Source organism: Strigops habroptila, chromosome 1 (assembly GCF_004027225.2).
Source record: "Strigops habroptila isolate Jane chromosome 1, bStrHab1.2.pri, whole genome shotgun sequence".
In the NCBI taxonomy this organism is placed as follows: domain Eukaryota; kingdom Metazoa; phylum Chordata; class Aves; order Psittaciformes; family Psittacidae; genus Strigops; species Strigops habroptila.
In genome coordinates this window covers 84388958-84507138 of record NC_044277.2, presented here as the reverse complement: position 1 = coordinate 84507138, position 118181 = coordinate 84388958, and the positions used below count along the sequence as shown (strand labels likewise).

Here is a 118181-nt window from a genome sequence, read left to right as displayed (position 1 = left end):
TTCCAAATAAAGTGAATATAGAGATGCACATCCTAAATGCACTCAGTTCAGTGACATCAGCCCTAGCAGGGACTGAACTATTTGCACTCCAACGGAATCCGACAGCAAAAAGGCTACACAATACATGAGAAGTCTCTAAGGGTAGAAACGCTTTGGCAGTGGTGGTGTTGCTTTTCAAAAGTAGTATGAGTATGTAATGTGATCCCTGCTCTGAAGAGAATAAGGGTCTTTACAAGGACCTTAAATGCGGCTGCCAGAAATTACTGTATCTTAAGGAGAACTTTTCAGGTGAAAACCTTTGTTGCTGGAAAAGCCTCTAATGTCAGGAAAGAAGTCAATAGAGCTGTTAGAAAACAAATACAGTAAAGTAAGTAAAAGGAGGAGAGACTGGAATGAAGATATTTGAAAAACTCAGAGCCCCTTTCTCTACCATATATTTCAGTGACCACACAGCTAGCTCTTCATACCCAAGCAATTATCTTCATAGCATATATTTTAATTTACTTCTGTATTTATTGAGACTGTACTGATTTGCCACAAACGAAGAAGCTCTATGTTTTGCTATTATCTGGTCATACAAATTCACAAAGTTTGACAGAGAGACTCAGTTCTTGGCTTTGTTTGCCTGACAGTAAACACCTCAAACCAGTGATTAGTACTCATCACTCAAACAGTTTGTTTAGGCTTTGCTTTTGCAAAAGGCCTTCATTTCTCTGAAAAAGACAACATTGGACAAAGAAGAAATGTCATGACTGGGAACAGGATTCTTTCAGGTGTAAGTCTGAATTGTTGAACATTTTTCATGTAGGTTAGAAAAATACAAACAGAATTAAAGAAAGAATAAAACCAGAACTTCTCATCTCAAGTCAACTATAGTCTACAAACGAACAAAAAGCAAATTGGTATGGATCATCTTGATGGAGAAATACAAAGAAAAGGCTGCCTTAGACAAATGACTGTCATAGATTGACCACACATGACCAAGTGCAGGTCAGCCTGCACTTGCGCTGTACCTCTTACAGAAATCAAAATGTAGTCAGCCAGCTGGTTGGAAAACAGCCAGACCACTACTCTACTCAAAGGATCAAGAGCTTCTTTTGTGATCCCAGTGTATTACTTCTTTTGCCAAGCCCAGTTTCTCCATCCTTTAAATGGGGAGCATGAGGCTTTACTTAATTAAGTAAAGCACACAGTGACTTCTGAATATCCAACACACTAAACAGCCTTTCAAAATTTCATCTGTTCACTAAATGAAGAATATGAAAGGTCTTCTCTTTATTTATAGGTGCCAAAGATGTCTTATAGAGTCAATCACATCTTAAGTTTTCAAAAGTTTCCAAAAGCATTCTCCCACAGCCATTTATAGCTCAACATGTGGTCAGTGTTGATAAGCTAATTCAGGAGCTTGTTCTCCAGTTACCACAGGTTAATAAAGGAAAAAAGTTCCTAGGTACATTTGTCACCTTCTGAGAGCAGCATGTTACTCTGAGTGAAAGGTGAATTATGTCCATGCATGACCATAAAACATGGATTGAAATCTCTTCTTTACATAACAGACATTACCAAGAGGTGACCACCATATGTTATTGTGCACAGCATATTCTCTGAGTGGACTGAAGGTTAAATGATTTTTAAGTGGGAAACATGGCGGGGGGGGGGGGGGAAGATAAAGAATGGGGATTTTAGGGATCCCTATTTCATGGGTAGAATAATGTACAAGACGGCAGTTAAAAAAAGAGAAGAATACCAAAGCAAAGATCATCACGTCAGTTCTAGTAGAGAGCAGTTATGTTTGAACCTCTTTGCCTTCTTCTGTTCATCTCTGTTAGAAACAAAAACTAAACCCTCCTGACAGTTTCACATCTGCAGAAGCCCCTGTTAGACATAAAATTCCAGGAGAGGTGTTTGTATGTCTGTAAAATGGCCAGGTTTGAACAACCATTTATTTTGGATGAGACATCCCTGTAGGAGTTCACAGTGAGCTTCCCCCCTGTCCCTCACACTCCTTACACGAAAAAAGAGGTTAGTTAGACCTTGCCACCCATCCAGCTAGGATTCTTGATCTGTGGGGGTTTTCACAGGTGAAACCTGTCAGCCACAAGGATCCTCTCCAAAAGGAACACTATTTTGTAAAAATAAAAAAGGCGGGGGGGGTGGGGGTGGGGAACAGGACAGGACATACAGATAGCAATGGTAAAATCATGTGTTATGTTAGTGAACAGTCACATATGTTAAACATCTAGATCTCTCCTAACAGTTGCCCAGGGAAACATTATGTGAAATACCTCAAACCAATACTATAAACACTAATAAAAATTTTAAGCTCTGTGAGTTAAGATCCTATTATCGAGTATCATCTGTAAAGTCCTACTGATTTAGTATTATGCCACAACCACACAAAAATGCCAGACACTTTTAAAACATAGAAAGCAAACTATAAAAATGCTTCATTAAAAACTCATCAGTATGTACTAGTAGTTCTGTCTGAAGCTGAAGTGAACTGGAAGAAAGAACTGCTGTTTAGAGGCTAGAAAAGATGAATAAATGAAAGAAAGCTAACATCAGCTTTCTGTCTGGGCTCAGAAACCTCTTGCCAGTAACTTCTTCACAGCTGGGAATTTGTGAACCCTGCCTCTTGCTCTGGAAACTGGAAATAATCTTTCATATTCAGATAACTTTCAAGAGTTCAGTGAGAATGAATTAAGGGATACTATTCTGTAAAAAATAGTATTATTTAAAGTATTTAAACAATTTTTTCTTTGAGCAGTGGATTATTACAACAGCCACTTTATGAAATTAAATAATATTATATGTAAATAAACTGAAATACTTTTAATAACCTAATACCTGGATGGACTTTTCCTAGTGACTGAATCTCATAGCAACTGTAGCTATCATTAATGCAAAAAATAAGCCCATATATCAGCTTTCTTATTTTCATCTCACAAATTCCTATCATGATCATTGGATTTGCCCAGCACCAAAACTGCTAAAATGTCTGTTGAAAAACAAGGGTAAAGCTGCAGCAGTAGTTAACCTTGAAGAATTGAAAACAAAGAAACACAACCAACTGAAATACTGTAGAAATTCCCCATATGCCTACCATTGCTTTTTATTACATTTTGGAATATTAACACTAGATCACTCCGCTATGGCAGTGGCAATATCAGCCCAAAGGCTGACACTGGACCCTGGAAATTTTTGCACAAAGCTATAACAAACACTTGCACTGTATAATATTGTGCTAATCAACTGTGAAATTGGATGGCATTTAATTACCTGCCAAAAGAGTTTTATTTCTTCCATACAATTGCTGCTCTTTTGATGCTGAATTCTTTTAAGAACTATTGATATGACTTAAATTAAGATGATTGTAAGATTATTCTATTCTACCACTCACTCACTTTTCTGCTGACTTGTCACTTAGTTTTATTCCTTTCAGTGTCTATTTTGTGCGCTAAATATCCCTGCCCCATACACCTGGAACTTCCATGTTTTTCTTCCTTCCTTAAAAAATAATTCTCTCCAGCAATCTTGACCATCTTCTTATCTTCAGCATTTATCCTATGGTTCATCTGTATTCATCCACTTAATGAAAATTCTGTCATAAAAACTAAGAAAGGGCAGGGAATATAGCCAACTTTCATGAAGTTCTAGTTCAAATTCATAATTCTAATTCTGCATTTTTCACATAAGCAAAAATAAAACCCATCCTTTTCTGAAAATCTGACCAAGAGAGATGCAGATTTTATTCTCAGATTGGCCATAGAGATGCACATTTTGTGGCTGGACTGGCCATAGGACCCAGCAGAAAAGTTCCAATAATATCTTTTATATCTGGATCATCAATTGTGTTTTACAGATAAATCATGTCTTTATATTTTTCTCCATTGTGATAGTGGTCATCAACTGCAGACATCCGTAGCAAAGGCAGCTGCCCCTTTAATCATGTGCAAGTAAGGTGTTTTTTTAAAAAGACCTTTCTATCATTTACAGAATATTTCAGTAGAAATCTCAGTAAAATTCAAATCTCAATAAACCTCAAACAAGAAACAAGAAACAACTTTAGACTTGGAGAATAGGAAAGCAACTATCTAAAATATTTGAGTATTGCTATATGCTAGTCACGGAGCAGAGAAATTATACAGTAGTGCACAAGTGAGAGTTAAAGCATGTCTGCTCTTTCTCTAGTAAAAAACAACAGCTCCCTGAGAAACAATATAAGCTTACAGCTGCTCAGTTCTGAAACAGAGTGGAAAGCAGGCATGAAAGCTATGAACCAGATTCAGAAAGTCATGCTGTTTACTGAAAGTTCACAGATGTCCATCATGGTAAAACAGAACAACCATTTTCTTCCCTCTCTTCTCGTTCCTCCCACTCTTCACAACCAAAAGACATCAACATGGATCAGGGAATTTATCCAGAATGATGCATTTCTACTATCAGTAGTCATGTTGGACTCTCACCGTGGGGGCTGAAACAAATGTATGCCTAAGATTAAGTGACATGCTGTGTCATAAGTGATACAACCTTATGGCACCCCTGGGGTCTGCCCAAAACACGAGTCTGGAACTCTCCTTAAGGTCAGAAAAGGAAACAGCGTTATACAGGGCAGGAGCATACAGCAAGAAAAGTCTGGCACTGAACTTCATGAGGTAGAGCTAGGGAATTTACTGCTCCACAGGGCTCTCTGCGCACAGCTACTCTATGACCTGTTAATTAATTATGAATTCTGACTTCCTTTACTATAGTGTCGCTGGTAACTAAGTATCGTGGAGATACCCTAGTGATAAATGATGAGAGCAAGTCCCTGAAACAAACTGCAGAGAGATCCCAGTTACAGTTCAGCAATCAATCTGCAGATGCCATGTAATGGCCTTTTAGATATACCATCACCTTCAAAGTTTGAGCCTCTCTGCAAGCATTCATATGACCACTTTTATCAGGGGGAAAAAAAGTTAATTTATATGTATATGTCTAGATCTTTGAAGATGAAAATGATAGTGGAAAACACTACCCATGTTCTGGGGGCTAATACTCCTCGTACTCTGGAGCTCTGCAGATCTCTTTCCTGTAGAAAAGCATTTGCACAGGAGAGGTAATCCACTGCAAGCTGCATGGTGCAGCATTTACCCAGACCAAGGCCAAGCCCATGCCCAACTCACACACAGCTTCTCACTATTAATGGGTTTCTTTGGCTGAATAAGAACTGCACAGCCATCATAGTCAGCATCTGTCTGCCTAACAGCTGAATCTGAAGTTCAAAGCACTTCACCATCAAAGTACACAATGTTCTTTCACTGTGGGTTGGTCGCCAGTATCATCATTTCCTGAGGTCAAGATATCACATCAAGAGTATCACCTCTGCTTAGCTGTCCCAAATTTACTATACGAAAAACAAAACAAACCTCAAAACCCACAGTTTCTTATGGCTGAAAAATACTGTGTGATAAATTACTCATTAATAGCCTAAAACTCTATTTCCAGGAAGCCTGTTTAAAGGAAAATTCCTGACTTTCTGAGGCTAAAGCAGAGGTGTCATAACTCTGAAACAGAGCAATGAAAGAAGTACTGTCTCCAGGTGCAGCAGGAGCTGTACCTCATTTCATCTGCTGGGTAGACTGGTTAAAATCTTTGGTTGCAATCCAAAACTTTCTGGCAGCTAGCATCCTGTATTAAAATTTATAAACCACGAAAGGCCTTTTCTTACAAAAAAGTTAATTCAGGATGGATAGGCTGAAACGACTTGAAAGAGACTGTCATTAGAAGTGGTTATATGGAAAATTGGATGTAAGTAACACCTTTTGCTCCATCAGGACATACTAAAAATACAGTAAATGTAATTTCAGTGAGAAAGGGAAACTGTATTGATTAAAGTATCTTTAAAAGAGCTGTGAAGAAGAACCCCAATGCTGCCTGGCCTGTTGGGAGGTAGAAGTTTTACAAAGGATGTATTATCTTCTCCAGAAGAAACATACTGATAACTCAGCTTCTTTCAAGCTGCAAAACTTACCTACCGTCTAGCCCATGATATCAGAGCCCTGGTCAGATACCGCAGATGTCCTCAGTGGTGGCTGCCTTCTCAACAGGCAGTATCAATAGAAAGAGCAGTTGAACTCCATGTGTGTCTCGGGCTGTCAGTCTGTGGTCACCTAGCTTTAGGAAACTAACCTTTAAAAAGCAAAGGCAATTATCTCTGAATTCATTATGAGTTAACCTATTTTCTTTGCTGTAAGAACACTGCAAAGATAACACTGAGGCTAGTGAAGGCCCAGTATGACAGCCAGGGGAATGTAGTGCTCTTCTGCAGAATTACTGCTGATTCATTTTCAGTTGTGGTGGGTTTGTTCCTGCTGCCTTCTATGGTGGGACCAGCTCTGAGAGTGCAGAAGCGGGAAGGAAGATTTAGGGTTTTTTGTTTGTTTGGGTTTTTTTTAAATACCAGTAAACACTCTCCACAACTACTATTAGCCTATTTCTCCATCATATCCTCACTACGAAATTATTTTCTCCTGCTCCATTGCTAGGGCACTGCACCAAACCCAGGAACCCACTCATTCTGTAGGTGAGCCAGGACATTGGTTATTTATCCAGGCAGGCTCTGCTGAAGCAAACTTTTTTTTTACCAGTATGACTGCAACCAGAGTTGGAAGTAAGCAGACTTTAACTAAGTAAATCAGTACAAAAAGCTGAATGCAGAAAATACCCTGATCCATCTCTTCTTATTCTTGAAAGTCCAGTGCCAAAAAAGTGACATAAACGGCACATTCATATTCAGCATGAATGTCAGAATCCAGGACTGCGTAGAAGAAGAAGGAAAAACATCACGAGATGCATATACTGGAGACCAGTGCGTTTAGGGAAGAGGTCATTTGAGCTGATTTTATTTGGAGGGTTGGCTAATTCTGGTGAATACTTGTTGATATTTCAAAAGATTGTAACTTTTGCCTGGCAAATTTCCATAGCATACCTTTATGCTTTAGGGATGAAGAATTCAAAGGAAGCTTGTTACATAAAATTTAACTTCTATATCAAAAAGCCCTAAAATCCAGGAAGTATTACATTTTTTCTCCACTTTGATCTGTTTGCTTTACATCAATACAAATAGTTCATTCTGCTCAATTTCATATGACTGAATGAATGGACATGACGTAAATAAAGGTCACAGAAATCTTCCTCGCTATTTTCCTGTCTTGCCCAGGGTGCATGTGTTAATACCATGGCAGTGGTGGATATTCTTAGAACAGAAATGCCTTTTAGCTACGTGTCTTCTTTTGTAGCTATTTTCTTCCCCCTAGAATGTTCATTCCAAAATCAAACACGGCAAGTTCTCAGCCTTCTAGATGAACTTTGAAAGCCATCACAATCGCCACCTATTTTTGTCTCCTTTAACTCCCACATATTTCAACTAAATGATCATTCCAGATGCCCAGCCACCGGGCTGCAAAGATAAGCTATATTCAGTGCCCAGCCTTTACAATCATCCTCTGTGGCAATTCTTCAATTTTCAATTACCTGATGAGATTAAAAAGCACCATGGTACTCGACAGGACACCACTATATAAAACAAGCTGAGATTCACCCAATATCTTCTTTAATAAAGCCTTTTTTTTTTATTTTATCAAGCTTTAATAGCTCAACTTGAAAATTCCAAAAATGAACATCAGCTGTGGCTTTAATGTTGTGATAAATTTCAGGTTAAACTATTTCCAGGGGGAAAAAAGAAAACCAACTTAATAATATGTTTTGTGTGTGCTAAATATATTTCTATCACCACTTACACAAAAGCTGGGGAGAGAACTCTTGCTGACAGTTACCTGCCTTTGCTAACGGAATAAAAATCACTCAGAAGTCATCAGCTTCTAAGGAAGGCTCTTACACCAGAGATTTCATGGAGTCTCTTTGCAGCTACATACAAGTGGCATGGAGCTTGCTTTCCTGGAGACCATTGAGTCAAGGGAGGACTTTCCTTGCAGATGGAGGGAGTTCGGGCAGAATTTGCCTTGCAGATGCTTCTCTTGTCTTCAAGAGCCTGCAGTGGCACTGGCAGATGCACCCCTGCACACTTATATCCTTTCTCCTGTGCTTTCACTTCAGTCTGTGACACTCTTCAGACAGTCTAGAATCAGCAAAAAGCATGCCTAAATGGAGCTGAGTGAGCAATGCAAGGTAGGATGCACTCCATGAGAAGGATCAGAAGTCCTGAGAAATTGAGTTGATGTGAATGGGATCCTGTTTACTATCCAGCAGGGTCTCAAAAAAAGTAGTATGTGACCAGATGTTAGAACAGTCCATAAGAACTGGGGGAGAAACTCTGATGTTGCACATTTTTAATCTTCTCAGTGCTCTTCTTGGGAAGCAGTGTTCCTTAAGGCAGGCCAGGAGTAAAATAACAGCTGCATCATTCACTAGAGAAAATGAGCTAAGTTTTTATTTTATAGAAATGCTTCAGGGAAACTGCTTTCAGAGGTCAGTTTGGGCATCTGATGAGCACAATGACGCAAAAGACACACAGCTGAATTACAGCACTTACAGCTGAAACACTATTTCCCTACCTTAATGTGCAGGCTAAGTAAAATCATGTAAGATTTAAAGTTCTCAGCCTTTGGGCCAACTGGCTAAGCAAAAAGAGAGCTTCCTTTGGCCAGCCATAGCTTTTTCCAGACAGAAGTTTCTTTTCATAGAAATTTTATCAACATGTAGCGCTGGATAAGGCTGCAGTTTGAATAAACAATAAAGTACACCAGTGTTACAGAAGTTGCCTAAATAAAACAGAGTCTGACATTATTGACACATTACTATTACACTGCTGAGTGTGTTTCAGCCTGTAAAAATGCTGAGGAATCTTTTTTATTATTATTAGGGGTCTTTTTTTAGAAAAAAATATTTTATTAGCGCTATGCTGCCTGACGAGAAGCCTGACCTCCCTACCACATTGTATCACTTACACAACTGCAGTCCTACCTCTTAAATCCCTGATTTCATGCAACTACCAGAGTTTTCTCTCTTTTTTTTTTCCTTCCAGAAAGTGTGATGCAGTCTTTCATTAGACTTTTAAGAACTCCAGTAGTCAGCCTTTTTAGAGTCCAGAATGAAAGCCTTGTATTAACAGAATGGCTTCAAGATAGCTTTAACTAGCTCACAAGTGTGAAAGCCAGGTATTTTTTCCCAGAAAGTACAGAAGAGTCAAACCCATGGACTCAATCTGCCTACTCAAGCTCAGCAGTTGTATCACTTCTTCGCACACATTGTGCTTTCCTGTTGTCACCTGCTCCAAATTAAATTTCAGTTACAGTGCACACCTGCAGGCTACTGAAGCGGAGGCTTTAACTCTTTGCTAAGTCCATGCCTTGGGATTCAGCACTATTTTTATGAGAAGGATTTTAAGCCAAAGACACCAGAACTGAAGTATGATCCACTTAGGAAGGAACTTCCACACAGGCGGCCAGAGCAGGTGCCAGGCAACCTTTGCTGACAGCAGTCATGTTTCAGTATGCTTCACCATCTGATGTCATTATGTGCATCCAGAAGTGTTTCTGACCACTCTTTGAAAAGTCTTTGGGGAAAAGTTTTGCCTGCTGTTCATACTTACTTGTGAACTTCTGAACTGCCTACTTGAACATTCAGGTGAAAACAACTGCTGCTACATTGTAGGAGTGGGAACCCTTCAGAAGCTGAAGAGAAGGGGTCATCCTCTGAACAACTCATGCAGGACATCAGCTGCATGCACTGGTAAACAGACCTAGTTTCTTACAGAATCAGGTGGTCAGAGCAAGCACTTCCCTCAGGAGAGCCTCAGTGCTCTCCTAGAAACTTGTCCAGCAAAAAGGAAGACAGGCAAGAGTTTGTACCCTTACCTTTCCCACTTACCCCATGTAGTTGTCCCAATCACTAATTGGATTTCTTACTTGAGAACAGAAAACAGGGTGACAATATTTAGTCAACATGGTCTGATTGCACCTGTAACTTCCCTCTGCTTCTGCTATAGGTTACCTTTAACTTTGCATTGTTAAAATGCAAAGAAAAAGGGAACAGAAATGTTAGGACTCTTGTGGCCTTGTACAGATGACCACAGTGAACATCCTGTGTTAGGCAGTGGTATAACATGTAATAAAACCCCATAAATAGGAAACTCTGATTTGAAAAAACAGCAGGATTAATAAACAGTATAGCTATGCAATGTAAGAAAATTTGCATTCCCTAGGAGCCAGATCTTTTGCATTTCTTGATGTGTTTTCAGACTAAATTGTTACCTATTTTTCGTATTTAAAAAAAAAAACCCAAACAAAACAACATAATAGAATAAGTTTGTTGTATTTATGTTAATGAAAGATCAGATCTGGATTCCTGAGTGTCTAGTGACTCTGCTTCTGGGACAGGGAAACATGAGAAGAGCAGTCCTGTTATGAAACAAACTCTCCTCTGACCTCAAAGGCCTTCTCCTCTCTTCCCCTGACCTATCCTCATCTGCTCACTTCTTCTATTTACAGAACTCCATTAACGTTACTCACTCTAATTTGATCACAAGATTTTGGGCTCCATGCAGAAGCTGCCTGGCGAATTTCCATGGCCTCTGCCTTGTGGAAGGGCAGAGCGGAGGATCAAAATGGTCCCTTCTCACTTCACGCAGCTGGTGGAAGCTTATTTTACAGGCACTTTTAAACGCTGTAACATCTTTGGGATTACAGACACAAGTCACACCCTATCTCCTATATGAAGGGAAAGTATAGGTACATAAAGCCCTACTGATACTCCTGTCCGGCCTTCCTCTCGTCCTCAGCAGGACAATATAATATTAGTAATTAGTATATTAGTACCATATATAATATACATAATATATATTAGCATATAATTAGTAATATTAGTACTATTACACCGGTTAAAGCTGGACATAAACACAAGAAAAATGAAGCTACAGAACATCTAAACCACATAAATCTCAACTCTAGTCATCTAAAAGATGTTTAACCCAAGGTAAGCATCCTCTATAGTCAAGGGAGAGAAAAAGTGAGCAATGTCTACAGGACAGTTCAACCCCATGTTACAATGGATGACAAATGGGAAGAAGCGTCCCTGGTGGTACTTCTCCCCCTCCTGACTAAAGGAGGAGACCAGCTTCAATCAGACACTTAGCTTTACAAGGGCTATGGGCAGAGAAGGCTAATCTCACCTTTTGGCCCCACTTAGAAAACGGTTATAACTATGCACAGACGACAGCCCATCATCATCACAGAAACTTGAATTACAACTTTCAGCATTGTTTAAATTATGCCTGCCCTTGTCCTGGGAAAGAGCCAGTCCTGTAACCCTGCTCCTTCTGAACTGTTGGGGTAGGTTCTAATTAGAGAGAGCAATAACACAGCCTATTCTTGTCTCAAAATATCAAGTCTTTGATTTTGTGAGTAGATGTGGCAGGTGGTATTTCTGCATGACTCCTATCAATGTATCTCTTCTGAATGTTGCTTGGAGAAATGGCATCAGCAGGAATCATGAATTAGACCTTGCCCTAAGGGTATGAAATACTTGAGGGTTGATCAGAAATCACACATTATTTCCTCACTCTGCCTACACAACATGAGTATTGCAAAACGATTATTCCTTTCAAAATATCTGACTTTCACTGTTTGGAAAGGCAATTTTCATGAGCTGGAAAAAATCCATGTTCTTTGGAAAGGTAGGGCAATTTCACACAGCACTCTCACTTTGCAATTAGGCCAGGCTGGTCAGTTTCTTGTTAGTCTGTTCAGCTGGTTTTATGGTCTCATAAACCAGTTAATTCCTCTCTCTCTCACTTGTTCTTTTTTTTCTTTTTGTATTTTTTTAAGAAATATGTTGTTTCTAACTAATGCTTTTGCCTTAATCTCAGTACTCACTGAAAAGTCATACATATGCCTGAAAGTAGTATCATGGCTCTAGAAAATTGTGATTACTGTGACAAGATGAATGGGGAATGAATGACTGCCATTTCTCCTGGCGCAGTAGGATGAAGACACTCAATACAAATATTGCACATCAGTTTCAAACGAGAAAGAGCAGATTCTCACACTAATTACTTGTTGTGGAGCTTACTGCCACAGGATATTGTGAGGACAGTGGCGTAAATGCAGCGATAAAAAGGCACTAGAGAAAATTACAAAGGATAGCTTCATTAGCAGCAATAGTGAAGATGTAACTACTGGCCATAGGCTGCTGTTCTACTGTCTGAGGCTAAGAGGGTCTCACCAGGAAAGAATCTCAACTCATGTTCCCCAATTTTAGATACTACTACTAGCCACCTGCAGCTAGGATGCTGGCTGACTTCTAAACACAGAAAATTCATGTAAACTCCTCCTGGTTAATTGCTCATAATCCTTTCTTTCTGCCACTAGAACATAGTGGTGATATTCATTACTTCTAGGTTTGTCCTACCTGAGAGCATGGAAGATTTCAGGCTCTTTGGCTTCTCTCCCATCCTGCTTGCACCTGGGAACATTTGGAAGCCTTGTCATGACCTCACTCACTTTTCTGCCTGTGGGATTCAATTTCCTGACTGCTGCATTTTTTTTTTATGTAAATTTTTCATGTGACACTATGGAAAATGAACTGTGATTACCAGGAGCACAAGTCTTTAGTCCCTGACCAATTCATGATCCAGTGTGAGAATTAAAAATAGTTGTCACTGGAGCTAACCAGAGAGTTTTGAAACAAAATACCAGAATGTGTTGGAAAATGATGGCTCATGAAAACAGAAGACTTTGATGGACACATGAAGATGTGCTACTTCCAACTAGAATTAACTGAGGAATAAGGAAAAGCAATGCTTGCAACCCTACCGGAATGAAGCATTTCTATTTTTCATTTCAGTGCAGATTTTTCCTTATTGCAGCCCTCTCTTCAGGGACACAGAATGATCACAATGAAACTGAAAACCTTATGAAATGAGGTAGATTCTAAATTTCTTTGCGAATTAATTTCAACCAGCTTGCTTAGTCACAGGCTTTGTTAGCTTCTGGAACCTAGTGACTGAGCTGAATTTGTGAAACAGATTCATCTAAATTTGACATAAAAAGACTATTTTAAGTGAAGCTGGAGGTTTTTGTTTTAAATGCCAGTCTGCGTTGAACAGAGCGCACTGAGTTAAGGCAGACCGTGAAGCTCTGACAACAGATGAAATTGTTGTGATCTGCACAGGTTCTTTTATTATTTCTTCTTTTTTTCTTCTATTACCACTGCACTATTATTTCTTGCCACTTTCCTTAAAGGATATGGTTTCTCAACATCATGTTTCAGCCACAGTATCTGCAGAGTACAGCCAAATCCTTGAATTCTTCGGTTTTGCTGTACTAGCTGTTTCGAATTTACTTGAGTGGTAAACATGCCACAATAGGGGACATCACCATATATCAAGTAGCTGTGATCAGGCAGATCAGGTACCAGTAATTTTCCTAACAGAGTTCCAGTGTCAGAGATCAAGCACAAGGGATCAGATGTCTGCATTGCCACCATCCAGAATCAAGTGTCATGGATCAGAACTGTAACTGCAAGGAATGAAGTGTCATGTGTGGCAGAGCAGGAAGCAGATACCATCCTGGACCTTAGTGGTAGGGACTGTGCCTCTGTAGCTTCACCACTGGGCATCGAGGATTAACACAGCAAAAGCAAAGGTGGTTAAATGATTGTTCTCTTGGGGGACCCTAACGCTTCTTTGCCAAATATTGATTTGATCATCTAGAGGTGTCTCTGGGCAAGCAGTACCTGCAATACTGTGTGTGCAGTTAATATTTTTAGACTCTGTTAGTCATGTGTTTGACTTGTTGTTCAATATATAATTACTTATGTATTTTTTAAGGAAAACACTCTTAATCCATGTAGAGACAAGGGAACATCCAGGCATATTCCTTCATCCAAGGCGCAATAGATGACAGTCTCTAAGGTAGGTTTCAGAAGTGCCTTGTACAGTACTATTCACTTCTCACCTCGACAGTGATCATCTGGAGGCACAAATCTTGGTTCTGCCCTGCTTCATCTTGAGCTGGCAAATAAGACTGGTGGATGCAAGCAGCTTTAATCTTTTTTATGCTGACGCACAGTCACAGATCTGTAGATTTTAGGGTAGGATAAGCAATTTATAATCATGTATTCTAATTAGCTTGCATTAGTTCCTAAAGATTATGTTGTGATTATCAAGAATCCCTCAGAAAACAGCTTGTTGTCAAGATTCCCACCACTGCTAAACCAAAAAAGGAAACACCATTCTCCTCAGGAGGCACTCCTGAAAAGTCCTGGCACAAGTAGGTTCACAGAGAACATCCAAAACTCTGGTTTGAAGCTATGACACATTTTGATAGTGCTTGGTATTAAGTCCTTGGTATATGAGCCATCTGTAAATCCCATCTATTATTAGCAGGGATAAAGGAATATTCCTGGAGCCATTTAAGGAGCAGGAACAATTGGAGAGAGGTGGACTTGTTATAGTTAACATTCATATCACTGAACACCATGTTTAGAAGGTTTCCTAAGCTCACAAGACTCATCACCGTCTGCAGGTACTTCAGTTTCCAGCTAGCTTTGATATAAACGGTTTATAAACCAGAACAGAGAAGCCAGCTATAGCCATTGTATCATTACATTTTGTGTTATAGGTCTGAACCTTTGTCATTCCAACACCTGCTGTGCTGCTGTCAACTAGCCTTCTTTGAAGCTGCTCTGACACCATCAGCATCTCTTCAGAGGTCCACAGCCTCTCAGAGAGGCATGAAACCTGATGTCTGTGCTCCTCTGCACAGAGATTACCAATGAAACCTTACAGGGTGAGCAGCACAAGCCTGTCACTGCAAAACCAACCATGGTTATGTCTATCTCCAATTCTTCACCTCAACTCCAATGTGAGCCCTGTGTTGGCCTGGAAAATCAAACGAATGGGCTATTCTTATACATGTATATTCCACAGCTATTAGATATATGCACTCAAGTTCCAGGAATTTGCAGGGTTCACAAGGAGCAGCCTACTGAGAGACTCACAGGATGTTAACTGGCTCCTTGCCAGCATGGCACCCAAGCTCCCTACCTTTTAGGACTTGAATATTCCCATTTACAAGCATAGCTGCCCTATTGCAGCCCAGAGTAAGGAAAACAGAAATGCGGTCAAGAAGGGTGACACCCCCTTTTCTTTTACAAGGACACCAGGATCTTTCACTCCCAGGCACTGTGGTTGTGGCAAAGGTATGAAAAGCTTCTTTGAAGGAAATGCAACAGTACCCAACTGATCCCTTTGGGAAGGATTTATGACAAAGCCAGCCCAAGCACAGTTTGCAGAAGACTGTTCCATGCTTTATCTTTCAGTGGACTGCTCTGCTGTGTTAGCTTGTTTTCCAAATTTTAGCCCAAGTTACTCCATTCTGACAATCTCTCAAATACCATCCCAAAGAAAGTCTCTGAGAATTAAAGACCCATTATACTCAGCAAAACCTGGTTCAGAAAGTCAGCAAACAAGACTTCTTTTGCAAATCGTCCACCTGATCTTCATACCTGTTTTTTTCTGTTTCTCTATCTAGATATTCCCAGGAAAAGACAACTCCCATTATAAACTCGTTGGCAACTCAGAATATATACACACAAGTCATGCATATGTGAATTTACATTCACAGCAGCTGGCTGAACTCTGATGATTTCTGATCCCTTGCGTGTCTACCACAGAGCACATTTACTTGGTGTATGAAGTGTAAAAGAATGAAAATCATCTGGGAAAGGCAAGTGATTCCTGTATCATATTAACCCCCAAAAATTTCCTCGCCACTCCTATAAAACCACAGAATCCAGCTCAATTTTCATTCCTGAAGATAGCTTTCTATTTTCTACAGGGAAAGGTCAGTAATGCTAAGAAACAGAATTAAAGAATGCCAATCACTTGACAGCAATCAGGCTAATCTGTGCTGCCCACAATACAGAAGTCAGTGTAGGCAAAGACGACTTCTATCAAAATTGCTATGAAGGACTTTAAAGCATAAAGAAATATTCTGCCTTATAGAACATGGAAATACCTTCCCTTCACCTCCAGTGCCATATTCCAGCATCACCAATTCCAAAAATGTACTCTTTCATACTATTTATGAATCTGGACTAACCAGATGGTTAATCCACTTCAGAATCAACCCTTAACATAGAACACTGAAGAAGCCAGCTTAAGTGAAATGGAAAAAGTCCTCAATGAACAACAGATGAAAGACTTTGTAAACATATGGGAAAGCCAGGCAGGCAGATGTGAAAGGAGCTGAAAGAACTTGTGAGCATTGAGGAAACTACAGAAAATAAGATTTCTGATGGGAGGAAGACCGGAACTGATCTAACACTATTATACCAGGAAACACATAATCAGCAAACCCTCATATACATTATGGCTCCAATATGACTATTGCCAACTATTGTCAATCCAAACAGCAAGAGATCCTGAGAGAAGAAAGAGCAGAAAGAAGAAAAATCCAAGATTTTTAAAAAATCAACAACAGAAACAAGGTACTAAACATGATACAGAAATCTGAATGTAATACACTTTATAGGACTGGAACCTGCATCACCTAAACCCTCTGGAGAATGACTTTCAGACAAAATCGGGATATTAGCTAGGATATTCTTCCAAAAAGGTTTTTCACCACTGGAGGTCACTGTAAACTGTAGTTGCTCTTTATGAGTCACTCAAAAGAAAAAAACATACTGAACTCAAGTTATGTAGCATCCACGTTTTGAGGTAAGACAGAACTGAAATATCACTTGCAGAGTATTTGAAAAATACCCATAGCTAATCAGTGAGGACTTCTCGTTGCTGGAGACATATTTCTTCTTGTTCCAGCTTATTCCAGGCAAAGCAGTTGCAGACTGCTAAGAGTTTAGACATGTGCCTGTGCACACACAGGGACCAGTTTTGCAGCTGTAAGCCTGCCTCTCTTACTGGTCTTGCAGATAGACAGTCTTTCTGAACACTGGCAGGTTAACAACAGGTAAGGTGATGGGGACACAGTGGGAGACCTACCACTGGAGCTCATTAAAATCATGGGTTTGGGGTTTTGGTTTTTTTCCTTAGAAAATGAACGTAGGATTATCTGCATTAGGATCTCTAAAAGAAGACAAATGTTTGGCAACACCTCTTAGTAAAAACATAAGCCTGCTAGGTTTAAGGGTTTACATCCTATGTAATCCATAGATCACAGTTCATCTGAATGCGATTTTCTTTTTTCATTGCATTCAGATGACTATTACCTTTCAAACAATTCCTAATCCACCCCACCCAATCAGATAGCAATGCATACACACTAAATGCATTACAGATATTAAACCGGTGCTCAGGCAGTAAAGGAATGTTAGTCCAGGTTCCTGCCTCCCATATTGTAGGCTGGGCCACTTACAGGGAAAATAAGCATGAAACCACTGGAAAAGAATAAAGAAATGAGCCCAGCTAGTTCTCAGTGGATTAAGAAAAAAATAAAAATCCAGCTTCATAAACCAAAGAATTTACATTTCACGGATACAACTGAAACTCCTATTTGACCACAATTCTGACAATGAATCAGTGGCAGCTGGACAAGTTTTATCTGAAAAGCACATTTTATTTACTGAAATTACACTTTATGGTGGGGAGAGGGAATCATCCCTATGGAGGTTTCTTTATTTTCTGCTCAGTGAAACACTGCAGACCAATTCTTGGCTTGTGTCAACCAGAATAACTCCAAAGGAGTTTAGCCTGGTTTGATCTAAATGGAGAACTTCTCTAAAAAGAGAAGCAATCTGTGTCTCTGACAAATTAAAAAGAAATTAAAATGGGGCCAGCTTTTTTTCACTCCTCTGGTTCATCTTTTACCTTCCCCTTTATTCTTCTGCGCTTTAACCTATTTCAAGGAATCAGCAACAGAAGCCTTATCCATGGTACAGCAAAATCCTAACAAAAACCAAACACTGCACATTAAAGCATTATACTGATTAAGCAAAGAGTAGCTACAAAGACAAGTTCACTGAACAGTAACTTCATTGCTTTTTTGTGCCATTCTCCTTTTGGTTTTATTTACACATAGAATATGAGCTTCTCGAAAGAATTTTTCACTGGATGTATGCTCAGACAATCTAAACAAATAATACCTAAGAACCCTGATTTAACAAAGCATTTCAGCACATGCTTAACTTGAAGCATGTGAACAGATTTACTGTAAATAACATGTAATCCACATAGTGAAGCATCTCCAGCCACATCCTCTAGCATGTCATTTTAGCTCTCTGGAAGGTAGAAAATCCCAGCTTTCCACTGGAACAAACAGTACTTGCTTGTTTACAATTATAATTGACCAACATATAGCAGTACTTTAAATGTCTTACATAGTTCAGAAAGGTACACTTTAGTTTCATCTAGTTCTTTCTAACACTGAATGACTCTTGCAGACTACAGTGGAGTACCACAGGGAGCAAAGGAAGCATGCCTTTAGAAGCTGAGAAGAAAAAAAACAAGACAGATAGTGAAAAATGGCAAACCGGATGCTCCAAAGCAATGTTGTGGGCTCTTTTTTCTATAAAATGCTCACTTAGCGTAAACCTCAGTGTTTCATTTGACATTCAAATTAATTCCTATTCCAAATTCATGCTGATAAAACTTGTATATAACACTACAGACATGCACTTCTCCTTAACCTTCCTTACATTGATGTGCCTTATAAATTGTTATGATTTCCAAGATAGAACACAAAATGTAGCTTCTAAAGTCAAATGTAAGTGAAAGTTTTTTTATTATTTTTAAGAGTCTAGGTTTTTTCCTTGGTGTCTGCTGAAGATTTTGGAAAACAATTCAAAGTTCCAGACACTGCATATATTAAGAGTATGATTCCAGATGCAGGAGATCCTGGGAACTATGGGAGACTTGGCAGATCTGGTAATAGAGCTTAAATCATTATTGCCAACTCATATTCTTTCAATTAAGCATTCCACTGATTTTGGAGCCCAGAGATAGTTAAGAAGCCAATTTTCTCTGCCACGGTCACATGATGGTGAAATGGAAATGACCGAAAAATTTGGGGGGGGTGGGGAATAAGATCTCTCACATTCTTGGCAAACATTAGCTAATAACATGAAGGTTTTCATACAACGTGTCAGAGAAGACAATTCCAGATATAAGTAACTGGTCTGATAAGGAAGACATTTCTTTCATTGCAAGGGGGTCACACTGCAGTTCACAGTATGCCTTAGTCCCCGGCCTGGAAGCTGGAAAGTCTGGCTTACAGCCCTGCTTCTGTCACAGATCTGCTGAGTGACCTCGGGTGCTTCTTTCTATCCCTCTGAGACCCTGCTTCTCCATCTAGCTCTGTAACAGCCTGCCTGCTTAGACTGTCAGGTCTGATATTACAAATGTCACTCATAGTGTCCATAAATAATTACTAATGCAGTGAAACTTTGTATTGCCTAAGGACATAGGGAGCAAATGCTCATTCTGAGCTGGCCTCCGGAGGTACCTAACCATGCATGAAATTACTACTAATGAAGCAGAGGGACAGCACAGACACGAGCCAGGAATAGTGCAAAGTGGTGTCACACAAGCTTTCTTTACAAGTCCCACACTAGCCCTCACAAACATTTTGAATCAATCTGCTGGCAACTGGGGGCAGCCAGAAAATATTTCAGAGGGATTCTTTAAGAAGATCGTTAAATAAAATCTGCCTGACTTGTTGAGCATTACGACCATGAATTCCTAGTTAAAGAGTTTCATGCTTGTTCTCTGGAGTAGCTGCTTGATAAATGTAAACATTTTTTAGTAAGTGACTTACATTTGAATTTACAACTTGTATTTGTTGAATAACTTTACTTGAAGATTTCTAGTACAGATTTTATTATGCAGCATTATATGTAGAAGGTGTTGTCCCAACAGCAAGGAAAGAAAGGGCTGCAAATACTGTGTTTAATGAACCCAGTAACTAACATGACAGGAGAGGTAGTAGTTGTATGTGAAACCAGGACAATGAAGAGAATATGCCTTCAAAAACATGGGCAATTTCAGTATTTGGATAAATCCATACCTTTGCATGTGTCTCTATTTTGACAGTGAGTTATATACAACTAAAAATGAAGTGCATACACAGAAGAATTTAAAGATACAGATCTTGGATGTAGTGCTGGAAAGCCACAACAGGGACACAGATCTGCCTTTTAGTGGCTAGAATATTGTCTTGAAAGGACAGCTTAGAGGATTAGAAGTGACTGAAATAAAAATACCTCTTTATAGAAACAGAAGTTAACAGATTTAGTCAATTTGTCTGATTCATTTGTCCTAATCTTCTGAATATTTTTTGCTTATCCATTGTAGCAATGTTATACGGACTAATGTTTAGACCCTCCAACTCTTTAGATGCCTTCATAAGCAAGCTACATTTCCATACCATACATTTTTATTCTTATAGAATAGGTTTCTTATGTAACCATAATAAAGTCCTGTTATGAGCTGGAAGAAATACATAGGGTAGGGATAAACAAGAGATCTAGGATACCTCTGGGATGGTCTCAAACCAGGACCGAGAGTCTTTAGGCAATTTCTCCAGATTTAGAGCTACCAAACATGGGACTACAATGAAGTTCAGAAAGACAGCAGAAAGTGTCTGGTTTGACAAATGCAACAATTCTCATGGTGAACAAGTCATTTAAAATGTAATGATGATATTAAGGGCTGTAGCATCATCAAAGGTCACCAGAAATCATCCTGTCCCTTGTTGTCTCACTGACAATAGTTAAAAGGCTGTAATTTTCTCCTACCATTTTCAACTACAGTCACTGTTTAAGATACAAGGTCAACTGGACAGGCTCATAACTAGATAGGGTCATAGCTGAAATTAAACCTATCTGCCCACGTATCTGCTCCATCACTGCTTAGCCCAGGCATGGAGTTAGGGAGATCTTGTGTTCCAGTATGTCTGCTTAGTTAACCTTGAAGACAGGGAACTGTGGCAAATACTCCCTCTTCTCTTTTTAGTATCAATAACAAATTCCTTTATGTGTATTATAACAACATTCAGTGTCTTTTTTTAGCACAAGGTCGTATTATAGAGCCACATTTTCATTTCTCTCAGGAATTTCATTTGTAAATGTCAATTAAGCACTAAAAGTACTTCAGTGCATAGTATTAAAAAAAAATAATCTTCACTTATATACTATACAATGCATGCCTAACAGTTATGTTTTTGCTATAAGCAATTAAAGGATTTGTTTCACTCAGAAGTGAACAACGATTTTCAGCAAACACATATGGACTATACATCGGGAATTATATTGGATTGTCCATATAAGGGGGAGAAATTAAGATCCTCAACCTCTCAAAACATTCATTATATGTGAGGTTTCCGTTCGAGGTGAGAGAAATGTGACCTCTCCTGTGCAATGGCCCTTGTTTGGAATCCTCATGCTGCGCTCAGCATTGGATAGTCACTTTCACTCCACCATGACTTCTGCTAAACGTGTCCACTAGACATTTCACAAGGGTGCCAGAAAAGAAAGGTCACAGGGTCAATCTGGATGTATCTCCCTTCACCTCCGTGTGTATTACAAATTGGCTGGGTAGGTAAGCTGTAACAAGACACCTCTGAATGATCACAACCAAAAGAATTCCTTGCTAAGCCATGCACCTAAGGTCAAAGCAGAGTTTTTAAGGGAAGACAGACAAGGTTCAATATTTTTTACACTGAAATAAATATATATGCCTTTGCTGTATCAAAACTGATCCGATTTTCATATGTTTCAACAGTCACATATTCTGAAGGTTATGCCTATCACCACAATATTTGTAGGATCTAAATGAAAACCAAGGAGAATGAACTGAGAGAGAAAGAAGTGAATTTATCTAAATGAACACCAGAAAAATAAAGAAAACATCTAGAAGCTGCTACAGATTTTTTAAATTTTAGAGCCTGAACCAAATGGTGTGCAGGACCTTTGCAAAGTAATCAGCATGCATGAAACGGCTGAGATCCAGCAGTCTGAGGATTTGGAGGCATGTCTCCCCTCAGATCTCGACATATAGCTATGTAAAGAGGATACTAGACAGAGAGTCAGCAATTTCATTTCCATATTACAGATGTCACCAACTGAGAGCATGACCTGAGGAGACTTTTCATCCATCTCTGTACCCTTTTCTCATTTTACTTCTCCCTTATAACTCCAGCCATGTGTCCAAACCTTCACAGGTCTGAGAGGCACAGGACACACACATATCAGTGCGCAGAGAAACAAGGGAGCTCTAGGAACAGCTTACTTGCAGTTGACAACAATACTTCTCTAGAAAGAGAGGAGGAAGGATGGGTCTGGAGTGGACATGCCATGGGGTCCTGAGATGACACGGCAGTCTTGGTCTCAGGCATTGGCTCATTTCCTCTCAAAGATAAGGATTCATATTATCCAGGAGGCCCTGCACAAGCACAGCCCTACTGCCAGTCCCTGGCAAGGACACTTGTCCTGCTCTTGAAATACTTCTGAGCCCATGACAGCTTTCAATGTATGAGGATTTATGAGATAGCCTGGGAAACTTCCACTTCATGAGAGACCTTTTAACTTAAAAGAACAAACGTAACTTATATGCAAAGCAATAAAAAACCAAATGTCTGACAGATGTTACCACTTCACATTTCCAAAGCGGGTTCATGACGAATGCAAGAAATCTTGCAAAGAGCTATGACAGTCACTGACCTATGCAAAATTCAGGAAAATAAATACTGTAGTGCAGATAAGGACTAGAAGGCAATCTTTGGTAGTCTCAACACAGGGTATTTTAAAATCTGTTTTCTTTGCAATGCAATGGTTATAGTTCTCTTGCTAACACCATTTAACACACTGGCCCTAGGTCTTAAAAACTGGAAAATAAATTGACAGTAGCAAATAGTAGAACTGCAAAACAAAAATAGGACAGTGGAATGAAATGTACTATTTTTGCTTACAAACTACAATTCACCCAAGAAAAAAACCGCAAAATCTTAGTGAAGTAGGTATAAAGAAAAACTGGACCTTTTTTCAAGCTCATGTGTGAGTGCAGTAACAGCTTCAGACTGCATGAGGGACAAAATGCAAACCACCAAACACAGAGTTGATTTTTTTTATTTGCCAGTGAAACTACAGACATCACTTTCTTTAAAAAACAGCTAGGAGGTTTTTTACATGTTTATTGCTTATATTCTCTTTACCACTCTTGGACTGTCTTGCATGAAACGCACACTTCTACACTGTTAGCAGTTTCAGTAATTGAATGTGACTGAAGTTCAGATTCAACAGAACTGCATATCAGGGATAACATTCTCCTTGACAGAATGGTAGTGAACAGCTAGCTCTTCATCTTCAATCAAGCTGGCTAAAGAATGGGCTTAAAGATCATTACTTGAAGTGAATGTTTAAAAAAAAATTAAACAAAATCATTCTGTAACTGACTCTACCAAATGATTTAGCAACATGGATAAAGACATTTCTAACATGTTTTTATTTTCTGAGTGTCCTCTTAGTTTTTCCTATTTTTATATTTATCCATGCATATATGTCATAGAAGCAGAATGAGTATAAATGGGAACAGCATCAAAATCCTTAATAAAATCTGGCTGGTTTGCTTTTACTGGGAAACAAAAAAAAAAAAAAATATTACTACAGATTTCTGAAAGAACAATTCTTCTGATGGATTAGAGGACACTCATAGAATGAGCTTCTTAGGTCATCATGTGAGAGTATTCAAAGAATTCTACACTGGTTTATTTCTTTATGAATCTTTTTAATCTTGAGTTCTGCAAGCTCCTCACACTATATGTGAAAAATTCTAATATATACTCACATACTAGGTCATGGCTCTTTTGGCTAATAGAACTAGAAAAATATGTAAGCGTAATGTTGCAGACTTTTCAGATCTCAAACCTTTGACAAGAAACCAGTTTTGAGATTCTGCCTGTGGATCTCTTCATAGAAAGGAAGAAAAATCTCATTTGCAGAAAACTAATTAAAATCCTAAGCATTCTGGCAATCTACATCCTTGAAGCTACTTTATAACAAGTGTCTTCCTTTCTGCCTTTCTAAACTCATATATTTCTTTTGTTTAAGCAATGTTTCCAGTTGAGAATTCTCCTAAAAGCTCTTGAGTTAAAACATCATGGGTCATCACTTCACTGTATTACTTTCTGGAAAATTGCAACAAACATTTACACTATTTTTGGCTGCAACATCTAGTGATGTAATAACTAGTGACGGTACTTCCTTGGAAAGATAATGCTACGTTCACTTGACGACAGCAAGAAAATAACGGGCCTTACTCGGGATCCCCTAGTCCCACAAGAAGGACTGGCAACTTTGCTCCCACCGTGGCCAGAGGGTCTTGACGCAGTCCCTTGTACAGCACCCAGCAGAGGTCACTAGAGGATGCATCATGTTTTTAGGCAAGACAAAGCACTCCGACAGCAAGAGGAGAGATGCACCATCCTGAAAAGCACATCAGCTGACTCGGATTTACTGCCGGACAGGTTCTCGTAAAAGAGAGGAATATGTGCCGCTCCATGAAAGAACAGATAGGTTTAACTGGCTACATCCGAACACAAGCAGCATTCATCCAGTTAAACAGTATTGATACTGATCTGTGAAATGTATCTACCTTATTAAAAGAATATCTACTACCTGTGCATTTCCAGATGCAGGGATCTCTTTCTTTCTTCCACTGCTTAACACAGTCCACAAGGTGTGCCAGAGATATGAAGCCAAAAAGTAGAAACTACCTGCAATCCAGGCAGCATTTCTTTGCAGGGCTAGATCCATCCCTTTATTTTTAATCAACTGGTTAACTTGCTTCTCCTGCTTTAGCAGATGCAATTTGGCAGGCACCCTCAAAACACTCCTCAGCTCTGTAAGTACCACCTAACTAGACAAGGCTTGAACACCCAGCAGGATCCCTTCTCACACTTCAACACATTCCCTGAACCTATAAGGAAAAGAAGTGATGGCATTCTGACAGATGTGAAACAGGTGCAGGGATCTACACATGCAATATGTATTGCATGGACTTGAAAGGCAATTACTCTGACATCCCAGAACTTCGCAAATGAAAGCAAACTGCTAGCGCAGTCCCTTTGCAGTAACCAGCTGAGGCCACTGGTCATGATTTTTCCCATTTAATAGGCAAGAAATAGGGAAGAAAAAAATACCCAAAGAGCAAAATTCAAGACAATCACTTAAAATGTGTCATGGTGCACATAAAGAGAAAGATTGGTTTGAAATGCCATGGCTTTACTGTCTACAGTCCCTTCTGTTCCTGTGCCTGCACTCTATCTACATTGCTGCCATACCCAAACCACCACCGAGCAGAAAGCAGGTCCTAGCTGTTCTCCCATCTCATATCCAGCATCTGCTCACCTGCCAACCATCAAGTCCTTGATCCAAAGGATGGAAGTGCCTGACCATTGCAACCACATAGACGTGACACTTCCGATATCATCAAGGTATCTTCCTTCCCCTAGAATTTCCAGAAACAGATAGACTGCTTCTGCTGAATTTTCCCAAGCAATTCAATATGATGCAAATTCTGCATGGAAAACTTTGGCTTGAGCAGCCAAAACCTGGAAAATACTTAAACAACTGAAAACAGGGCCTTTAAATTAGAAATGGTAAGCAACTTTAATAAAAAATCCTTCTACCAGCTCCACTATAAGTATAGGAAAGCTCTTTTACTTCTAGAGTTAGAAAACTAAAAATCTGAGGAACAAAGTGTATCATGGTATATTGTCTAATATATAGGGATGTATGTATGAGGATTGTGAAGAACCATTATGTAAGGTCATAGGTCTATATATAAGGAAGGAATACTTATATATAAGGGTTATACATATTCTGTGCAACAGTCATTGTAGAAGATGAAGCAGTAAGAAGAAATAGTGCCATTTCTTCTCTGCTTGTGTATTTGTCTGATCAGAGGTGAGTAAGCAAAGAATTTAAAACACTCCTTCTGACTCTGGAGAAATATAAGTACCAGGAATCTCAAGAACCAAAAATTTACAAATTAAAATACAAAAATCACTACATCATTTGAAACAAAAGTCAAAAGATTAAAAAATTATAATGACTGTTGTCCCTCCCTTCGTCAATTTCTGACTTCTGAGACTTCAGAGCACTCTCAAGTCACATTTTGAGTTATTAAGTTATTATATAGTAGTTATGTTGAGGAGGATGGGCTTATTGGGGGGGGGTTTCAGTCAGGAAACGTTTATACTCCTTTCTTTCTGAGAAAGACAGATATATATTCCCACAAGCATGAGAACTGGGAGTATTAAGTAAAACAAAGCTGCCTGAAATCATGCCACATGACAACAGAGTGCCATGAACTTGGGACTTGAAGAATGTACCACAGAAAGGATAGTATGTAAAGCTGCAACAGGCTGAGGCTGGCAACACGATGCCTGATGACAACATTTCTAGTGAGCTGAAAAGGAGGTTGGTTAAAAAAAAAAAAAGGGCTCAAGCTTGGCTGCAGTCCACTGATACTTTTCTGCCCATACCAAGCCAAGCTTTAGACATGGTGCTTCAATTTCAAGGCTGAAGAAAGCCTCAAGGGTTTTCATCATTCATTTTGAAATCTTCATTAGTTCAGAAGTCTCACGGCAAACGTACAGAATCCCTTGCAGAATTTTGTTAAACAGTTGTCCTTGATTAAATTTTCAAAACAACAAATAGGTTTCTGTCAAAATATTTAGATCAATATCTTGAACATTGTTTGGAGGCAGAGGAAGGTTATTTTTGGTTAATTATGCAACAGTGATAATTTTTTAACCCGTTGAAAACACTCTCGCGGCTCTGGCCTCCCCTTGAAAAAGGAACTTGCAAAGGTATCGTTACCACCACGGCCGTTATCAACACAGAAGCTGCAGAGAAAGTAACTGTTAGAGAAATTGTGGTGCTCAAAGGAGACAAGGCTGATTACATTCTAACTGGACACAAGGAAATAGAGGACAACTAGCTATCCCCAGGCCTAGCTTAAGTGAACACCAAATACTGAGTATATCCAATAGTTCCAGATGGGCTACGTATTTTATAATTAGTCCTTAAACTGCTTTCAGAATATCATCAAAGGGATACTTTTGCGTGAAAAATTTTATTTCCAACTCAAGAAACAAAATACCAATAAGAAATATTTTTTCACCTTTAAAAAATAACAAATAATTCAGGGAAACTAATGTCCTGAACTAAACTGTCTCCAGATGTCTCCAGAACTTAAAAATGAACTGGCATACCAACTATCTATTCAAATAAAACTAGCTAGTGGGAGGTTTAATCCTCATTAAAAGAGGACAAGAAGCCCTGAAATATGGCAGTAAGGGAAGAGCAGCTCTGCTTCTTGCCACTTCTGTCCTTTCAAGGAGGACTGCAAGGAGGGTAGTAGAGCTACTGAAGGTTATTGCTTATACAATAGTAAGTTGCAAATGACAAAGTCACATTTTTAGCAAACATTAGGATTTGCATTTATGTTTTCTAATAATGGAAAAAAACATTCTGGTGTATAAGACTGTGGTTTAACTAATTTAATACATCTCAGCTTATGAACTGAACTGCAGTAAACTACTAGAGCACAACTCTGCAAATATAAGGTAAAATCATAGTAAAAGAAACATTTAAATCAATGAGTTTTACCAATGCCTTTTCTTTCCATTTTGCAGCAGACTGTAAGTGTGCGAACAGTCAACCTTGTTCAGTGGACAGCAAGTAATGCATTGCCCACAATAGTTCAGCTGAATCTGAGCTCTAGCTGAAGGTCCTTTGCAATGCTTACACCTCCAAAGGAAAGCTTGCGCATGCACAGGCACAGGGAGCATCTCTACTATAACAGCATATTGCCCAAAGGAACATACTGGCACCACATAGCAAATAAAGAAAAAAGATAGATAGTAAGCCAAGGTAATGGTAATTTGCCTTGTAGATGTGAAATGGTAAGATCCACAAACCCTATGGTTACACTATCAACTAATAATAGCTTCAACCACAGGAACTGCAGTTGTAGCTGTAGCTCTCTAGATTGCAAGAACTTTAACAACAGTGGCATTATGCTTGCAGAAAGACCCTGAATTTCAAATCTCTTTCCCTGGGTGGTCTGACATAGTTCAGAAAGCTTTGAAGCTTTGCTTAGGACTAGATTTGGCTTTTGTCAAATGTTTATATAATTTTGCCTGAAAAAGTGGTCATGTAACTATTATCCAACATGGGTGGGTTACTTTTGTTATTAACTTGGTAAATGGGAGTCTAGGAGCTTCTATAGTTCTGAACATTACTAACTGAAAAGAATTAAACTGCACACATTTGAATCACAGAGCTGACCATGAGGAAGATAACTTTACAGCATTTAAAACTGAACAGTCATTCAGGAGAGGGAGCTTGCATCCTAATTTCAACAGCAATTCAAAATCTAACAGTCTGAATTGCATTCTCATACCCATCACTAACTAGATAAGAGCCACAAGGAAGAGACTGCGGGTGGGGTGACCAACAGCATGCAGCTTTGGCTGGGCCATCAGAAGCAGTCTAGGTGGAGAACGTGGAGCTCACTGGGAGCTAATACAGCTGAGTAAATTGTGTGGAGTTTCACCATCAATTTACCTTTGCAGAACCTGGTGCTGTGGTCAGAAGAGGTGGTTTCACCTTCTCATACCTGCTTGTTCATACTCTGTGTCACACCCTCCCTCGGACCAGCACAACCCCTTGAGGTGGCTACTCAGTGCAACAGGTCAGGACAGAGCTGGATTTTCATGCCTTTTTTAATCTGGTTCTCACACACGAAAACCATTCCTATAAAACAAAACGTCTTTCACTTGTTCGTGTATAACCTGAAGCAAAATTTCATGTTCGCTCCTGAAGGCAGAACTTAGCCGAGATACAAAGGCACGTGCTGCCAACTATACAAATGAGAGGCCAGAAGACATTCTGAACAAAACACATGTAACACAGGTAAAGAGCAGTTTTGCCATGAGTTACTTCGACACGTTGTCTCCAAGAGCAACGTGGTCGTGGCGGAGAGCTGGTGTGGCAAAGGGCGCCATCTAGAGGACAGAGGCACCCCAGCTTCTTGACAGCACCAAGACGTACATTAATCACACTGTAAAGTCATTATTCGTCATTGATGGTTAACAATTGCCGGGTTTGCTTTCCGTAGTTGTATTTTAATGGCTCTGAAAGACTTTTTTTGTTGTCGTTTAGATTAGATTTTTGTTTTTTACAGACTGTACTGTGCTGAAAAATGAAAAATGTTTTACTTATTTTATAAAAAAATGTATCTAGAAAACTTGTTGAGGAAGGGGGTAATATTCTTCTTTAATTATAATAAGTTAGTTCCAGACAGCATTATTTCTTGCAGCAAGTACACACTTTGACTGCTCTCTCTTAGATGGTCTCGAGTTTTAACGCACTCTCACTGAAGTAAATAAATAGATGTTTTGTCACTGCTTTCAAAGTGAGCAGGACCTCATCCACAGAAATTACATACGTATGCCCACAAGCATACACATGTAAATGCATACACCTGCGCAAAGTTTACTGTGTTTTCTGCCAGCACAATTTCCTTTCCTTCCTTTCCTGTCAGTACAATAAAACCGCTTGTCAGGCAAGCAGACCAACCTGAGGCCTTTCAAAGGAAGGTCTTGGTTTTCCTTTCATCAACATTAACAGCACAGTTAGGGACCAATTCTGTATCCCATTGAGCAAGTCCTAAAAACTTTGTGTGAAAGTTAAGTTCCAAAGACTCAGTAGAAAAATAACTGATGTTTGTGTATCTGGAAACTTCATTCCAGTGAGGTATGTTACCAGAGTTCAGTTGGGCTGCCTTTCACCTCTGAAGTCTTGTCCCCAGGAGACTGATGAGCTAAAATGGGAATACGGAGCTATTTCTCCAGCTTGCAACTAGCCACCAGCTGTCCATCTTCCAAGTGTATTCCTTTCTCCCCTACTGTATCTCCAAACTCTCCCTGGCTTTTCTTACCACACTCTTTAACAAAGAGCCAGTTCCAACCATTAGACTGAAGAAGCAAACATCAAGACAATGGGTTAGAGATTTTGCAGCAGAAGTGAGGGAAATCCCACTACCTCAGCTGCTACCTGCAATTCACCACCAAACTGATACGCACTAACACAAAAGCAAAGCAGCTCTCATAGCCTTTTCCCTGACCCTGAAGAGACAAAATTCAGAGGAAGAGAGCTACTTGACAGCAACAACAGTTTTTATTTTCTTACGTGTGCAAGTTGTGATTTTCACACTGGAAGAAAACTATCTTAAAAGAGCCAGTAATGCCCTCCAAACCTCGACCACCCAGATTTATCTATTTTTAATTCTCATTTTCACTGTAACACTAAATGAAACTCTCTAAACTTAACATGTCCCACTTAAATGAGACATGCTATGCTCTGTTTGTTTTAATATATGGATCATTTTCTCTATTTACACAGTAAATGTTGTAGTAGCTTACTGGAATAATTTTGTATAAAAGTGACCCAGCAGTTTAAGAAATATCAAAAGTTCAACTTCTTTAGTTATGAATAGAAATGAAAACATCGTAAAATTTACTTTACACCAATGCTCCAGGGTATCATCTGAACACAAAAATATTCAGAATACTTGAAGAACTACTCTACTATATCAGCACAAACAGCCACAGCACCAATTTTTCAAGTCTTTTAATTAACTGCTGTCTAAAGTTAATTTACGATTGCCCTATTGCAATCAGATTTTCTCAGTTCTTATCTAAATAATGTGTCAATAAAAATTCTGGATCCTCTAGACTCTGCCATAGAAAAAGCATAATACAAAAAGATGTTTTGCTATTTCTAAACACATTTTGGTTGACGACAGGGTCATTTCCCTGCCAAAGACCCCATACTGTGATGCCCAGCACTGTTCTTACTGGAGACAGGTGCAGCACACAGCTACACTAGACAACACTTGGCCATGCAAGCACGGCACATAGCACATAACCACGCCCTGCTGCCCGGTTAACAGGGAGCAAAGGACAAAGCTGCCTGACTTCCTCTGGGAAATCTCATCTTTCCATGGGATTCACTCAGTCCCCACTAACTCCAAAGCTGTTAGATAGGACTAATATTTTCAAAACATGAACCCAAAAAAATCCATGTTTACCTTCTGATATTGAAAAGCTGCAGAACCACACAACTTCTTCAAAATTTCTGAATGTAAGTCCAGCTATAAATAAACCCCAGAATAAAAGCACATGTGCTTGCTTTTATGAATCCAAAAGATCAAAAGATGCTGACCAGTCTCTCACAGCTGCAATAGATTTTTGCAGATGATAATGAAAAATTCAACTCTACTGGGAAACACACATACTAAGCTCTTTAAGTAACAGAAAGAAGAAAGGGACAGTGTTTTGGGAAGACAAAATTAATCATGCAATCAGTTAGTTACCTTTTCATTTTTTGTTCCATGATCTGATTCACTGACTTTTTCTTCCTGAAAGCTAGTTGTCTCCATTTTTTCCATGCTCTGAAAAAAAGCTGTTTTTTCCAGTCGGTTTCTGTTGTATCGTGTATTGATCTCTTCCAGCCTATTGATCTTAAGTAGCTTCATACTATGCCCAGTTAATGTACTTTCTGTTTTCCTCTCCATCTTCGATGCGTAAACCAGTGAACACTCATAACTTCTGATTTCTCCTCCTTCTTGGCTGTACAAAAGAAAGACAAATAAGAGGCATAAGTGTTATGCATGCATTTTAGCTTAGAAAACCACTGTGGTTGTGCTAATTTGTATTACAACTGTCTTTCCTTATACTTTCTGAACCAATACCCAAATACAGAGTGAACAGTGCCAGCTGTTCACAGATGCTGTTCTACCTACTCACCTACATTCAACACTAGATAATTCAATCAGGCTACAAGACCAATGTAATTTAATTCCAATTAAATTACAATTACCAATGTAATGTAATGTTCACTGAAACCTTTTAGCTCTATCAAATCAATACATATTGCTGTAGATTGCAGACCTTGCCCATGGATCACACCCCACTTTTTAACCACTTCCGTGGTTCTCTGTTGCTCAATGTGTTCTCTTTCCCTCTAGTGCAGTTCCAGCAAGTTGACATGCGAGGACCCAGTTACTAAGTCCACTAAGACTTTTGATTTTAAACAAAGTGGTTTAGGCCTGAACACAGTCCTTCCTTCTCTTCCCACTATCCTATACCACCATCCTATACCATAGGTAATTGCCAAAATGGTGGTGATTTTGGGCCCTCTGTTGAAGGCTGCAAAAGATTGCAGCCCCCAGCAGGATTCTTTCCTACTGTAGGCCCTCACTATGTGCCTAGTACTTTTATGACGTAGAATCATCAAGCCTTGCCTAACGGTAAGATTATCTGGAAAGTTATTGCAAGTCAAGCTGTTAGTTTTAATTCATTCTCTGGAGAAGGACTTTTATTCCACAGCAAGGTGGTGGGTTCCCCTGCCCAGTAACCACTTGGTTACAGTTGGAAAACAAGTCCTTTTGCACAACTAATTTTAAAAGAGAAGCTACTCTAAAATTTCACTTATCAACTCTGTGTAGACCCAGGAAATAGAGGACAAAAACATTTTCATTGTTATTATTGCAACTCTACCTTCACAGTACTGGAAGCCCAGCTACAAACGCATGGTGCTAATGCTTTAGCTCTATAAAGCTGAATCTGGTCAATTTCATTACACAGCTCATGTTTTTCATTTTAACTTGCGTAAATACCATAAACTATATGGTGTAATTAAGAATGTATATACAGCTTTACAGTCATTAGCAGCAAAGAGAAACAGCTTTCAGTGTACAACCAGAGAACCAATTAAATCAGTTATTTTTACCTGAACACCTTCCAACAGAAAATGTGCCTGTGTTTTGACCCCACATCTGTGTGCACATGCAACAAATCAGATGTATACCTACATCAGCTAACTGCACTGCCCATAGTTAGCCCTCCAAACTCTTCCCATGTGCCATCACATGTGATACAGGAGGTGACTTGCTAGTGGTGATGTTTATAGATGATGGACAGCAAAGGACAGTGCAAGCCTGCAGCTTGCAAATGAGCCTTCCACAGAGATTCCTGATACTATGTTATTTCAGCCCTAGAGCATGCTTTTAAGATGAAATGCAGGTGCACCAGCATGGGACTGAAGACATTCATTATCTGGAGAAGTCATGCACCTGGTATGTAAAAATGCCAGGTTTGCTTCTTCCATCCTCCATCACCAGCTTTCATGCTCTGACACCCCTTTCCATACCCTTCAGGTGAAAAGACATTTTACAAGATTTTCTTCCCCTGTTTCTCAACAGCAGGTTCTTGAGTTTTCCTAAATGTACTGACAATTGCAGGTGACATACCACAAGAGCTCAGTCTAACCTTCCAGTCATTATTCTACAGATCCTTTTACCTACTCCACATCAAGGTGTGACTCCAAAGCTGTCAGAAAAAACAGGTGATGTTTCCAGATGCCTGTCCACTGTCTCCATGTCTGCAGCTACTCAAATCTCACAGGGTTTTAGAGCAACCTGGCTCTGAAGACTGCTTCTGGCCTGGCATGACTGCAATCAAGGAAAGTTGATTCAGGCCTTCCATAAGTCTTCAAAGAGCACTTCATCCTCTAGGTTATGACCACCAAATGCAGCCATCCATCTAAGGAGAATGACATGTCCTACTGAAAGGACACGTTGTTCCTTCAAGCTGACCAATGGGTCAGTTATCTGGGAAAATATTAATGGGATGGAAAGCCTAAAGGTATTACTGGGCTCTGTTACCAAGCAGAGACAAGGACTGAGTCCAAACATGATTGCCCTCTCCCCCATCATTACCTTGATATATCCCCTAAACAATAAGCTAAACAGCGGAAAGTTTCTGAGGTGCACACTGCGAAATTTGTTTGCAAGTGCCTCCTCCACAGTCCCAGAGAAGTAAACCCACTGTGGTCATGTGCCATTGAGCAATGGGAGGCTATGGCCTTCTACCTTATTAAAAGGAAAAAGGAAAAAAAAAAAAATGTTCAAATGGATGTTGAGCTCTGTTTCCCGCAAAGGAGGGTGAAAACGTTCCCCCATCATTTAGATTCCCCAGCTTTGGCCTGGAAGATGCTCTCTTCTGGGTCATCTTCAGCAAGTCAGTCTCTCACTTCAAGCAAAATAGCTTGCTTCATGAAGTACATCTGTGCTTACATGCTCAGAAACCAGAGACACATCACAAAAACACAGAAACTTGCCCAGCTGTATGCATAGAGGGTATATACCTACAGTCCTACTGCTTTTTCTACCCAAAAGCAGGAGAAATAAATATTTTTGCACAATAAAAATATAAAGTAACAAAATTTGTAAAAAAAAAAAAAATACAGTAAATGTTTATAAAACTGGTCAGAAATGGAAACAGGCAGGCAAACAGTTACCAGCCAAAAAGAAGAACCCACACATAACCCCTTTTTCTTTCATCACCTGTTTTTAGATCATAACCCCTTCACAGCCAGAACTAGGTTTACATGACAGGCCGTAAAGCTCTTCACGCAAAACTTGGTCTTTTGGTCTCCACCTTCACTTCAAATAAAAACTTTATTTCTGACCTGTTGGCCACTTGCAAAACAGCCATTTTCAAAATTCAAGCCTGGGGACAAGTACCGTTAGCCAGTAGCCAAACTTGTTTACCTCCTAATACATCTTGACATTAGACTGACCTGAGTTTTACAAGCTGGAAACAATGATGTCACAGTGTATAATTAAATCTAAATATATAGTTTAAGAAAGAAAACAAGATGTAATGTGGAAAGAATTGCCAGTGGGTCATGTTCAGGTGGTAAATAAGGATGCAAATGGTACCACTTACTATGCTTTTCTTTCAAATACAACCTGCTCTGCATTCTGTGCAATACAAGAGATGTATTTTCTTTATGAAAACAAAACAAAATTTATTGGTAGGTCTTCAACTGAGAATGAAGTTTTCACATATTTCAACAAAAGAACGACCTGCTGGACCGCTAAATACACAGATCTTGACAACATTGATCAGTGTGACCCTGAAGTAGTTCCACTGCACTTCAGCCCATTTGAACCAGCCCAATGCGGCCACACTCTTCTCCCACCCCTTCCCCAAGCTTGCCTACACAACCCCACTGAGGCACCACACTGCCTGGAAACCTGCACACCAGAAAGCCACAGTGACAACCCTGCACTGCCCTGGAATTGCAGAACACAGGGATACTGCACATCCCAAATAGATTTTTCAGCATCATATGTGAAGGTGGCAAACCAGTAGCATGGGCTACAGACACAGCTATGGGCTTACGGGCATCTGACTACGAGGAACTGGCAGAGGAACGCCCTGGGAATATAGGGGCAGAGGGGCGGGCTCCCCTCTGTCAGTGAGGACACTGTCCCCTTCCTCCCATCGAAGCCTGCGGTGGGAGAAAACGGCACCCACCTCTCCACGCTGCTAGGGGCGGGAGCGAGGCCGGGCGGACTACAGCTCCCGAAGGGCTGCGGGCGCTGAGGGCTGGCGGCGTCGCTTCCTGCCCCGGCCCCGCCGCGTATCGGCTCCCAATGGAGGTTGCTGAGGAGGAGCAGCTGGTGCGGTGCCCCGTGTGCCTGCGGGAGCTGCCCGGCGCGCACATCAACTCGCACCTGGACTCGTGCTTGCAGGCTGGGGAGGGCGAGGTGGACCCGGGCTCGTCGACTCCCTGCAAGCGGCCGCGCATCACTGCCGCCCCATCGGGCAGCCAGGTGGAGGGGCAGCCGGACGAGGCCCGCCCGGCCACCGTCTTGTCCTTCTTTCACAAGGGCCGCGGCGCCGGGCAGAGCCCCGGAGCTGCCGGCAGGAGGAGCGGAGCGGGGCGGGAGGAGGCCGCCGCAGTGAAGCTGGAGGATGGAGGCTCGGCGGGTAGCGGGCCGGCGCTGTGCGGGGCGAGCCTGGCGCAGAAGCTGGAGGGGAAGCCTCTGGCCGAGCGGCTGCGGCCGGACACGCTGGGGGAGTACGTGGGGCAGGAGCGGGTGCTGGGAGCGCAGACCCTGCTGCGGTCCCTGCTGGAGTCACACGAAATCCCCTCCCTCATCCTCTGGGGACCACCGGGTTGCGGCAAGGTGAGTGGCGCCGCCGGGGCCTGCCGCCGCTGCTTCCTCTGCCCGGACGAGCGGCGACTGCCACGGGTGCGCCCCGTGTTGTGGGGTTGGACGCTCAAGCCCTTCTCTGTTCCATGTGGCTCTCGAAGCTGATGAGGTTAAAAAGTGGGACCTGTTTATCTTCGAACTCGCCCTTTTTTTCCCTCTCTCTTCTTGGTTTCTTCTGTAATGGCTTTACATTAGCTGATGCCCATTAGTTTTCACTTAGATTACAAAATACACAACCTGCCTCCTGGATGAAAAAGAAGTGGCTCAGCCCCGCTTCAGCCCCACTCCCTGTAGCTTGCACTTTGTTTACACAGGCTCCTGTTGGTTTCAGATAACTAAGATTTTGTAAACTCCAAAACCGTTACCTAAAATGCAAGCTGTGTTTTAGGTAATTTAAAAACAGCAACAAACAGGATCTGTAAAACATCTAGGAAATGGGATGAGATACCAGCAGATTACTACAGCACGGTTTGCAAGAGCAGGTTTTGCTTTAGACACACATTCTGACCCCTGACAGAAGGCAGTGGTATGGAGGGAAGCTAGCGCTGTGGCTATGCATGCAGTACCAGGCACACATCTATCTTCACACACATGCTCTGAAACTGATGGGTCTTTGCAGGATCTGACTGATGTACTATCTTGTTCTGCCTTTTTTAAGATGGCAGGGGCAGAATGGTGAACCCCAAAAGGCACTGTAATGACAGCAACGAAGGGATCCACAGTTGTAGTGAAGGAAGGACCAAATACCTCAGGTGTGGTCAGGAGGGAGCACTCGAAAGATCTTCCCTTCATTTTGTCCTTTTCCTCTGTATTTCAGATTGGGGGTGGCAGGGGGGAAGCTAAGCAAGCAAAGTACATGGTTATCTCTCAGTCTAATGTGTGCACAGCGCTAAGTTTTGCATACTGTGTATATATATGCTACATGCGAAAGCATGCGTGGGAAATCTGGGACGGGGAAGAGAATGACTAACACTAATGATAGCAGAGAAGTTGAGGACAGCAGCACCTTGTTCTTCTCAGCATTCTCACTTGAAGATAAAAAGAGACTATGTATGGTATTTAATAATAATGCCAGGTAGTCACAGTTGATAAGGAGCGGATATGAGAATAATTGATAGATGAGTATTGTTAGCAATGACCTAAACAGGTTGTTTAGGCTAGATAATGTACACCTGAAAAGGAACAGCTGGTGAGCTTTAATAATTGCCACTTCCTTTAAAATAACAAGGTAATATCAGAAAGAGAGGTGTCAGGGGAGGTAAGGGCTATTCCTAAAAACTCGATAAAGGGGAGGTGGATTGTTGAAAGCAAGATGGCCAGAGAGAGAAGTAGAATTGAATTCTTTAATAAATTGGAATCCACCTGATTGAATGAATAACATGTTCAGGGGCTTGCCACTATATTTGTTGATACTCTTCTACCATTGGTTTCTTTTTGTGTGTGTCAACAGTGTGTGCTTGCTCTTTCTTGGAGACCTTTTTCCTTAGAGAAGAATGCTGTTATAAGTATAGTGGTAACAAATCTGAATTTGGTGGTCTTTGAGTTATGATCTGATGAACTCATAATTTTTTGGCTATGGAAATGCTTTTTCATGAGTTTGTGACAGCTTATGCTTGTGGTTTACATCTTCTTTAGGAACCTTTTGTGATTTTGGATAAGAGCTGATCTGTTTTACGCCTGTGATGACACAGGTTTCACTCTCTCATGATCTGTCTTCCTCACCCATATGCTTTATGTGGAGTTGTATTTAGTAAGCTTGCTTCTCACAGAATTTAAATTCTACTGCTCCTCAGTCATCTGATTTGCATCAAGACTGTGCCTTTTGCCCCATCAAGGAACACTTCCACGATTTATCGGTTACGTTTTCTCTCTCCAAGTACTGAAGTGTTGGTTGGGTAGCTCATCTCCTTCCTAGGTTACTCCTTCTCAGCAAACAGTCTTGAAGCTACATGCTTTCTGCTAGCTCTCGATAGACTATCCATTACTGTCTGAACCAGCAATTCTTACTGCAAAAGTTGAAGTCTCCCTTTCACCTATACTTATCAGTATTTCTAGGATGGTGCTGGAGTATAGTTTCATCTCGGGCCTTCTGTCCTGTAAATCATATTGTCTGTCTTGCGTAAATAGCTGAAAGTTCTATCTTTTACTTGAGTGTTATTTGTTAAATTCCTGTCCTTACAGATTTAACATGCAAGGTGACATAGTCCCCCTAAAGATGGAAAAAGAAGTCTGTGATTGCCTGCCTGTCTCATTCGCTTACTGTTACGTGTATAACGTGTCTAAGAAAGCATTTCATGAGGAAGTAACCTGTGAGGATGGACAGATGAAAGGGAAGCCTATTTCTCTTCTGATGGGAAGATTCACATGACTTAGTGCTTGAAAGTTGGAAGATCTTGTGAGGGAGAAAGAAATAGTCTCACTGCCTCAGGACCTGTGGTTGGACTGATAATCAAAACCAACTTCTGTTAAGTGCAGTCTTTTTCAGTGGGAGAAATATTAAGAAATAATTGCATGTTACATAGCTTCAAATGTAAAAATCTCACATGCTAAGTTAAGCCCATCAAAGAAAATAGCCTTATATTACAGGGTAGGTGCTAAAATAAGAGTATAATTAGGTATGTTGGTCTAAATTCAGAAGTGCTGTATAAGATAGTCACAGACTCCTTAAACCTTTTCACAATCTTGCTACCCATGGAATCGGGTTATTGCAGCCTATCTATGTCTTCTTCCATTTCTACAGCCAAGTACTGTGCTAACCGATCCTTCTTTTGAAAAGGGTAGAGCAGGATTAGGTAAAAAAAAATATAATAGCTGGAGATGGAATTAATCCTTGGGGCCAAATTTCAAATTAATCGATGTATTACTCATCAATCTGAACCTTTATAAGAACTAATAGTTCAGCAGATGTTTTCTAAACAAGAAGAGATTAATCTTGAGCATTAAACTGCTATAAATGCAGTATTTCATATTTTAGGTCAAGAATACTTTTGGAGAATTTTTATCATGAAAGCAATAAAGCACAAGTACCTGAGTAAAAATACATGTGCTTTGTACTGCTCTGCCCAAACTGATTTCAGCCTCAGTTGCATTTGAATATTCAAGGAAGCACAATCAAAATTTTAAAGACAAAATCAGGGTACTTCTGGTGTAAGTTTATTTTTTTCTGAGTTTCCATCTGTATTGAGTCATCTTATTTTAAGGGAGCATGATCTTTACTTTAAATTTGTTATCCTAATTTCTTAGGAAGCCAAAGTGTTCTAGGTGAAAAGATTTTGACTCTGTTTTTGTTTTTACTTTTGTCACTATTTAGTGTTGAACACAGGAACATATTTTCTGCTTTTAAGAAGCTGACCAGACACAGGCCAGAAGAAACGCTGCCTCAAAGAGATGCCATGGTTATTAACTTAGAAACAGTTACCTTGTTCATCCTGACTATGCAGATTTTTAAAAGCCTGTATGAATCCTAGTGTAATCTGAGTAAGCCGTACTGTGATTTATGACACCTTAATACAGGGATTTAGATTTTTGTTTGTCTGCCGTGGGGCACCAATTTTAGTAAAGAGTTAGCAGAGGGGACACAGCGAAACTTGAGCACTGAATAATTTTGCTGACACGGATATGGTTTAAGCCTTATAAACCTGAACATTCTGTATTTAAAGACTGTAAACATACCCTTTTACATTTGCTGTTTATCAAGAAAAAAAATGTAGGCAGCAACCTACAAAACCCTACAAAAGATAAGTCAAAGAACATTCACACATGCTTTTCTGGGGTCCATATCTGCAGTCTAGTACTAAGGTAAAATATGCCATGTTGATATGAGCGCACAACATTAAAACCCTCAGTAGGTGGTCTGCAGTTGCTATAAAGTCTCCACTGAGTTTATATTTTATTTCTAGGACTCCCTCGTATTTCTTTTCTGTGGTGGTTTTTTTTGGTTTTTTTTTTGTCATTGGAGATTTGTTATATGACACGTTGAAACACAGACAGCAAGTCCAACTTATATATTTTGTTTCTTGCATATTTATCATCCATTCCTTCCACAGTTTTCCATTTTGCTGATTCAAGAGATAACCTAAATAGCTACTTGATTACTTGAGTATATTTCATCTGCTCTTACTCATGTGGCTTGGAGCCTGATTTGAACTATTTGAAATAGTAAGTTCCTTTGATTGATTACCATGAGATTTTTAACTGAGAATGCATGACGTCTTTTACAGTAGCATAGAGTGAAAGTCCAGAACAGCTCTGAAAATGGGCTTGTCTTTGCAGTTACCTGGGAGAAGTCTTTGAATACAGTATGCTTGATTTTGCTTATGCCAGTCTAAATCAAGAATTACTTAGGGTAGCTCTGTAGGAGGAGAAAACTGTGAGAGAAAATACAATTGTACTTACAAAGCAGTTAGAATATAAGGAGGCAAATCTAGATGCAGCAAGCGGAGGCACTGCTCCATCTCAGTAAACATTATGCAGTGACCTTGCGTCTGTTTATGCTTGGTCGGACTTGGATTCTGTAAGTGTGATAAACCACATGCTGTTGCTGTTGTTCAGTGACACCGTACTCCTCTAGTAGTCTCCCAGTGGGCTATTTGGGGTGTGAGAAACCAAACAGGATGGGTAAGAATAGCATCTGCCCTTATATAAATGCCAACTGCTGCCACATTTGATTGTGTTTATCTCTATAGACAGTGTCCCTGGGCCACGTCCATCAGCTATCCTGACAGTTTCCTTCAGACACAGCATGGCTCATCTCCTGTGATGCAGTGTGGTAGCTTGAGGTCAGCTCAGCAGTGTTGGGTAGGACAGACCCCAGCTTTTTAAGCTGCATCCTGGGAACTGCTCCCCTGGCTGACATCTGAGGATGCTGGTGCTGTTGGTGTCTCACTGAAGGCAGTGAAATAGATAGTAGCCTCTTGTGACTGCTTGTCAGCCACAGTATGGCCCTAATGCCCTCAAAAGGAGGATTGAGGTTGAGAAGAGGCAACACCATGTATAAAGATACAGAAATCCTGGCCAGAATAAAGGAAGAGGGGAAAAGCACAGGGAAAGTCATGGTCAGAGGGCAGCAGAAAAAAGCAGGATGCCATATAGGCTGACAGTTTTTTGTCAACGCTGCCGCAAACATAATTCACACTGTGGTTTGCTCTGGAACAAACCAGCAAAGTTGCTTGCTGGGGAAGCATAGATGCCAACTATATTATCCTGCTCAGGACTAATCCATGTTGCGCTGCAGTCTATGCACTAGTGCAGATCTGTGTCAATTCTGCTTTGGTCACCTAAACATAGCACGCTGTACAAGCTTCCAGACTTGTTGGGAGAAGCATGTATGTTGGAAGGGCCCATCCAGGTGCCAGGACAGCTTTTGCACCAGTGTGCTCCTGTAAAGTGTGCTATGAATGTCAACTCCTCATGAAAAGGCTGTGAGAGGTGAAAAGGGCTGTGAGGCTGGACCAGAATGACTTCAAGCTGTCCTGTGCACCTTGCAGGAACTCTCTGACATGACTGCTGAACACAGTATAGGTGTAAGCTAAGAGACCATGCATTTTCTGTGACTGACATCTACAACAGCAGTTTTGCTGAATTTATGTAATTTAAGAATGAATAAGGAAAGTCTCCATGAACAGGCAACCATAGATAGATCCCTAAACCTGGTCTACCTGATCTTCCACCAGAGTGAGGTAAGAATGACCTCAGGTTTCACAGTTAACTTCTTGACTGAAGTCTTCTTGACTGTGATGTGACCATATAGGCTAATCTCTTCCCAATTTTTTCAGTTCCACTTTCTGAAGGGAGCTAGGCAATACTACTCTTTATTCCTGGAAGGGTCTTTGGTGAGTTAATGCAGTTTAATTGCCTGGTAAAGAGATGCAAAAATGCGAAGACCACCTTACAGTTAATGTTAGTCGTTGAACATCAGAATCAGTAGGACAGACTTAATTTATACTTGCTTTTTACTGTTTTCCTCCAGCCATTGGTGTGTGGTTGCACTGATGAGTGGCAACACAGAGAATAGGGAAATATGTTACACTCAAAGTTGCTTAATCAAGGAAACTTGTGGATACACAGAAAATTCTTGTCTCCTAGCACAAACATCCAACTAAGCACAACAACAAATCAATTGACTTACTGCTCTGACAGCGGGAGGTGTGTGGAGCCAAGCATACTTTGTGAGTTACTGTTATTTCATCCATAACTCGTGTCAAAACCTGGAAGAACTGGGAACATAGTTGCCGGGAGTGAGCTGAGTTTTTGTTTTGCTATTTTTTGTTTGGCGGGTTTTTGTAAATCTTGGAGAGTTGCAGCCTTTCGGAAAGAATATTCTCATTCGGGCTGACATGAAGAAGTTTGCAGGATGGTGGAGGAGAGTTTTCGTAGTTAAAGAGTTTGTGTAATGGATCTGGAAATAAGTGACTATAGGCTCAATTCATTGGTGAGTAATGGTTCATGAGTTTCTTGGTGGATATGTTTCCATATTTCAGAATGGCCTTACTCTATATCAGATTTTCTGTTTTCTTCTTATCCCTCAAATACAATGCTCCTGAATTTAGGGAGAGAAACTAGGGGTTTAACTTATGGGTTGCGGTTCTTCTGTGCTAGTGCCTTTGTGCTTAGGCTACCCTGCTTAAGTCTCCACTGGGTTTTATGTTCCCTAGGTTGTAACTTGATAGTAACAGAAAGGGAGAAAACAATGTAGCATGTTACTGAATTTTGCTTGAGGTGGTAGGAGAAAAATCAGCATTAAAAAAATGGAGCCTATGGAAAATAAAAGGCTTTCAGAGGAATAGGGAAAGTTCAACCTGTATGTGATGGGCAGTTTGACTTGCTAAACGACTGTGCAGAACAGAAGGAAGAGGTCATGAACATGCCTGTCCATGTTGAGCACTGCTTTTGAAAGGCAGTGTATGTTATCACAACCTTTGTTGACTCAGAAGTTGGCAGAGTGGGAGAGGTACGTGCTGGTTGGGAGCTATGCAGCAGTTTTCAAGTAGATTTTTGGTCTCATAGTAACTTTCAAACAAATCTATTTGCATTTTTTTTTTTTTTCCCCTTAAATTAGGAGTAGAAATATGGACTTCTCTGCATATGTTTAAAAACAATTCCTGGCTGCCTTTTTGAAACAATAAATCTATTTGTGACTTGGTGAGTGAGGGCTGGGATGCAGTATGAGCTACCGGTTCAGCTGGAGCTACAAGAATAGCCACTTTATTATTCACCACCACTTTTAGAGAACTAAGAGGTACATTTTTCCCTTTTCATCCTCAGATTTGATATATTGGGGGTTTCCGTGCTTTCAGTGATTTTTCAGGCAGGGGTACGTTCTGAATCAAGTCCCTTTTGTAAGAAAAACACCAACTTTGGTTTTATTTTGATAGCTTAGTTTCAAAAATAATTTCACTTATGGTTTTTGCTTTCCCACATCTTCCTGATTTCTGCAGGCTTTGCTGCAAATGCAACATGTCTTTCCAGTCTTGTCTTCCTAGCAATATAAGGAGGGGAAGGACTGGTTGGTTGAGCTCCAGGGGATAAGAGAGGATCTGACACAGGGTGTGAGTCTTGTATTGGGATGTGAAATGGCACCTGTTCTGAACACAATCAGGAAGCCCTTACTAAAACTAAAGCAAGAATAAATAGTGACACATCCTCCCCCTTAGCCTCCTTTTTCCCATCTTGGGCTGGTTGCCATTCCAGGGATGAGGAGATCCATTAAAGAGACACAGCAGTGCTGCAAACACCACTGGTAGCTATGTAGTAGGTGGTTGCTTCTGCAGCCTCCCTGCAAGAGGATCAGGTTAGCAGCACCTGCTGCTTTAACCTCAGTACTTGGAATATCTTCTGAAGTGGTTTGTCAGCACCTGTCCCTCTCCTCATCTTCTGAGGCTCTCCTGTCTTCAGTCTTCCAGGGCGGCTCGTTTAGAGTGAGCTCAGTGGCAAAATGGCCTGTTTTTCTCTAGCAGTACTTTCCAATGGAGATGCACTCTGCTTGGGACATGCAGATGCACCTGCCTTTACTCAGGTTGTGAAGGAAAGTCTATAAATTATGCCTGTGATGTGTCTGGGTGTAGTAAACCTGCCTGGGAGGTAGTACCGAGGGTTGCTTCTGTGCTTTGGTGGACCTAGTGAAATTCTTTATAAATAAATTCTGATTTGCAAAATTTATCTTTAAGGAAAGAAAACCAACCTAGCTGCTTACTAAAGCCTGCCAACGGTTTGTTAAGTCGGCTGCCTTTTACTTCCTTGGGCCAGAATTTGATTACTGTTGATTCTTTAAAGAGTTATGTTTTCTTAAGTATGCATATAATTTTTCAGTGCTTACATTCTCATGCTTTTGTAGAGAACTGCTGTCTGATTAATTTCATTTTTATCTGCAGTAGAAATAGGAAAGGCTTTAGTTAACAACACTGTGGCTTTTTATTTCTTAAATGTGGTTGCACTGTAAACTCTTCTGCAGGTGTCTTGGTGTAGTCCAGCTCTTTATCTGTTCACATATTCTGTAGACAGAATATCTGCACAGTGAATTACAGGCAGCCCATCTCCTGTGACAGAAATGTATTTGGCAAAGAGTTCTTCTTCCATGGTAAAGGAGACAGCTGTCATTGCTGGCCTTTTCAGTATTGAGACTGAATAGGTCTGGTACGTAAAAGTGCAAGCATTAGAAATGCAGCAGTGGAATTGGCAGCTACCTCTAGCAGGAAGTTTTTAAGTCTTCTGTGTTCTAGAATGGCATGAACTAAAATACTTTATAAGCTGTCAACACTATCCCTTATGTCCAGAATATGTAGCTTTGTTCTTTACATACTTCCTTCAAATGAGTACTTTCTGTGACCAAAAAGATTTTATAAAGCTTTGTCCTATTGCTGTTTCAGACTACACTGGCACACATCATAGCCAACAGCAGCAAAAAGAACGGCACAAGGTTTGTGACACTGTCGGCCACCAGTGCCAAGACAAATGATGTTCGAGATGTCATCAGCCAAGCTCAGAATGAAAAAAGACTCTTCAAAAGAAAAACCATACTCTTTATTGATGAGATCCATCGTTTCAATAAATCTCAGCAGGTATTGTACTACACTGCTTTTTGAAAAAAGCCTTTGCCAGCACTTCTGTAAAATTTTCCCCCTTTAGCTTAATACGGTAGCTTACTTTGGGCTTTTGATTTTAATGTTAAGTATTTTAGTAGATGAATTAGGGAGAAACATAAAAATGAAATTTCATAACTAACTCCCAATCTATGTTTAATTATTGTGATTCAAAGATTTACATGAAAGGCTGAGGTATACTTATAGTTGACTTACATGCCAAGCTTTATATGAAGTTTTTCTGAAACTTTATTTCTGCAAAGTCATGTTAGTAATGCTTTCTACACACCTCTTCATTTCAGCCTCCACTGTGGGGGTAGCACTTTGCATTACCTTTAAAAAGGTATGGAATGTGAATGTGCATGGGGTGGGTATGTGTTTTAATGTTGTCCCTTCTCTGTGAGAAGAGAAAAATAAGGCATGGCATGGTACTTCAGGATAACACATTGCTGCAGCCATCACTTGGGTGTTTGGTTTTTTCCTTTTTCCTTTCCTAGGTATAAGTTTTCCTTAGTCATACCACAGAAAGCTTGAATTCTGTACTACAAGTTACAGTTTTTATATTGAACTATACTGCAATCTTCCTATAGTTTCCTGAGCCATGCTGTAGAATTACGTAGGGAATTGTAGCCCTAAAGGTGAAGTAGCCCTATTATTTGTTATATGTAATAAGACAATTTCACGATATCTTGTTTGCCAAGCAATAAACCAAAGTCACAAAAATAAACTAAAAATTTGCAGATTTTTATGCTGTTTCTGGTAGAGTCATTCTCAGTACAAGTGTGAGTTATTAAAGTGAACAGCCCATAATGTGCTGTGTGTATGAAATTAAATCATTTAGATAGCTGAGCAGATGAGCTGCCTTGTCAGTGAGGTTATTTGTCATACCAACAGGGAACCCAAAGAATCAAGACACAAAAAATGCAGCCTACTCACATGGTATGTTTCAGATTCTCATTGATGGACATCAGCTTTTTCTGCTTCCCTCCCATCCTCAGGACACTTTCCTTCCTCACGTTGAGTGTGGGACGGTGACTCTGATAGGAGCAACCACTGAAAACCCTTCTTTCCAAGTCAACGCTGCTCTTCTGAGTCGATGCCGGGTGATTGTCCTGGAGAAGCTCTCAGTTGAAGCGATGGAGGCGATTCTGATGCGGGCTGTCAGGTCCTTAGGGGTCCAGGTTTTGGGCCAGGGTGACCAGCACAGCAGCTCTGCAACTGGCAGCAGCAGTGAGAGCTCAGAGTGAGTACTTTATGGGCTGCAGGGTGTTAATGCACACAGCCTGAGGAATTGACTGCCTGCCAGGGAGAGAATGAAGCAGTTGGGGGGTGGGAAGAGAAACCCTAGCCACTTCTGATAGTAAAGAAAAAAAGTGGCAGCATATGGCAGGGGCGGGGGGTGACAGGAGAGAGAGAATTCAAAGCACTGGCTTTCTCCATCCAAAACATAATCTCACTGTCTGGATTAGGAGAGAGTTGTATACTTGGATCTGTAGCTCCTGACTCACCCTCCTAGGATATTTAAATCTGTTCTGCTGCTGAAGATTTGCTGAGGAAGCCTCTAACTGTTTATTTTTCATGTTCTAATGTGTGTTACTTCTTGCTAGTGGTTGTAAAAGCATCAAGTTATTATTAAGTGGTGGATGGGGCATCCCCTCTTAATTTAATTTGGAAGTGCCTGACGAAAGTTTGTTGTTTCCTGAGAATACTTTTTTTTTTTATAAGATCAGGAAGGAGTCTACTGTTCTTTAGCTGCAGGATGAGTCCTGTGGTATATTTTATGGTATGCTGTGGGGAGAGGGGGCTGTTGCTGTGAGGTGTTAATAGATTGTTTTAAGAGAGACTTTTTTTTCTCAGCTCCTTGTTGCCCAAGCCACGTTAAACATTTGGGAGAGTTCTAGAGAAAGCAAGGTCCAGATTTGTCTGTAAAGGATGTTATCTGCCTTCTGAAATGGCTAGCTGGCAAATAAGAATAATGCTTGGTACTGTGCTACTTTGGTGCAAGTTATTACACTTGATGTTGTTGCTTGCCTGTACTTCTAGTAATTTAGTGTGTTGATGTGGTAATTGGGTGGGTGGTCTGTATGAAATAAGTGAGAGGGAATTGAGTTTGTCCTTTAGCTTTATCACGGAATGGAAGCCATAAGAATTGCTAACCTGAACACTGCGGTCAGGGCAGGGAAAGAAAGCTATTCCCTTTTTATTTTTAGGGTACACTGCCTCATGGTTTACTCATTTGTAGCTTTTACATATTGCGGTAATGTGAATTTTAGAAGAGAGGCCAGTACTGCATGTCAGCCTTAATGTAATGACACAGCTGTGGTTGTGGCTACACCCTAACTGGGGTTCGGAGACTTTCCTTTCTGTACAGGATTAAAGTACAAGGCATAGTTTCAGCTGCAGTTGTTTGGGTTTGGGTTTCGCTAGAGTCTCAGTATCTGTAACCCTCCGTTAGCTATGGATGATTTAAAGAGCCCAGTGCGGTGCTTCATCAAACTGAAAGAAGTCTGGCAGGCAGACTGTCAGACTAGCACAGTTTCAGAAATCTATCCATGGAGAGAGAGGGCCCCACTCCAATGGCTAACATGGGAGCCAACCGTTTAAAAATAAAAATGAGGTTCAGAATTAGGAGCGTTTGTTGCTGTTGTGTGTTAAGTCTTTCTTGGCTTTCCTGCCACTATCGGATTCTGGTCTGTAGTTAATACATACTGTTGCTGGTGAGTTTGTCTTTTTATAAGCCATCCTGTCCCTTGCTGTGGTTCTGGTTTTGAGCTCTTTATTAATTCCTTGCTTCAGTGTACATACCATTTCTGTTCCTTCATTCCCCCTCCACCTACTACTCTGCAGGAGCAGCTGTGTCTTGTCTTTTACCCCTTCACCTCTCTGGCTCTAAGAAGCAGAGCTTTCATTAAATGCAGACAGGTAACTGTTCATGTTGTCCTGGGGAATTAATGAAAGTCACCAGTTACAGTTGAACTGGTTGTTCACTGTGCTAACCTTTGTTCCAGAGTTGGAAAGCGGCATGTCCACTTTAAAAATGATGCAGAGATCTAGCCAGAAGGCACAAGAGATGTGTACATTGAATTTTGGATTTGATTTCACATGTGAGTCTCCCATCCCAAACCGTGGAAGTGTAGTATGAAGTTGTGAATGTGCTGCTTGGCTTCAGTTTATCACTGAAGTATCACATCACTTGTCTGATATGATGGCTGATCTAGATGAGATTTTGAAGAGGATGATTCTTTGTGGTCTCTTCTCTTACCTTGAGGAATAGGTGAGGGTGAATCTTCTCTAGTCTCTCCAGGCATCTTCCATGCTCGAAGAGAATGCAGCCATCACTGAGTGACTCAATAGGTTTCATCATCTCTGCACTCCATGCGCGTGCAGCAGTTATCAAAAGGAAAGTGTACTCTACCCAAATGTCTTTCCTTATATTTTCTTGGTGGCTTTTTCTTATCCTGATTTTCCACCATTGCCGCAGGTCCCTGATAAGGTTAGGTCACCTGGCTTCTGTTTCATCCTGCTGTGGCCTCTTCTTGCTGGAAAGCTAAACTAGAACTAGCAGGTGTTACCTACTTTATATGGTATGTCTATGTATGTCATCATGCTCATAAAGCTGCTTTGACAGTTTTTGTATTAGTTGCTTGATTTCATTAGCGTAAGATGTGCTTTTTGTTATATTTTCACCACCTTCACTGCCATCAAATTGTGCCTTTTAAAGCCTACAGCAAATTAAGCTGAAAGATGGGGGAATGTGAAAGGAAGAAACATACTTGTGAAGAAGAGAAGTAAGGAAAAGTCAATGTTGAATATGCTTTATATTGCTGAAACTTTGCTTGTGCTTTCTGCAGTTTTACACTCAGTAATAGCACAAACTGTACCAGCTCTACACTGATACACTACACGTGTACTGTGTTAGTGATGGAGGAAATAAAATTCTTCTTTACTTGTTTTTTTATTTTTATCATTCAAGTGCTGCCCTCAGGAGTGGTATCTCTAATTCAAGTTGAACAGTAAACTGGATGGTGGATTAATGTATTTGAAGTTAGATAGCACAGAAGGCGCTATCAGAAGAGGGAAATGAAAGGATCCCCAGTTTCCTGTTGGCAAGCGCAGATATCATGCAGTTCACCTTATTAGTGGCTGTATTGCAAGTAATGACAGGTTTTGAATTCACTGGTTTGTAAATCAGAGTGTTGAAGATGGGCCTCCTTTGGGTGTTCACTGTTCAGTATCTTTCTGAAAATTCTTCCCTTTTTGGAACATCCATCGAATTTCCTTGCAGGAAATAGAGTTGCTGAGATGAGAGGCAACATTCAAAAACAATGCCGTAAGGTAGTGAACAATGCGTATCATACTGCAGTATTTCAGGTGTAGAACTGTATTTGCCTGTAAAAGTGTTGCAGTCTGTTGAGGAGTGAATATGTGAGAATAATTGCACTGAGAAAGTAAGAAAGTAGTGATTTATATTTGAAAAAGAAACATTGGGTACTTTATCTCATGTTCTGCTTGTTTATTCTTAAATCTTTCATCATACAGGTTCTCCTTGCTTGGACTTCCTTCTATTTACTCTCTGATATTGCTTACACTCTTTTGTCATTGGTTCAAACACTGAAGTGTTGTACAGGTTGTCTGGGTACTTCATCATACATTTCATGTTGGTTCTTGGCACATACTCTTTTGAGGGTTTGGAGATGAGGAACTGGAAGAAGGATTTATTATCCTGTAGTGGTAGTTTTCCATTCCTTAAGCTCAAGTGAGTGATGGATCCCATGGTATCCTTTTGGCTTGTTTATGTTTTTGTCTCCAAGTATCGCCAGTTACAAGTACCAACATTGAACATTGGCATCCAGTGGGTGTTCAGTGTTAGTTTTGGAGAGTCCTAGATTGAAACTGAAGAGACAGGAATATAACTCGACTTTCTTGCCCAGCTTCTAATTGGCAAATAAATGGCAAATATGCTCCGAGTCCTCAACTTTGTTTGGGACAGAAGACTTCTTAGTTTCTTGGAAGCACAGTACCTGACCTTTAGCGCACTCAACTCTTCCTTTCCACTTGCAGTTGCTGAGTGCAGTTGTGGCTATCAGTGTGTGGAGGCCTCAAGCACATGGTATTCTCTGGAAACAGCAACCAAAGAGTTTAGTCCTTGCAGGTGAAGCCTTCATTTCACTCTGTCCTGCTGGTGTATCCAGAGTGTTTGGTCAGGGTGCAGCATTGTTTGGTTTTGTTCCCTGCTGATGGAAGTATTATTAGCAGGATATCTGTGTGTAGTGCCTGCCAGGTTTTTAAAAACAGCCTTTGCTTTCTTGTTAGCTTCTTTCATTGCATATAGAGAAATCTGGTGCCTGTCTGTAGTGCTGAGAGGTCAGTGTTGCTTCCTGATTTTCAAGGAATTTGATAACACTATGTGCTTATTTTGTTGCAGATTCCCAGTGTGCATAGAGGAGAAAGCTCTAAAAACCCTAGCCTACCTTTGTGATGGTGATGCAAGGACTGGACTGAATGGACTCCAGTTAGCAGTTCAGGCCAGATTAGCAGTGGGGAAGACCACTCCTTTGAATATTCCCAAAGGTGGTTCTGCAGATGGCATTCTGATAACAGAAGAGCATGTAAAGGAAGGGCTACAGCGATCTCACATCTTGTATGACCGAGCAGGTGAGTGCCTGATACAGTTTCTGCGGCGCAGCGTTCTCAAGAGCTGATAGCCTCTATAATTTCTGTTTCTTCTCCCCCTTTCATACCAACTCCTCTGGTGAAACAGTGGTTGTACTGAAATTTGGCTTAACAATTAGTTTTCCTTTATGGTGTAGCAGGCTCACCCAGAAATTCCTTCTGAAAAGGGTTTCCTTTTACTGTTTAGGAAGCGTGGGTCAGCTGAAAGACCTTTGCTGCTCAGCAAGCGGTTGCATGTGAAATTATTTGTTCTTTAAGGTTATTAGAATATTGTCTTTGAGGGTTGCAGTGCAAAGAGGAAGAAGTAATTAGATGAGGTGATTTGGTTTTGGAGGGTTGGAAATCTTCCATTGCACTTTGAAAGTCTTGGAAGTGCTTACATTTGCAACAATGCTATGTGAAAACCCGAACAGTTTGCTTTATTTTTAGAGTTGCTTTTTAAGATGATGAATTTTGTAGCTTGCTTAGGGCAGGTCACATAAGTGTAATTGCATTTAAGGCTTCCTAATGTGATAACCACTCTTGCTGCATTAGTGACTCGGTAATGTGAGGCATCGCAGTAGTTGGTCGCTATGCTATTTTATCTGAGAGTGTTAAAAATCAGAGAGTGAATTTTAGAGATTAGGTGAGTCCCCTTGAATGCATATGCTAGTTCTTCAGCAATACCTGAATCACCATGCACTGTAGTATCAAATGATTATGCCGAGCAGTATTTGGAGAACTGATTGACTTTTGTTCTGCCACTGTGTCCGATACGCTCAGTTAACTGTCACTACTCAAAATCTGCTAAGAGATTTCTCAAGGTTGATTGTAACACATATGCCTGCTTGCAGCCCTCTTGCTACAAAGAGGAAATGATGGCTCATTGTCAGGAAAGTCAGCTGGGCAGATACTGATAAGATGGCAGCTGAGAAGTCAAGAGTAGGCAGGGGGAGGGAGAGGAAAAATTTTATGGGGTCTGTGGCAGGAAGAATTCATGATTAGGAGGAAGCGGAAAATCTGACCGGTTTGCTGGTGCGAGTCCCATCATGCGCAGTGCAGGTCCCTTGTGCACTTGCTGTCGCCTTGTGGCTGCTGTCACACAGAATTCTCTGCTAGAGATAGGACAGAGTGCCTCTTCCTGAGGCTTATATCAAGTCTAGGTAGCATGTGGCAGTCCTTTCTCTGTAACAGAAATCCTTCGAGCTCTGTGTAGTGGTTTTTTGTTTTGGTTGGTTTTTTTTGGCAGAGATTTTCAGAGAGGGGTGGGAGCGGTTAAAATTCTGTTTTTCTTGATTGTATGAATGCCAGAGAGCTTGCCACAGATACTGGCAGAGTAGCAGGTTGCCCAAGTACATGCCTTTTACAAAATTCCTCTCTTTCGTGAAGTAGTCATATCTTGGCTGACTGCTTTTGTCCATAGTAGAGATTGCTGTTTGTTCTTTCATGTACAAAGGGCTTGTGGATAGAGGCTACTACATAAATAAAGATATCTTTGTAGCATGTTTTAGCTAAATCACAGTTGTGGTGGTAGAATCTACAGTCCTCTAAAAAGTGTTTCAGCCTTAAAAAACCAGAGGAACATGGTGCTGTCTAATCGTGATAGCAGCAGCATACATCGGAGTGTAATGTGTTCATGTAGAAAGCACCTAATAATTGATTAGTGTTTAGTCAGAGTTGTGTAAATATGGAATTTTGATTTCATATAATTATTTATTTTTGGTAACCGTCTTCAAAAGTTGCCAGATATGTGTAGCTGGGCATTCTTTTATGTACTTTCACCAAGTAGTCTGGGAAGGAAATTATTCATAATCCAGCCAATAGGCTATTGTTCTGATCTGCATGCAAACACCTAAAGGCAAGATCTTTGCACAGATAATTATGCATTTTAGCTGAAAGGACAAAGAAACAGCTCTAGTCAAATTTCACTGCCAGCAGCTGCCTGCAGCCCTTGCAGTGAGAGAGGAAACAAACTCTTTAGTCATATTTTAGCTTTGAATTGCAGTTTTTAAAATTTTGATTTTTGGAGAAAGTTATGCAGCAATCAAATTAATTAAAGTTTAACTGCAAATGGACAGCAAATATGTTTTTAAGATAGAGTTATGTTGTCTCTTCTTCCTCTTATGTATTGTGTCTCTCTGCTAACAGTGATTTAATAGCAAATACCAAAGATAAATATCAAAATAATTGAAGGACTTTGTCTCACTGTCTATGCGGTAACATAACTTCAGTTATGGTAAACATACTGTTACCACTTATGGTAACATAACTACCAGTTATGGTAAAGACTGGGAATGTGTTAAGGTGAGGTTAATTTTTCTGTAACCTGGATCATGGTTGTTGCTTCCTTTCTATGGAGGAGGAAAGACAAGGTGTCTCGCGCCATGATATTTTTTTGCCAGCTTTATTGTTTTCTGCTGGAGAAGTCTTTTTATCCATGTTGTTGCTGTAGTCTTTATTCCAAGGCTTTCTTCTGTCCTTTATTGATGAGCAGTTGATGTTTACTTTTGGCGAAGATAGAAAATAATGTGAGATGGGGATGTGATTTTACTTTTGCCCACTACCTGATAAATAGGGATTGCTTAAGGAGTCAAGATATTAATTATGGTCAGTGAATGATGCCTTTTCCCCATCTTCTACCAGTAAGACTTTAGATAAATCAATATCTTAAATTAAGTGGAAAAGTCTTCGTGAGTGCATAAAGCAATTTAGGGGAATAAATCAACAAGATTTATGCATCTGTATGCATTACACACAAGAAAATCCTGTGCTCCACAAAGCCTCTTGTGTAGTGTCTTGTTTCTCTTTAGAAGGGTATTTGCCTTTGTGGAACCTGCATAGAGAAAATGCATTTTGAGTCCAAAAACTCGTTAGAGTTTTGATTTCAAGAGGTATCTGGGGTGCAGAACAGCAATGATATAGATAAGTTTGCATGTGTGTCTCTCAACTGAATCAATAAGGCCAAAATCCCTATGTTGGCTAACCAGCCTGAGAGACAGAGCTAATAAGTAAAGGTCTATAAAAAGTTCTACTTTCTTTTTTTAACTGCTTCTGGTGTCTCTCATAGAATATATGTAAACTGTACCTTTAAAAAAGAAACATAAAACATCTTTGTCCAATGCATGTAACTGTTTTTTGCCTTTGATTGAAACTGCATTTAAAGTGCAGTTGCAGTTTTTCTGAAATCCTACTCTAGTGTGTAAGTATTGTCATTATGTTGATGGCTTGGTCACCAGCATTAGTTTTGTGAGGAAGGAGATAAAGGGAGAAAGCTGTTCCCTTTATCGGCCTACATACTCTGAAGTCTCTTGCAGGTATATATCTCTAGACCCAATCTATCTGCTGGATTCCTTCAGCCTCTTCAGCTGGTATCCCCAAATATGACACTTTACAATAGCCCAAACAGTGTATAAAAGTACTCCAGTAAAAAAACTCTAGGTGAGTGCAACTTCTAGAGATATTTAAAGGCCATCTTCCTTACTTTTAAGAGACCAAGAGACGCCTCTTCCAACAGGACGATGTGAGTTCAGCTGCTTGGGTTTATTGCTACTAACTCAAGTGTTATGACGGAGCACAGACATGCTGTTTGTGTTGGCACGAGTAATGACTGCATACCACAGGGCTCTTTGTGTGGAGTCCTAGCAAAAAATAGCTGCCTGCCAACCTGCATACACCAGCAGCGCGTGTGTTGAATTCCCCGCAGAACCACACTGCAGCATGGACAGTGACGCAGGAAGATGGACCCAGTTTCTGACCTGGGAAGTGGAGGTCTTGCTGGGTATCAAAGGAGCAGTTGCAGTGGTATCTGGGCTTTGGTTTTCAAACTCATACATGCAGCCTTTTATTTTGCAGGGTTTACAAGTGACAGTGATGTGTTCTGATTCGGCCCTCAGGCTGTAAATCCTTTTAGCCGTAGGAAGAAGAGAAATATTAACAGATGGCTGTGCATGCAGCCAGTTGCCTTTATAAGACACGCTTAGCTGTGAGCCAAGGAATGCCAGGCACTTTAAAAAAATAAAAAGGGAAGATTATGTGGAAAGTTTCACAATATTGCAGCAAAATACTCTTACAAGTTTGATTAAGAGAAATGCATAAGAATCAAAACCAGCTGAAGAGAGAAAAATTGCAAGCAGGAAGGGTCTCATTCAGTATTTGTGATGTTGACCCTCTATTAACTGTAGCCCTATAAGATCTGTGAAATGGCTTTGTTTCTCCTTGGAGTCCATATCTGATTGTATATTAAACTTTAATGTAAAAAATAAAATATATATTCCCTGTAATCCGTTCAGTCTTCCCACTCCCTATTAGCAGTCTGGCATTTCAGGGTTGGTTTGTTTCAGCTGCTTACAGTTTCCAGGACCCTTCCAGTAGGGCAGGTGCCCACAATTGAACTCGATGTGTCTTAGGGGTTTGCCAGGATTATGTGCTGCAGTCCTGATCCTCCAGATTGTGTAGTGTGCCATCATTGTATATCTGCAGCAACATTTCATGTTTTCCCTGTATAATACAGCAAACCCATGCTTGATTTACTGCACTCTTTATTTTTGAGTTTTAGTTGATATGAAATTAGTTTTTCTAAAATACCACTGGTATATAGTACTGGATTTCTTCGATTCTTCTGTTGTCTTCTTAGAGCTGTGTGCCGTGTCCAAAAGCAATGGTCAGTGGTTTGTATGTGCTCATACTTTACTCTTTGTCAGTTAGGAGATATTTATACAGTCTTCTTAACTGCTTAAAATACTTGAAGGAAGGTTTGCCAGGGTACTAAAAACAAATTGTTTTCCTTGCAATGTTTAAAAAAAACACCCTCCTTTTCATCTGCAGTTACTTTGTTATGCTTATGTAGTTAGTGGAATGATCCATGTGGCAAAGCACGAAGGTGTCGAAAACATTAAATGAATGCCATAATTATGTATACATAAAAAGAACTTGAAGGTTATGTTTTCCTCTTGTAATCTAGTAAAATATATTCTGTTCCCTTAAATGCGTTTCCTCCTAACAGTTTTCTGTATGACTTCTCTCCCATTCTAAATAGGAGAAGAACATTACAATTGCATCTCTGCCCTGCATAAGTCTATGAGAGGCTCAGATGAAAATGCTTCCCTTTACTGGCTTGCTCGAATGCTTGAAGGTGGTGAGGATCCACTCTATGTGGCAAGGAGGCTGGTGAGGTTTGCAAGTGAAGATATAGGTCAGTATTCACAGTATTTCATGTTGGAATATTATGTTGAGTGAAGAGCTGTCTGGCTTCTGGTTTTCAAAAACTGGCTTTGAAAAATAAAACCACCCCAGAACTGCTATATGAAAAATAGGTACAAAATGCTGAAATGCTCCATATCAAACAAAAACTTTGTATGTACAGACCTACACATGAAAAAAATATTTTTGAGGTCAGGTTTTGGCAATGTATTAATACGGATTCTTCTAAGCTCTGGTATTTGTTACTCTGGTCACCAGTAAACTTGTGTCACAGAGTATGTGTATTTCAGGGATGTCTGGTTTTTTTAATGACTCTGGAAGGTGAATGCCTACCCTAACTTGCAAACCTCAGACTGGCTCCCTAGATGTAAAGGCATCTTGACACCGGCTTACCCAAAGTAACAGATGCAGCAACACTTTTAGCACATATGTCAAGGGTGAAGAGTTATGAGGTCTAGGGACGTTATGTCTATATAGCAGTATTTCCCCATTTCTTTCTCCGTTCCAAAAAGTGAATTATACACGGGTAGCTACTGCTCAGGCTGCCACCATGTGGCGACAGATTCAGTCTGCAACTCATACTCATGACTTAGACCTTTTTTTTTTGGACGAGGAGGGAGAGGGTGGAAAGAACAAGGAAGGCTGTGGATGGAGTGAGTATATCTTATGTACTGCAAAGTATTACGCAGAAGTTCCAGCATCTGAGAAACAAACTTTGAAATGTGCATGGATAGCTTTCCATCTTACAGAAGGAAAAAAAAAAAAGAGAGACTTTTAAACTGACTTTAATCTACTTTTGTCTGATCCCTTTTTGTAGGGCTGGCAGATCCTCTGGCTTTAACACAAGCAGTTGCTGCTTATCAGGGCTGTCACTTTATTGGAATGCCAGAATGTGAGGTAAAGGCTTCATTAATTCACTGATTTGAAAGTACTGCAAACTAAAACTTATCTGTAGTTATAAAAAGAAACAGCGATTGCAGGGACAAGGTGAATTTAGTTACTTGATCATTCAGCATGTCCCTTTTTTGACGAGAACGTCGTAGCTCTTGAAATAGATGTTGTAGTTGGAAATAAAATTCACTGCATATTTATTGTTAAAATGTTAACTAATGTCATTTTCCTCTGTCCATTTTTTTCTTTGTTATAAATAAAATAATATATTCTGATACTCTAAAGTTGCTATTCTTTTCCAGTAGTGAAAATCATTAAAAGCTGTGGTGTTGTTAAATAATAATGCTCAAACTATAGTAGCAGGCAGAGATCAATTTAAAAACATAATCCCTGTCATGCTACACAAACAACCTGAGTAACAAACCTTTTCCCAAGCAGCTTAAAAGAAGACATTTAACATTTTCCCTTTTCTTGTTTCCAGGTGATTCTAGCACAATGTGTAGTGTACTTTGCCAGAGCGCCCAAGTCTATAGAGGTGTACAAGGCATATAGCAATGTCAAAGAATGTCTGAGAATGCACACGGGACCTCTGCCTCCTGTTCCACTGCACCTGAGAAATGCCCCAACAACGCTCATGAAGAACTTGGGCTATGGCAAAGGCTATAAATACAACCCCATGTACAAGGAACCTGTAGAGCAGGACTATCTACCAGAAGAGTTGAAAGGAACAGACTTCTTCAAGGAATGAAAAACATGACCACCTTGCTCAGAATCGGTTTTGATTTTATGACTCATACATTTGTATTGGGATGGAAATTCCCCTCAGTCTCAGCCATCTATTATCATGGTTGAAAGTATTAAGTCACTGAGCCTTTCAGATACTTTCTTATCCTTCTGTTTTTACGGCTGTTATTCTGAAGGTGTTTTGTAAAGAATTGCAGTTAGGCAACAGAGAATACAAAAGTAAGCTTTATCAGTATAGTGATGTCACCCTCTGGTTCAAAGGAAATGGAGAAAAAGAAAGGCTTGTGGTTTTGGCTCTTGCTGTGAGACAAGGGGTATCATTGTGCTGCTTTTTAAAATCAGTATCTATCTGCTTCAGATTTTGAGAATGTTTATTTTCTGGAAAAGTAGTAAATTGTATCCCCTCTGCTAAGATACAGCAAACAAAATATAATTACAGTGTAATTCTTGTTCTTACGATGTTCCAGAGACAAATTTTGTACAAAATTGATTAAACCCATGAAGTTGTTATACGTAGTGTCTATGCATTTGTTTAAATATTTGTATGACAGTGTTGTGGTTTTTAAAGTTTAATGTTCCTTTATCATCCCTACTTTCCAGAGCAATTTTAAATAATTTTGGAAGTAGAATAGTCATGAAAATAGCCGAATTATATTAGTTTTTGAAGTTGTATCACTTACTTACACTTTTTATTGCGTGATTACATTTTAGGAAGTGCTTTTGCAAAGGAGATTCTTGTTAGTGAAACACACATATTTCCAGTTAAGAATTGGGAATTCCATTAGTTTTGAATTGGAAGGCTGAGAGATGCAAATTGACATGTTGCTATAATGGAGAGTTTGGCTTTGTCTTTCTACTGAAAATGTATCCCCATCCAAGATTGCTGCTGACTGAACATTTCAGCAAGCAGAACGTCATATATAGCTACATAAAAACATTTAACAGTGAAAGTATTACCAAACATCCTCTGAATTTACTCATCTATGTAAATTTATCTCTAGGACAAGGTGACTTAAAACCCAGCAATAATTGTCCTCCTTATCCACACACTATGGTATTTACTATCTAGGAAGAGCAACTTAAACTGCATGAATCAGACAGAAAGCAGCCAAGTGGTGGCAGTGGTGGGTTTTTTTGTTTTAAATTACTGAAATCAAAGGGCTATGGTAGAGAGTCTATGTAAGCAGTTGTACAAAGTCTGGCTTACTCAGCACACCACGGTGAGCAAATACTGCTCTGAGTTTCAGATTGTTATAAAGCCTGTTGTAAAGTCCTTCACAAGAGCTAGTTGAAGCAGCATTTTTTTAGAAATGTGAGTACAATTGGCATTCCAGTTTTCCCTGTTGGAGTCAGCCCTTGTCAGTCACTTGTTCTGACAGAAGTGCAGGAAACGGAAGGAGTATTAAGGAAAACACTCAACTGTCTTATTGTGGGACATGAATTATGGGAGAATAATATTTGCCAGTAGGCTTGTCGTTTTGGGTTTTTTTTTAATAGTTAAATGTGAAGCTGATTTTATTGAGATTCTTAATTGCTGAGATTTTATTTTGTGCATCCTGTCTGTAGAAAGCCAAATTTGACTCAATATAATAGTTCAGTTAGTTACTGAATACTGAGACCAAATTAATAAAGAAATACATGAGTCTCCTCATAAAGCTACACTGATTTGTACTATTATGCAAGGTTTTATCTTTCTTCTGACCTCCTGGTAATCACAGCCATAAAAGCCTTCAGACATCATATATCTTGCATGCATTAATTGAGTTTAAGCACATAAAGATAAGGATATAATTACAATGGAATTTTTGAGCCTTCATTAGTCAAAATCTCTCTATGGCAGCAGAAACCTATTTGCTGAAAGGCTGAAGACAAAGGCCCAGAAACCCAGAACTAATGCAAATGTCAAACCATTTCAAATTTTTACATGGGTTTTGTGCTAATATTTTTCTCACTTATTTGCAAACCACTGAGTTTTCAGAGCATTCAACACAGAAACGGTTACATTCGTATCTGCGCTCTGCAATACACGCTCTCCTTTACATCTTCACCAGAACTTTTGCAACTGAGGTATTGCCAACACTCGAAAACATGTTTACTAATGTACAGACCAAGTACTTGTGTCATTTCATATAAACTGTTGCTCTCTTCCTGTTCCCTGTAGGTGCTAGCAGCTGTGGTCATTACACTTACAGGGGAAGCTGATGGTTCATGCAATCGTCTCTTCTACCAAGTGATGTGTTTTTTATGCATTTTCACCTACTCTGAACAATCCAAAAACTTCATACAGCTGATCATACCTGCACCACCAGTGGTTTTGTTTAGAGCTAGCCTTTGGAGGACAGTTATTTTCATACCCTGGAATACTAAATTGTATGCAGAAGTTTCCATTTTAACACAAGTTTAAGACAACGACTTTTATTTGTTTCTTAAAGACAAAATTCATATACAGTTTGCAATTACAGAAATTATTGTGCCCCACTTAGACCTATGGTTTACAGGTAAACATTACAGTACCCATGATATACATTGTACAAGCAAATACCCTCTAGAAATAAACACAGAACACTAACAGTATGTAATTACAATGGCTCCCAGGCATAAGGCTGTTGAACAGTACAAAAGGTTTGTGTGTAGAGAGCAGTGGAAGTCAAGTCGGTAAATGTTGAATCCTTGTACATACAGACACATCAGACCTTTACTGCAGATTATATACAACCATCCTCTGGGAAGCTGAAGTATTTTTTGAAGATCACATAGGTTCTGGTCAGAAATAAATGTCATATTGAAAGCTTCTGAACTTGCACATTACCCATTAGCTTCAAGCACCTAAAACCTCTAAACCCTGACACATTTTCACATTTTCAATAACTAAAATGGCACCAGACTATAAATTTTTAAAGTCCTCCTTAAAAATGTCACCTAAAGTTATTAACCTCTACTCCTCATTCAAAAGCTGTATTGCAAGATTTCTGGCTAATGACTAGACGGGGTTACTTTTGTTTAAATAACTTAATCCATTCTCTATTAATAGATGTCTCTAAACAAATGTTATCTGACCTTCTATTCCATGACAGAACTGGGTAAACTCAGCTGTTCAGGAACATGGCTTTTGGTGCCTAGAAGTATTTTATTAAAGTGCTTTTGAAAAACAAGACTTAAGGGGAGGAGTAGCTTTGCACGAACATCCTAGTATATGTGCATAGGAATGAATGAATTATTGTTAAATTATTACAACAGGGGGCTGTCAACACAGATAAACCTATGCAAGGACGCATACAGGGTGATTCTGTGCTTTAAAAGACTCAAGTTTCTTCCAAGAGTGTTTCTAGTCCAACTTCAAAAGATTTCTCCTGCCTACAGTTAAGATTTTCCTTATTATTAAAGATGATGTCTTTAAGAAAAATAAATTACTCCTTAGTTTCTTTGGGACTGTTTTTATGGGAAAGGCAGAATCTCAGTTGAAGTTACTAGGAACTCACTCAAGACAGGAGCATTAACTTTCTACATCAAAATCCAACTCATTCAGGAGCTAAGCTTTCACTGACTACAGCAGGAACTGGTCCGCAAATGCCAAGTTCTCTTTTATGGAGAAGCATATCTGCCGAAGAAAAGTATGCTTTGTGTCGGGTTGTGGCGAATAAAGAAAAGAAAAGGATGGTCCGCATTGAAATCCTCTTCGATAACCATGCAGAGCATAGCAATGCCAGCAGTGGCAGCTGCAGCTTCTGTGCCTTCCTCATTCACTTCTACGAAAGCTTTGTGGACAATTTTAGAGAGAAAGAGGTCATGTGCCCCTGACATTCCCGACAAGTCAGCCTTACCACTGTCAAATACATCCACCAAGCCCATAGAAGCTAAATCTGATTTAAGGTCGTAACTTTCTTCTAGCCTAAACTTTGGCAAATGCACACGAACATCAGTGGAATACAGATGCTTTGGACATGTCCATTCCTGGAGCTTCTCTAAGGTAAGCTGCTTTTCCAGCTAGAATTAAAAAGACAGACATCATCACATATCACCAGCGTAGAAATATTTCATTTTCAGTAACATTTACAAGGCTTTATAGAACACTAAATAAGTATGATGCAACTATACATAAATGACCATACCCATATCTTTGATGGCTCCATATAGATGCTACAAATGCTATTAAAATTAAATTGAGTCAGTGAAGTTTTTACTTTACAAAGTAAAGTAATGCAGACGTTTTCGTCTTGCTGCAATGTACAGAAAGGAGAAACATGAACTGACAGCAACTAAACCCAGTCATTCTCACTGTTTAACTAAATGGAATTACAAAATTAACAAGTAACAAAACTGATCACCAGAGAGCTCAAAGCAGCTGATGTGTTCCTGGTCATTTGATGGAAAACAGTCTCATTACGTCAAGGCTAAGAAAATAAAGACTTCCAAAGGTAATGAAAGAAAAGTTGTCATTAAAAATAAAAAATAAGCAAGGCAAGTTAATTCTCATAGTTAACTTTGTTTTTGCAGTCTCCCTCATGGTTCAGCAAGCCAAAGGACACAAAGAGAAGTTACAAAATCAAACACAACTTCTCTTCCTAATGCGGCACATGCACATATTCTTTATTGCAGTGCTAGCAGAGCACTGTCTAAAGACATGCTTCATAGATATGGGGCTTTGAGAACAGGGGGTCATTAAGGCTTTAGTTTTGAAAGGCTGAACTTATCCATTAAATAACTACATCATCTTAGATGGGTCACCTTCTGCAGTCCAGTGGAGTTATCTTCAATGTCATCAGGTAACAGGATGATCATACTAAGTTCTTCTTCATCATAAGGCAGCTCTAAAACACGGATCTTCTCTTCAGGGATGTACCCAAAACAAAATTTATTTTTCTGATACATCATCTTCACTGTCTTTCTTTCATTCTGGATAGACAGAAGTTATCAAAAGCAACAGTTAAGAATAGGAAACAAGCAAGTTAAAAATTGTATTCTTGCAAGAACTTTTCCTGCATTATAGTAGCTGACTATAAAACTGTCTTTGTGAAACTCCTGACTGCCTATTTAATAACAATTTCTTCTTGAGACATGAGTTTTTACTAAATTTGGTTCTCCTTTGGCTTCTGTAGCACAGTCCTCAAAGAAACTATTTCTTTGAGTTGCTGTACATATTACTCTGGCCCCAAAAAGGACGTTAAAAGTCAACAAATACCAATTTTGTTCAGCATAAAGCAGATGACTGTATGTAGTATCTTGTAATGCTGTTAACATAAGTAGAATACAGAACAAGAAAATGGGGCTTAACCAAAATGTGCTATCATTTTAATACTGCTTATCTAACACCACAAACAGGCATAGTTCATGGCAGCTGAAACTCTGCTAGTCACAGGCAGGGTCCTAATCTGTATGTGAGAATTGTCTCAAACACTATTCTGGTAAGCAAGACAACAAACAGCTTCCTGAATATAGAAAAATATTAAAATCCATAAAAAACCTCTTTGGGGTGAGCTGAAAACGTTCATTATAGACTTTCTATTTACATTCCCTAGCAGTGTTCAAAGACAGGTTTGATGGGGCTTTGAGCAATCTGGTCTAATGGAAGGTGTCCCTGCCCATGGCAGGGGGTTGGAACTGGATGAGCTTTAAGGTCCCTTCCAACCCAAACCATTCTATGAGACTATGATTTTTTTTATTATTTTACCTGTAAGCAAAGCTTCACCTTAGCACCTTTTCGTTAGACATATACTACCAAGATGTATATCTATTACCTTATTTAACCGAAATGGCATGTCAGTGGTGTCAGCTTCTTTAAATTTCTCTGCCCAGTTCCCTTTGAAATAAATAGCATTCACCAGTACGAGCCTGGTCATGTTATCAACTGAGCCTTCAGACAGCAGATTAGGGATTTTACCTTCAGAGGGGGCAGAAAAAAAAAAGAGTCACAATAAAATCTTGTGACAAGGTGATGGCACATAAAATACACATGAAACCATATAAAACACACATGAAGAAACTGATGCCTTGAAAATACTACAAACATAAAACTCTAGTTCATTCCTGTAATAAGGTGTGTTTCAGTACCTGTCTCTTTACCTCTTCACCATACTTTTTAATAGTAAACACTACTGTCACTTATACAGTAATTAGATGAATATATAATATTTTTAGCTTAAACTGTCACGACTCATCATACAAAAACTAGATAACACCCACAGTTAGAATTACAGGATTTAGAAATACATATATACAATATATACAATATGGACCAGGACTGTCTGAAACAGAGTCTCCAACTCAATGGTATAAATCTATGTTTAGGCATCTCTCCTGCACTCACTGGCTTCAACATAAACAACGGAAAAGTATCAGGACTTATGGAACTGTTTAAACGTCTTGCTTAGGTATTATTTGGTTCTGTCAATACATCAAATGAATATCCCAGGGCAAAATTAAAGTGTTCTAAAGGTAGCAGAGCCTTCTCCTGCTCCCAAAGAGTGAAACACTGCCGGTTACTTTATTAACCAAAGTCGTTTACCTTCAGTTTTCTCTTCTACCCACTGGTTAATTTCTTTCCTGGCTTCATCACTAGCCTGAAGAAAATCAACTGTAGCCAAATCAGCTCCATAGAATTTCTGAGTATTAGTCAGGAAATCCTACATTTTGGAATGATAAGAATAGCTTTAGTGCATGTAGATAAGAAAGCATCTCTTTATGCTGTAGATAAGGTGCATGTCAAACAGCTTATCACCTGCTCTGAGATGGAGCTCTAACAGTGCACTGCCTGGGGTGGGTTTGAGGATGGGTTGTTTTTTTTTCCCCTGTCAGAGTAAGCCTGATTGATAGTACGTTTGCCACATACACAGCTGATGGGGTGCTTACTGCAGGTGTTGCAACATTTACCTGTTATTCCCCTGAAACAGGCTCAAGCACAGCTAGGATAAAACAAAACTCTCTGAAAGAGCTGAAGAGGGATAAAAATAGCAACCTGGGTGCACACAAAGGTATAGTTCACTGGTGAAGAGGCATGTTGCATAGACATGTTGGGCATCCCCTCCCAGATAAATGCAGTGTTTTCAAAAACATTTAAGTAATGTTGTACTAGACCAATGAAAATCCTAAAAAACTGATTGCAACAGACACAGGGCTGGTTGCATCCTAAAAAGTTGATTGCAACAGACACAAGAGCTGGTTGCATCCTAAAAAGCTGGTTGCAAGAGTGGGATGTTGTGATAGTTCCTGTAAACTAAGAACCTCGACAAGTGATATTTCTCTTGAGCCCAAGAGCAGCTGAACCAAACAAGCGATGAAAACAGTTTGCTGTGTAGCATCCTTTAGGTGAGATGCACAGATGCCTACAGACATGGAAATGCATATGCATGTATGCAACACACTTGTTGACTGTCCAGTAACATTTAGAAATATGCCTAGAAATATTTCTACTCTGTAAACCCTCAAATAGCTGCATTTTCGCACGAGGTTCCACCATACCATCATGATCTGCATCAACGTACTGGCAAAAAGCTGTAGGACTTCTCTCCAAAAAGCCGACTGGCAAGCCGTAGGAGATAGGAAGCATTGCTTCTGTTTATATCCATAGTCAGAGTCTGAAATCTTGAATGAGTATCTTCAACTTTGTCAAAATGAAGTGTCTGAAATAAAAGAAGTGAACTAGCTGCTGCTAATACTGTCTTAAAAGAACAAGACAATATATTTGTATCTGATCCAGAAGATAGGTAGGTTGAAGAAAGCGAAAAGGCTGGAAGCTGCTTAGAGACTTCTATAAACCTTGAAAAATGAATGAAACTGTTTCTTGGTGCTACTCTGCGCATCAGGCACTTGTATTAAGCTCCTGGTTTATACATAGTGACAGCTGAAGCTGTTGATCATAACCCCAAGTCCCATCCATGTAACATCTGCATGCCTCCTCTCCATGGACCATGGGGCACAACGACTCATTCTCAAGTGAGGAATTGAAGAGAGATGATGCCAATAGAGGCACTTTGGTTTTCCTGCTTCCCCCTTTGGCCCAAGGGAACCTGAGGTTTTGCTTTACAGAACATACAATCAAAACTAGTACAGATAAGGTGTCAAGAAAACTTCGAACAATTATCTTTTATGGTTTCATGAAAATATAAATGCTATATACATATATATGAAACTGTATCATCTTAAAAATCAAATGCATTACTGCAGTTTCTTTTCACCAGTACCTCCTTTCCCAGAGGCAAGGTGGCTGGCCAGGGCTTACAGATATGGCAGCAGAAGCTGCCAGACCTCACTGACAGGGAAGGCTACACCAAAGCAGGGATGTTCACATTCAAACTTACACCATCTATTTCTCAGTAGGGACGACTGCTGTGATACAGCCACTGGACTCAAAGGAAAGCCCTTCTTTTATCTCACTGGGCTTTCGGTCAGGCCTTGCTGTCCACCCTTATGCAAGCTGTGTTGTACATATGAATAACTGAGCAAAAACATCATGGAGGCAACTTAAAATAGGATTATGATCATGGAAACAAATTCCTATATGCTTGAGAACGGCCCTTGACGGTTACCAATCTGTCTCCTTAACTAGCTATGTTCTCAAAAGTAATGCATTATGGTACAGGAACACGCATTACTGAAGGTGACTATGTTGAAACACATTTTTCCCCCAAGTTCCTTTTGCATGACTTCTGCTGTCAGTAAGTTTATCCTAGGTGGGGCTGTCAGTTTGATTACATGAAATATATGTTCAAAGTCTGTTTGTACAAGTAGCGAGAACCTAATTTATTGTCTTATTCAGTAGGCATCAACTCAACAGTACAAAAAGCTCCTCCTCAAGTCCAGAATACAAAGGTGAAATTATTCATAGGCAAACACATGATGATGACTACAATGAGAAGCCTCATACACCCTTCTTTGTGCTAGCAGGCGTTAGCCTAATCAATAGTGACTAAGTCCCTTCCATGCAGGAGGCTCATGGGAAACTGGTGCACTCCTACGTACACCATTTTTGTAATTTGTAATTATTTTTCTTAAACTATCCTACCTAACGTAAGGTAAGAATAAGCATGTGGGCTCAGCTCCCCCAAGATATCTGAATGCCTAGCTGCTACTAAAATACTGATACTTAGGTAGCATCATACTTGTTACACTTTACATATAAAACTATCGTGTTTCTTACGAAATACACATCTGTATTATTAGCAATAAGCATACCATTGGTGACCTTGTACTACAAAGCAAGAGTTCTGTGTCAAAACATCTGACAAAAACTATGCTGCTGGAAACTCCAATCGATTTAAATGGAGACTGATTAATTAATGAAATCAGTTTCCTGCTTCAAGAATTAACTGGAGCAGGGCAGGAAGGAGGTAACTGCAGAAAAGAGCCCGAGGAAGACTCAGCATGACAGAAATCTTGTCCTGAGCACATAAAAACAACATAAACCTTTCATCTTCCTTCCACTAAACCACAACAATTTTTAATGGAAATAAAACATAAAGCCAAAGAGAATTATTTATTTTTTACTAACCTTCAGCACCTGTGCCTCTGTATTACCTTTGGACCCTAAAAGGACCATGGCCAGAGCAGCAGAGATGCTGACAGGAGAGAAGAAAACATTGCCTGTTGGGTTGGTCTCGTTAAATCTTCTAAGCAGATCAAGTGCAAATCTGGTGTTGGCATTACACAGGTTCGCCATGGTTATAGCTGAAAAATCGAACATCAGTGAGGACGCTGGGTAACATTCGTCAAAAACCTAACCTAACCTTGCGTGACTTGCAGAGCAAAGGCTGGATTAATCTTGCTGCAGCTGGGTACAGAAACAGCAAGAATTTCATTGCCAGTGCATCTTCTTCAAAAAAAAAATCATTCAAATTGAAAAAGCATACTTATTTTTTTTCACTTATATTATATATCCCAACCTTCCCTATCATGATAACTTTAAAGACATTATTTTAAAAAATTCCTTGCCTTCTAACTTGAAACTGGAAGTATGTGTGCTGACAGGATTGCAAGTTAAAGTCCTTCAGCCTCACAGGCCCAGCACACCCTGGAGAGCTCACTCATGCTGCTTTCACCCCACTCTTCTACCCAAATCCTGCAGAGAGAACATTCGCAGTAACTGCTCAGGGACACTTTTCAGCAAGCTGACCCTTTTCATGCCACAAAAAGGTGTCAATGATGCCAAAGGCTTAGGCGCACACTTACCTTCAGCCCTGTAAAGCGCTGCTATTTCCGCCAGCCTGTTCTGCCCAGAACAAGTGAACTACCTGCATGCCTCAGCCAGGTACAAACCTGAGCCCCAGCAGGGCTGGGCAGCCCCTGACACACAGACAGAGCCTGGGGTGCTGTGAGCTGAAGGTGACGTACTGGCTAGCGAAGGCAGAAGTGAAGCACAGAACAGACAGAACTTCAGGCCTCACACTGCCCAGCTGGAGCAGGGATTAATTTTGGTGAGATGCTCCCTAGGATGCCCTTGGAGCAGGGTGGAAGGTGTGAGGGCCGGGCCAGGAGCAAAAACCTACACACAGGCTAGCAGCAGCAGTGCTTCGTTGGAAAACCTTCCTGCTTCTCTCTGCTTGCTTGCATGGGGACTTTTGCATTTGACTGTTTCTAGCTTGTTTCCTCAAGGAGTTCCATTTGGGAGGCAGGATTTGTGCATCTGCCCCAGCAACCAGGGCAGCTGCCCAACGAAACTGTCACTGGTACTGCCCAACTACATGGAGGAGTCTGCAGTCTTTCTACAGGAATTGCAAAATAACACTATCTGCTTCTGCTGCCAGACAAATGTCCTGCATCTTTGCAACGTTCTTTTGTCTAACTTTATGATAAACAAAATAACCCAAAACAAAACAAAAAAATCCAAACACAAACCCAAAAGCACACGTACTTTTAGTTCCAGTTTCTGACACCGCCGCACCTTCCGGCTGGTTTCACTGAAGCCAGCCGGTTTACAGCCTCCCCCCCCCCCCCCCCAGGCTGCCCGAGAAGCGCACTCCGCCCCGCGCAGACCCCGCCGCCGCGAAAGGGACACACGGGGCGCACCCCGCTCTGCATCCCGTTATCGCCCCATTCCCGTCAAAGCACTGGGAGGGAGGGGCTAGGGAGAAGACTGCCGTGCCCCCCTCCCGCCCCGCGAAGCACCAGCGCAGCCCAAAACCACTCGCCTGTCTGCCTTCCCCGACCGGCGCGGAGGGAAGCGCGGAGACAAGCGCGGAGACCCGCGGGGCGCGGAGAGGGGCGGAGAGAGGCTGCGGGGGGCGGGAGCACGGCCTCGGAGCAGGGCTTGGTGTTCTCACCCAGGAGGGCGGGAGCCGAGTTGAAAACCAACCCCTCCTGGCCGGCCGGTACAGGATCGGGGGGTTCTGCCCCGTGGGACAAGTGCAAGGGGCCCGTCCAAGGTATGCGTCTGGGAGCCCTGGTAGTGCCTGGTAGTAACAGTAATGAAGGTTTCTGGTGAATGAAGTGCAGGGCTGTTGTGAATCCTTAATTATTTGGTGCACAGGGGCTTCATCAGAAATTGCCTCTCACGCTAAGCTCTGTGCACCAATCCCTGCTGATACACACCCTTCTTGACTTTCACTCCAGTTACTAGAAACAGCTAAGTTAGGGCCATTTTCAGACTGCAGAGTTAAGAAATAAAAGCATAATTTATAGTTAAAAAGTCTTGCAGCACTTCAACTTCTTTTATTATTTTAGGAATAGAAACAGCAAAACAAATTAATCACTGTACTAGGAAGGCTATGTCAGCTGTATCTTTGGTATTATACAGTTGCATTAAAATGTTTAAGAAACAATGAACAGGAAAAATTTATAATAATAGCAGAAAGTATTTGTTATTTAAATATTGCATAGGCACCATATGCTTTTTCATTACGTTCTTCTTTAAAGGACTAGAACCATGTGATAGGTAATAAACTCAGGTGTCCTGTGCTGATAAAACAATTCTCACTCCGTGATTACACTACAAGGACACTTGGTGCAAAGCCATATTTTTATTCCCATTCTTGCCTAAGTGCTTGTCCAGTTATTACCAAAAACCCTGTCTCATCAGGATGCTTAGCAACACTTGGAACAGGCTGCCAAAGGCTCCTTTCATCTCTAGAGAATGTATCAAGAGATTAAATGGATGAGTCTGGAAGGAAAAGAAAAAAAAAAAGATGGGATGGGAGGAAAAAGGGGGAGGGGAGCTGAAGACACACTCCAGCCTTGTCAGAACCAAATTAACACCGTCTTTTCCAGTGGGAGGTCACTGCACAACTCTCTGCCAGGGGGCCACAGAAAGTAAAGCCGAAATGAGAACTGCAAGGAGAGATGAAGCACTGGCTCAGCCAGTGGGATGTTTCTTGTGGCAGCAAGAAGTTAAGACATCTCTGCACTCAGGCGCACAGGCTAAGAGTTGATTTAGATGGCAGTGGCTCTGTGTATCCAAGTAGCTGTTATTCTATCAAGCCTGAGATGAAAACCACAGAATGGGATTGAGGCACAGCTGAAAGAGACAATTAGGGCAAAAAGAGTAGCCCTATTCCAAAGAAACAGAAAGTTACTGTGCAATGGCAGCCAAGACATCTCCTTTTTAGGGAGAACAAAATCTCCCACAGAACAAAATGGTGGAAGTTTTGTTGTGCCGGATGAAGAAGAGGAAGGGATGATCCGCAATGAATTCTTCAACGATCATCGCGCAGCGCATCATCATCACTCCTGCCGTGGCAGCTGCTGCTTCAGTGCCTTCTTCATTGACTTCCACAAAGGACTTGTGAACCACTTCAGAAAGCACCAGCTCGTTGCCAGCTGAAATCCCCGAGAAGTCTGCCTTCCCCAAGTCAAACGCATCGGGCATTCCCATGCTGCTCAGGAGGGGTTTCAGATAATAATTTTCTTCCAGTTTAAATCTGGGTAAATACACCTTCACCTCTGTAGATTCCATCGCTTCTGGATTAAGCCAATCTATCAGCTTCTCATATGTAAGTTCTCTTTCCAGCTAAAGAAAACCCAAATATTTACATAATTAAAATAAGAAGAGACAGTTTTACTCAGCCTTAAGTAGTAATTACTGTGTTTGTTTACACAGTGCATAACATGCATCTTTTTTCCAGGATTTAGAGCATCTCAAGCCAGAAATGCAAGTTCTGCTTCTCACTAGAGACTACAGCCCAAGCCAAGATCAATCCCACATGCTTTTTGGTAGATACAATAAAGATCAGTCCCTTCCATGTAAAGTTTACCTTTATAAAACATGTTAGATTAGGGGTTTTTTGACATTTTTGCATATGGGAAGCAAAGGCACAGAACTGATGACAAGTTCCCAAAGAAACCCAACCCAGTTCTTCTATTTCTTAACCAAAAGATCTTCCTTCAGGTTAACAGGCTGATGAAAAAGTCTGCTCACAATAACCCCTTGCAGTCAGTGTTAGAAAACCTTATTAATAAATTCTTGTTCAGGGCATGAAATAGCCAAAAACTGAGTCATATCTCCACAACAGAAGAGATCCTACATTTTCCTGTGAGCCTGTTTCCCATAAGTAGGCCAGGGACAACCTGTCAGCTGTTCTGAACAGAAGATCTATGGGACAAGCTATAGGACTTCCTAAGAGCTTCCCCAATGCCCCTCTCACCACACCATGTCCTCACCATAACCACAGCTTACATCTGCTGCTGAGAAGGGTCAGGTCTTCACTTAGTGCTGAGCACCAGTGACATAACAGCTCTGGAACTGAACTGCAGTTCTATATGCAACATCAAACTTTCTTCCCTGGAAGGACAGAGACTGTCTTCGCATTTATCTCAACAACTTACACTTTCCAAGCCAGTGGATCCATCCTGAGTTGCATCAGGGAGTAGGATAATCATGCTGAGTTCATTACCAACATAAGGGAGCTCAAGGACTTTGGTCTGCAAGTCGCAAATATAGGCTATGTTAAACTTATCCTTCCTGCACATCATCTGCACAGGTCTGGTCTCTTCCTAAAAGTAAAGAGATGTCAACAGGTAGTACTGAGTGAGTATGCTGGTCTCAAAATACAAAGCAGGCATCCAGTTACTTAGGGCTTTTAATAATTTGACTAAAGAGAACCAAAAGCACCACAGAACACAGCCTCACCACTGCCTTTTGTGATGAAGTAAGGATCCCTAAGACTTAATTTTTAGTTACTGCTGTGAAAATTTCTGTGAAGTTTCCTTTAAGGCAAAAAGGCATTTGTTCTCTTAACAACTAGTGACAAGCACTAAACAGAGCTGGTTAAGAAGTAGGACCCATGTTCCTTGCTTTAAATGAATGCAGAGCTATTTCAACGTAGGTATTTTCATTTTTAGTCTATGTGGCTCCAAGTGCTGTAACAATGAGAAATTGAAATATTTTAAAATTATATTAAAAATACTGAGAAAGTGAGAGCATTATTTTAAATTCTTAAATCACATGGATAGTAAAAAGGGGAAAGATTTTTCTCCGAAATTTCATTCTCCGATATCTCCTTCCATTTTCACGTGGTCATCAGCTACTATAATTCACATCATTATTTTCTTCCTTTTCAGTTAAGAGCTTCATTACTTTCTCCTTTACCTTCATGAGATCAGCATGTAAGTAGTTTTTTGTTTTTAAAAGTAAAGCCCATTGAAACAATGCCCACAGAGAATATGGCAGAAATTATCTTGCAGCAGTGACACGTGAAAAGGATGAATAAGCAAAGAAAAGGCTACACAGCACGTGAAAATCATTAAGTTGCAAGAGGTACAAGCATCAGAGAAGTAACGTCACAGGACGCTGGAAAGGCTCTTGGGATGTTAACATAACTCTTTCCTGCTGGACAGATTGTAAGACAGCTATCTTAAAACTGCAGGTTACACCTCAGATTGCCAATTGCTCATTTGAGTCTACTCACACACTTCTGCAGGTCATCAGTGGTTAGTCATTAGTAGGATGAAAATACAAACTTTATCCATTAAGTTTTACAAGGAAGAAGATTTGCAGTTCTCTACATGTCTAAAAGCAAGTTCCTTGGGTAAGCCAAGGCAGCATTTCCAAATCCTACATCTTAATTTTCTCCAATAGTTCTCTGGATCCCTTTCGTAGTTTCAGGACATCCTACATCTGTACTAGTCCAAGGAAAAGAAAATTGAATAGTATGCCTAGATACCATGCTAGCTTTTCCAACATGCTTCAACAGTGAGAGGGCAAGGCAGCAGGAATCAGGTCAGTCCAGTGGTTTCTGAAGTGTTGCAGTAGGGAGTATGGGGTGAGCAGCAAAATTCCCTTATCGAAAAGGCGTATTAGCAGTTCAAGCTAATATATTTCACCACTGGGGGAGGGAAAGTTTGAAGTCAGGCATGAGGGCTTTAATTTTGAAGAGTTTATTTTAAGCAGGTAAGTTAAGGAAGTCATGTTACCAGTTCTTGCTAGTGACATCTGGAGGCAGACCCAGAGTTTGAGGTGATCTTGAGGGGCAGCCATGGCCTGCTCATGATAGTAGCCAAGGCTTCTTGAATAGCACTGGTATACTTCTAAAAGCAAGTAGGTATGGCATGGAGATCTTCAAAGGAGACTTCTTTTTTTAATTTTACATTTATTTTGGATCAGTTCAGTGGTAGAAATGCAGAAAAAAAGCACTGACTGAAGACTTACACTCCGAAGTTTCTGCACGTGTAAGTGCAGCTTTCTGCCTACAACCTAAAGGAAAATTTCTTTTCTTATCCTCACCAGTTTTATCATGAAATAATAAAGCCCACTGACTTCTGTGAAATTGTTCACAACTCTCAAATAGCCTGGTAGCTTTACTCAACTGTTCTCTTCAGTTCTAAGTTCTGTCACTACGTAGAGAGCTACCTCTCCCAAACAAACAAGAAGGGTAAAAGGCAAAAAGAAGAGACAGAATGAAAGAAATACTTAATTGTTATATTAAAGTTTCTAGTAATTATGCAAAACTTAAACTAAACAAAAGGTGTTCATATTAAAGGGAGAGGATATAAGGAATTTCATACAGCCTACCCAAGGTAACCCTGCTTGAATGATCCCCCCCCCCCCCCCTTCAGAATTAAACGTATTCTCATTTCAGAGTACTTCAGAGTAACAGTGGATTGTCAGCATTTTAGCACATCATACCTTGTTAATGTGAAAGGGCACTTCTGCTGTCCTCTCTTTGTCAAACTGCTTTGCCCAGTTGCCTTTGAAATAGATGGCATTCACCAAAACAAGTCTGGTCAGTGAATCAAGAATGCCCTCTGCCAACAGGTTCTGAATTTTACCTTTATGACACATAGAAAAAAAATAATTCTTTTTTTTAAACAGTTTGACATGTATTTAATTATCTAATATAGTACCTATTCTGTAATAATACACAATAGATAAGAGTATTATGTACCAAACAGAGCACGAGCTCAATATTTGGGGTTTTCTTTAATTCACAATATTATATCTTGTAATAGCTCTTTACCCAAGCCATGGCTAGCATTAAATACAACACAGCACCTTGCAAAACACTCACCTTCAGTCCTTTCCTCTACCCAGCCATTTATTTGTTTTCTGGAATCCTCCCAAGCACGCATGAAGTCAGTCTGCTCTAGTCCAGCATGGTAGGATTTCTGACTCAACTCTACAAATGACTAACATGGACATTCAGAAGAGCTTTTCAACAACATATTTTACTCTCATTCAGCCATAAATGATCCTAAATACACCAAGAAAATCTGCCCACTCTTCTCCTCCAGCTTCATACTGAGCCATTGAAGTTTTGCTGACACATTCCTGTTAGGTTTGATACCACGTATTTGAACTAGGAACTGTCCACTCTATGTTAAAGTCACATGGCAGGTTTACTATGCTAAAGTTCTACGTAACTTAACTGAAAACTGATGTGGCTAGGGTTTTTGTTGGGTTGGTTGGTTTGTTTTTTCTTCAGTGAGAGAACATACGATTTTGTAAGCTTCTCTCTACATAAATTTCATTGTTAAACCTCCCAAGCTAATAGAAAACTCTTCAGAAGGTAAACTGTTTTTTCTTAGGAAAAAAACCCCACACCTTCTGTCTGATTTAATATAGCTAGATCTTTATTACACAGATGCAAAGTTTTAAACTACAACCCATGTAGGTTTTATCTATTAGACAAATTAAACACTACCATTCTTCATAAAAAGAATCACCATAAATTACTCCTGGGGTGGCGGGAGGGAAGAGAGAGGGAAAGTAGAGCCTTTTATCTTCCTGCTCTTAGGGAACATGTAACACAATACCTACTATCCTTATTCAGATCTTCTGATAAGGAAAACCTTACAAGTCATGCTTTCCTCTCAGTATGATCTTTGGATGGCTTACGTAACAGAGGAACTACAAAATACTGCCCATGCTGAAGAGGAATAACAATTCTTTTATATCATATTTACACACTATCAAGGGAAAAGAGATAAGTCAACTATTTGTCCCACAGCCAAAAATATGAATGGATCATAGAACCCTGAAGATTTAGGAGTCTGATGGATTTTATAGTGCTTTGTACCAGTTGTGCACTTGGGTCACAGGTTATGTAAAAGGAGCTTCTCCACCAAGTTCAGATACCAGACTCTGGCATAATCTACTGCATTGGTAGGTGTCAGCCCAGAAAATTTGGAAAGTAAAGTCCAAAGCTTGCCTTAGACCTCTGAAGGAAATAGGAAGCCAACACATCATACTGAAAAAAAAAAAAAAAAACCCAAGAAAAAAACCCAACAAAAAACCGCCCACAAATTTAATGGTTACTTACTGAGAGAAACTCAAACGTCTTTTCTCCATAAAGTCTGTTAGCAGTTCTCAGTATATATTTGGTGTTTGGATTGTTAATTTCAGAGAGAAATGATTGATACCCATTGTGAGCATCCTCAGCTTTTTTCAGAGAAAGCACCTGTAGAAAGACAAACATCCTCAGCAAGAGTCCATGCCCTCCCTAAACACACTTGCTTCAACATGATTTTTTTTAAATGACTTCTGGGTTTAAAAAACTGACTTGGAAGACAAAAGATTTTTCATCAAGCCTCCCATCTGGAGCTTGTCATGCAAGTCACATATGACGCACCCAGACAGATGTTGTACAAGTAATGAATTAGGGAGCAGAAAAGTCAGCAGTATTTAGTTTCCTTCACTCAAGCCGAGCATTAGAAGATCACATAACCATCAAGGTTGGAAGGAATTTCTGGAGATCATCTGGTACAACCCCCTTGCTCGAGCAGGGCCATCTACAGCCAGTAGCCCAGGACCACCCCCAGATGGCTCCAAGAATGGCAACAATACAATTTTAGAGAAACTTCCATAAAACAAAAACAAAATGTGTTTATACTCCTTTTCCACTTCCCAAAAGAGGCAAACGTAGGAACAAAAATGGCTGATTATACATTTAATACAGTCAGTTGCATATGTAAAAAATACACCAAGTGGTATTTGCCACCTGAGCAAGTTTAAAAAAAGTTGAGCCTGGCTACATTTTCAAAACATGTATAGTCTGATATTAAGCAAAAAGAACATAGTGGAAGAAAGTATTTTATGTAGCTAGATTCACCAAACCTACACAAAAAATCCCAGGTAACTCTCCAAGACATACTGAGAGGAGATCTGCCTCAAAAGACCAAACGCAAGAAAACCACACACAAAACCAAACAGAAAGCTCTGAATTTCATTCCAAAGAAAGGTCCTCCTAGAAAACCAATAAAAACAGGTACTGCTTACATACATACCAAATAAAGACCTCTAATAGTTTAGCAGAAGTTCAGGTCACAGTCTATAATACAGATTTGCTGCTCATATAGTCCCATCAAATTCAATACACTAGGTTTATTTAGACATACCTTTACTATTTGGGCTTCAGTGTTACCTTTTGAACCCAGCAAAACCATAGACAATGCAGAAGAAATACTAAATGGAGAGAAGAACAGATTCTGCCCGCTTCTGTTCTCACACAGCTTTCTTAAGAGGTCGAGTGCAAAAGTGGTATTTGCTGCACGGAGGCTATCCATGGTTCAAAGCCTGGGAGATAAAATATAAACCAAGAATGGCTCAAACTCATTTGAATATAAACTGACAAGCTATTTCTGTCTTTTACATTTCCCAGAATTAACTATGCAGAAAATGTCACAATTAGATTGGAAAATTATGAACTCACTGAAAAACTGATTTGGTGGAACAAGCACCTTAAACCCCGTATTAGGCACTTTAGTTATTTTAGTGATTTATTGTTTGCTTTTGTATTTTAATCCCATACCTATAAGAGAGATAGCAATTCCCACCAGTGTCATCAGACTCTTTACTATGTAAATAACATTACATCTTTTGAGACAATCAAATACAACAGTATTTTGTTTAGGACTTATTGAAACAAATCTCTTTTGACCTCAAAAAGACAATGATTTGCCTTTATAGGAAAACGAGAGCAAAAGGTTAGGTATCACAATAGCAGAATTTGAATTCTCACCTTCTCTAAGCCTATATATCTTCAGTATTACCTTCAGCTTACTGATACATGTGCATGCTGTGTTTTAAACTTAACAGCGACTCTGGCAGACGTCTGCAGAATTACTTGACCTATAAGATTAAAAAATAATAAAAAAAAGTTACTTGGTCAGCATGATGATTACTGTAATTTCCTGTTGTAGTATCAAAGTCCATTTCAGTTCCATTTTATTGCCTGCAACACAGAAACACACACACAAAAAAACCCAACACTGCTTATAGATAACTTTATGGTACATGCACACTGCAACATATGTAACTTGTATGTATGTATCAGGCATATATATGATATACACCTCAGATGTGTAGGTAGCTAACCTGAGACTAAACCACACACCTATAAAAGAAGCTATAAATACTAGAATGCTGACTTAACTACGGATAAGTATCAGCAGACATGGTATGGTATCAGTTGGTAGTAAAATTTTCTGCAATTTTTCTTCCCTTAAGGCAGTGTCTACTGCTGATAGGTTGCTACAAAATAAAAAACCAACACCTGATTCATACTACTGATTCATTATCTCAAAAAATTAGGTCTAAAGGACAAGCTCCTTCATGCATGATTTTCCACCTAAGAACATTTCCTGTTAGTAGCTTTCCTACGAACAGTAGTAACTTTTCTCCTGTTTCTCTTCTCCCATAACTGAAAGGGAGGGTGGAGACAGGGTGCAGGATTAGGTGGAAACAATCCTCCAGTTCTGTCTGAAATGAGTAATTTAATTACATGTACTTTAAAGTATAACTAAGAGGCACTTTGCATTTTCAGTTTGTGGTGGTTACAGCAAAACCTCAAATTTTCCTACTGTCCCAATACCTGCAGATTACTAGCAGTAAGATTTTTTTGACCTGTAGGCCAAAACCCAAAGGAATAGTGACAGCTACAAGCAGTTATTATCTAGAAAGTCTTTGCAGGGCTGCCACACCAAGCAAGATCTAACAGATAAAAGGATGCAAACTCGTGCCATTTGCCTACCTGAAAATCAGTGCATTTAATCAAATTATAAGTAACATTTCAACAGCTGAGACACAAGGCTAGCAGTTACATCTATTCAGTCATCCATGCTTTCTCTGCAGCTCAGAAATAGCAATGGAACCACTGATACCCTTCTCATCAGAGCATTTTTGTACATGATACACAATGACTGCACTTCAAGGAACAAAAAAATGTATGACACAAGCACGTATTTGTCACTCAATTGTAAACTGCTTGCTGCAAAACCCTCAGTGATCACAGGGTTTGCTGGCAGCAACTCATTCCTCTGGTCTCCCTGTGGAGGTTTCTGTGCATTCCTACCACTATGAATTTGAAGCATATATTCTCAGCAGTAGACACCTATGCTTTAGGACAGTCTTTAGGGACAGGCTGTAGCTAGCTTCAACAGTGACACGACAGTGTCTCTCCCTGCTGCTGTTTTTGCCAAGGGGGCACCCGGCCAGAGCAGGGTGCAGGGAGCTCCAGCCTGTGGCCCAAGAGACACATGCCACCAGGAGTACAACACAGATTAGTGCCCACTATATGCAGTTGCCTCAGAGGAATCACAAACCAACTGTTTCAAACACAGTCAGAGGGTGATGAACATCAGGTGGTGTCCATCTCCACAGAGGAAGCTGCGTATGTGCCACGACATCCCTTTTTCCACCCTCTGAACCAAAGCAACCTTTCTCGAAAGGAAAAAAAGCTTCACTTAGGTTTAGGAAAGTTAGGAGCGATGTTCAGAGGTCTGAAAGGCAACACTGCCGACAGCTCCAGGCAGCAGCTCTTCACATCGCACCTCTCTGGGGTGAGTAGAGGGATACAGGGAATGACACAGCTCCATGAGCGCTGATACCACGGGCCCTCAGCTCCGGGGGGCCTCAGCAGGAGTAGTTAGGAGCAGGGGGTCCCCAAGGTCTGACCCCATCCCAGCAAGCTCAGGCACAAGACGACAACGGCTTATCACTCCTCAAGGCGAGAAGACCCTCCTCTGGGCCCGTGCTGGGCTCAGCACCACGAAAGACGTCAAAACTCAACATTTCTGGGTGCCCCCATCATTCCTACCCATACAACACACCCTCTACACACCACTGCAACTCCAGCCGACAAGAAGCAGAAACCACGGGGGGGGAATTCACAAAAGCAACACCGCGCAGCTTCTACAGCGCAAGGCTCCCCGTAGGGAACGGCGTCCCCAGCACACTCACCCGCCCGGCCGCCCCGCTCGCCTCCTCCCGGAAGCGCCGCGGAGCCGGAGGAAAGGCCGGCATCTCGGCCCCTCCTCAGCCGCGCCCCGGGCTTGAGCCGGAGGCTGCGGCGCTCCCCCGTTGGCCGCCACGAACGAGGAAGTACCGCAGCAACTCCAGCCAAAATGGCGGCGCGGGCGCTGCCCCCTCCCGCCGAGAGCCATTAACCGTCCCCGTCCGTTTAGTATCTCCTTGGGCCTCTCCTGGGCAGAGCGGGTGATTTTCCAGCTCTGCCTCCCTCTCGTGGCACAGCGGACAGGAACCACCCCAACCCATGAGGGGTTATAACTGTTAGTGATTAGTTTTGAAGCAGGGCTTGTTTTAAGGAAAAGCGAGCTATTGCTGTGCAGGCTTGGGCCCTCCTCGTGTACCCGAGGGTCTGAGTGAGACAAATAGCCCCTGTAGACGTGTATTTTTAATTTATTTTTTCTTTTAAGGAAAGCTGTGGAGTGACATGTGAAGCTAATTTGAGGTTAAATTCGGAGCTGCTGAAGGTTTGCAGCTGGGATGTGGAAGGAAGACAAGGGGATGGCCACAGGCCTTGGATGTGTGGAGGGTCTGCCTCTAGCTGCAATGTAAGGACCTAATCAAGGGCTAAGTAGGATGTAATTGCTGTAGGCTGAGAGTAAGTGTTGAGACCACGTTTGGGTCAGAGGTTCTAGTCATGGGGGTGAGGAGAGGGACTGTGTTAGCATGCGTTTGTATACACTGCTCAGAGGGGAAGGGATAGAAATGCTATAGCTAATAATAGTTAGGACAGAGCTACCCTGATGGCCTGGTCTGAGTGAAAACCAGCATTGCTCTGTGGATGCAAGGCATTCTGCACTCCTCTTGGCACTGTCATGGTTGTCCCTTCAGGGTAAGAGGGAAGTACAGATGGAGCTATGCCTCCAGCCCTAAGGTGTGCGGTCTGGTGGAGAAAGGGTCAAGGTCCTTCTCCGCCTAGTTGCAGCAGGAGTTTCAGGCTTTGGGGTTTGCCTCTACGCTAGCAAGCAAGCATCTCTGGCTCTGCAGGGCAAGGAGTAACTCTGACTAGGGTGAGCAGAGTCTGCCAAAGAAGAGAATGGTTTGTGATTTGTTGTGTCTGATGAAGAAGAGAAAAGGGTGGTCAGCTTTAAAAGTCAGTGTTGGTGCTTTTGATCTCAGCACCAGGACACCTGTGGCAGCTGCTGCCTCAGTACCTTCTTCATTGACCTCTACAAAAGCTTTGTGAATAACTTTTGAGATGAAAAGATCTTTCTTCACAGACATCCCCGTAAAATCAGCCTGAACTGGTTCAAAAGCATTTCGTATCCCCATGCTGCTCAACGTGGATTTAAGGTCATAATTCTCTTCCACCTTCAACTTGGGCAGGTACAGATCCACTTCAGCTTTCACCATATTGGCTGATTTGGTCCATTCCGCCAATTTCTCATAGGTCAGCTCGCTTTCCAGCTGCAATGAGTTGAGGAAGAAAACAGTTGGAGTGTGAAGGACAGAGACAAGACATGCACATACCAGTGTCATAACACTCATCAAGAACATGTAAAACAAAACCCAGCCACCAGCAGTGGGTACAGCTGGAACATGCACCATATTCGTAGGGCATAATCCTGCGAAGTGCTGAGTGACTTATACTCCTATTTATTTTCTTAAAGCTGGTGAGGTATAGGCCTGAAACCTCAGAGTAGTTAATTCTTTGTTTTTCCTGGTATGAAGAATATTGCTTTTTTGCAATGTGTGGCTTATAATGATATTAATAAGCTCTTGCTGTGTGTGTATATGGATAACTTTTCTCCCAGTAGTGGGAAATAAGTGGAATGCATGGGACCTGAGTACAAACAAAGAGATGTTTGCCCTGATCTGTTTGGAATCTGAAACTTATCCTGGCGTGGTCATGAGTGGTTGTTGGTACCTTCTGGGACAGGATAGGCAACACTTAGTTTGAGAAACCACCACAAAATATCAGATGCAAATCTGGTCTGCAAATGGCACAAAAATGAATTAATACAGCTGTTAGGAGAAGATAACTTTAGAACACGGTGATTCAGATTTGGTCCATGCTTGCTTTGTGCTATTCTGGCATTAGAAAAGAGGATGCAAAGCAGTGTAGGCCAGTTGTGCAGACATAGCTTCTAGATGCATCCGTAAGTAAAATACTATGTTTGCAATATTATCAGATGCCCTCAGCTTAGGAGCTGGGAAATAATGGTGTTTATGAAACAAAGTATGCACACATCAGAACCTATTCTACCATGATTTTGAAGCTCGTTCTTCCTCACTTTTTTAATCTATTTTTGTTATCCTATCAGTGTATGTAATGCAACAGTAAGTCAGTTTTACCAGTTCCAGACCAGTAGTGTTGTCATTGATGTCATCTGGTAGGAGGATGAACATGCTAAGTTCATTTTCCACATATGGCAGCTCAATGATTTTGAATTTCATGGTTGTTTCATGGAGTATCAAAAACGTATCTCTCAGAAACATCATCTGTACCGGGTTAGTCTTGGTCTGTGAAAAAATTCAGACATAAAATAGTGTTACTTCATTCCTTAAAATGGACGTTTACTTGCTTCGTTGAACTGAAAGCAAAAATTTGCGAACAAGTACAAGACACACCAGCATTTGGATACACAGTACCCTTTGTACAGTATCACATATACCCCCTTTTCAAAGTCATTGGGATCCTTACAAAAAAATCAGCATAGACACATACATACCTGCTAACTGAATCACATGTAATATATTTCTCATTTTAAAATAAAGGAGTTAGCTTTGATAAACAATAACTGCTGTGTTTCATGTTTTCTCCCAAAAGTTACATTTCTGGAATAAGGGCCTTGATTGGGGAAAAAATGTTCACTTTCTTCCTGGGGATGCCATCAACCCTTTCGCCTGTTTTATCCTTCCAGGCAATACTGATCATCTCACTTGGCTTCCGAATCATATTTTCTGTGACTTGTGCTGACTTTTCCTCTTCCCCAAACCACAGAGGACTGGATTACCAGATGGAATTGCATTACCCTTAGTCTTTTGAACTCTTATGCTGTGCTTTGTTCACAGAGCTTTTACTAATACATCCACTCTCAGCTTCACATTGTTATATTTGAGTGCAAAAGTTTATCTATTCACAGGCTTTGCTATGATGTATCCTGTGAATTAAACTGTCTCTGTGTGCAGTGTATTGGGTTTACATAGCAAGGTTTTGTAGCAAGGAAGTGCAGGGGTGACTTCTGTGTGAAGACTGCAGAAGTTGCCTCCATGTCAGGCAGAGCCAGTTCCAGACCCACCACTGGTCGAAGCTGAGCCAGTCAGTGATATTGGTAACATCTTTGTGATAATATATTTAAGAAAGAGTAAAAACTGCTGCGCAACAGCAGCTGGGAGAGAGGAATAAGAATGTGTGAGAGAAACAGCTCTACAGACACCAAGGTCAGTGAGGAAGGAGAGGAGGAGATGCTTCAGGCACCAGAGCAAAGATTCCCCTGCAGCATGTGGTAAAGACCATGGTGGAACAGGTACCCCCCCTGAAGCCTGTGGAGGACCCCACACTGGAGCAGGGGAACACTCAAAGGAGGCTGTGACCCTGTGGGAAGCCCACACTGGAGCAGGTTCTTGGCAGGACCTGTGGCCCCATGGAAAGAGGAGCCCACACTGGAGCAGGTTCGCTGCAGGACTTGTGGCCCCGCAGGGGAGCCACGCCAGAGCAGTCTGTTCCTGAAGGGCTGCACCCCTGGAAGGGACCCACGCTGGAGCAGTTCATGAAGAACTGCAGCCTATGGGAATGACTCACGTTGGACATGAATGACTCTATCCCGTGAGAGAGTCTCCACATGAGTAAAGAAGTGTGAGGAGGAAGGAGCAGCAGAGACATGTGACGAACTGACTGCAATCTCTATTCCCCATCCCTCTGCGCTGCATTTGGGGGATAGATAGAAGAGTTTGGAGGGAAGTTGAGCCTGAAAGAAGGGAGGAGTCAGGGAAGGTGTTTTATATTTAGTCTTATTTCTTATTAACCTACTCTGATTAATTTGCAATAAATTAATTTCCTTAAGCCAAGGAATTTTTGCCCAGGATAGTAATTGGTAAATGTCTCCCTGTCATTATCTTGGCCCAGGCGCTCTTCATCCTGTTTTTCTCTCTGTCCTGTTGAGAGGTGGAGTGATAGAGAGGCTTGGTGGGCACCTACCTGGTGGCCAGCCAAGGTCAACCCACCACAACCATGTACCATGACGGATCCTAAAACCACACATGTAGCATAGTAGGTACACAGTAGGTTTCAGGTACACAGTCACATCATTGACATAATTGCTTCACCTTGCCTGGCGCACAAAAGGTGTTTACACTCATAATCTATCTCAAACAAGATACTTCCCATTGACAAATAATTTTGCTTGCCTTTAATATAGTCCAGAAATCTGCATGCAGTCAGCTACTGTGAATCATCAGTACATTAAATACTGTCAGCTCAATAATGTGCCCTCCATGTATGCTGAATACATCATCCTCGTGCACTCAGCTAAAATGACAGCCCCATGAAAATTCCCTCTGAGGTTTTATGCAAGACCCAGGGTATGTGAGGGATGAATAGCTTATTCAGTTTCCTTGAACTCAGAGTATAGACTGTGTCTCAAAAGCAGAAAAGAGCTGTAGGCGTGTAAGAAGTGCTCTCAAAAGCAACTCAATCTCTTTTGAAAGTGGGACCTTGATACTTATTTCCTCTTGTCCTTAAGCTGCTTAACCATGGCATTCTCAAGTGTTTTGATACTGAAGAGCCATTAATTAAAAATCTTATGAATATGCATGGTTAAGATAATGCCGAGTTATTTTCACAGTTGCTGTTCTTAGTGAGTTTATACCATGTGTCCAGCTACAAGGAGTGTTTCAGTGGCATATGAAATGCAGGTGAAGTATTTAGAAGTTTCTTGCTCCTCGATAATAGACATATTGACATATGACAACAGGCATATAGACAAGGAATTTACCTTGCTCAGTCTGAAGGGTGTCTCAGAAGTATTTTTCTCCAGAAATTTCTTTTCCCAATTTCCTCTGAAATAAATGGCATTTACTAAGACCAACACAGTGCGAGAATTGAGAGATCCTGCAGGCAGCAGACCCTGTATTTTCCCTGCAAAATCAGACAAATAGAACTCTTATTTCAGTGGAACTATATAACTCACCAATTTTAATTGTGCCTTCTCTGTGCCTACCCCTCTAGCAAAAACGTTTGCATTTGGGAGGGGTTTTTAGTGTGCATTTTTTGTGCCATTTAAAATGGCTTTTGAAGTATATCTATATTTATTGCAGTTATGACAGTAAATGGCATTGGAAAGTGGGTAAAGTGGGTAAAGTGGAAAAGCTTGGATATTCTGTGAAGTTGGCTGCAGGCAGCTGAAGAAAGCAGAAGTAAACCCCTCACTAATCAGAGTGAAGCCAATCAGTATCTACCTGTGCCTTCCTGCGAACAGAAATAACTCAGAAGCAGCTATGGCATGAAGAATCAGGGGAAGGACATTGTAAGGAGCATCGGTTTGGAGAGAGACATTCTTTAAGCTATTTAACTGTGCTTTGCTCATCACCTCCCCTGAGTTTTCAAGACTACAAGAGCAATACATGTGGAAATACAAATTATTTGAAAGCTAGACAAGAAAAAGCCACCAGAGTGGTACTTACTCTCAGTTTCATTTTCAACCCAAATATTGATTTGTGCTCTGGCTTGCTCTGCAGCTGTCTTAAAGTTTACAGCTTGTGGCTTTGCATTGTAGTAGCTTGTAACGAGCTGTAAGAATTTCTGAAATATAAAATTGGAAAATTATGCTTATTTACTTAAATTTGAATTATAAAAATGTTAGAAATAATCACTTCAACAGATTGTACAATCAGCTGATACTTAATTGAAGAAAATATACTTTGTTTTAAATGGGATAACCCTTAAATAAGGTCTAATACATTCTATGCTAAATATTAAGTAAGGACTGATCAAACTTCAGTCTCAAGGAATCTGATGCTTCAAATTTTTGTGTTTGAAATCCAAGATGCAAATTTGTAATTTTGAAATACCCCATGAAACAAACATTCTTCTTTGGGTTTTTGTTGTTTTGTTTTGGGGGTTTTTTAACTTCTCAAAATGACCTTTTTATGTAATTGAAATACTTCCTTCCTCCGTTATAAAATACAAGACAGAAGAATATTCTCATATGAAGTTGAAACAAGGCTTTTAGTATGCTTCAAAGGTGAGTAACCTGCCAAGAGTTTGTGAGAACAATAAAGGGTTAGGCATAAAGGGAAAGTTCTGGTAGAATAAAGTCGTGGCAAAAAAAGCAGAATTAATGTTTGCATTGCTGTCTGCTGTGAAACAGTTCATGGAGATTCCCAGCAGGAAATTCTTCAGATTTCCTCTAAAGCATGAGATTATGGAGAAAATGAGCAATAAACTTCAGAAGGACAAATTACTAATTACTTAGGAGACCAAACAAACTCCAAGATCAAAGCACAGTAATCTCATTTGAAACCACCTTCCAAGAAACTGGAAGATGATTAATACAACACGAGTTTTTAAAAAGATTTCAAAAATGCAGGTGATTACAAACTCATGAGACTGTACAGGGCAAATAAGTAGAATGGGTGTAGTGGGCATAGGGATAAACATGATGTATTGGAGGAATGTCAACGGCATTTTGTAATAGGAAATCCTAAATCACCAATCTGCTGGGAGTTTTTTGAAGGTGTTGGGAAGTGTATGGGCAACAAGGTTGAGCCATCACAGTCTATCTATTTGGATTACCAAATGGCATTTCATAAGACTTCTCACCAAAGACTAAACATCCATGGGAGTACAGAGGTAGGTCCTGTTTGTTTAAAAGACTGGAAACCAAGAGTAGGAGGAAACTCTTCACAGTGAAGGGTTATTACTACTGGAGTACCACAGGGATACGTGCTGGGGTCTGTGCTAAAGTATTTATTCTATAAAACCAAGATCTAAATGTTTACATTAAAATATAAATATTAAAATATTTATAAATGAGCCAGTGAAGTGTAAAGTATAGAAAATTGTTATTACCATTTAGGAATGAGGTATTGAAGCTATAATGGACAGTTGCTAGAAAAAAATCTGCCCAATAGTCAAAAGGCAAATGCAAATTCAAGAGTTACAAAGAAAGAAGTAGTGAACAAATGATAGAATATATAGAATGGCACTGTATAAAGCTATGGTGAGCCCATTGCCTGAGTTCTCTGTGAAGCTTTGGCTGCCTCTGTCTCAGAAATGCTAGAGTATAAAAGATACAGAGGCAGAGGAGGAGGATGACCAGAGATATGGAGAAGCGTCCTTTAGTGGAAAAACAAACCAGTAATGATGCCAACAGGCAGCAGTCTCAAAAGACACAGCCACTGGTGAGGGTTCCCTAGATGAGGGTTGCAGTAGATTCAAAAGGCAAGTCTGCAAATTCATGAAGTCCCTGAGCTGCAGACCACTTGGTGACTGCAGCAGATTCTGGAGAAACATCACTACACAGCATGCCTTGTTCTCATGCATTTCCTAAACTGCTGCCCACTGTTGTAAACAAATGGACCTCTTGTCTGCCCAAGGCTGGCCCCACATGGCTGTCATGGTGTGCTCCCTGAAACCACAGTGGTATGATTTGGAATTTTTTTATAATCTCTATTGATAATCCCTCTTAATGTCAAAATATTCTCAAGTAAAGATGTAAACTCACAGGCAGTAATGAGTAGGTCTTTTCCTCATACAGTCGGTTGGCACTCTTCAGCAAGTAGGTACTTCTGGGTTTGTTGATGGCAGACAGGAGCTCTTTGAAGCCAGAGTGGACGTTTTCAGCTTGCTTGCGCTCAGGATCCTTGGGAAGACACACCAATTAGTATGGATTTTTTTCTCTCTCTGATGTGTCGCACCTGCTGTGGTTATTTAAATTGTCCATGATGTTTTAATTAAAAAGGAGTTTTGGATGATGGAGCTGTTTTTTTAATATGTTACACATCTGCAGTACTGTGTATAATTGGACAAATTGTTTTCTGTCTCTAGGGCGATGATCTGTTTCCGTTGTGCTGTGTAGGCCTTTGGGGACATCAGGACCCAGGACCCTCCTCATTTCAGTCATGGTCAGGCCTAATTTTCAGTTTTACAAGGACCTATCAGTGCAGCCTGGCAGCTTTTGAGGAGGTGCTCTGTTCTGACAGATGCTAATATCAGGGCATGGACTTACCAACTATCCAGGTTTTCTCTATTTCACATGAATTTTGTTGTTACTATTTAGATTTTGGAGGGAGCTTGTCCTGGGTGTCAGTGTTGATGGTCTCAGGGAGCATGCCAGCTGTTGCCAGCTGTTGTTTTGATAATGGAGGAATAAACTGCTACCTGTTAGCTGCTCCCCTCCAGCTGCTTGGGTGCAGTCTCCTCCTTCATGGTGTATACTGTGCCCTGCATGAGAGATACTAAGTCTGTGCCACTGACTCATGGTGATTTGTCATAACGTTGGTCGGGTGGCATTCCTTGCTCTAGTGTTTTCTCACTCATGCTGAGATATGGGCTACTAGGAAGGACGCCTAGGAAAGAATTTAGTAGCCAGAGGACATGGAATAGGAGAGGCTGGGTTTTGCAATGGGATGGGAACAGACTTGAAAAGGTAATAGAGGGAAATATCTGAAGGACCAGATTAGGCAGACTTTGCTACAACTCAGAATGCCAGTGAGTTGCTAAAATGAACGTGGGTATAATGATTCATTTTGAAGATTAATCCCCTGCCATCTAGGCAGAGGATGATATAATTCCCTTCCCCCTTTTATTTCCAGTTTGTCTAATCTAGTTTCTTTGAGCTTTATTTTAGTTTCTGTGCTAAAGGAACATGGCTTGTTTGAGTTTACAAGCCTTTCCGTGGTTAAGGAATTCATTTGATGAAAAACCGGTTCCCCCTGGTGGCAGGCCTCCGGCGAGCTGATGAAGCGGTATGTTAGCTGAAAGGGGAATTTTGTTTGCCTGATGCGTTCATGCATGAGAAAAGCAGAAAGGAGTTTATTGTGTAGGGCTGGAGTCAGGTGTGAATGCAGTAATTGTTTTTCACTACAGCAAAAAAACCCCAAACTGAAGCTGGCAAGAGATAGAATTGTCCTAAGCATATTAGGGCAATTGGTTTGTTGATGCTTCCATAGACCAACTAAAACCAAGACTAAATCTAAAACTTGGTTTTAGGTATTAGGGCAAATCAAAGTGCTGTTAGTGTCTCAGTTCTGCTTTTGGAGGCCTGAGTTCATGAGTTTTACAATAACTTTGCCTGCTTGTTTGCATTTGTTTTTTCTATATATAGTTCTTACTAAGAAGTGCAACAGTAGATACAGACTGAAGACAACCAGATGTTAAAAGGCTAAAGCAGTAGTTGTGTTTAACTATTCCCGTCTCAGAGATTTTTTTTCTCGGAGTCTTTTGTTGTAATAAATACCATTTTTCTTCTCTTTGGACTCCCCAGAGAAGGCCTTGTTTTCCCAGATGAACTTCCTTCTCTTGCAGTCTGGTTAAAATGAAGAACCTGTGATGATGATAAATGTTCATAAAAGCAGCTTGTTATTTGAGGATAAATGTGCTCAACGGTTATATAAGTATGTTAGTTTTCTATGGTAATTCAGTCATGCCCAGTGATGGTTAGTCTATTAAAGTTATTAAGGACAAGACCTTACTCTTTATTTAGCCTCTATAACTGTATCATTACTATATAGACTTCAGTCGCATTCACTGCTTAATAATAGATCAGTATTATGGCTGAAACATCAATTTATTTAGGTAAATGGTCAATTTATTTGGATAAATGTTCAGTTTGTGCTTAGCTGTATGGAATTTATGTTCAGATCATGACCGAACACAACAAACAGAGTAGTGCACTTCAGAGTCTTACTGCTGGGACACAAATGGAAAACTCTGCATTTAATGTGTGTAAGTAAATGTGTATAACCTAAAAGAGTACAAAGATTGAAAAATTCTGTAAAAGTGGGCACAAGTGAAATTATATTTTCAGTAGTAGTATGTCTCCATTATTTGTGGGAGCATGACTTCATTTATGGACTATATCACAAGCAAAGGTATTTGTACTGCTTCTGTGCAGGAGAGCTTACTAACTTTGGTATGCAGTATGAGAAAGCAGATATACTGTTTCCAGAACCATCTTGGGTCTAAAAGCAGTGATATTATCTCCAGCTTTCTTTTTTTGCAGTATGTCTGAGCTCCCTTTTTTTTTTTTTTTAATGCAGTTGTCTCTTTATTACTATTTGAGCACCATATCAGGTGAATTATTCTGTTCAAAGGACAATTAAAATGGAAGGTAGAGCTCCAAGTAAGACCAGCAGCAGCCTCTAACGTCAGTAGCTTCCCTCTGGCACACCACTTGCAGTGCCCTAGGAGCTGTAAGTATAAGCTAAATGTTGGGGTGGTGCAGAGCAGGGTGATCTTGGAAATAAAGTGGAAGAACAGTGACCTACAGGATTGCTGGCAGCACGAGCAGGGTTATTTCCTGTACCAACATTATGTTCTGCTGTGTTGTTCCTTTCTGTTCCACGTAGCTGAAGAATAAGGCAATTTATGTAGCAACAACCTGTGAGGTGATATCCTGCTGATTTCAGAGCTTACCTCAGCCATCTGGGTTGCAGTGTCACCTTTTGCACCCAGGTAGACCATGGCAAGAGCAGTTGCAATACTCCAAGGAGAAAAGAAAATGTTTTGGCCTCTGGAAGTTTCATTCAGCTTTTTGTAAAGGTCCAGAGTGAAGCTGTTGATTGACACTGAGAGAGACTCCATTGATACAGCCTGAGATAAACGAGAGTCAAAGAAAGGTGATGACTGGTTCTTCACTTCTTTTAAAAATACAAAGCTGCTAGTGGGAGATAACCTGCACCTTCTTAAGTACAGTGTGAGGGTGTCCCTGTAATGGGTAAAATACTGCACAGAGACCAAGTACAGTCATCTAGTAGGTCTCTTTTTAAGGCCTGCATTATTTTTCCCTTCCCCATCACTCCTCCATGTCCTCAGCTTTTATTTATGCTTCATCAGATGAGCACAATTTTAGCTAGAAATGTTTTCACAGACCAAATTTGTTTCAAAACCCCGTTTGCTTAAGTTTCAGAATTCTTCAATTGTGAGGGAGTGAAACACAATCATTTGTCACTGTGTTGCTTTGAGCTTTTTTCTGTTTCTTTAAACTTCCCGTGCTATTATTTTCTGCTGAAAAAAGCATGGTGAATTCATATGATTCAGTACATGTATCTTGAAGGCTACTAGAGATCTGTAGATTTTTGTATGTTCTTGTTGTAGGTAAGCCCACATTTGGAAGCTGTAGATGGGTTAGCTAATTACTGTTTTTCAAGTAAACTCTTGTATCTTAATGTACAACCCCAAATAGTTTGTGTTCTAAACAACAATTTTCCCCTGTTTTTCTGCTTGCTGATCAGAACTTTTTCCATCCTTGTTTTACTTCTTTTTCTAAACATGTTTTTACAGGACAAAACTAAAGCAACCAAAAACAAACCAACCCCAGGATTAAACTGATTTTCCATATGTGGATCCAGATCTTATTAGCATATTTTATATCAGTCTGATACTGTTGACAAAATTAGATTAAATTCAGACATTTCCGTTGTCTTCACCAGTAAAAGGAGTACTAAAACATGTATTGAAGTCAGTCTAAGATGGCATCAGGTGAAAGCTTAAGCATTAGATCAACAACAGCAACTGGACATTTTAATCTATCTTCACCCACAACTTATATGCTTAAATCAACACCTGCTGTCCTCAAAGCCAGCTGCCATGCAGTGTTAGAGATGCCCAAAGCCTCTGGGATCCTTAAGTTTTGATTTCAAAACCTCCCATGGCTCCGCAACATTCTCAGGAGTGCCTGAGGTGAATGCCCTGCAGCCTACCTCAAACCTAAGCACTTCTAGGACCTTCAAATCAGATCTGTCTTACTGCTATGCCTGGAGAAGCTTATACTCCCAGAGCATATCTAGGGAACAGGGCTGAGCTGAACATTTTTGCCTGAAGCATTTCAAACTGACTTCTCCATCTCTTGTTTCCGGAGAGTACCTGGACTGAATCTGCGTGGAGCAATCAAGCATTTCTTAGACTTGAGAGAGAGAGCATGAATGTGTTTCTTTGAGCTTCACTGGTATATTAGCCACTTCAGTCATCTGGGAAAGGAAAAGTCTGGATGCCTGTTCCAGTAGTTATTTGATACTAGTGAAGTAGAGGCTTGAACCAATACACACAATGCTGAGCAAAACACTGTGCTACAGAGTCATGTTTTCTTGTGTACTCAATTCCAGGATCAGTAGGAGGGTATTCTCTCCTGTAGCCTGTTCTCAGTCCTCTGATCCTAAATTGACTGGTAACCTTCTGACAGGTGAGGAAACTTTCTGCCCTCTCAGGTTATGTATGTTTTGTCTAACCTGGGCTTGTATTCTGACCACTGCGCCTTGGCACAGGGTTTTTGTAAGGGCTACAGTTTGTGTTAAAAAATGAGCACTCCCTTCCCCTGACTTTTACACCACTATTTAACCACTTAGTTCCAAGGAATTTAACATGAATTTGCAAGACTTTCAAAGTAAAGCTAGTTATTTTGATATGCATATTTACATTACCTGAAATCTGGAGGGAGCGAAGAATCAGGATCAGTCTTCAGTCAGGATCTATGGTGGTCTGTGAAGCAATGAATAGTTTTGGAAATGTAGAAATGTTTGCACCTCCCTTTTCTTCTCTACATCCTCTTCTTGTATTAATGTGCTTGTTCCCTCATTTATTCCTTTAAACAAGTTTGATTAGCAATTCCCCTGGTTTACTCTGCTCTTATCTGTGTAACTTAGATTAAAACTGCACTGATGAATTTCCTTTACAATCATTATATGTCTTTTCTGCTACATTTATGGTTAGTTAGGAATGGCCTCTGCCCACTAGTGTGGCACATGCAAAGTAAACTAATTACCACCATGCAGTCATCCTATGTGTAAAAAACATCATTATAAAGTGTACAAGTCCATATTTTGGACTAGAATTACAATTTTGTTCTTATATTCACTTCAAATCTGACTGGTTAGTATGCTATACAAGGGTTCAAGAGGCATAATACACATGCCTCTTTTTTTACGGATTTTGTTTTTAAGCGTGTGCAGATTTTGTGCCTGGAATATCCATCTATTTTTTTGCTTCATAAATATGTTAGACACTATTATGTTCAGTTATGTGCTTAAGAAATGTTTCTGCTATGTATCTGAAACTGCTGTTGTCTATTTTTTAGCTAAATGAATAAGAGAAGAAAAAACCCCAAACATCAGTTAGTGGTACTACAAGCTACAAAGATTGGCCAAAAATACAGGAAAATGAAGAAAGGGTACCCAAACTGTGTAGACACTCTTTGTGGTATACTCCAGCTGCTGCAAGATCCTGTTTAGCAAGAGAAGGTGGAATTTCAAAGGGGAGCAAACTGGCCAAAGAAGAGATGCTCTTGGTTTTGCTGTGCCAAATGGAAATAGCGAGAGGAAATAGTGAATTGCTGCAACCAAAATGGTAGAAACAAAGTTTCAGAGTATCACAACGCCTGACCTGTTGACCTCAAGGTGTTGACCTCTGACAAATGGTCATAAAAAGTCTTTTGATAAAATTGGCATACTGTTGAAGTAATTTTGGCCTTTTTCAAAGCCATCTTTTGATCACCATCTTGCACAGCATGGGTGTGAGGTCTTTCTGTCTGTTTGATGATATTCCCTGACACTCCCATACCTGTACTCTGTAAATGGTCCACTCTGAGTGGGCCATTTGGGCATTTATTGAAGATCAGTTCTCTTTCAGTTACATCTAGTAAAAAGGAGCACAGTTTAAAATCAGTGCTAGATTAAGTCCAGTTATGGATTTTTATTCTGCAGGAAGTCCCATTCAGCTATGTCCTGCAGGAGCACTGGAAGGTGTGCTCTTTGGCATCATCTTCCAAGCAAAGCTGAAACTGAGAGTAGCTTGGTACCAAAACCAGGCAGTTCTTGACCCTTTGCACTTCTCACCAGCCGGCAGACACCTTTCTGTAGTTCCTCAGAGACCCTTCAGAGGTATTGCTTTGCAGAGACTTGCAGTGGGGTATGATTGAGGAGATGCACAGAAATTAGCATGGAAAGACCTTTCAATCTGTTTGGCATGGAACTCTTCCCACCTCTTTGGGCAACTTTTGGTCTTACATGAAATGACTCTTCAAACTGGTTATACACAGTTTAGGAGTTCCCCATTATTAACTATTGTTGAATACATGCAGCAGAGAGATAGGATTAACATGATACAAGGCCAAGAATTAACATGCTTAATACCCTGATGAGTCTTCGCTGTCCAGGCACTACTCAAGTGGAGGAGGGCTGGTCTTTTCTGCTCCCTAGAAGAGGCTAAGCCTCAATGTTGCTAGTTGTTGCCTTTCAGTTCTTAATTTTTTAAAAATCGTGATTTTATACCTCCTTATGCAAGTGTTTTTCCTCCTGAAGCCTGGCTATGCTGCCTATTCTATCCTGACAATAACTTCTGTGTGTTTTCACTTTCCTGTTTTACATGGCCTTTACTTGTGTGCTTTTCCATACTTACACAACAAACTTCTTAGTAAAGCTGAGTCAGTAGCACACAAGTGGGCTGCATCAAGTTAGCTCCTAGATGACAGACAGCTGAACCCTGAGCTGAAGGTTACAGGCAAGAGAGGGCACTGATTGTAGAAGCAGCACTTTGTACAGGGAAGAAGATACAGGTGTTCTTTGCTGGGTGGAGATGTATTTCCAAATAGAATACCTTTTGTGGAGGTGGAGTGAGTTGTAATTATAGGTGGAATTGTGCTAAGAGTAAATGCTTTTTACAGAAATTCCCTTCTGTATTCACATCTTGCCTTAGATAATGTTCTCTGATGCATGGTTAGAGTACCACAATGGCTACAAAACCTTTTGCTATTCCTTATGGCCACAGAAAAGCACAGCTGCTGCCCTCCCAAGCCAATGGAGGGAACCAGTGTTGCTGGTACAGCATTGCTGGTTCACTGTTCTACATGGGTGAAAGGGATGTTTGGAAGGTGCTCTTCTGGGCTATAGGCTCTAGTCAGACTTTTTATTAATAGTGTGTTGTGACAGGTATGTTTAGTAAATGCCTAGAATAACATGTTGAATAACAGTGTTTTGGAGGCTGTTTGAAGCCTAGTGGAAGTAAGACAGTAGTGTATTAAAGTGGATCAGTTTTGTCAACTGGAATGATGTGGTGGTTGACTAGGAATGGCAAGAGTGGAAACATGCTCTAGCCACACACCTTCCAGGATGCTTTAAGAGAACCAGATAAGTCAGTGTCCTGAATAACACAAACACAATTCTGAGTTAATTTATTGTATTAAATGCAGGTCATGGTAAAATTATGAAGCAAAGCATCAATCAAAATCTCACTGGTGTTTCTATCAATACTATGACAATCTTTTCTGAGATGCACTCATAAGTTACAAATCGTACATTGGTAAATAATACAGGTAGCAAGGAAGCTGTGCAGATACTAGCCAGGAAACAGGTATAATAAGGTAAAATTAAAAAGAGGCAGCAGATTTGAATTCCGATATTTTAGATTGCATGTCAATAAGAGGTAGCAAGAAGGCATATTGCTCATAGTTTTCTTAGCATTTTTGCTGGTTGGAACTCTCAGCAACCTTAAACTGCAAAGTTTATTAAAATGAGGAAAAATGCAAGGAGATTAGAAGTCAGCAATTAAATGTTAAGGGCTGGACTATAAGGGTCTTCACTGCCTTGTTTTTTCATGAAGCTTCAGGGTCAGGAGAGGAGGAATGTAATTATTCTGGGTTCATATTAATTTTTTTTTTTCAGTTTCTAACAATTTAGTTTTCCTCTCTGGGAGATTCAAGAGGGTGAACTGCATTTCCCTTCAAGTCATATCTTCCCTTGAAGATTTAGCATAAGGCTGGGTGACAGCCTGTGTGCAGAGAGCTTTTATGGCTCCACCTTACTCTCAAATAACAAAGCCAGAAGAGCAGGTTTGATGCAAGGGAGCAAAATTCTGCACTTTGTTTTCTGTGGAGGGCTGTCTGATTACGGTAATGGAAAAGAGCAGTAGAGGGGTGGTATTTGAGGCACAGTGTGGTTTCTGAGTGCTGCCTTACTTGGGAGGGAAGAAAAAGAACGTACACTTTCAGTACATACAGCTACACGGCTTAAGGTTGAGCTTTTAACACTTGCAGTTCACATTTTTCCATTGAACAGTGAACCTTGGGTGCTGGCTAGAAGCAAGTAATAACTCATTCTAGGGGAGAGCAGAACCTGCCAAAGAAGAGGATGCTCTTGGATTTGTTGTGTCTGATGAAGAAATGGAAAGGGTGGTCAGCCTTAAATTTCAGAACATGGTCAACCGGTGCGCTTGTTACTGTTACAGTTACAGTAGCAGCAGCTGCCTCAGTGCCTTCCTCATCAACTGCAACAAAAGACTTGTGAAGAATTTTGGAGATGAACATGTCACTCTTCTCAGCCATTCCACTGAAATCAGCACTGGTGCTGAAGGCACTGCGCATGCCCATGCTGTTCAGATTATCACTGAGGTCGTATCTCTCCTCCAGTGTGAACTTAGGTAGGTACAGATCCACGAGAGTTTCAGTCATCTTCTTGGAATCAGCCCATTCAGACAGCTTCTCATACGTCAGTTCTCTTTCCAGCTATCATTTCAGAAAGAGAAGGAATTTGATGTTTGCAAGGGAAAAAACAATTAACTGACAGTGAATTAGTCAATTTCATGGCAATTTAACGAATGAAGCAATTTTTAAATGGCAAATTTAACATTTAGCTGAAAGCATGAAATATAGACTGGTTTCACTGATGATCAGAGGCAAGGTGTGCAACAAATACCTGAGACTTAATGCTGTAAAGTTTTGAGAACCACTCCTCCCAAACTTGTTGCAAAAGAAAGACAGGGCACTTGACAGCTGCTATCCCCTAAGGCAGTTTTTTCGTAGAATCATAGAATCAACTAGGTTGCAAAAGACCTTTAAGATCATCAAGTCCAACCTTTACCACAAGACTGACAAGTCCACCACTAAACCATGTCACTGTCTTTGAATTCAGTGCTGACGTGAAGGAAATTGCTGGCATATTGCCAGCAGCGTAACAAATGGTTTGGTCCAGTTCCACAGAAACAAGCGTTAATATTGCACCCATTTCCTTGGCAATTTTAAAGCAGACTGCTTCCAACAAAATCTTTCACTGCTACTCTCTGTCCTAGGCCTTATGTTACCAGGGTGCAGCTCAGATCAAATGAAGGAGAGCAATGGCAGATATTCTTGACATAATAGAGGCCAGGAATTTAAATGTCTTGCAATTGTAATAACTACAGTGGCAGATCTCATTATTGCAGCAAATCAGTCACATCAAAATCCTAGTTTTTCAGGCAGCAAACAAATGTGTGTGGGGCAAACAGAATGAGAACAAGATGGATAGTAAACTTCCAGGTCATGGAAAAGAGGTGCCCGTTATCTCTGGAGGAAGCTATGACTACTTGTGCAGTACTGTCACTCCTGAATGTGCAATGAAAGATTTAACCCTTACAGATCATGTGGGACTGGGCGTCAGTTGTGGGACTGTAAAGAGCTAAGCATCTGATTATGCGCAGTGTTGACTATTTTCAGTTCTTACCAAACTAAGGGCACTCAATGTGGAGGAACTTTCGTGGCTTTAGATAAGTATTAAAAGAAATTAATTTAGCTACTGAGGAGATCAAAGAGCATTTCCTCAGAGGACAAAGTACAGCTGCCAGCCTGTCTTTTTTTTTAATGGCTGAGTGGTGTTACAAAATAGATGTAGCATGCTTTTTTACCTGTTCAAGACCTGTAGTGGTGTCTTTGATGTCATCAGGAAGGAGGATGAACATACTGAGTTCATGTTTCACATATGGCAACTCAATCATTTTGAAATTCAATGTTTCCATGATGAGAACTGGAAATGTATTTCTCATGCACATCATCTTCACAGGCTTGGTCTTGTTCTGTGAAGTATTTATTTATAAGTAAGAAATCTTCTCTTGAAAGGAAGGATGACGGTGACTCAGTGCGGTGGAGGGAGAGGACATTTTTGTAAGCAGCTTCTACAACAGTGATTTGTCATTCATTTCCAAAGCTTTTCTCGACTAGACAATTTTTCTTATCTTGCTGTTTGTCCCAGAACATTTTGCTGGGGGCTGAACTGACTGATTTCTCTTTTCTCCACAAAACATGCACAGCAGCCCACAGAAGAGAGTTAGAAATGTCTGCAGGGATTAGGGGGATGGAGCAGCTATGGGATATGGTCTTACAACACTATGACAGAGAAACAGCTATGGTTTAAGAAGATGAGTTTTGTGCACTTCTTCTGTGGCCCCTTCTCTGGCAATAAAAAGAGCCATTTGCTCTTTATGTCACAGCCCTTAACAGGAGATGACACTATTGTCTGAGCAAAGAGGCTCATAAAGAGGGATATTTCTGGCAAGCAGTCACCTTTGCAGGAGTAAGTAACCTCTCTTTACATCTGCAGCCCTTCATTCAGGGGAGCAGCCATTGTATACATGCTAATCAGAAAGCAGAAGCTATGCAGTTGGTAGAAATTGCACAGAACTCTTATCTTTTGGTGGGAATTCATTGACACCTCTTCTGGATACATCCACTCACATTTCTTCTAGTCTTGCCCAACCATGCAGCCATTCAGGGTACCCTGTGGCAGCTGTGTTGGGGCAGGTATGTTTGTGCCTAGCTAGGCTGCACAGCACAGAGGCCTGGGTACTGCACTCACCTATGACATGGCATATAGTTCCTGCCCATGAAGCTTGGAGTCTCAAAATCATGTTTTTACAATCTAGCCCTTTTAGCACTGTATTAAGAAAAGGTCTTAAGTGACTCTAATGCTTCTGGAAATGGTAGCTGTTACCAGGAGCTCATTAACATTCATTCACCTGAGCAGCATCTTAAATGTTGCAGTGTGCTGAGCACTGGCACATTTTGCTGTAACCAGCTTTTCACAGAGAGCCTAGTTACTACAGGGATACCTAAAAGACTTATGAAATGGAAAGATTTCAGCAGTAGCTGTTGTCACCAGGCTGTTTACAGTAAGCAGGTTACCGGAGGAGCTTACCTTGCTCAGTCGGAAGGGTTGCAGAACTGTATTCCCTTCCTGAAATTTCACTTCCCATTCCGCCTTGAAGTAAACAGCATTTACTAGGACCAGCTTCGTGGAGGTTACCACATCTCGTGGACCCAGCAAATTCTTGATTTTGCCTTTTGAAATCAGAAGAGTCAGTTTTATTCCAGTGTAACACAGTGAGGACGTGTTTTACTGGCTTTTCTCTCAGTTCAACTCCTTAGTGAAAAAGTCCATGCCTCAGTGCTGTACTCCTTAAAATACTCCCCTGACATAAATCAATTAGCTTCTTTTAGTTTCTAAAGCTGTTTGCTGCCTGATTCTCCTGGCTAGCTGACAGAGATTGACTCCTTCCCCAGAAAATGTCACAGCTTTATGGCAAGCAGCTAGAAGCCATATACTGTCTCACCAGCTCGTTACATCAGGTAAAAGGAGGCTAGCACCTCTGGCTAGTGCAAGGTGGTACAGCTGGGTAGACATTCCCACCTGCCTTGAAGCACACTAGTAGGCAGAGGTGTTTCTCCCCTCTGTCTTCTCTGCCTGTGGTGCATGGGTGCAGCACCAGGGCAGCAGTTGTGCTTGAGGGCCAGCTGATGAAGACCACATCAGAGTTGATGGGAGTCTCTCCAGGGAGCTCAGTGAGGTCTGGATTGGGTATCTGAAGCTGCTTAAGTGTGCTGCTCTTTCTCTGTCCTCCCACTGCACCTCTGCTCACTGTCCACATCACAAGGCATGACCTGGCTGCTGCAGTAGCATGTGGAGAAGCAAGGGCACCCGCCCAAAGGAAATGGCAGGCTGACTTAAGAAGAGAGGAAAGGTTTTGGGGTTGAGTTCAGCTTACCCTCAGTTTGTTTTTCAACCCAAGTGTTAATTTCCTTTCTGGATTGTTCTGGTGCTGTCTTAAAGCTAACCTTGTGTGGCTCTGCTTTGTAGTAGTTCTTACTGAGCTGTATGTATACCTGAAAAATAAAACACACGTGTGTAAAAAGAAGTAAGTTCTATACTATACTGGATTTTTCAGTCCCAAAGGGAAGTTTTTAGCTCTTGGACTTCTTGATAGATTCTTGGGCCTAGAGTACTGCAGGCTCTTGTTTGTTACACTCTGTTAGACTATGAGTTAACGGTTAAGAAATAACCAAAGGACAGAATATTCACTTCTTTTGTTCACACTTTCATTTGGAAAAGTGAGGAAGACTGTGCACATCTCATGGATGTGCTTATTTTAATACCTCGTTTACAATCGTATATGTTGGGGGTTCCAGTAATAAAGACATGTTGTATGAAAAGGCATCCTTACACTATAGTTCAAGAGCAGTGCATCCTTAAATACCATGAGCAAAACAACTGGTATTTTCCAGATAAGTGTATCACTGGAATCCAGGGCTCTTATTAACAGTATTCAGGGACAGCTTCAAACCTGATCTATTAATGGCAGGCAATTAAAATGAGAAATATTTTTTGACCTTTTCTTACTCCTCTTTGAGACTTAACTTACAGGCAATAATGAGAAAGTTTTCTCCACATAAATACGGTTGGCACTTTTCAGTGAGTAGGTGCTTCTGGGTTTATTGATGGCAGTCAGGAGCTCTTTGAAGCCAGAGTGAGTATCTTCAGCTTGCTTGTGCTCAGGATCCTTGGGAAGAGAAACCATACATTCAGCAATCGCATTTTTGAATGAAGTTTTCAAAACACACTAAGCGATGTATGTGGGAGAGGGATTTGGGTTTTGCTCTCTTCCTTTTTATTTTTCTAAGTTTACCATCACTGCTATTTGCAGGGTTTTCTTTATGACTGGATTAACTGATTTGCCATATAGCAAACCTTCCAGACTATCCAAGTGACTTGCCCTTCCATGCTCCTCAGAATCTGAGTGAGTGAAAGGAACTGAACCTGAACTTGTTGTGAAGTATGTTGGGGTTTGTAATTTAAAAAGGGGAGCAGTCAAGAAATATGGGACTCCTAAAGCTCTATTTGGATATTTTGATTCTCAAGTTTCTTTATCTTGGGATTTCAGTTCTAATAGATAGATACCATTTTTCTTCTCTTTGGTCTCCCCCGAGAAGGTCTGGCCACAGAAGAAGAGCCTTCAGATCTTGCTGCTTGAGTGAAATGAAGAACCTGCAAGCAGAGTTTCCGACGGTAAGAAGAAGGTAAGAAAGAACTGGTGTGAATTAAAGCCGAATGGGGATCAAATGGTTGTCGTCTTCTGCTCCTTATGATAATTCAGTGTGCTACCTGGTGCTTAGGTGACTAATCAAAGGGATGCTGAAGCTGTAGGATACATAAATCCCACAGAGTAAGAATGGGTAGCACAATCCCCCTCCCACAGCATTGACACAGTGCTTCTGTCTGCACGCTGCAAGGCTGAACTCCCTTCCACTGCTGTTGCTCTCAGCAATAGCAGTGTGTTTGTGCAAATCCAAATGGTTCTACCCAAGATAATGGTACTAAGGCATCTGAATGCGAATGTGGTGACACAGAGAAGAGTCCTGGGCAGTGCTGAACAGCCCCTTTGAGCCAGCAATATGCTAGGCAGTAAGAAAGATTGGGTCAGAGGATGTGGAGATACCAAAGCCCTTCCTATTTTCCTGCTGGGTTGTCAGGCAGTTGTTTAGGAAAGCATAAATCAAGATAGAAAGGTGCATCCTGGCCAGGGGAGAGAGGGTGCTGGGATCTGCAACGTCCTGCCAGTTAGGAGCTACTGGCACCAGCTCTTTGCTTCTCAAAGGGAATATCCCACCTGTGACAGAATCATAGAATCACAGGATGAATTAGAAGGTGTAAAATAATTTAGAAGAAGTCAGGCTCAGAGAACCTCTGTGCTCAGTGTGTGATACCCACAGGACACTTACTCTTAGCGGAGAAGTGAGGGATCTGTTATGAAATTGATAAAATTTCCCATTCACTTGATTCATTCTCTGGTCTGCCTTGGCTCCTTGTCATTGTTGTGGTAATTTTTCTGTCTAACACTAAATTTTGCAAGCCAGTGTAGGAGCCAGGTATTGTGTGGGGTGTATGCTCTCATAGAGCAACCTACCTCTGCCATCTCTGTTGCTGTATTGCCTTTTGCACCCAGGTACATCAGAGCCAGAGCAGATGATATGCTCCAGGGGGAAAAGAAAATGTTTTTGCCCTTGTTGGCCTCATTCAGCTTGTTGAAAAGATCAACTGTAAACTTGCCAATTGATGTTGAGACCAGTTCCATTGCTGCAACCTGGAAAGAGGCAGGAGACAGAATTGTACTGTTTGAATGTTTAAAATTACATACATAGTGCACATTAGTGAGAAATGTTACGTGTGCAACATAATGCATTGACACCCACTAAAACTAATAGCCTAGTTGTATGTTTTATCTTCCACACAGATGCTGTTTCCCACCTGTTAGAAGCAGCAATTTCTTTTAGGTTTTTTGTTATCCAAACAATATTTTTCTATAATTTTACATATGTCCTCTTCTATACAGCTGCCATTTTCTTTGTGTTTCTGCCACTGGTTTTCAAAAATATGAAAACTTGTAAGCTGCTTATTTTTATTCCTTTTTGTCATTAACTAATGATTTATCAAAGTAATGTTCCCAGGGGAATTTAAGTGCAATTTTAGCACATAGGTTCACAACATGCCTGATTTTCCCATTCCTTTCTTTTGGATCTGTATAGAATTGAGAGCTGAAACTGGGAAAAAATCTAGGCACAACTCTTAGGCTCGTGTGCTTTTCCTGGCCAGCCACCTGTTCTGGTATTTGCTTTTAGAGCGATAGAGTTTTATTCATGATGTGTACGTACCACCCCTCCTGTATGTTCCAGCAATTTTATTTTCCCCAGAAACTGGCAGATTCCTTGAGGTTATGAGTATTTCAGACTTTATAATATCTGCCCAGTAGTGCCTGCCTCATGTTTTCCAGTTAAGAGACCAGAAATTTTGTCATTGCTGTTGTTGTTAGTATTATTATGAAGATTTGTGTCTATGGAATGGAGCAACAGAAATTGTGGAGCAATCTCTGAGGTCTATTTATCAAGTGTTTGGTTGCAAACCACTGCAAACTGAATATTTTAATTAATAAGACAGTTACTGCCCTAAGAAAACTTCCCTTCTTGTGATGCTATGCCCAAAATTAACATTTTCTCCTTAGCCTCAGAGATCTATTTTCTCTAAGGGTTGACATCTAGAAAAAAATTAGGCCAGAATACTGTATTATAATAGTGGTATATTTTAAGTTACTTATACAGTCATGCGAGCCACAAATTGATTTTTAAAAGTATCAGAAAAGTTACTTAAATTGGTTTAAATATTTACCTCTGATCCTGTGAGAGAGAAGACTTATGTCTTGTCCTCGGTCAGGTTCTGTGTTTGTGTGTTAAGCAAGGAATACATTTAGAAATATAGTACTGCTTGCACCTCCCTTTCCTTCTCCCCTCCAGCCAGGTTGTTTCTGCCTACCCAAAGCTCCTTTTTACCACATCCCGAAAAGACCTTATGTAATTTTGTCCTCTTTGTTGACCTGGTCACTTTTCATGTTTAGACATTTCAAAAGGACAATGGAATTGCAATCTCAGCTCTGTTGTTACACCATGATAGTCTACTGGCAGGATAGAAGAACAGTTCGACCATTCCAGTGGTCTGCTGGCATTGTGGAGATAACTGAAGATAACTGGTCTGTTATTTAAAATAAATGACTAGTAAAAAGGTTACACAACTAGAATGCTTGGTTTTCATTTCTGGATATAAGCAGGTATTTTAGGCCTGATTCTCCTCTGCAGCTTTGTGCAGCTGTGACTCCTGGGTTTCAGATGTGGTATGTCAGCATAAAATATCAAGCTTAATGATTGGTTTAGACACAGGGAGTCAAAATTCAGACTGAAGATCATTAAGAGCATAGACAGAGGCAAGGCCATGAGGGACCATTCAGGATAAGAGATGGACACCCCACCGGTTATGTGGTGAAGAAATCTCATTGCAACCATGGCTGGGAATCATTTGAGAGAAACACTGCAAAGCACTGAGTTAGAACACTGCAAAGCACTGAGTTAGTGCACAGTACTTGCAGGTAGTGAAGGAGGGCAAGGACTAAAACAACCCCACTGGGAGGGCTCGAGCAAGGATGCAGTGAAAAAATACAATGGGAGCAAACATGGCAGTAGTTGTCACTCTGCAGTCCCAGAAAAGAGCTAGGGTACTGTTGTGTGGTGGAAGAAGGAGAAGGCGGTGGCAACAACTGTAAGACCCTGGGTGACAGGGGAAGGGGAATGGAGGAAGGGAAGGAAACTGTACTGTGTGCTAAGCATTTTGCTGCAAGCCTGATTACAGGAACAGAGTGGGTCAAGTCTTGTAAAAAGTGGCAGAAATCAGTGTTGTGCAAGGCAATGAAGAAATGCCAGAAATTAAACAAGTATTTAATATGATGAGTAAGTCCTCAAGAAATCAGGATAGGAGAAAGGTCAGATGAATGGTTAGGTAGTGGGAAAGCCCAAGCCAGTAGGCTGCAAGTCCCAAAGAAGCATGCTGAGAGTGAGCAAGCTAGCTCCCTTTGCTAGCCAAGGTGCAAGAATGCCAGACAGGATGAAAAAGGGAGGTGGCAAAGCAGAATGGCTGTTGACAAGACAGAGAAAATCACGCATGTTAATTAAAAGGGACATCCAGAGGCCAACCTCCTGCTTGGAGCCTTTCTGGGCAACCTTCTGTAGTGCTGAGCTGCTCACTTGGGGAAAAAGTTGTTCCCTAATGTGCAACTCACCCTTCAAGTGTTGTGGCCATTGCCACTTGGTAATGATCGGGCACTACCAAGAGGACATTAACTCTGTCCTCTTTGCACCCAGGCTTAAAATAGTCGAAGGAAAGAGAAAAGGTGATTCACATTTCCATTGTCTTTAATGGCCTATGATTTGGTTTGGGTGCATGTTGTCATGGTTATGTTCCTCCTTGGCCTCCCAGCTGTGGCTTTCCTGTCTTTATTCCTGAGGCACATCAGGAAGTGCTTGAGAGGCTTGCCCATGGTAACATGAAGCCCTTGCAGTAAGTGAAGCATGGCATGGAAGAATAGCACCTGAACACACAGGGATCCTGTGTCATGTTTTGCAGCTGAGACAGAAGTAGTACTATTGAAATGGTATGGGAATAGAATTAAGCACTTGCTTCACAACATTTTTTGTATGCTTTTTCCTATTTGGGATACAGAGCCGGAAGAAGGAAAGGACTCAGTCCCAGTCAGCAATCTGTTCTCTGTCAGGAAAAGGGAGTCCTGCCATCCCAAGAGGAGAAGTTTCTAGTAAGATGCTGTTGCAATGTGCAAGTCCTCTAAGAGACCCAGTCCTTTGCTCTGTGTTGTGAATTCAGAGAGTTAGGAGCATCCCCTGCAAGCATGCATGACTGATTCGGACACTCTCTTAGGAGAAAGAGCTGTGATGGGAATAAATATGTTCTAGGATGTGTTGTGGTTTAAGCCCAACCAGTAACTCAGAACCATGCAGCTGCTCGCTCACGCCCCTCCTTCTTACCCCGCCCCGCTCCCAGAGGGATGGGGAGGAGAATTGAAAGAATGTGACTCCCACAGGTTGAGATAAGAACAGTCCAGTAGCTAAGGTATAATACAAAACCACTACTACCACCACCAATAATAATAACGTAAAGGGAAATAACAAGGGGAGAGAATACAATTGCTCACCACCCACTGACTGATACCCAGCCCAACCCGAGCAGCGATCTGGCCTTCTGGGTAACTCGCCCCAGTTTATATACTGGGCATGACGTGCTGTGGTATGGAATACCCCTTTGGATAGTTTGGGTCAGGTGCGTGCCTCTGCTTCCTCCCAGCTTCCCGTGCCCCTCCTCACTGGCAGAGCATGTGTCTTGTCCTTGATCGGGGCAAGCATTACTTAGCAACAACTAAAAGCATCGGTGTGTTATCAGCACTGTTCTCAGGCTGAAGTAAAAAACACAGCACTGCACCAGCTACTAAGAAGGAGAAAAATGACTGCTACAGCTGAACCCAGGACAGCATGTAATCTTCCAGAAAGCTCTTAGGGAGTCAGTATTAAAGTCTTGATTGTCCAATTTGATCTTGCCTCAAACCAGTGAAATAAGTGGCAAAGCAAAATGAGAGTAAAGCAGCAGAGTGCTGGGCTGGCAACAGTGTTGAATGCATGAAAGGTTACGAAAGAGAAGGTTTCAAGGCACATGCGTTTTATTTTCTTCCAGTTCTACAGTGTTGTCCAGTATTTTCCAACTGCTGTGGGACAGAGATTAGAAAGTACATGTGTTAGCCCCTTTGCATGCAAGAAAGAAGCACCATCAGAAACACAGAGGATTTTGCAGGTTTATTTCATTGTCAGCTGTGCCAGGCTACAAAACTGATATAAAAATGGCAAGAATGTGAGTAAAGCAGCCATCATGGGATGACCAGCTTAGTGAGCTGAAACTAATGGAGATGCAACAGCCTTTTGCAGGAATAAGTTTTTCCTGATTCTTTTCTTCTTATGTACCAAAGCAAGTGTGTTTGGAATTACTGGTTTAGATCAGAACTTGGTATGTTCTTCATTGTGGCAGTTCTGGTTCAGAAAATGTGTTGTGCTGTGCACAGTTTGGTGCTTATAGCATGGTGCTAGCATTTTGGGGTTCTTTGGCCAGGAAAATGAGCTAAAGGCATGAATCCCAGGTTATTTTCCATATGTGCTCTCTTCTAACATTGAGAGATTTGTCAACAGTACAGGAAAATTGAGAAGTGCACAGACTATTGAGATGCTCTTCATGGTGTGCGGTTTGTTTATTGTTGTTGTAAAAGTCTGTTTAGTAAGTGTTGAGTTTCTATGGGGAAGAGAATCTTCCCAAGAAGAGGATACTTTTGGTCTTGTTGTGCCTAATAAAGAAGAGGAAAGGGTGATCTGCCACAAAAATGACAGTAGCACCAAGACTTCGTGATGCCAGTGTTGCTGAACTGGCAGCTGCTGCCTCTGTGCCTTCTTCATTGACTTCCAGATAACACTTGTGAAAAACGTGTGACAAAAACAGATCACCGTTTTCTGACATTCCTGTAAAATCAGCTTGACCTTCAATGAAGGCGTCTTGTAGCCCCATCCTGCTTAAAGTAGATTTGAGGTCGTATTTCTCTTCTAATCTGAACCTGGGCAAATAAACTTCCATTTTCATTTTCTCCATCAGTTCAGGGCTGGTCCATGCAGACAAGTTTTCAAAAGTCAATGCACTTTCTAGCTGCAGTTAATGAAAAGAGAATCAGACAATTAAAATGTGTTCAAAAACCTGTGCCCTAAGGGCTATTTCTTCTCTTAAATGGAGACCTTTACAAGCTGTTGTAAGAGTGTAAGAAAAGAAGTAGGGAAAGACCAATTTGGAGATCTTTTTCGCTAAGGGAGTATGTTGTTCTACAGCAGGTCAATGCAGTATTTTAACTGTTCTCAGTAACTGTCAGGGGATATAGCAGGGTTAAAGAGTTCTACAACAAAAGCATCAGTGTCAAGTAACAGTAGTCTGGTTGATTTTTAGTAGTAGTAGTTTTTCAGCAGTCTGTTCACATTTCTGTATTCCCTACATTTTAGAATTTACAGAAAATAACTTTTCTTCTACAGCCACCCACTAATGTGAATGAGAATTTAATTAGAGTTTATTATCCAAAGGCAGGATCTGTCTCCTTACAGAAGGTGGCAGTGTCCGTATGTATTAGCTCTGGACATCCTGGAAAGCAATGGAAGATGCCCTTTGTGGTTTGGTTGGGATTTTTTTGGAATTAATTCGTATCTATCTGAATCGATACAGATTGAATCTCATCAGGGCTGGCTAGCTGTCCTCAGTTTTGTTCAGCTGGAAGAAGGGACAGTCTGGCAGAGTTTGAGTTACTTGTTTCTAAGGCTGATCAACATTAGGAACCACAGAAATGCCAGCTACCAAGAGTAAGAAATCCAATCTGAGCTTCAAGAGTTTCAAGTTCACAGTGCTAGACCACGTTTGGGATTTGCTTTTCCTTGAGCCTGATCAGTACCCTCCTTCCTAGAAACATGACTGCACTCTGGTCTTTTACCTTGCACATGCATAAAGTAAATAATGACATTCTTGATTTTTCAGATTACGTTCTCAGTTTTGTTACCTTTTGTAGGCCGGTGATGTCACTTGGTAGAAGGATAAACATGCTGAGGTCATTATTGACGTATGGAAGCTCAAGAACATCAGTCTGGACTGATTCTACGTAGGTCCAGTTAAACTTATCACTCAGGTACATCATAGGCACTGGTTTAGTTGTATGCTGCAACAAATCAAATTAAATGTTTGACATTTGTGCTCTGACTAAACAGTAAAGGACTGAGTTAAAGTAGCAGAGTGGATGTTTGTTGTATTTACTGTACAAACTGACAGTGTGTGGAGACATCTTTATGGCTCCAAGTGGTAGGACACAGGATCTGCAGAGGGCCTCTGGTCTTCTGGAAAGACACTTGGAGGCAGTAGTCTAGTAGCCTAGGCAGGCTATCTAAACTGTCTCAGATGACACCCATTGTAGGAAGCTGTATTCCACTCTGATTTGTAAGTAAAAATGAAAATGTAAAGAACTAACCCATGAAGTTTTGTTCACCTCTTTGTTTTCCCCGCCTTTGGAGAATGGAAGCTTGTTTCAAGTAAGCTTCTGACAATTTTACTTGTGGCTCAGGTGCTAGTATGTTTGTGTAGTCTTTGTGTTGATGTGTGGTGAAGAAAATAAACTGTATGCTTTAAATGAAATAATTTTCAGGCTGCATGGTTTTAAAGATTGACAGAAATTTCTCTCCCCCATCTCTTCCAGTTTTTTCCACCTGCAGTGTAGTATATAGGACAATATATTCCCATACCATGTTTATTTTGAAAGGCCTTTGCCTGGTGGCTTCAGCTTCAAATTTTGTTGCCCAGTTTCCTTTGAAGTAAAGTGCATTTATCAAGACCAGCCTGGTGAGTGAATCTACGGATCCAGGAGGCAGCAGATTTTGAATTTTACCTAGAGAAAATAGGACATTTACATGTTAGTGCAGTTTTACTGTTTCAATGTGAGTGTTGGCAAAGTTTCTATGGATATAAGCCAGGGAAATTCTAAGTGTTGATATAGCATGCATCCAGCTTGAGATTGTTCACAAATATGTACTTACTGGGATAATCTTGATTTGCAGAGAAGACTAAGCCACATTCCTCACACATTCAGATGGAGGACCCTAATTTCTTTAAGTAGTTGTCAGTAGATGACTACTTTAGGAAAACTCATCTGATTTACCTTTCTGAGGTGAATCATTTATCTGCCTTAGGCCACTTGGATACAGATACTTTCTTCAATGCTGAAATAGCATTTTAATTGGGAGAGGAGGGGCTGGAGCTTACCTTCAGTCTGGTGTTCGACTTTGGAATTGATCTCTCTTCTGATTTCATCTGCTGCTCCCACAAAGTCAACTGATTGCGGCTCTGCACTGTAATATTTCTTGGCTAACTGTAAGTATTCCTGCAGTACAAGAGAGAAACCTGTCTTATATTTGTTGCCTGCCAATATGAGTGCTAATAAATAGCTACAGCCAAACAGAGAGAAAATTATAAAAATTACCTAGACTACAAGCACAGCATTTTGTCAAAGAACAAATGATTTTTTATTTTAAATACACAATTTATGTTCTAAAACACTCTCACCTATCTGCATCTAAGTTATTCTGAAATCAGATCCATATCAAATAAAACTAAAATTTTAGTGTCCAGTGTCTCAGGAAAAGTCTCATAGAAAACATTTATGTTAAGGACAACCACATGACTTGCAGATGTAATGAAAATATTTTAAATTATATGGTTTATGGTATCTTGTCACATATAGATCATAAAAGTTAAATGACACTGCATAATCTGAATAAATGGCCTACCTACCTTACTGAAAGGCAATGATTTTTCTCCATATAGCTGGTTCACACTTTTAAGGAGGTAATTTTTAGTGGGTTGGTTGATTTCAAAGTTGAGTGCTTTAAACCCAGTATGGATATTATCCGATTTGCCAATTTCTGTCTTGAAGAAAAGGAAAAAAAAAACCAACGTTATCCATCTGTTGTGTAAAATAGTTCAAAATTTCAAATTTTTTCCTTCACATAGCTTCAAGTATTTCTATTCAGGTGATCTGTTACCTGTACTGTAACACAAGAGGTGGTCTAAACTGTACAGCTATTAAAAGAATAATTTGAAAGTATTAGAAGTTGCAGAGGTGGTACTGACACTGTAAATATCTAGATGCAAGCATCAAAAGCCTGCACTGTGTAAAACATTTAAGGGTTTGTAAGTGGAATTGTGAAACTAAGTATATCCAGAGAATGAGAGACAGATTGGAATTGTTACACAATGCACGAAGATATGGCTGTGTGACTCCTTTCACTTATGAAAGTCAGGGTATTACATGGAAAGTTTGCCCCTAAATTTCTTAATTTTGCTCTTAATCTTAATATTTTGTGATTTTTTTTTCTTTTATGTTGCAGTAATTGCAGTAAATTCTTTATATCGAAGTAACAGTATTAAATGAATGGGGCATGGTCTCTCAAATGAGCTCAAAGAAGTTAAGCTGTGAATTAGTAAACTAAAAATCTGCACCTGTGCTGTGTTCATCTTGTCATTACTTGAGAATCAGAGGCATTAACAGACACTTACATTGCTAAACTGTTAGAACAATCCCTTTGCCCTACACACAGCATTCTGTAATTCTTACAATTTGGACAAGCATTACTCATGAGGAATAATCCCTCTCCTGTTCATGCAGTGTAAATGGGTTGTTGACAAAGCCCCTAAAATAAATCTTCCCACCAAGGGGTTTGGCTGTAGGATGCAGATCTAAGTGCCCATTCATCAGAACTTGCAGCCACTGGGGCTTTGTGGGCAGACTGCAGGGAAATGGCTCACTCCCACAAAGAAGGATGACAGGAAAAAACAGGGAGAAGAGCTTGACTTCACCGTGGCTGAATTGTCCATGAGGAAAAACAGCCTTTACTGACTCAGAGGGATTACACTTTCTTTTCCATAATTTTCTGCTATGTTAAATTGTGTGCACTTTGGTACAAGATGCCTGCCAGTATGCCAAAGAAGTATCTCAGGAATATGATTTACATTTCACTAAGGCTTATTACAAGCAACTGGTCTATCTTGGGAAATTCCATGTCGATTTATTTTGTTAACTATTCAGCTGAAATGGAGACTAATTTCTTAAACATATTAAGCACAGGTAGCCTGGCAAAGTTAATGTTCTGTTTTCTGTTGCCTTGACGCTGCAGTCAAACGTGTGGAAGGGCAGCTCTGTTCTTGTGATTAGTTCTCTGAGGTAGGAACCATGCCTGTTCAAAGAACGTGTTGTTGCTAAATAGCTAGCTATTGAACAGTAATAATTTGAGAAAGAAATCTCTCCTCAGAGCTAAAGGAAAAAGATCAGGAGACCTATTGACAGAGAATGGCAACATTAAATTTTAAATTTTGCAAATTTGAGGTTAGTTTTTGCAATTCTGCCTAAAAAGGGGTAGTAAGTATTGCATTAGGTGAAGGTATCACAGGATGCTGTACCAATTAATTGTGTACACTACGTCTGAGGAAGGCAAACATGCAAATGCAAATGTGGAAGGAAAATACAAGCAAGAGAAGATGTGACCATGCCCATAGTTTGATCACTAGACTTGATGAGATACCTTCTGGAAACAAGTACATTGGTTTGCTAGACGCTCTTCTGTTCTGGAAAAGACTTGCATTTTTATGGTTGAGGTGACATTCCTGGCTCCTTCAACTTTGTTGAAGTGAAGTACCTATAGTGGAAAAAGCAATAATAAATGCAATGATAGAAAATTTGCCATTGCAGTAAAATCTTTCAGTGATGTCATGGGACTGATGATGAAGAAAGTCGAACTCAGATTTCATTCTTGTGTCCAGTCCTGACTGAATATGAAATCTTTGGTTGGGTCTCAAGGTCCATGTGTACAAAATGACTTGTGCACACTAAGCACGCACTTAAGGCTGCAGGGCAAAACTTTCATGTACCTGACCTATCTAGAGGAATCTACCTCCTCTGAGCTGCAGGTAGATTCCTCTAGGTAGGAATGCCCTGGGCTGACCAACAAATACCTGGGAAGAGCCAATTATCTCCTAGTGGAGGCTACCAAAGCACAAGTCTAAATGTAGTGCTGCTATGTGTCAGAAGGCGTGAAAAATAGTGCAGACAGTTTCATGCCTTAAATCCCTTGTTCTGAGCAGGTACACTTTACCCAGGCTACAAAGGGGTGCATCCAGCCTTGGAACATTTGTTTGGAAGAGCTATGCCCTCTTTTTTGTTTGTTTTCCCTTCTTCTTAACAGAAGATCACTCCTTTCTCTGTTACCCTATCAGCCCTCTTCTGTCCTGTAAATCAGAAGTTAGATCTGCCTTAGCAGGTTGGACAACTTCTGCTTTAGCAGATACAAACTCACAAGCCTCACCTCCTAAGATAGGAGCTAGATAACTGCACTGAGATTGTTCCCACAGCCACCTGTTGAAGCTATGAACTTTGCACAAATATGACTTCGGAATTTCAGCAGATTACAGATTTTGGCTGTAAAATACATACCCCAAAGTAAGGCTTTTAGTCTCACCATGTTTCTTTTCTGATCTGGTGGAAGTGGATTTATGTTTAGCAAAGTGCAAAACTTAGAATACCTATAGAAGAGAGTCTTTTTGTGTGAGGTCACTTCCAAACAGGCGAGGCATGAGATGGGAATTGTCTGTGGCAAAGTAGAACGAGAATCCAGGCGTCCCATTCTCTGCTGAGTACTCATCTGAGTTACTGATCTTTGGGATACAGATCCCTTATTTCTACTGGTGAGATTTAAAAGGAAACAATGTCACCAGTGCCACTTCTTTCATTTTTTGAGGGCCTGTTTCCAGAGGCTAGAGTAGACTATTTTTTTGACCTGCATAAGTGGAGAACTGGTCCATTCATTGCAGTGCACATCATGGATGAGATGGGAGCTATCATACATGTGTGTAGAGTTTTGATTAATTTTTCTGCTTATGGCTTTCCTCTGTTCCATCACAATAAATTTCTTCCATAGAGGAAGTTATTCCAAGAGACAACCCCTTCAGACAGCTACCTTTTGAAGCTCAGACTCACCTTTGCCATCTGATCTGCTGTGTTACTTTTGGCTCCCAAATAAACAGTAGCCAGGGCTGATGAAATACTCAAAGGGGAGAACAAAATATTCTTGTCACCATCTTCTTGACACTCCTGTTTGAAAAACTCAAGAGCAAAGCTTGTGTTTGCATTATTCAAAGCTTCCATTGTGCTGAACCTGCACAGAAAGGGAGAAAAGATGCTATTAGCAAACCACTAATTATGACTGACATGTGCCTGCAAGTTTCTCTTTGTTTTTTGAATGTTCTTTTGTGATTTAAAGGGTTTCTAAAGGTATTTATCTATATTAAGAATGAGGAGGATTAACCATTATAAAGTCAGACAAGGTTTAGCACGTCCTGTTTCACTGATGACACTAGCTGTCATTTAGGTTGGGGGAAAAGCAGCCTCCAACCTTGTTTTGTGTTTGTTCATCAGAATAGTTATTGCACTGTCATTTACAGCACCTTGGAGTGACAGTTGGTAGTGTTTCTTACCAGTGCCTGGGCTAGAGGGTTCTGAGAGACTGTCTTTTATGGTGTCTTTTATGGCATCTTTTATGCTTCAATTTCTGCAAGAGCCTTTTGATGCTCATAATTGTAGCGAACAAATACTCTTAACGGTAACAGTCAAACTATTCCTTTAGGATATTCCTTAGGACAAAATATTTCTGCCAGTGCTTGGGCAAGCATTGCCCTGAGTTTTGCATGCTAAGCATCCTGAATTCCCATTTTGACTTTCAAAAATGTCCTGAAACTCTTACAGTGCTATCCCAGATCCTAGCTTCCCAGTTCTTCTGCAGGACAAAGTTTCCATATTCAGTAGACCACAAACGTTGCTATTTGTCATTTGCATTGCAGGTTTAGCTGAGAGCTCTAGGCAGGGACTAAATGGCCTTAGATTAAAGACAGTTTGTGTCCTGAGTAACTCGCAAACCAGGAGCTGATCTGATGTTCTTAAAAACTACAGAGCACAAGAACAGATTAGCTGGCTTAGGCAAACATAGTGGTTCTTACTTTGCTATGATAGATATGCTAGCCAGTGAGCTCTAGAAATCATAGAACTCTGTACAATAAATTGCTCTTCTTGTATAAGACATCCACCTTCTAGACCATGCCTGTGCAAGTAAATCACTTTCCCAAGCATTTTCAATTTCCTATTCAGATCTCTGCTTCCTTTCTTTTCTATGATTTTGTCAGAAAAGCAACACCATCCAAGAGTATATGAAATAAATAATCTCCAGAAATCGTTACAGTACCTTGTTTTGTGCAGGGAGGAACACTGCTGTTCTGGCTGTCTCCAAGGTTTCTGCAGTTCACATGGAGGGTAGAGAGAATTTATAGTGGACCGTTCTTATGACTCATGACTGTGCAATTTAATCTGCCCTGTAGGCCACATCCCACATTCAGAAGAACTGAATCATCTCAGAGTAGGATGTGAAGTGATGGTGAGAATGATACCATACAAGAAACTTACAAAACTGACTGCACAAGTATTTCTATAAACACCTTTCTGGCAACAGGCTAGTAACAACTTGAACCCACACTACTTTAAACTTTTCTTTCGTGGTTTGGAGGGTTTTAAAATTGCAGTTGCTGGCATACTTCTTTTATGATTCGCCTAATTGAAATTAGATGAATTAATTGAACAGACAAAAGACAGTGACTTCTTATATTTGAGTTTTTCTATTGTCTATTTCCTATTGAGAAAATATTTGTCGCTCCTGGTGGGTTTCCATTTTAGAAAAATAGATTTTGTTAATCTCAGAATATTCTAAGACTGTACAACCAGGGACATGTTGTCACCGTGAGATAGTAAAGGTTGAGAAACAGGCACCAGACCTTTGCTTTTATAATCACTGGTGACTAGAACCTGGTGTGGGTCTTAGATTTGACTTTATTTCTCTTCTGCTTCTGTTTCCCTACCCTAATCTGAAAGCTGCTGTTTGACCAGTGAAGCACCTCAGCTTTTCCTTACTTTCCATTCCATAAATGGATATTCTGTCAAATTGTCTTTTTTTTTTTTTTTTTTCTCTCTCTTGTTCTGGCTACTAGAACACCTCCTTCCCTGATTCTCCTTGCAGTCATGCTGTCCTTTCCTCTGTTGTCTTTTTTGTAGCTGTCCATCCCCTCTCTAACCCCTAACTGAAAACACCTGTGTAATCCTACCCTTGCCCTTTATTTCATTCCCTACCGCTCTGCGCTGTTGATGACACCACCTTGAAGACCTCCTTGTAAGCTGCTTGTCTATTTGCAACTGCCTCCTCAATGCTGAGCAAGACTCACTCTCAAAGTCTATCTCCTCAGCATAAACTGCCTTCTGAGAGCTTCTTTCTGACCTGCTGCCTACAAGTATACATTTAAGATGCACTTCAACTGTAATGTCAGTGGCTGGTACAGAAGACTCTGTAATGAGGAAAGAGCCATGGGAGTAACTGCAAAATTTGGTGTAGGACACAGGAGGATGCAGCTGCACAGAGTCCCTTGCCAATGGTGACCCTTTTGCATCGATACAATCTGGGAACCGAAGGCTTTGTTAAAGTTGCTTTCCTACCTGTGAGGAACTGCATGACTTTAATCAAATGGTTTTCCTGTCTGTTGGGTCTTTTGAAGTTGTAGATACACAAAACCAGCAGGTGAGTTATAATTAGATGCATCTGTTAGGTTTTGCAGAGAGCAACATAGCGTAGGAGAGGTGTTCACTGCATAATTAATTGCTTCCATCATGCCTGGGAAAGTTGTAATCTGTTTACATTGGCCTTAAGTCATTCCCAAAGCTAAATGATTTGTGTAATCTTTGCAAATTTAGCCATATTGTTGAATGAGTGATAGATAACACTGTATAGACTTTATCCCTTAGAGAAATTACTGTGGATTTTCTGGTTTTTAAATGGGTGAATTTAATTTGCTAACTTGTAATATTGCTTGCTGCTTTACAAGAAGTGCCTGAGGTGTTCCGCTTATGCAGAAACGCTGGGCTAGAGGGAATGAGAGGCTTGTGCCTCTGTACAGGATTTTAAAGCTTCCTTTTTAAAACACTTCTTGAATGGCATGGCTGGTTATTAGCCAAAACCAAAAAAAGCATACTGAGTAACTAAAATTATACTCGTCTCAAAGGACAACATATGCTAAATCAACGTGATAACGTTTTCCAATATCCTTTTGAAGTAGCACCACCAAAGGACTCAGTTCAATGGGTGGTGCTATTTCTGACTCAGGAGCAGCGGTAGTCTCACTCCCACTCTATACTAAGTCAACACATCAGCACACTAGAAGACTTATATTTGTGTTAATAGTACCCTTCCTGAGGGAAGTAAGCCTGTGGGCTCTCTCACTGTAGTCATTCATGTTTATATTTGGTCAGGACAAATGCTGGCAGAATATCAGTGCTGTGGCCAGATTTAAGCTATCAAATGCATTTTGTTTTCCTCCAGTTTCAGTATAACTTAGCACAAGTCATTTCGACTTTCTTACGCAGTGCGTTGTTCTGTTCATTAGCACCTGGATTCAGGAGTAGGTGAAATACTTGGTGTCTAAACAGAACATAATAAAGAGCTCTATAAAGGCTCTTGAGGGTCTTGAGAGAAAGACTTTCTGTCACAGAAAAATGGTAGCTTCTGCTTTCACACAGTATTTTAGGATACAACTTTCCATGGCTGGTTTTCATGTTCATTGGTAGTATATTTTAGCTATCAACTCTATATAGCTTTTGGAAATCTGATTTAAATCAAAACTAATATGTTCTTTATTTCAGGTAGATCAAAAGGAAAAGTGATGTTTGAAGAAAAGCTTTTCAGTTTCCCTGACATCTTCAAATATTTTTTCACCAGTATAAGCACTGTTTATTTACCTGGGAGGGAAGAATTCCTGGTTCGGTCAGCAGATCACTCTATTCAGGTTTTTGGCTCAGCCAGAGCAGGCCAGTAGGTTATAAACATGAAAGGATTTTAAATGTCCCAAACCCCTTAAAAGGATGTCAGAGATACAATGATGGGGAGGAGAAAGGTTTTGAAATCTGAGAATATTTTAGTCCCTGATTAAATTAATCCTTGATGTATTTTTCTCTAAATCTCTGTGTGATTTAAAGTTAAAAACTGTAGGGAGGACAGGGGCAGAGCAGCAGAAAATAGTGAGGGTGCTGAGTGACTAAATACTTTTCTGTCCTAAGGAAGACACTCATCTGGGTCATGCCTCTGTCATGATGTAATTGAGAGCATGGCATGAGCTTTTCCTAACCTTGTCAGCTAAAAGAAAAAAATAATAAGTTATATGCATCACCTAGACTGGTTACAACAGATTTTGGTTTGTACTGTAACAGATATTTATTTAGGATAAGTTTATACTACCCTGAAATCTCAAATAGTTTTTGAGAGATTGGTTCTTTGGATATCTTTTTTCCTTTTAAGGCTTTGGTTGAGAATACACGTGTCTTTATTTTGAAACAGAGTAGATATTTATCTGTTGTGTACCTCCTAGGAGTAAGTTTGCAAGCCTTCCCTTGCCAAGCAATCCTTGCTGACATATTCTAACAGTATTTAAAACTGTATGAGTTTCCAGAGGGTGTGGTGAAGTTCCTGTATAAATATTATTGAGATATTTGCTCCACACCTGCAGAAAGCAAAGGTGTGGTGAAATTTGACAGTACTGGCTCAATTCATCATACTTTACTATTATTTCTACATGCTTTGGCTTAGACACTGTAATTAATAAAAGTGGTGTTTGTTCTGTCTCTGTTAAGAAGCGCAACACTTCTGAGAAAGGACTGATCTCTATATCTGAAAAGACATAGTTTATCTGTTCATGAATATGCACAGGGTTTTCACATACACAAGGGTACAGCTTTCCTTCGAATGACGCAGGTGGTGAGCATTTATAAAGTATCCCAGGTCAACATCAAAAATATGAAGAGTGGCCAGAATTTCTCAATCGTGATACACAGTACCGCATCGTGAGTAATGACATGTGGCTTGTACGCACTTTAGCTGAAACTTGTCATTTTTCTAAAGAAATCTCTCAAAGGGTGTAACTGTACGTCAGCTGCACAACTACTGAATCAGAAAGCTGATCCCTGCTTTGCATAAATGGGAGTTTCCCAGGCCACAGTGGTATAGTGCAAGATGTGCCATGTTGTGGGGTGAACAATGTGACTATCAAGTCAATGTATCTTCAAACCACGTTTCTGAACAAGAGTGCATCCTAAGCAGGAGCCTTGTGCTGATATGCAAGAGCAGGGTATAGAGGAAATGCTCTCTTTTAAGAAACCCATTTAAACATTTGCTATTTTTTTCATATAGCTCCACTGCAAATATTCTTGCCTGGTGAAATGACCAGGAATTTCACAAGGCAGTTGGTTTTTTCAGAAGTTTCATAAGGAGAATTTTCCCAATACTCACTTGTGGAAGTGTACTGGATATCTTAGCTGTTCACTGAGCTGCTTGGCACCTACTGGCTCTTTGTAATTTCATGCTTTTTAGGCTACCGTTGGGACTGATCTGAACTACCTGGTTAAGTGCACATACAAAGGCAATAAACCTTTGTTCTGGAAGAAAGTAACTCCCAAAAGGGGGCCTGGGATGGAATTTCCCTCTCAGACTGGCAAGGACCATGGTTGAGGTGGAATGTCATTAGCATTATTTGAACATGTCTTACC

General features: G+C 40.5%; 5 protein-coding genes across 13 annotated transcripts; 1 reads left to right on the top strand and 4 right to left on the bottom strand.

Annotated features, from left to right (window-relative positions):
• The first annotated feature begins 35505 nt into the window (after positions 1-35505).
• WRNIP1 (WRN helicase interacting protein 1) lies at positions 35506-58170 on the top strand. Of its 2 annotated transcripts, XM_030480932.1 has the most exons (7): positions 35506-36070; positions 44962-45153; positions 46173-46417; positions 50600-50829; positions 55862-56017; positions 56843-56922; positions 57398-58170. In XM_030480932.1, the coding sequence occupies exons 1-7, from the start codon at positions 35534-35536 to the stop codon at positions 57662-57664; spliced, it is 1707 nt and encodes a 568-aa protein (XP_030336792.1). In that variant the 5' UTR covers positions 35506-35533; the 3' UTR covers positions 57665-58170. The 2 variants fall into 2 exon arrangements, with proteins under 2 accessions (XP_030336792.1, XP_030336802.1); XM_030480942.1 differs by lacking the exon at positions 56843-56922 and having other exon boundaries at positions 35521-36070.
• Positions 58171-59419: 1249 nt separating this feature from the next.
• LOC115605871 (leukocyte elastase inhibitor-like) lies at positions 59420-73771 on the bottom strand. 8 transcript variants are annotated; one of them, XM_030480983.1, is made up of 7 exons: positions 73709-73771; positions 67145-67320; positions 65139-65276; positions 64163-64280; positions 63396-63538; positions 62386-62553; positions 59420-61644 (listed from the first exon to the last, which is right to left on the bottom strand). In XM_030480983.1, the coding sequence occupies exons 2-7, from the start codon at positions 67310-67312 to the stop codon at positions 61243-61245; spliced, it is 1137 nt and encodes a 378-aa protein (XP_030336843.1). In that variant the 5' UTR covers positions 67313-67320; positions 73709-73771; the 3' UTR covers positions 59420-61242. The 8 variants fall into 8 exon arrangements, with proteins under 8 accessions (XP_030336843.1, XP_030336825.1, XP_030336851.1 ...); XM_030480965.1 differs by lacking the exon at positions 73709-73771 and adding an exon at positions 68781-68848; XM_030480991.1 differs by lacking the exon at positions 73709-73771 and adding an exon at positions 68504-68527.
• On the bottom strand, positions 69275-92001 carry LOC115604706. The gene is made up of 16 exons (XM_030478081.1): positions 91907-92001; positions 89904-90080; positions 88726-88812; positions 86992-87129; positions 84950-85067; positions 84262-84404; positions 81620-81787; positions 80331-80731; positions 78181-78224; positions 77183-77252; positions 76417-76588; positions 75342-75479; positions 74091-74208; positions 73709-73851; positions 71410-71577; positions 69275-70594 (listed from the first exon to the last, which is right to left on the bottom strand). Exons 2-16 carry the CDS (start codon positions 90069-90071, stop codon positions 70190-70192), a joined length of 2481 nt encoding a protein of 826 aa, XP_030333941.1. The 5' UTR covers positions 90072-90080; positions 91907-92001; the 3' UTR covers positions 69275-70189.
• Positions 92002-94620: 2619 nt separating this feature from the next.
• On the bottom strand, positions 94621-102821 carry LOC115612096 (heterochromatin-associated protein MENT-like). The gene is made up of 8 exons (XM_030495989.1): positions 102719-102821; positions 101463-101639; positions 100457-100543; positions 99921-100058; positions 99267-99384; positions 98420-98562; positions 97134-97301; positions 94621-95979 (listed from the first exon to the last, which is right to left on the bottom strand). The coding sequence occupies exons 2-8, from the start codon at positions 101628-101630 to the stop codon at positions 95569-95571; spliced, it is 1233 nt and encodes a 410-aa protein (XP_030351849.1). The 5' UTR covers positions 101631-101639; positions 102719-102821; the 3' UTR covers positions 94621-95568.
• Positions 102822-105720: 2899 nt separating this feature from the next.
• On the bottom strand, positions 105721-113881 carry LOC115607453 (serpin B10-like). Its single transcript, XM_030484767.1, has 8 exons — positions 113791-113881; positions 112533-112710; positions 111082-111195; positions 109295-109429; positions 108767-108884; positions 108250-108392; positions 107517-107672; positions 105721-106627 (listed from the first exon to the last, which is right to left on the bottom strand). Exons 2-8 carry the CDS (start codon positions 112698-112700, stop codon positions 106223-106225), a joined length of 1239 nt encoding a protein of 412 aa, XP_030340627.1. The 5' UTR covers positions 112701-112710; positions 113791-113881; the 3' UTR covers positions 105721-106222.
• Positions 113882-118181: the final 4300 nt, after the last annotated feature.

What these genes read in the sequence shown, in the direction of transcription:
- WRNIP1 (XM_030480932.1), top strand. Translation starts at nt 35,534, where the DNA reads ATGGAGGTTGCTGAGGAGGAGCAGCTGGTGCGGTGCCCCGTGTGCCTG. An exon ending in GTTTCAATAAATCTCAGCAG is followed by an intron (nt 45,154 to 46,172) that starts GTATTGTACTAC and finishes TCCCATCCTCAG; the next exon opens with GACACTTTCCTTCCTCACGT. An exon ending in GTTTGCAAGTGAAGATATAG is followed by an intron (nt 56,018 to 56,842) that starts GTCAGTATTCAC and finishes CCCTTTTTGTAG; the next exon opens with GGCTGGCAGATCCTCTGGCT.
- LOC115605871 (XM_030480956.1), bottom strand. Translation starts at nt 65,456, where the DNA reads ATGCGCAGAGTAGCACCAAGAAACAGTTTCATTCATTTTTCAAGGTTT. An exon ending in GGTAGAAGAGAAAACTGAAG is followed by an intron (nt 63,539 to 64,162) that starts GTAAACGACTTT and finishes CCCCCTCTGAAG; the next exon opens with GTAAAATCCCTAATCTGCTG. An exon ending in ACTCCACTGGACTGCAGAAG is followed by an intron (nt 61,645 to 62,385) that starts GTGACCCATCTA and finishes TTTTAATTCTAG; the next exon opens with CTGGAAAAGCAGCTTACCTT.
- LOC115604706 (XM_030478081.1), bottom strand. Translation starts at nt 90,071, where the DNA reads ATGGAGTCTCTCTCAGTGTCAATCAACAGCTTCACTCTGGACCTTTAC. An exon ending in AAAATGCTCTGATGAGAAGG is followed by an intron (nt 77,253 to 78,180) that starts GTATCAGTGGTT and finishes TCTGTGTTGCAG; the next exon opens with GCAATAAAATGGAACTGAAA. An exon ending in GGTAGAGGAAAGGACTGAAG is followed by an intron (nt 73,852 to 74,090) that starts GTGAGTGTTTTG and finishes TGTGTCATAAAG; the next exon opens with GTAAAATTCAGAACCTGTTG.
- LOC115612096 (XM_030495989.1), bottom strand. Translation starts at nt 101,630, where the DNA reads ATGGAACTGGTCTCAACATCAATTGGCAAGTTTACAGTTGATCTTTTC. An exon ending in GACCAAAGAGAAGAAAAATG is followed by an intron (nt 100,059 to 100,456) that starts GTATCTATCTAT and finishes TCTCTTCCCAAG; the next exon opens with GATCCTGAGCACAAGCAAGC. An exon ending in AACCCTTCCGACTGAGCAAG is followed by an intron (nt 97,302 to 98,419) that starts GTAAGCTCCTCC and finishes AATACTTCACAG; the next exon opens with AACAAGACCAAGCCTGTGAA.
- LOC115607453 (XM_030484767.1), bottom strand. Translation starts at nt 112,700, where the DNA reads ATGGAAGCTTTGAATAATGCAAACACAAGCTTTGCTCTTGAGTTTTTC. An exon ending in AATGTACTTGTTTCCAGAAG is followed by an intron (nt 109,430 to 111,081) that starts GTATCTCATCAA and finishes CTTTTCTTCAAG; the next exon opens with ACAGAAATTGGCAAATCGGA. An exon ending in AGTCGAACACCAGACTGAAG is followed by an intron (nt 108,393 to 108,766) that starts GTAAGCTCCAGC and finishes TATTTTCTCTAG; the next exon opens with GTAAAATTCAAAATCTGCTG.